Source organism: Magallana gigas, chromosome 3 (assembly GCF_963853765.1).
Source record: "Magallana gigas chromosome 3, xbMagGiga1.1, whole genome shotgun sequence".
In the NCBI taxonomy this organism is placed as follows: domain Eukaryota; kingdom Metazoa; phylum Mollusca; class Bivalvia; order Ostreida; family Ostreidae; genus Magallana; species Magallana gigas.
Window position 1 is genome coordinate 18229214 of NC_088855.1, and position 118883 is coordinate 18348096.

At 32.8% G+C, this 118883-nt stretch overlaps 10 protein-coding genes and 1 long non-coding RNA gene across 33 annotated transcripts in view; 4 read left to right on the forward strand and 7 right to left on the reverse strand.

The window, feature by feature from the left end:
- The first annotated feature begins 256 nt into the window (after positions 1-256).
- Positions 257-4244, forward strand: LOC105328263 (uncharacterized). The gene is made up of 2 exons (XR_010711891.1): positions 257-1219; positions 2423-4244. It is a non-coding gene; the product is annotated as an uncharacterized lncRNA (long non-coding RNA).
- A 2754-nt stretch (positions 4245-6998) lies between these two features.
- Positions 6999-15296, reverse strand: LOC136273678 (phospholipase A(2)-like). Its single transcript, XM_066078757.1, has 5 exons — positions 14873-15296; positions 11876-12027; positions 11596-11755; positions 7564-7710; positions 6999-7271 (listed from the first exon to the last, which is right to left on the reverse strand). The coding sequence occupies exons 1-5, from the start codon at positions 15052-15054 to the stop codon at positions 7190-7192; spliced, it is 723 nt and encodes a 240-aa protein (XP_065934829.1). The 5' UTR covers positions 15055-15296; the 3' UTR covers positions 6999-7189.
- A 3440-nt stretch (positions 15297-18736) lies between these two features.
- LOC105317126 (phospholipase A(2)) lies at positions 18737-25956 on the reverse strand. Its single transcript, XM_034462074.2, has 5 exons — positions 25749-25956; positions 21070-21221; positions 20766-20925; positions 19237-19383; positions 18737-18997 (listed from the first exon to the last, which is right to left on the reverse strand). The coding sequence occupies exons 1-5, from the start codon at positions 25928-25930 to the stop codon at positions 18916-18918; spliced, it is 723 nt and encodes a 240-aa protein (XP_034317965.2). The 5' UTR covers positions 25931-25956; the 3' UTR covers positions 18737-18915.
- Positions 25957-27353: 1397 nt separating this feature from the next.
- LOC105331577 (phospholipase A2) lies at positions 27354-44677 on the reverse strand. 3 transcript variants are annotated; one of them, XM_066078759.1, is made up of 5 exons: positions 44389-44677; positions 41091-41242; positions 40766-40925; positions 40442-40588; positions 27354-28660 (listed from the first exon to the last, which is right to left on the reverse strand). In XM_066078759.1, the coding sequence occupies exons 1-5, from the start codon at positions 44568-44570 to the stop codon at positions 28579-28581; spliced, it is 723 nt and encodes a 240-aa protein (XP_065934831.1). In that variant the 5' UTR covers positions 44571-44677; the 3' UTR covers positions 27354-28578. The 3 variants fall into 3 exon arrangements, with proteins under 3 accessions (XP_065934831.1, XP_011432139.3, XP_065934830.1); XM_011433837.4 differs by lacking the exons at positions 40442-40588; positions 40766-40925; positions 41091-41242; positions 44389-44677 and adding exons at positions 28959-29105; positions 29434-29593; positions 29698-29849; positions 33470-33691 and having other exon boundaries at positions 28379-28660; XM_066078758.1 differs by lacking the exon at positions 27354-28660 and adding an exon at positions 39037-39217 and having other exon boundaries at positions 44389-44676.
- A 2692-nt stretch (positions 44678-47369) lies between these two features.
- On the reverse strand, positions 47370-68132 carry LOC105317125 (phospholipid scramblase 1). Of its 15 annotated transcripts, none has more exons than XM_011413667.4 (15): positions 67947-68131; positions 64614-64654; positions 63886-63918; positions 63180-63224; positions 63033-63071; positions 62842-62874; positions 62637-62675; positions 59194-59319; positions 56577-56654; positions 54417-54493; positions 52603-52733; positions 51470-51590; positions 50213-50315; positions 49797-49855; positions 47370-49014 (listed from the first exon to the last, which is right to left on the reverse strand). In XM_011413667.4, exons 2-15 carry the CDS (start codon positions 64636-64638, stop codon positions 48967-48969), a joined length of 957 nt encoding a protein of 318 aa, XP_011411969.3. In that variant the 5' UTR covers positions 64639-64654; positions 67947-68131; the 3' UTR covers positions 47370-48966. The 15 variants fall into 15 exon arrangements, with proteins under 15 accessions (XP_011411969.3, XP_011411971.3, XP_065934833.1 ...); XM_011413669.4 differs by lacking the exon at positions 67947-68131 and adding an exon at positions 66432-66499; XM_066078761.1 differs by lacking the exon at positions 64614-64654 and having other exon boundaries at positions 67947-68132.
- Positions 68133-71404: 3272 nt separating this feature from the next.
- Positions 71405-74853, forward strand: LOC105317124 (uncharacterized). Its single transcript, XM_011413666.4, has 4 exons — positions 71405-71636; positions 71860-72061; positions 72874-72965; positions 73939-74853. The coding sequence occupies exons 1-4, from the start codon at positions 71513-71515 to the stop codon at positions 74109-74111; spliced, it is 591 nt and encodes a 196-aa protein (XP_011411968.2). The 5' UTR covers positions 71405-71512; the 3' UTR covers positions 74112-74853.
- A 2772-nt stretch (positions 74854-77625) lies between these two features.
- Positions 77626-84215, reverse strand: LOC105317123 (cytochrome P450 10). Of its 2 annotated transcripts, XM_011413665.4 has the most exons (10): positions 84090-84215; positions 82029-82198; positions 81658-81883; positions 81344-81522; positions 80098-80284; positions 79685-79865; positions 79324-79487; positions 79113-79194; positions 78382-78600; positions 77626-77968 (listed from the first exon to the last, which is right to left on the reverse strand). In XM_011413665.4, exons 1-10 carry the CDS (start codon positions 84101-84103, stop codon positions 77849-77851), a joined length of 1542 nt encoding a protein of 513 aa, XP_011411967.3. In that variant the 5' UTR covers positions 84104-84215; the 3' UTR covers positions 77626-77848. The 2 variants fall into 2 exon arrangements, with proteins under 2 accessions (XP_011411967.3, XP_065934841.1); XM_066078769.1 differs by lacking the exons at positions 77626-77968; positions 78382-78600 and adding an exon at positions 78737-78839.
- A 2209-nt stretch (positions 84216-86424) lies between these two features.
- LOC105317121 (probable cytochrome P450 CYP44) lies at positions 86425-98290 on the forward strand. Its single transcript, XM_011413664.4, has 11 exons — positions 86425-86515; positions 89569-89635; positions 93808-94022; positions 94185-94410; positions 94804-94982; positions 95118-95301; positions 95386-95566; positions 96077-96240; positions 96363-96444; positions 97123-97341; positions 97595-98290. The coding sequence occupies exons 2-11, from the start codon at positions 89625-89627 to the stop codon at positions 97718-97720; spliced, it is 1587 nt and encodes a 528-aa protein (XP_011411966.3). The 5' UTR covers positions 86425-86515; positions 89569-89624; the 3' UTR covers positions 97721-98290.
- A 1197-nt stretch (positions 98291-99487) lies between these two features.
- Positions 99488-105621, reverse strand: LOC105317120 (dual specificity protein phosphatase 22). Its single transcript, XM_011413662.4, has 5 exons — positions 105303-105621; positions 102050-102166; positions 101092-101216; positions 100347-100518; positions 99488-100134 (listed from the first exon to the last, which is right to left on the reverse strand). Exons 1-5 carry the CDS (start codon positions 105321-105323, stop codon positions 99679-99681), a joined length of 891 nt encoding a protein of 296 aa, XP_011411964.3. The 5' UTR covers positions 105324-105621; the 3' UTR covers positions 99488-99678.
- A 1135-nt stretch (positions 105622-106756) lies between these two features.
- LOC117686643 (uncharacterized) lies at positions 106757-107961 on the forward strand. Its single transcript, XM_034462070.2, has 2 exons — positions 106757-107096; positions 107235-107961. The coding sequence occupies exons 1-2, from the start codon at positions 106757-106759 to the stop codon at positions 107948-107950; spliced, it is 1056 nt and encodes a 351-aa protein (XP_034317961.1). The 3' UTR covers positions 107951-107961.
- Positions 107962-113105: 5144 nt separating this feature from the next.
- LOC105317119 (uncharacterized) overlaps positions 113106-118883 on the reverse strand; it is a 19980-nt gene continuing 14202 nt past the window's right edge. For 5 of the 6 annotated variants that reach the window (XM_011413657.4, XM_066078770.1, XM_011413658.4 and 2 more), the window contains exons 6-11: positions 117686-118883; positions 117260-117562; positions 116961-117152; positions 116692-116839; positions 116287-116576; positions 113106-115047 (exon numbers count right to left, since the gene is read on the reverse strand). The exon at positions 117686-118883 is cut by the window's right edge and continues 52 nt beyond it. In XM_011413657.4, coding sequence (XP_011411959.3) covers positions 114196-115047; positions 116287-116576; positions 116692-116839; positions 116961-117152; positions 117260-117562; positions 117686-118883 — 2983 coding nt within the window. In that variant the 3' untranslated portion in view covers positions 113106-114195. Of the gene's footprint in view, positions 115048-115465; positions 115987-116286; positions 116577-116691; positions 116840-116960; positions 117153-117259; positions 117563-117685 lie in introns of all 6 variants that reach the window. The other variant, XR_010711892.1, reaches the window with a different exon arrangement.

Sequence of the window (118883 nt, forward strand, 5' to 3'; positions counted from 1 at the left end):
CCATACACCATACTTATATTATTAATTTCACAATGTTATCTGGATCTTGTTTGAAGGGAGAGGATAAAAATAGGCCCCTCCTGCTGTCCGATCCTATTTCATTCTGAATTGAAATATAGTTTAAACAAATAACATTTTAATCATTCAGATCCATAAAAAATTATAAAAAACAACAATTATGTTAATAATTGTATTTATGTGTTGAATGCTATAATTTTATTTGCTTATTTATTGTATTTTTCATGTATATGTTGCATTTCTTTCCCAGGCCTTGTAGTGGTCGTTGGCCATATTATGTAATTTCCCTGCAGTGGTCACTGTTCATGTCTATTTTTAGCCCAAATTCTTAGTCTAAAAACCTCCAAGTGACCTATCATGTAATTGATAAAAATCCAATGGTGAAATTCTCCCCAAATTTAATTTAATAGCCAATCAAATTAAGCGATACGGTAACGTGGTTTGATGCGGTCAGTATCTGACCGGTGAGATTAGGGTCACTCTGTCTTCATCTCTGATAGTGTTAGCACGAGTAATGTTTTGATACAGTAAGTTTTTGAAACGCAGTTTCTAGTTTTTTGTTGTATGCGATATCGCATGATTATTTGTGCTGGTTCCGGTTGGGGTACAATATGTAAACAATGAGGATTTTAAATGTGTGCGTGATTGGACATTCTCACATCAGAAGATTAAGAGATTATGGTATGCAGACAGAAACAGACAATCTAAATTTGGACCCTGAAGTGTTTAAAGTATCATTTAGAGGAAAAGGCGGTTTGAGATTAAACAAGCGTGTCTTCAGATCGGAGATTCTGCATTTTGACTCAATTCCCGATGTGGTGTTTTTACAGATTGGTGAAAATGATATCTGTGAAAATACAAACAGTGAGAAATTAGCTAGGGATATTATATCTGTGGGACAGTATTTAAGAGATGGGGTTGGAGTAAAGGTAGTGATAATAGGCCAGTTAATTCGCCGAATGCAGTTTGCATCATGCCAAAATTTTAACGTCTTTGTGGTTCAGACTAATGAACATTTGAAACGTTTTGCTGAGCCACTTGATGGAATTTATTTCTGGGGACATCGGGGTTTTTGGAAGGATTTTCATTATTTAGGCCCGGATGGTGTCCATCTGCTGTGTACCCCTGCCGAGGACCAGCCCATGAGGAAGTTTCGCCGCAGCATTAGGAATGCGGTGATCCTGCACTCAAAAGTTTTGAGGCCAGTATGATTTTAGATCTTATGTGCTATCACTCTAGAATAATGATATTCAATAATATGTGAATGTATATATCCATATTGATATATATTTACATTTTATTTGTTTGAATTAAGACAGTGTAGGGGCACTTTATGTATTAAGTCCCTGAAATTTAAATGCGTGATTTTTCGTGTTGATGAGCATCAGTTATAATTCTACCTTTCATTTTAATTAAGCGTTTTGGCTGGAACTGATAAATTTTATGTTTGTTGAGTTTGCATACTAAAGAATGATGAAGGAATATTGGGTCTGTGTAACCCATATGGTCAGTGGGACATGTTCCTTACAATTATGAATTTAATGTTACCTCGTAATTAAAAATCAGGTTGAGAATTTTTAGTTACATGAATGTTTGGATCTACATGTACTGTTAATGATGAAGGAACATTGGGTCTGTGATACCCATATGGTCAGTGGGACATGTTCCTTACAATTATGAATTTAATGTTAATAATGTTATGTAATTAAAGTCATGTTGGGACTATTTAGTTACATAATGTTTGAATCTTCATGTACTAATAATGATGTAGGAACATTGGGTCTGTGTTACCCATATGGTCAGTGGGACATGTTCCTTACAATTATGAATTACTAATAATGATGTAGGAACATTGGGTCTGTGTTACCCATATGGTCAGTGGGACATGTTCCTTACAATTATGAATTACTAATAATGATGTAGGAACATTGGGTCTGTGTTACCCATATGGTCAGTGGGACATGTTCCTTACAATTATGAATTACTATAATAATGATGTAGGAACATTGGGTCTGTGTTACCCATATGGTCAGTGGGACATGTTCCTTACAATTATGAATTACTAATAATGATGTAGGAACATTGGGTCTGTGTTACCCATATGGTCAGTGGGACATGTTCCTTACAATTATGAATTACTAATAATGATGTAGGAACATTGGGTCTGTGTTACCCATATGGTCAGTGGGACATGTTCCTATTATTATGAATTTTATTGTAACAGGTACATGTAGATCAAAATCTTGTTGGTATGCGCTTAACTGATCCGGTCAAAATACCAAGTACATGGTTGAAATCATCTGTTAATGCAAAAGTTGATTATGAAAATTTTTTTTTATGGGTTAGGCTAATCATATATGTGAAAGGATAGGATCCATACCTATTATTCTTATTATATATTTAGCCATTATGCCACCCAAAAAGAGAGCCAGGAGAGATGATGTGGCAACTGGAGGATTACCACCAACAACACCACCCACTGAAGTAAATAAGGGGAAAAAAGGGCCAAAAAGAACCCGAAACAGTCGGAGAATGACACTGTCAAGGTGCTACCAAATATTGATTATGAACTTCTGGCAAAAGAAATTGTAAACCAACAAAAAGCTGATAGTGAGAAACAAAACATCAGTGAAAGTGTTGGGCAACCTCCGATGGTGAATTCTGTTGAGGATACTGCACCAGTAGTTGGGGAAGCTATACCAGCCGCTGCCACAATTCCTGCCTCTGCGGCTGCCACAATTCCTGCCTCTGCACTTGGAACATTACTGGATAATGTGTTCACAGGTGAGCCCGCAGGCAATTTATCGCGGAGTACTGGTAGTAGTTTTGCATGCTCTAGTAGCCCTCAAATTCACTTATCAGATTGTGTGCCTCTAGGGGCATCAGTTTCCTCAAAACTGAAACTTAAAATTTGGAACAATGAATTTGTTGACTTAAAAAATTTATTGCCGACCTCAGGAGATGAACCCCTTTCAATTGTGGTACAAGCGGGTAAAATTGAGCTACAACAAGCGGCTTCACATAAAACACCTATTACAATCCATCAATGGACAGATGCTTTTCTGGTATTCAGTACAATTTACTTACAGAAATTTCCCCATGAGGCATGCAATCTGTTAAAATACATGTTTACAATTAGGGAGATTCACAAGCTTCATGGGGACCAACCCTGGAGAATGTATGATGAGTCATTTAGGAAAATAAGAGAGACATCCCTCCTGCCGTGGGAGAGAGTAGTAACAGAGTTGCGACTTAAGGTAGCCTCTATGGGTTAAAGTCTCCTACCCAATTTCAAGCTTATAATGGACCCCAATAGACATAAAGGGCACAGTTTTCAGATAGGGGCAGCAACACATGCTGCACAGTTAGGCTATTCTGAGAGTTTTATTCAGCATTTAGGCCGCTGGAACTCCAATGCATTACACAGATATATTAGAATACAATCGTTTCAGCTGTAATTATTTGTATCTACAATCTTTCTTACCCCTGCAGTTTATTTATAGCAGGCCAGTGAGTAACTGCTGCTATTGATCTGTACCAAAAAATGTCCTTATGTTTGTTACTTTTTCCATAAGAGAATCTTGTGCGTAAAATACGGAGGGTGTCTGACTCTCAATTAATTTTGTTAGTTATAGTATGTTTACAGGTGTAGTAATGTGTAATGATAGGTCAGTGTTTAACTGCTATTTTGTAGTTGCACATTGTGTCTTTAGATATTGTTAGTACAACTTTTAAGTTAGTTTATTAGAGTGCCTGCGGGTTTCACCTTGGAATTGCCATTCATGTTACGTTTGTACGGGTTATAGTATAATGAATTATATGCACTTATTGCCAGGTCAGTGTGTAACTGCTGGTAACACTATGCCAAGTCAGTGTTTAACTGTTGGTACATTTGACTATAAACTGTGATTTGTGTATGTGTTCACATCAGCATCAACAAGTGCACAACTCACCTTGGATGGCACAATGGAATTGCCAATTGTCATTATGCAATTCACATTTGGTGGCATATTTTATTTTTGAGGTGCCATCTTTTTGCTGGTTTTGTATATATTGTATATAATTTTGAACAAAATATTGTTTTTCTGTATTTTAAGGGGATCAGCATATTGATAAGTTATTTAACATTTTGTGTGAACAGCTTTGGGTCTGATCCCCTACTATGTTGTTTATATTTTTCTTTACTTTCGTCATTTTTAATAAATGACATATTTCATCATGCACAAGTGTTGAGTTCATTTATCAGACAGCAAAAACCGAGCTGCGGTGGGGTTGTGCAGCATGAGAAAACATAAATGATTTTGTGAACCTATTTGAATTGAAAATTTAAGAGAATTGGGCACACAAAAATGAATGATTTCAAACTACATAATAACGGTTGGTAAATTATTATCCATTCAGTTGAATGAATGAATGAAAACTGTAAAGCTGACTTAATATCACAGCTCTCACTGTTACCTTCAACTTACATTTCAGAAAAGTAAATGACATAATCATGTATATGTTCATATCCTTATATAGAACAAGTCTCTTCCTGTGCAGTCTATATAAATCATACAACGGAACAATTATAGTATGGGAAAATCTTATTTAAATTGGTTTGATGCAATGCTACGAACAAAATCATAGTAACATTTTTAAACTGAAATTCAAATTTAAATGGCCTTTAGGATATAATGCCTGAATTATCCTTAAGTTTCTAAAAATCATTCTCAATTCAGCAATATGTCATTACCTCTTAAAACATTAAACGCCGTATTAAATGTCATTGGTTGTTCAGAGAGATTACAAAGTTTGTGTTTTCATCATGCTACATAAGTTATAAACCATCTACAAATTTTACAATGAAATTCAAACAAATTAAAATATAATGAAGACAAAATTCATGTTTTATATATATGGTGTTGAATGTTGACAATAAACGTAAATATTCACCGTCACATAATGTCAAAAGCTTTATTCTAGCATTTATGCTCAGTCACATGCACTGATCAAAACATTGTAGTTAGAAAAGAAATAAGAAATGGACTGCATAGAGAAATTTGAATGTCATTGTAGCGATAAAAAATTGACAACCCATTGTCCAGTGGTAGCTTTAAAACTTTTTTGATGCTAGTTTCCTTTGTAGAAAAAACGTCACTAAAATGGAGAGTCTTATTAGCCCCATAGTCGTACCTAAATATAATGGACAAACAGTTTTCTTGCCCAGTCAACTGAATCGCATCAGTAAACGTAGTAAGGCTGGCTCAAAAACATACTCAGGTGATGTCCTCAGAAAATCAATAACCTTTGTTTCACCATTAAGACAGAAATCAAAGAGCCTGTTGGGAAACACTTTAGTTTCAATAGTCACAAATAGAAATATATGACAGAAGTAGTTATTGACCATGTTCCTCGGTGAAAAAGAAAAGTTCTATATGCACAAACTCACATCATTCAGATCTGACAGCATGAATAAGCAGAATGATTTCATCAAAATGAACGCCTTTAAACAGCATTAATGTATCTCCTGGTACCCATAGAGTAAAAATTCTATTAATTCATCCAAAATGAAAATAATAAATGTAGTTGTTGATTTATTTTATAATTAATGTTCCAAGTAAATCATAGACGGAATCCTAAATATGAAATATTTCCATACGACAAAAGTTTTTTACAAATTGAACTTATAAAGAATAAAGCAAGTTTTAAAATCGATGTAGGCAACACAATTTCTCCCATTTCCTACAAATTCAGAGGTTAAAAACAGAGAATAAAAAGGCAAAATTAGCTGCTAATTATAACAATAAAACCAGGCAGGTCATGTGTCATGGTGCAATCTAATAAAAAATACAGCACACACTTTAATTATTTCCGTGTTTATATTATTAGTGGTCTTGTTAAAACAATACTTAATGACTCTATAAATACAATAAATATTTTATCGAACAAATGACATGATTAAAGTTATTATACTGTTTATCGATGTTGTTGCTAGGTTGGAGGCCCGACCCAAACCTTGTCAGTGTGATGACTTGTATAAAAGGAAGCACTGCATGTGACAAATGCGAAAGTTATTCGTTGGTGTTAATTAAATTTTATGATTATTGCCAAGAAAAATGAAAAAAAGATCATGCAAATAATTAAGATATATGTTTAAAACAATGAAAGCCTGTACTTAAATGAATAAAAATAGAAATGAAATTATACATCCTTTTTAACTCACAGCAAGGTTCATCAGCACTAGGAGAATTTTAAAAAAAACCAAACCTTTTAATATAAATCAAACAATAGGAGAAAAGATATATCAAATCTTTTGGCAATTACCGTCTTTTAATGTTTGATTTTACATCTTGACAGAATAGTAGGTAAAATCTTTAGAGACTTTTTCAGAGGCATATTCTTCAGAAAGACTTTTACAACTGACACGGAATCAGCAATATTCAGACATTGATCAAACAATAATATTACAAAAATGAATTCCTTCAAATACCTACTTTGATTATAAATTAACCGGAATGTGAACATATTGACTTGAAAAGCTTCAATCCGGCTTATAAATAAGAGAATCCACAAAAATATTATATTAAATACTACGTGTAGGAATGAGATATCCCCGACTTGAATACACAATTTAGATTGGTATATGATGGCCATTGTTAGAACATTAGGAATGTATTTTTACTTCTTTTATTAACCTACGTCTTATTCCGCCATAACAAACAAGTGCGTGTTTGAAGTTTGTATACGATTTAAATTTCGATTCTTTAAAAAAACAATTTTTCATAATAAAAAAAATTACAAAATGTCTACACGTTAACAAAAGTATCTGAGTATCAACAAGTTTAGCTTTGTATCAACAAAACCATCATGATATTGGGTATATGCCAGTAGCATTACCTTTACCAAAGTACACTTTCGTCCCTCAAATCTAGTTCTATGAGTAACAGTATCAACTTACTTACTTATACACATAGAGCCACGAAAAATAAAAGACACGAAATTTGATTTTTAGATTTTATTCGGATTATATTTGATACAATTTATTTGTGACTTTTAAATCTCTGGGCACACCTATAACATATGAAAACTTTTTCAGACAATCTACATCTTAATTGACAAAATCAACCTCAATCGAATCTATTGTTACAAGCATGGAAAACCTAAGGAGAGGACAGATCATTCTAGTGTTCTAAAAAATGTAATCTAGTTCATTGGAACCAAATTCATATTCATCATCAACTTCTGTCCAGCTTTTGCAAGTACCCCACCATCTGAAAACAAAAAGAAAAGTTAACATAAAATGCAAAACTTAGTTTATATGAGGTCTTATCACGAAAAGTGCGGCATTGTTTTTCAATATTCGCATTTATAGAATTCATACTGATAAACATATACATGAAGAAAAATATATGAAATAACTTGATATTTACACTTTGTGGTTACCCTTTTTATATTGGTTATTTCATCTACATGTATTTTACTTTCTAACAGAATAATCATTCCAACAATGAATAAATTATTTATAATTCAAATTGTTTTTGGTTTCGACGTTTGGGTACTTACGAATATCCTGTACAGATTCTTCTCTTTCTGATACAGTCTTGATCGAGAACATCGAAGTATATGAATCCAATCATAGCCGCATCAAACGAATTCTCCTGTGCATTTGACAGGCAGTCATAGAATGTTTTATCACAGTCACACGACACCCTTGAAAAAAATTACCAGGCAAATTGAAACAAGAAACAAATAGGCCATAAAAGTCACCTGAGTAACATATAACCCATACACAAACTTGTCGAGGAGTCTCATATATGCATTTAATTAGGTTTCATTCTGGAGTAGTAAAATTATAAATTTGTAATGACGACCACCTCCCTGCCTGAAATCTTTTAAAAAGAACTATGAAACCTATAATTTTGGCAAACAAGAGGCCAATGGGCCACATCGCTCACCTGAACAACAGTTCCTTGTAACATTCTATTTCATAGCATATGTTATTTCTATTTTAAACTTTAAACCCCTTTCTGGGCCCCCAGTATTGGTCCGGGGTTTATGGTTGGCTTTAACAACTACACTTTTTGAGAACCCTTGCATTGTAATCTCACAAACTGTAGCATTGTAGTTCTCAAGAAGAAATTTTTTTAAAATGGTCCATATGTATTTCTATGTTAAACTTTGAACCCCACTTGGGGCCTCAGTATTAGTCTGGGGGTCTTGGGGCCCCAATATTAGTCCGGGGTCACGATTTTACCAATTTAGAATCTACAATAGCCAATGATGCTTGCATAGTAATCTCACAAACTGTTGCACTGTAGTTCTTGAGAAGAAGATTTTTAAACATGTTCCCTATATATTTCTATGTTAATTTTGAACCCCTTCTTGGGCCCCAATATTAGTCTGGGGGTCACGGCTTCCACAATTTAGAAACTTTACAATTTGAGAATGCTTGCATAGTAATCTCACAAATTGAAGCATTGTAGTTCTCCTCCATAAGATTTTTAAACATGTTTCCTCCTATCTTTCTATGTGAAACATTAAACCCCTTCTCCTGGGGCCCCAGTATTAGATCGCTTCTATAATTTAAATTGTTTACTATTTGAGGATCCAAGTAAAGTAATCTCACAAAGAATGACATTGTAGTTCTCGAGAAGATTTTTTAAAAACATGTTTCCTATATATTTCTATGTTAAACTTTGAACCCCTCTTGATGCCCCAGTATTACGGTAGTCCGGGGGGTCATGATTTTAACACTTTAGAATCTACAATTGCCAAGGATGTATGCATAGTAATATCCCAAACTGTTGCAATGTAGTTCTTGAGAAGAAGATTTTTAAACATTTTTCTTATATATGTTAAACTTTGAATCTGGCCGGGGCCCCAGATTTTGCCCGGGGGTCACAATTTTAACAATTTAGAATCTTCACTATACATACAAGCTTATGTTTAAATATTTGCATTTCTGGTGCAGTGGTTTTTGAGAAGAAGATTTTAAAACATTTATCATATTTATTTCTATGTTAATCTTTGAACCCCGTTTGGAGCCCCATATTTAGAACAGGGGTCATGATTTTTATAATTTTGCATCTTCACTATACATACAAGCTTTTGTATAAATATTGGCATTTCTGGTGCAGTTGTTCTTGAGAAGAAGATTTTTAAACAATTTTCCTACATATTTCTATGTTTAAGTTGTAGTCCGGCCCGCCTGGGACCCCAGTTTTGGTTTGGGGGTCACAATTTTTATAATTTAGAATCTTCACTATATATACAAGCTTTTGTGTAAACGTTAGCTTTTCTGGTGCAGTTGTTTTTGAGATGGGGATTTTTAAACATTTAACCTATGGTTTTCTATGTTAAACTTTGAACCCCGCCTGGGGCCCCAGTTTTGGTCCGGGGGTCACAACTTTTACAATTTAGAATTTTCACTATACATAAAAGCTTTTGTGTAAATATTGGCATTTCTGGTTCAGTGGTTCTTGATATAAAGATTTTTAAACATTTATCCTACGTATTTCCATGTTAAATTTTGAACCCGGCCTGGGGCCCCAGTTTTGGTCCGGGGGTCACGATTTTTACAATTTAAAATTTTCACTATATATACAAGCTTTTGTGTAAATATTGGCATTTCTGGTTCAGTGGTTCTTGAGAAGAAGATTTTTAAACATTTTTCCAATGTATTTCCAAGTTAAATTTTAAACCCCGCCCGGGGCCCCAGTTTTGGTCCGGGGGTCACGATTTTTACAATTTAGAATCTTCACTATATATACAAACTTTTGTGTAAATATTGGCATTTCTGGTTCAGTGGTTCTTGAGAAGAAGATTTTTAAACATTTTCCAATGTATTTTCATGTTAAATTTTGAACCCCGCCTAGGGCCCCAGTTTTGGTCCGGGGGTCACGATTTTTACAATTTAGAATCTTCACTATATATACAAGCTTTTGTGTAAATATAGGCATTTCTGGTGCAGTGGTTCTTGAGAAGAAGATTTTTAAAGACATGCACCCTATTTTCATTGTTTCGTAATTATCTCCCCTTTAAAAAGGGTTGTACCCTTTATTTTAACAATTTATAATCCCCTTTTCATAAAGATGCTTTGTACCAAGTTTGGTTAAATTTGGCCCAGAGGTTTTTGAGAAGAAGTCAAAAATGTGAAAAGTTTACAGACGGACGGACAGACGGACGGACGACAGACAACGGGTGATCAGAAAAGCTCACTTGAACCTTCGGTTCAGGTGAGCTAAAAACTTAAAGATCTGGTCTTCGAATTCATGAATTCAGTTTTCTTTTCAGGTGTGTGGGAGCAAAGAAGATACCTTTTAAACACTATATGCATTAACACCTGAAACGGGGATCATGAATTTCACAATTTTGGTAGATGGGTTCATGGGCAGCATAATCATGCATTAGTTTTTAGCAAATATATATGGGAGTAGAGAAGAAGATTTTCTAAGATTTAATACATTTTAACTATATGGCCATATTGGCCCTACCCTTGATCCTGAACCCCTTAAACAGGGGTCATGGTTTTCACAATTTTGGTAGAGGGCTTCATGGACATTATTACCAGACATTTAGTTTTAAACAAATATATATGGGAGTAGAGAAGAAGATTTTCTTAGATTTAATACATTTTCTACTATATGGCGATATTGGCCACACCCTACAGCCTGAACCCCTGAAACAGGGGTCATGAATTTCACAATTTTGGTAGAGGGCTTCATGGACATCATAACCATGCAACCAATTTTTTCCTCAAATAAATGGGAGTAGAGAACAAGATTTTTTAAAATTTGGCTTTTTTTTTTGCATATTTGGCCCCACCTGTGGTACCCAGGGGTGGTAGAGCCATGAATTTCACAATTTAGATTCCCTTTTCCACAGAGATGCCTCACATCAAAATCGGTAACAATTGGCCTTGTAGTTTTAAAGAAGAAGTTAAAAATGTAAAATTGTTAACGCACGACGGACGACGCAGGACAAAAACGGATAACAATAGGTCACCTGAGTAAACTCAGGGGACCTAAAAAAAATGAAATAAAATATACGAAAATGAAAAAATCAGTCAAATTGTAAAAAAATGAAATAAAATATACGATGATGAAAGAACCAGGCAAATTGAAAAATAAATGAAATAAATTATACGATGATGAAAGAACCAGGCAAATTGAAAAAAAATGAAATAAAATATACGATAATGAAAGAAACAGGCAAATTAAAAAAAATTAAATAAAATAAACGATAATGAAAAAACCAGGCAAATTCAACAAATCATACAATAAGATAATTGTACATGTACGGAAATGAAAGAAACAGGCAAATTAAAAAAAATTAAATAAAATATACGGTAATGAGAGAACTAGGGAAATCCCTCGCCCCGAAAAACAGTTTAAAACCCCAACCTTAAACTAATGATTGCCAGATTTGTATAAAATCTATATTGCATGTTTACACAGTTTCATCATAACCATTATCCGGATAAAGGATGCTGTTACCCAGATTCGTTGTGCTATAAATGGTATAAAAACTTGAACATTTTAAATGAAGTATGTTTTGATTAATTATTAAAATGTATATGTAAGGAAAAAGTCTTGCCTTGTATAATCTCCATCATTTGTCAAACCGTACTTGCTTTGACCCGCTTCTATAAACATGTCGCAGTGGTCATGCTCACGACAACACATATCAACTTCCTCTGCCGTACCCAAATCATCGTAAGTGGCTGCGTCATTTCCGGCGCCGCACCATTTTGTTCCTTTATAAAAGGAGAAGGGATAGATAAGTCATATCCTTCTCTGAGACACAAGTCTAAGGGGTGGGGGCAATTGCTCTGAGAGAGAGAGAGAGAGAGAGAGAGAGAGAGATGCATGGTAACCTGGATAAATCAAATCGAGATCCCGCCGACTAATTGCATGGGGAGCTTGAATTAGTTTCCTTAATTCATTCAGCTCTTTGTCACTCATAATTGATCGCAAACTTCTTCCTTTTCCACTCTTTTTTCTTTCATTCTCGTATTTTTCCCTCAGACTGCAATCAAAGTTAAAAAAAAATATCCGGCATTATTTTCACATTGAGGTTATCAGTAGGTATATTTTTGATTTTTTAATGTGAAGCAATTTAATACGTTGATGAATGTCAGAACCATTTCTTTTTCAGCTTATTTCACACTTATAAATGCTTTAATAATTCTTACTTAAATTTATACTGTAGAAATGCTGCAGGAAGAATTAATTACCTTGATTTCCAGACATTAGTATGACCATCATCAATATATAAAAATTTAAGACGGAATGTTAGGAATTATCTTATGGGATTCAATTCAACCGGTTGTAAAAAGCAATGAATTGATAATTCGTGGTATCGAAAACTTTATTGACATCGATTTTGATCTTCGGTCATTAAAATGTTGATATACACTCTTAACTTGTTTTTCTTATATTTTTTATTTATTTTACAAAGATTGCAATAAAGTTTATTTATTTTCAAAACAAGCAGTATATAATGTGAATTTCACGATTACGTAACGAACATTATCAATGCATTATGCAAAGAGACTCGCGTAAACACTCTATATTTTAAAGAAATGTTGTGTTACAACGCACTTTTTAAAAAATCACGCCCTTTGAACAAAATATATCTACAGTGTGTAAAATTTGAGACCAAGGCAACGCACTTTGTACAAAAAAGTTTCAAAGTGCGTGGACATGGTCGATATTAACGCAATTTGAAATATGAATTGTGCAAGATATATGCACGATCCAGGTTTTTAGCGAACCTGATTTAAGCAGTTCCTTCCTAAACACATTTTCTCATAAACTAATTTTTTTAACAATTTACACATTAATCACAGTTGAAATGATATATGATATATGCATTTTTTGAAATAGGACAAAACTGTTCTTTCATTTTCAATCCGTTTACTATGTGATTATTGATGCAATAAATTAACATCTTTATTAAATAATCTTTTATGTGCAGCAAAGTTTATGCCTTAACCCCGGTTTGCTAAAAACTCATGAAAATTTATATGAAATGTCGCCTCCGTTTCCAGTGAGGGTAGTACATGCAACCAAAGTAATAAATATAGACACTTAGTCGTACAGTTTACTTATTAAGATATATACATGTAGGTCTAGATTTTGTAATCATTAGTATATTTTTTTCAAAGTGCTTAATCGTCTCCATTTAAACAAATGTTGATATGCGCTCATAACTCACTTTAAAAAAAAAATTTCTTTCAAAAGTGCGGTGTCAAAAATGATGACAGACTTTTTTTTCTTTTTATAAATTTCCAGGAAACCCTACAAAGGGCTTAAACAAACATTTAATTCAAATTAAGGTCAATGAAGGCATTTTCTTGTTTTTCGCTTTTACAAATGTCCTCGTTTTATTATTCAGAGATAATATTATAATGTATGTACGGAATATATACGATATCATTATAACAAAGAAAACTTTGATTTTCAAAGGTGATTTTTTTTTTTTGGGGGGGGGGGGTCATCTGCCCTGTGAGTCAAATCTTTTGTTATTTGCAATTAATTTTTTTTTTGATTTAATAACGTATATAGAAGGCTGTGATTCTGTTGTATTCGTGGACCAATTGATGGCGACACTTCACGCATACGACACAAAATATAGATACTGTTTCCAAGTAAAACAGTATTATTACGTGTGTGTATATTTCTTTGCAAACATTAATTAAAATCATATAAAATTAATGAAAGAAGGTCCCCAATCCTTCATCTTTTTTCACCAGACATAGAACATGTTTTCCATGAATTTCAACAATGTGAAGTAAAAGTAACCACTACTTTTTTTCAAATATTTCCTTTTTAATTCAAATATTTACAATGTCGGCCCTACAGGTTTATTCTTTTGTTCTATACAATTAATCGTTTTCGGAGACAGTTGAAATCCAAGTAGGTAATAGTTAGCTAACTATGCATTTTAATCGACCAAATGAAAAAATTCGGTTGCCTATCGATCGGGTAAAATGTGACATATATACTTATAAACATTTGCCAACTTTATGTGTTTCTGGATTTCACAAATACGGTTTCTTTATGCCGTATTCCGACAGGTTCCCAAACATTTTGGAAGGAAATCTCACTTATTATGTTAGTGCTTACGTATATATCTATTATATCTATCTACGGACGTCTTTATCATATGACCTCTGGTTTGCCGTTTTATTGGGGGGTTCGAAATAATAAATATTCATAAAAAACGGACAAGAAATTAGCAAACTGGTCTACGGTGTGAAAGTGTATAGAAAGAGGTTGTAGGTTTTTGATTATGCAATACAAGATTTTAATTATTTCAATTATATATATCATTAAACTGTTAAGTCTTTAAGATAAGGTCTCGTCAATACTAACCCTGGGAAATATACTTAAAATGCTAATGAAATGCAATTTCCTTATTCTTTATTTCAAGGTCTACATTAAAGGCTTTTATTTTTAACTGATTATACGGTGAAAGCAGCCGACATAAGGTAATTCATGCCCATGCATTGATCTTAACAGTAACCAATAAAGCTTATTCCATTAATAGACTTAAATCTTTCGTTCCATCTATGAACTGCAGCTTGTTAATTTTTTTACCTTAAAAAATAACTAAATGGTCATTGACGAAATAATGTCATTTATTAATGACGAATCAAAAACTTGTACAAATAAACCACATCACAAACAGGGAGATCCCTGACAAAGTCAATACTTAAACTTATTAAAATGACTTGTGTAACAGGTACTGTGGGATCTCCCTTATTAGTTAAAAAACACCCGAACAAATATTGAGATCACCCGGTAAAATATAACCAAAAATAGTAAACAACAATGGCAGGGTGAGGTAATACATGTATTTGACTTACTTTAGGATGGGTCGCTGCAGCTTGATTGTTCTCCCACGGACTTTGAAGGTGTACACCATGTCGTGGGACCTGAGAAACAGCGTCACGTTTCCCTTGTATGGGGGATCTTGTTTCTTGTGTCCCTTTTTACCACATACCTGGCAAACAAAAACGGAGACAAAAATTATCATTAATAGCTTCATTTTTAAGGAAGATATTTAAGAGGACTCCCTGACAAAAGATTAGAACTGCAGATTTATATGGATAGTTTAAGCCGCGCATGCGTGTCTAGTCAAAACGCCTGGTAGGCTTTCAGTTGAAATAAAAAATATGTTTGCATAAATATTTCCGTTGGTGTTGAATCTGATTAATTTTTTTTCAAAAAAGCATTTGTTATCTTGATGACATACATGTACAATTGACAGAACTTGTTTCTTTCAAAAACCTTTTTTCTTCATTTGAATATCAGTACATAAGCATGAATAAATTTTTAAAAAATTCTAAGAAAAATTAGATTTAAAAAAAAAGTCCCTCATAGACTAAGAAACATGTGACGTCAAAGTCAAATTATGGTTGATAATATTCTAGTTTTTAGAGCCTTACCTTTGATGCCTTGAATACACATGAGCAGTCTCGCGGACACATTTCTGAGAAATGGAAGATCATACCGGATACATGTATATTATATTTTAATCGTTTAAGCTACTGATGTATAAGGGTGCAAACCGACTACCAATAGTGGTATTACCTTTATTAAATTGCCAAATAAAAAATGATATAAGTATCGACATGTTAAGTATGGGGGGTTGATCCACATTAAAGGCTGGATAACGTATTGACGAAATGCAACAATCGAAGGACCTTAAATGATTAACAGTCATATATATATATATATATATATATATATATATATATATATATATATATATATATATATATATATATATATATATATATATATATATATAATATTATACAGTAAAATGGACAGAAGAATGATCGGTGTCTGTATGTTTTTACTCGATTGCTACCCTTCCATTTGTTTTATTTGAGTACATTTCCGAGTCAATCAGGTGCCCTTATGCTCTCTTGTCGTAAGCCACCCTTTTGTACAACTTATGAACATGTTACTTCAACTTTCTTTTCAGAAACTATCAAGTCAGTATAGACTAGGTTTGAAAGAGTATCACAAAAATGTCATTACCTTACTGCAAAACATGGACACTGGTTAGTTGTTTCAAACCACAGTGTGACATACATCTATTTCATTTTTTTTTAATTTCCAAACTCTTAAGCTGTACCTACACAATCTGTGCATATGTTGCAAAGGACCGTTGTCATTTTTGAACTTGTTTTGATTGCAAGAGGTAAATATTTTCAAATTACCATTAATTTCGAAAATATTTACAATCTAGTATACAATGAATATTGCATTATACATTGTATGCATATTTTCAATATATTGACAATTATTTATTTTTAATTTTTTAATAAAAAAAATTGTAGTGGGACAATTACATATTTTTTTCTGAGGTCTCTCTCATCTACAACCGACACCAATTATTGAATAAGCATTATATATTCAATCCCCATTTCTTCATCGTAAAGCAAAGTAGTTCATGGGAATTCATGCGCATTGTATGTGTCCAAAATGCATAGTAATGTTTTAAAAACACGTTATTAATAAAAAAACTAAAAAAGATAGACAATTCATTCGAAATTTAAAAAAAAGAAACAAAATGCCAACACTTACAAAACATGGCTCTTTGTGTAACTATTTGGTATAGCTGAAGCTTTACCTTGACGCTGTTTGGTTTTTTGTTTACTTTTGAAGTTGTGCTATTTATAGTAGCATTGGCGATTTGCCTGCCTATAGCAAGGACTCTGCTTTCAACAGAGCCCGACTAAAAAAGAAATAATAAATGGACTGCATAGAGAAATTTAAATGGCATTGTAGTGACAAAAAATTGACAACCCATTGCCCAGTGGTGGCTTTGAAACTTCTGTTGATGTTAGTTGCCTTTGTAGAAACACGACACTATAATGGACAGTCTTATTAGCCCCATAGTCGTACCTAAAGATAATGGACAAACAGTTTTCTTGCCCATACAACTGCATCGCATCAGTAAACGTAGTAAGGCTGGCTCAAAAACATACTCAGGTGATGTCCTCAGAAAAACCAATAACATTTGTTTCACCATTAAGACAGAAATCAAAGAGCCTGTTGGGAAACACTTTAATCTCAGTAGTCACAAATAGAAATATATGACAGAAGTAGTTATTGACCATGTTCCTCGGTGAACGGACACCGAGAGGAAAAGCAAAGAAAAGTTCTAGATGCACAAACTCACATCATTCAGATCTGACAGCATGAATAGGCAGAATGATTTCATCAAAATAACGCCTTAAAACAGCTTTAATGTATCTCCTGGTACCCATAGAGTAAAGTTGACTAATTTTATTAGTTCAACCAAAATGAAAATAATAAATGTAGTTGTTGATTTATTTTATAATTAATGTTCCAAGTAAATCATAGACGGAATCCCAAATATGAAATATTTTCATACGACAAAAGGTTCTTACAAATGGAACTTACAAAAGAATAAAGCTAGTTTTTAAATCGATGTAGACAACACACTTTTTCCCATTTCCTACAAATTCAGAGGTTAAAAACAAATAATAAAAAGACAAAATAAGCTAGTAATTATAACAATAAAACCAGGCAGTACGTGTCATGGTACAGTCTAATACAAAAAATACAGCGCACACTTTAATTATTTCCGTGTTTATATTATTAGTGGTCTTATTAAAACAATACTTAATGACTCTATAAATACAATAAATATTTTATCGAACAAATGATATGATTAAAGTTATTATGCTGTTTATCGATGTTGTTGCTATGTTGGAAGCCCGACCCAAACCTTGTCAGCGTGATGACTTGTATAAAAGAAAGCACTGCAAGGTTATTCGTTGGTGTTAATTAAATATTATGATTATTGTAAAGAAAAATGAAAAAAATATCATGCAAATAATTAAGATATATGTTTAAAACAATGAAATCTTGTACATAAATGAATAAAAATAGAAATTATACATCCTTTCTAACTCACAGCAAGGTTCATCAGCACTAGGAGAATTTCAAAAAACCCAAACCTTTTAATATAAATCAAACAATAGGAGAAAAATATACATTATATCTTTCGGCAATCACCGTCTTTTAATGTTTGATTTTACATCTTGACAAAATAGCAGGTAAAATCTTTAGAGACTTTCTCAGAGGCATCTTCTTCAGAAAGACTTTTACAACTGACACGGAATCAGCAATGTTCAGACATTGATCAAACAATAATATTACAAAAATTAATTCCTTCAAGTACATCCTCTACTTTAATTAAAATTAACCTGAATGTGAACATATTGACTTGAAAAGCTTCACTCCGGTTTAAAAATGTGACAAAAAAAATAAGTACGAGATATTCCCGACTTGAATATACAATTTAAATTGGTATAAGATAGCCATTGTTAAAACACTAGGAATGTATTTTTACTTCTTTTATTAACCTACGTCTTATTCCACCATAACAAAAAAGTGCGTGTTTGAAGTTTGTATACGATTTAAATTTCGATTCTTAAAATAAAACAATTTTTTATCATAATTTTTTTTTACAAAATCTCTTCACGTTAACAAAAGTATCTGAGTATCAACAAGTTTAGCTTTGTATCAACAAAACCATCATGATATTGGGTATATGCCAGTAGCATTACCTTTACCAAAGTACACTTCGGTCCCTCAAATCTAGTTCTATGAGTAGCAGTATCAACTTACTTACTTATACACATAGAGCCACGAAAAATAAAAAAAAAACCACGAAATTTGATTTTAAAATTTTATTCGGATTATATTTGATGCAACTTATTGTGACTTTTAAGTCTCTGGGCTCACCTTTAACGTATGAAAACTTTTTCAGACAATCTACATCTTAATTGATAAAATCAACTTCAATCGAATCTATTGTTACAAGCATGGAAAACCTAAGGAGAGGACAGATCATTCTAGTATTCTAAAAAATGTAATCTAGTTCATTGGGACCAAATTCATATTCATCATCAACTTCTGTCCAGCTTTTGCAAGTACCCCACCATCTGAAAACAAAAAGAAAAGTTAACATAAAATGCAAAACTTAGTTTATATGAGGTCTTATCACGAAAAGTGCGGCATTGTTTTTCAATATTCGCATTTATAGAATTCATACTGATAAACATATACATGAAGAAAAATAAACATGAAGAAAAATATATGAAAAAACTTGATATAAAAATCAAACAATGAATAAATTATTTATAATTCAAATTGCTTTTGGTTTGGACGTTTGGGTACTTACGAATATCCTGTACAGATTCTTCTCTTTCTGATACAGTCTTGATCGAGAACATCGAAGTATATGAATCCAATCATGGCCGCATCAAAGGAATCCTCCTGTGCATTTGACAGGCAGTCATAGAATGTTTTATCACAGTCACACGACACCCTTGAAAAAAATTACCAGGCAAATTGAAACAAGAAACAAATAGGCCATAAAAGTCACCTGAGTAACATATAACCCATACACAAACTTGTCGAGGAGTCTCATATATGCATTTAATTAGGTTTCATTCTGGAGTAGTAAAATTATAAATTTGTAATGACGACCACCTCCATGCCTGAAATCTTTTAAAAGGAACTATGAAACCTATAATTTTGGCAAAAAACTTAAAGATCTGGTCTTCGAATTCATGAATTCAGTTTTCCTTTCAGGTGTGTGGGAGCAAAGAAGATACCTTTTAAACACTATATGCATTAACACCTGAAACGGGGATCAGGAATTTCACAATTTTGGTAGATGGGTTCATTTGCATCATAATCATGCATTAGTTTTTAGCAAATATATATGGGAGTAGAGAAGAAGATTTTCTAAGATTTAATACATTTTAACTATATGGCCATATTGGCCCTACCCTTGATCCTGAACCCCTGAAACAGGGGTCATGGTTTTCACAATTTTGGTAGAGGGCTTCATGGACATTATTACCAGACATTTAGTTTTAAACAAATATATATGGGAGTAGAGAAGAAGATTTTCTTAGATTTAATACATTTTCTACTCTATGGCGATATTGGCCACACCCTAAAGCCTGAACCCCTGAAACAGGGGTCATGAATTTCACAATTTTGGTAGAGGGCTTCATGGACATCATAACCATGCAACCAGTTTTTTCCTCAAATAAATGGGAGTAGAGAAGAAGATTTTTTAAAATTTGGCTTTTTTTTGCATATTTGGCCCCACCTGTGGTACCCCGGGGGTGGTAGAGCCATGAATTTCACAATTTAGATTCCTTTTTCCACAGAGATGCCTCACATCATGAGTAAACTCAGGGAACCTAAAAAAAATGAAATAAAATATACGAGAATGAAAGAATCAGTCAAATTGTAAAAAAATGAAATAAAATATACGATAATGAAAGAAACAGGCAAATTAAAAAAAAATGAAATAAAATAAACGATAATGAAAAAACCAGGCAAATTCAACAAATCATACAATAAGATAATTGTACATGACGGAAATGAAAGAAACAGGCAAATTTAAAAAAATTAAATAAAATATACGGTAATGAGAGAACTAGGGAAATCCCTCGCCCCGAAAAACAGTTTAAAACCCCAACCTAAAACTAATGATTGCCAGATTTGTATAACATCTATATTGCATGTACCATCATGGATGTTTAATTTACACAGTTTCATCATAATCATTATCCGGATAAAGGATGCTGTTACCCAGATTCGTTGTGCTATAAATGGTTAAAAACTTGAACATTTTAAATGAAGTATGTTTTGATTAATCATTAAAATGTATATGTGAGGAAAAAGTCTTGCCTTGTATAATCTCCATCATTTGTCAAACCGTATTTGCTTTGACCCGCTTCTATAAACATGTCGCAGTGGTCATGTTCACGACAACACATATCAACTTCCTCTGCCGTACCCAAATCATCGTAAGTGGCTGCGTCATTTCCGGCGCCGCACCATTTTGTTCCTTTATAAAAGGAGAAGGGATAGATAAGTCATATCCTTTTCTGGGACACAAGTCTAAGGGGTGGGGGCAATTGCTCTGAGAGAGAGAGAGAGAGAGAGAGAGAGAGAGAGAGAGAGAGAGAGAGAGAGAGAGATGCATGGTAACCTGGATAAATCAAATCGAGATCCCGCCGACTAATTGCATGGGGAGCTTGAATTAGTTTCCTTAATTCATTCAGCTCTTCGTCACTCATAATTGATCGCAAACTTCTTCCTTTTCCACTCTTTTTTCTTTCATTCTCGTATTTTTCCCTCAGACTGCAATCAAAGTTAAAAAAAATATCCTGCATTATTTTCACATTGAGGTTATCAGTAGGTATATTTTTGAATTTTTAATGTGAAGCAATTTAATACGTTGATGAATGTCAGAACCATTTCTTTTTCAGCTTATTTCACACTTATAAATGCTTTAATAATTCTTACTTAAATTTATACTGTAGAAATGCTGCAGGAAGAATTAATTACCTTGATTTCCAGACATTAGTATGACCATCATCAATATATAAAAATTTAAGACGGAATGTTAGGAATTATCTTATGGGATTCAATTCAACCGGTTGTAAAAAGCAATGAATTGATAATTCGTGGTATCGAAAACTTTGTTGACATCGATTTTGATCTTCGGTCATTAAAATGTTTATATACACTCTTAACTTGTTTTCTTATATTTTTTATTTATTTTACAAAGATTGCAATAAAGTTTATATATTTTCAAAACAGGCAGTATATAATGTGAATTTTACGATTACGTAACGAACATTATCAATGCATTATGCAAAGAGACTCGCGTAAACACTCTATATTTTAAAGAAATGTTGTGTTAACAACGCACTTTTAAAAAAATCACGCCCTTTGAACAAAATATATCTACAGTGTGTAAAATTTGAGACCAAGTCAACGCATTTTGTACAAAAAAGTTTCAAAGTGCGTGGACATGGTCGATATTAACGCAATTTGAAATATGAATTGTGCAAGATATATGCACGATCTAGGTTTTTAGCGAACCTGATTTAAGCAGTTCCTTCATAAACACATTTTCTAATAAACTAATTTTTTAAACAGTTTACACATTAATCACAGTTGAAATGATATATGATATATGCATTTTTTGAAATAGGACAAAACTGTTCTTTCATTTTCAATCCGTTTACTATGTGATTATTGATGCAATAAATTAACATCTTTATCAAATAATCTTTTATGTGCAGCAAAGTTTATGCCTTAACCCCGGTTTGCTAAAAACTCATGAAAATTTATATGAAATGTCGCCTCCGTGTTTCCAGTGAGGGTAGTACATGCAACCAAAGTAATAAATATAGACACTTAGTCGTACAGTTTACTTATTAAGATCTATACATGTAGGTCTAGATTTTGTAATCATTAGTATATTTTTTTCTAAGTGCTTAATCGTCTCCTTTTAAACAAATGTTGATATGCGCTCATAACTCACTTTAAAAAAAAAATTCTTTAAAATGTGCGGTGTCAAAAATGATGACATACTTTTTTTTCTTTATATAAATTTCCAGGAAACCCTACAAAGGGCTTAAACAAACATTTAATTCAAATTAAGGTCAATGAAGGCATTTTCTTGTTTTTCGCTTTTACGAATGTCCTCATTTTATTATTCAGAGATAATATTATAATGTCTGTACGGAATATATACGATATCATTATAACAAAGAAAACTTTGATTTTCAAAGGTGATTTTTTTTTTGGGGGGGGGGGGTCATCTGCCCTGTGAGTCAAATCTTTTGTTATTTGCAATAAATTTTTTTTTTTGGATTTAATAACGTATATAGAAGGCTGTGATTCTGTTGTGTTCGTGGACCAATTGATGGCGACACTTCACGCATACGACACAAAATCTAGATACTGTTTCCAAGTAAAACAGTATTATTACGTGTGTGTATATGTCTTTGCAAACATTAATTAAAATTATATGAAATTAATGAAAGAAGGTCCCCGATCCTTCATCTTTTTTCACCAGACATAGAACATGTTTTCCATGAATTTTAACAATGTGAAGTAAAAGTAACCACTACTTTTTTTTCAAATATTACCTTTTTAATTCAAATATTTACAATGTCGGCCCTACAGGTTAATTCTTTTGTTCTATACAATTAATCGTTTTCGGAGACAGTTGAAATCCAAGTAGGTAATAGTTAGCTAACTATGCATTTCAATCGACCAAATGAAAAAATTCGGTTGCCTATCGATCGGGTAAAATGTGACATCTATACTACTATATTAAAATAATAGACTCGAATTTTTTGTCTTTAATACCGAAAAATCGGAAGAATACTGTCTTTTGTTTTATATATTTTAAACATAATTGGTACTTGAAGATTACCAATTTGTTTTTATTTTTTCTCAGTTAAGCTTCGCTAATTAATAATCAACGAAAATTCCTCAAAAATTCCCGGAAATCACTTGGATTTTTTGGATTTTACAATCTTGCGCTTGCGCAATACATTCACGCTAACGGGATCTTTAGTTTACGTTTCCACAATATCACATCTGCATGAATAAACTCAGAAATGATAATACATATACGGGTAAATTTTCATTGGACTTTTGCTATATATTCTGTTCATATATATTAATGATTTCTTATGAGAGAAAGTATAAAATAACAAATATACATTTCAAGTACATGTAAGTACTTAATTACTTTTGTCTTCGTGATGACAAAAAATATTTGATTACATTCGAAAAAGTTACACTATATTTGTTAGAGTGAAGATAGAATATGTTTTATCGTAAAAATGAATAATGTCCTACGGACCCAGTTTTACAAAGAAAATACGTGTACGTTGGTGAAAAGGTGTTGAATTCAGTGGCGGATTCAGGAATTTGAAAACGGGGGGGGGGGCGCAGTTAAAGGCAGGGGGTCTGGGGGCGGCCTTGAGGCCCCCAGTGGGTCCAGGGCGAAGACCTGGTGGGGGTCCAGGGGGCGAAGGCCCCGGAAGCTCCTGAAATCTAGATATTTTGAAAGGCAAAATCATGTTGTCTGGAGGGCCAATTTTTACTTATTTTCCCGTCATTTTAGTCACTAGAAATGTTACCAAAATGTTATGAGACATCTAATTTTGAAGTAACAAAAGCTGCAGAAAGTTTCAATTGAGCTCTTACAAATAAGAAGTATTTATATCATTGTATCTGGGATAAGACTTTTAACTAAATTTTGTTCATTTTGTAGGCTTTTGCAATTTTACTCAGTAATATTGTTATTTGTCATAATTGTCCAGGAGAAAATTTGCACCAATGAGTTTGTCGGTCGTAAATAATTAAAATAAATAAAAACAAGAAATACTTCAAAATATCGTACACAATTATAGGTGTAATTACTAAACTATATCGAATGAAATAACACTTCTACATGAATATGCCTACAAATTATAAATCGTTGTATTTTTCATTTTACAAATTGAATTTAATATTAAAGTAAAGCATGACTTTATATGATCAGAAAAAAATCATCCACAAAAAAAAAAAAAAAATCAAACGGGGGGGGGGGGGGGGGGCGCGCCCGGGCCGGCGCTGGATCCGCCACTGGAATTCTTCCATTCTGTGGATTAAATTTTTTAGATAAAAGGTATTTGCAGTCTGAAAAAGGTTTGTTGTGATGAATTTGACTGTTATTTTCAAGGCAACTTCATTAACTTTCTCCATAATCGTTCCGGAGCGATTCTGCAATTTTCTGCTACATTACGGGTATAACGGAGGCATTCTAACTGTGGGGAGTGCCTTTCCCGAGACACAGTTAGATTTACCAAACTAAGGAAAGTGTAGTGAAATTAATACCATTATTGTAGGCTTATAGCTTTGTTATGCAAATTTCAATAATAAACTGTGTCGATGTACCTATTCGTAAGTGTCCGATATGCAATGTCAACCCGTGCACGCACGGGTCAAAGTCTAGTATATACTTATAAACATTTGCCAACTTTATGTGTTTCTAGATTTCACAAATACGGTTTCTTTATGCCGTATTCCGACAGGTTTCCCAACATTTTGGAAGGAAATCTCACTTATTATGTTAGTGCTTACGTATATATCTATCTAAGGACGTCTTTATCATATGACCTCTGGTTTGCCCTTTTATTGGGGGGTTCGAAATAATAAATATTCATAAAAAACGGACAAGAAATTAGCAAACTGGTCTACGGTGTGAAAGTGTATAGAAAGAGGTTGTAGGTTTTTGATTATGCAATACAAGATTTTAATTATTTCAATTATATATATCATTAAACTGTAAAGTCTTTAAGATAAGGTCTCGTCAATACTAACCCTGGGAAATATACTTAAAATGCTAATGAAATGCAATTTCCTTATTCATTATTTCAAGGTCTACATTGAAGGCTTTTATTTTTAACTGATTATACGGTGAAAGCAGCCGACATAAGGTAATTTAATCCCATGCATTGATCTTAACAGTTACCAATAAAGCTTATTCCATTAATAGACTTAAATCTTTTGTTCCATCTATGAACTGCAGCTTGTTAATTTTTTTTACCTTAAAAAACAACTAAATGGTCATTGACGAAATAATGTCATTTATTAATGACGAATCAAAAACTTGTATAAATAAACCACATCACAAACAGGGAGATCCCTGACAAAGTCATTACTTAAACTTATTAAAATGACTTATGAAACAGGTACTGTGGGATCTCCCTTATTAGTTAAAAAACACCTGAACAAATATTGAGATCACCCGGTAAAATATAACCAAAAATAGTAAACAACAATGGCAGGGTGAGGTAATACATGTATTTGACTTACTTTAGGATGGGTCGCTGCAGCTTGATTGTTCTCCCACGGACTTTGAAGGTGTACACCATGTCGTGGGACCTCAGAAACAGCGTCACGTTTCCCTTGTATGGGGGATCTTGTTTCTTGTGTACCTTTTTACCACATACCTGGCAAACAAAAACGAAGACAAAAATTATCATTAATAGCTTCATTTTTAAGGAAGATATTTAAGAGGACTCCCTGACAAAAGATTAGAACTGCAGATTTATATGGATAGTTTAAGCCGCGCATGCGTGTCTAGTCAAAACGCCTGGTAGGCTTTCAGTTGAAATAAAAAATATGTTTGCATAAATATTTCCGTTGGTGTTGAATCTGATTAATTTTTTTTCAAAAAAGCATTTGTTATCTTGATGACATACATGTACAATTGACACAACTTGTTTCTTTCAAAAACCTATTTTCTTCATTTGAATATCAGTACATAAGCATGAATAAATTTTTAAAAAATTCTAAGAAAAATTAGATTAAAAAAAAAAGTCCCTCATAGACTAAGAAACATGTGACGTCAAAGTCAAATTATGGTTGATAATATTCTAGTTTTTAGAGCCTTACCTTTGATGCCTTGAATACACATGAGCAGTCTCGCGGACATATTTCTGAGAAATGGAAGATCATACCGGATACATGTATATTATATTTTAATTGTTTAAGTTACTGATGTGTAAGGGTGCAAACCGACAACCAATAGTGGTATTACCTTTATCAAATTGCCAAATAAAAAATGATATAAGTATCGACATGTTAAGTATGGGGGGTTGATCCACATTAAAGGCTGGATAACGTAATGACGAAATGCAACAATCGAAGGACCTTAAATGATTAACAGTCAAATATATATATATATATATATATATATATATATATATATATATATATATATATATATATATATATATATATATATATATATATATATATATATATATATAATATTATACAGTACAATGGACAGAAGAATGATCGGTGTCTGTATGTTTTTACTCGATTGCTACCCTTCCATTTGTTTTATTTGAGTACATTTCCGAGTCAATCAGGTGCCCTTATGCACTCTTTAGTCGTAAGCCACCCTTTTGTAAAACTTATGAACATGTTACTTTAACTTTCTTTTCAGAAACTATCAAGTCAGTATAGACTAGGTTTGAAAGAGTATCACAAAAATGTCATTACCTTACTGCAAAACATGGACACTGGTTAGTTGTTTCAAACCACAGTGTGACATACATCTTTTTCATTTTTTTTTTAATTTCCAAACTCTTAAGCTGTACCTACACAATCTGTGCATATGTTGCTAAGGACCGTTGTCATTTTTGAACTTGTTTTGATTGCAAGAGGTAAATATTTTCAAATTACCATTAATTTCGAAAATATTTACAATCTAGTATAGAATGAATATTGCATTATACATTGTATGCATATATTCAATATATTGACAATTATTTATTTTTAATTTTTTAATAAAAAAAAATTGTAGTGGGACAATTACATAAATGGCAGTTCAAATAAATGGCATTGTAGTGACAAAAAATTGACAACCCATTGCCCAGTGGTGGCTTTGAAACTTCTTTTGATGTTAGTTGCCTTTGTAGAAAAACGACACTATAATGGACAGTCTTATTAGCCCCATAGTCGTACCTAAAGATAATGGACAAACAGTTTTCTTGCCCAGTCAACTGCATTGCATCAGTAAACGTAGTAAGGCTGGCTCAGAAACATACTCAGGTGATGTCCTCAGAAAAATCAATAACCTTTGTTTCACCATTAAGACAGAAATCAAAGAGCCTGTTGGGAAACACTTTAATCTCAGTAGTCACAAATAGAAATATATGACAGTAGTAGTTATTGACCATGTTCCTCGGTGAACGGACACCGAGAGGAAATTTTGAGCAAAGAAAAGTTCTAGATGCACAAACTCACATCATTCAGATCCGACAGCATGAATAAGCAGAATGATTTCATCAAAATGAACGCCTTTAAACAGCTTTATCGTATCTCCTGGTACCCATAGAGTAAAGTTTACTAATTCTATTAGTTCAACTAAAATGAAAATAATAAATGTAGTTGTTGATTTATCTTATAATAAATGTTTCAAGTAAATCATTGACGGAATCCCAAATATGAAATATTTTCATACGACAAAAGTATTTACAAATGGAACTTATAAAGAATAAAGATAGTTTTTTAATCGATGTAGGCAACATACTTTCTCCCATTTACTACAAATCCAGAGGTTAAAAACATAGAATAAAAAGACAAAAAAGCTGCTAGTTACATGCATAACAATAAAACCAGGCAGTGCGTATATCATGGCACAGTCTAATACAAAAATACAGTGCACACTTAAGTATTCCGTGTTTATATTATTAGTTGTCTTATTAAAACAATACTTAATGACTCTATAAATACAATAAATCTCTACACGTTAACAAAAGTATCTGAGTATCAACAAGTTTAGTTTTGTATCAACAAAACCAACATGATATTGGGTATATGCCAGTAGCATTACCTTTAAAAAAGTAAACTTTCGTCCCTCAAGTCTAGTTCTCTGAGTAGCAGTATCAACTTACTAACTTATACACAAAGAGCCACGAAAAAAACCCAAAAAAACACGAAATTTGATTTTTAGATTTTATTCGGATTATATTTGATGCAACTTATTTGTGACTTTTAAATCTCTGGGCTCACCTTTAACATATGAAAACTTTTTCAGACAATCTACATCTTAATTGAAAAAATCAACTTCAATCGAATCTATTGTTACAAGCATGGAAAACTTAAGGAGAGGACAGATCATTCTAGTGTTCTACCAAATGTAATCTAGTTCATTGGGACCAAATTCATATTCATCTGCAACTTCTGTCCAGCTATTGCAAGTACCCCACCATCTGAAAATAAAAAGAAAAGGTAACATAAAATGCAAAACTTTAGTTTATATGAGGTCTGATCACGAAAAGTGCGGCATTATTTTTCAATATTCGCATTTATAGAATTCATACTGATAAACATATACATGAAGATATATGAAAATATATGAAATAACTTGATATTTACACTTTGTGGTTACCCTTTTTATATTGGTTATTTCATCTACATGTATTTCAATTTCTAACAAAATAAAAATCCAACAATGAATAAATTATTTATAATTCAAATTGCTTTTGGTTTCGACGCTTAGTTACTTACGAATATCCTGTACAGTTTCTTCTCTTTCTGATACAGTCTGGATCGAGAACATCGAAGTATATGAATCCAATCATGGCCGCATCAAAGGAATTCTCCTGTGCATTAGACAGGCAGTCATAGAATGTTTGTTCACAGTCACAAGATACCCTTGAAAATAAAACAAAATATACAATGATGAAAAAACGATGCAAATTGAAAAAAGATATACGATAATGAAAGAACTAATCAAATCCCACGCCCCCAAAACAGTTTAAAAACCCAAACTAAAACTAATGATTGCCAGATTTGTATAAAATCTATATTGCATGTACCATCATGGATGTTAAATTTACACAGTTTCATTATAATCATTATCCGGATAAATGATGCTGTTTTCAGATTTGTTGTGCCATAAATGGTATAAAAACTTGAACATTTTAAATGTTTAAATGTTCTGATTAATTATTAAAATGTATATGTGAGGGGTAAGTCTTGCCTTGTAAAGTCTCCATTATTTGTCAAACCGTATTTGCTTTGACCCGCTTCTATAAACATGTCGCAGTGGTCATGCTCACGACAACACATATCAACTTCCTCTGCCGTACCCAAATCATCGTAAGTGGCTGCGTCATCTCCGGCGCCGCACCATTTTGTTCCTTTATAAAAGAAGAAGGGATAGATAAGTCATAACCTTCTCAGAGACACAAGTCTAAGGGGTGGGGGCAATTGCTGAGAGAGAGAGAGAGAGAGAGAGAGAGACCTGGATAAATCACATCGAAATCCCGTCGACTAATTGCATGGGGAGCTTGGATTAGTTTTCTTAATTCATTCAGCTCTTCGTCACTCATAATTGATCGTATACTTTTTCCTTTTCCACTCTTTTTTCTTTCATTTTCGTATTTTTCCTTCAGACTACAATCAAAGTTAAAAAAAAATATCCGGCATTATTTTCACATTGAGGTTTTCAGTAGATATATTTTTGAGTTTTTAATGTAAAGCAATTTAATACGTTGATGAATGTCAGAACCATTTCTTTTTTTCAGCTTATTTCACACTTATAAATGCTTTAATAATTCTTACTTAAATTTACACTGTAGAAATGCTGCAAAAAGAATTAATTACCTTGATTTCCAGACATCAGTATCCCATCATCAATATATAAAAATTTAAGATGGAATGTTAGGAAATTTCTTATGGGATTCAATTCAACCGGTTGTAGAAAGCAATGAATTGATAATTCGTGGTATCGAAAACTTTATTGACATCGATTTTGACCTTCGGTCATTAAAATGTTTATATACACTCTTAACTTGATTTCTTTATATTTTTTATCTATTTTACTAAGATTGCAATAAAGTTTATTTATATTCAAAACAAGCAGTTTATAATGTGAAAATTTTGTTTAAAGGGCAGTGTCAAAAATGGTGACCGACTTGTTTTTTTCTTTCAATAAATTTCGAAGAAACCCTTCGAGGGGTTAAAACAAAGATTTAATTCAAATTAAGTTCAGTGAAAGCATTTTCTTGTTCATCGCTTTTACGAATGTCCTCGTTTTATTAATCAGAGGTTATATAATAGTGTCTGTAAAATTTATTTCCAAAAATCCAAAGTAAGTGTTGGGTTTTACTTTCATTTCATATAGGATCCTGTTTTCTTTATATAAATTGAATGTTTGACGGAGTCTAAACATTAAAAATAAAATCGTGTTTCCTTTTGAAGCTTTGATCAAGGGGAATATCAGGTTTAAATATGTTTGAGCCGAAAAAATAAGTTCTAAATTTCTTTTCCAAGAAATAAAATTCTTATTCTTTAGAAAAACTATAATGTATATAAAAAGAACTGCACAATATAAAATTTAACAAAGTGAATAAAAAGAATTTTTCAATACTATTATGTTACTTTAAATTATTATTGACATCCTTTTTGTTTTAGATAATGTATTTTCAATTCAGCAACCCAGATTTAAAAAAAAAGACATGGAACGGACATTGATTACAAGGAGGGGGGAAACTTTGAGATCTGTGTCTTTACCTTATTTAAAACTTAACAACTGACGTTAAAATTTACTGATCATTAAATTACTTTGCGCATTGTAAATATTTGAACTAAAAAGGTAATATTCGAAAAAAAAAATAGTGGCTACTTTTTACTTCAAATTGCTGAAATTAATGGAAAACATCTTCTATGTCTGGTAAAGAAAGAGGAAGGAAGGGGACCTTCTTTCATTAATTTTAAATAATTTTCATTAATGTTTGCAAAGAAATAAACACACGTAATAATACTGTTTTACTTGAAACCGTATCTTAATAATTTTCAAAAAATCGAAGTAATTGTTGCGTGTTTTTTTTTCATTTTATAAAGGACCCAGTCTGCTTTATAAATTGAATGTTTGACGGAGTCTTATTATAAAGAGATAAATCCTGTTTCCTTTTGAACCTTTGATTGAAATCAATATCAGGTCTGAAGATGTTTCAGTCGAAAAAAAATTCTAAATTTCTTTTTCCAAGAAATTAAAATCTTATTCTTAAGAAATACATGTACCATTATATAAATAAGATATTTTAATAATAATCTTCAAAGTTGGCTACAACAGCATTTTCTCATTAAAAGAGTTACATGTAGTTCTGCATGGTTTTTGGTTTCAGGACCGGCTTGTCTCCCAAAAATCACAGCTATTTTTATAAGTTTTGTTGAAAGGAATAAACTAAGATAGAATTTTTTAGGGGCAAAAGACAAACACTTCGGAAACTAATTGCTTACATAGTGCTCTATATTTACATTGAACAGTGTAAATACTAGATAGCTCAGTATTTTAACTGTTAGCTATGCATGTCACACTTTTTGTTTTTTATGCCCTAGTTTGATACCATCTGTGGTATGCATTTTGTATATTATTTAACTTTGATCTTCTTCCTTTAATGCACATTTGCTTTTTGAACTAAAGATATCGATGGAAAAAGTATAAACTTAATTACATGTAAAATCAACCAAACGGAACTATACCTTCGCTTTATTTGGGGACAAGAATCCTTCACTCTGTGTTACTGGAGGCAAGTACGAAATAAAAGAATAATACCGATCAAGAACTTTTTAGCTGAATCAGTGGTGAGCTATGGTGTTGGGTTATCAATCGGACGCGGGCGAGGAGCACCCAAAAAATTATAGCTTAGTTATAAGCAAAAATCCAGACAGAATTGGCTGTGTTTAATAAATCCAATATGGCAGCGATGGGTACTTTGTGTATTTTTAGGTCTATAAATCTGGTCAGGTTTTCAAGCTGTAGTGCTACATTTTAGTATCGACATAACCTCTTTAATTTATTTTTTTCTCCATAATTTGCATTTCTTACACGGATGACATTTATCGGAATTAAGTGTATAATTTCCAAAGAAAAATTTAAATGAATTGGAGCAAGACTAACGGGATTAGCAACTTCTCTACCGCCATGTTTACATTTACTTCCGAAAACGTCATGCACGTTTTGGAAAAATCGCAAATTCTGTGTTATCCTCCAACATTATGGACCTAACCACTTAAAATATCTGTACCATTGAAATACATTGATACAAGAACTTTCTTGTCAATCGTTCTTAAATAAATAAGTTCAAATAAAAAAAATAATGTAAAACATTGCTTCTGATTAAAACATATGATTTTAATAGAATAGAAGAAGATTGATGCATAAAACAACCTTTGAAATCGCTTTCGATAGTTGCTTATAAAGTTCATGCATCGTATCATAGAAAGTAAACTGAAAATAAAATTTGAAGATAATAAAGTATTTAAAAGCGTAAATAACTCATACTGCTCGGACAACGACGATGAAATTTTTTTCACTATACATTATGAGAATTAGAACCTAGTTGTTTACTAAGTATGGCCTAAAATCAATAAACGGAACGGAAATCGGTGTGCATTTGTAAAGACAGAAACCAATGCCGATCCTACAGGTCAATTTTTTTGTTCTATACAATTGATCCTTTTCGTAGACAGTTAAAATCCAAGTAGGTAATAGGCAACTACAAAATGTACTAGTATGCATTTCAATCGAATGAAAAATTTCGGTTGCCCAACGATCGCGTAAAATGTGACAGATGTACAATAATTAATAAATATTTGCCAACTCGTTAAGTGTTTCTCGATTTCACAAAAACGGTTACATTGTGCCGTTTTCCGACAGGTTCCCTCAACTTTTTTGAAGAGAATCTCACTTATTATGTTGGTGCTTCCGCAAATATCTATCTAAGGACATGTCTTTATCAGATGACCTCTGGTTTGCCCTTTTAGAGCGTCTGTAGGTTTTTCTTTATGTAATACGATATTTTAATTATTTCAGTTATATTATTAAACTTTAAAGTCTTTAGAATAAGGACTCGTCAATACTAACCAAGGGAAATATGCTTAAAATGCTAATGAAATGCAATGAAACATTTCCTTATTGTTTATTTTAATGTCTACATTAAAAGCTTTTATTTTTAACTGATTATACGTTGAAAGCATCCTACATAAGTTCACACATGTATTTGACTTACTTTAGGATGGGTCGCTGCAGCTTGATTGTTCTCCCACGGACTTTGAAGGTGTACACCATGTCGTGGGACCTTAGAAACAGCGTCACGTTTCCCTTGTACGGGGGATCTTGTTTCTTGTGTCCCTTTTTACCACATACCTGGCAAACAAAAACGGAGACAAAAATTATCATTAGTAGCTTCATTTTGAAGGAAGAGATGTAAGAAGACTCCCTGAAAAAAGACTAGAACTGCAGCTTTATATGGATAGTTTTAGCCACGCATGCGCGTCTAGTCAAAACGCCTGGTAGGCTTTCAGTTGAAATAAATAATATGTTTGCATAAACATTTCTGTTGGTGTTGAATCTGATTAATTTTTTTTCGACAAAGTATTTGTTATCTTGATGACATACAATTGACTGAACTTGTTTTCTTTCAAAAATATTTTTTCTTCATTTGAAGATCAGTACGTAAACATGAATATTAAAACATTCTCAGAAAAAAAAGATTACTATAAAAAGAAATGTCCTGCATAGACATAGAAACGTGTGACGTCAAATTCAAATTATGGTTGATAATATTCTAGTTTTTAGAGCCTCATCTTTGATGCCTTGAATACACATGATCAGTCTCGCGGACAAATTTCTGGGAACTGGAAGATCATACCGGATGCATGTATATCATATTATAATTAATTAAGTTACTGATGTGTAAGGATGCAAACCGACTTCCAGTAGTGGTATAACCTTTATTAAATTGCTAAAAAATTTATACGAGTATTGACATGTTAATTATGGGGGTTGATCCACACTAAAGGCATCGCACAGTATGATAGAAAATGATATATGTATGTCAACATTTGCACAATCATGATCCTAATTTGAATCGAAAACTGGTTTTAATTTGGTTAAATACCGGTAATTTTGTAAAAGTCCACCTGAATCCAAACACGCAAAGAGTATTGTACAGAGAGTGTCTCAATGCCATGATCGTCGAAGTTAAATTAAAGGAATATGAAAATAGAAAAAGCTAACTACAGATGTGTCGGAAGTTTAAAATATTAAGAAGACATTTGATTATATCTAATATTCAATTCATTTTTTAAGTAACTAAACATGATGACACATAACCATGTTGAACATGGTTATGTGTCATCATGTTGTTATTTTGACAACACATTGCTTTAATGATCTGTAACAGATCATTAAAGCAATGTGTTGTCAAAATAACAATTTACATCTTCACATTTTGAGACCAAACTGCCATGTCACTAATAATACCGAACTACATATACAAAAATATAAATACCATTGCACTCTACTATAAGAAGCCAAAAATAGTTTACTGATGTAGTATATATATTCTAGATCTTGCACTAAGAAAATTCTTAACGGCTGCCGCTGACATAAAAGCATACCGGTACATCTATTATGTTAACAGACCATCAAAGATTGAGCCTACCATATGAAAAAGGTTTGAATGCAAATTATTTGAAGAGCAAAGGTACTGACCATTACAAAACGTATAGTGTATGAGAAATACGAAATTTCAAGAAACCATAGATTAAAAAAACATCTTTGCATGACCAAGGTTCAAAATCGATATAAACAATTTTAACATTCCTTGAAAAAAAAAATCAAACGCGTTTTGTGTTTTTTTCACTGTATACACAGTCAAAAGTTCCTTTTTATATATATATTTTTTTGTATTATGCAAGGCTTTGAATGGAATTTGAAGTTCTGAATTTTTAATGTTTGCATTTAGAAATTGAATGTGTTAATGGCTTTATTTTAATTCTGTATTGATGATCTAACCGGGGATGATCATAAGGCAGAGGAGAGAACGATTTTTCTTACAAAATAAGTAATGGGGCGACAAACAAATTGAACTTGCCATTATAAATGCACTCACATTTTTGATATAAATTTTTAAACTATGAAAAAACACAGTTTAGAAACAGAAAAAGTCTATGACATTTTAGATAAAATCATTGAAATTTTAACCCATTGACAAACTCTGACATTAAACAGTGGTCCATTTGTAATTCAGTGTACATGTACATCCCATCGAAAGTTTTTCATTGAATTCAGCGGTTCCAACACAAACGACTCTCTGAATTGTTTTCTTTTCACTTTATACAACCCAAAGTGTGTTAAAACACAACTACCGAATAAGAAATTCTGGCAAAACCATGAACAATATTATACTAAAAAATATATTAAAGCCAGAAACAATAAAAAATTTTGGAAAGCACCGGATGACGTAATGACGAAATGCAACAATCGAAGGACATTCGATATATATATAAAGTTTGTATCCAAATCAATTTCATGATTATTTTGATACAGTAAAATGGACAGAAGAATGATCGGTGTATTTATGTTTTTACTCAATTGCTACCCTTCCATTTGTTTTATTTGAGTACATATCCGAGTCAATCAGGTGCCCTTGTGCTCTCTTTAGTCGTTAGACACCCTTTTGTAAAATTTGAACATGCTAATTTAACTTTCTTTTCAGAAACTATCAAGTCAGTATGGACTAAGTTTGAAAGAGTATCACAAACATGTCCTTACCTTAAAGCAAAACATGGACATAAGTTACTGTGTTTTCATTAATATTCAAGGGAATCAATTTTCGTGGATAAAGTGAAAATTACAGTTTCAAGGATACGTAAATTCGTGCCCAATGACCCTATCAATACAAAATGTTAGTAGAAATTGCAGTTCAATGAATATTTAATTTCAAGGATAAACTTAACAACAAAATCAACGAAAATTGGTATTCAACAAATATAAATGAAACCACAGTAGTTGTTTAAAACCCCAGTGTGACATACATCTGTCTATTTCTATCTTCAAAATAATTGCAACTCTAAAGCAGTATCTACACAATCTATGTATATGTTGCTAAAGATCGCTGTCATTTTTGAACTTGGTTTGATTGCAAGAGGTAAATATTTTCAAATGACCAATGATTTCGAAAATATTTACAATCTACAGAAAATTCACGTTCTTTTCAGTTAGGGAGAGGACTGCGACCATCAACAATCTAAGTACTTAACAGGCGAGGAATTTGATAGATCCAGGACAAAACAGCTGACCCAATAAGAGACATATATAGTTACATCGTTATACACTAGTTAGTACTGTGCTCACAGTTCTGTTTGAGCCTTCTAGTGACCGTGACAAGAAGGCTCAAACAGAATTATGAGCACAGTACTAACTAGTGTATAACGATTGATACAAAGAGATAAACGGGGGCTGGTTGACATCTACATTCGAAACAAGAGGCCCATGGGCCACATCGCTCACCTGAGGAACAATAGGTATGATAAAATCAGCTTAATGGAGTCATAATACAAACAATCTGGACAATGTACAATGATACATGTAGATCCTGTATAAATAAAATCCATTTTCCCCCTGGATATTCTTATGTTTATAATCATTAGTCCCTTTTCTAACAGGATGATTTTATAGTCATATCACATGTTGAGTATTGAAGTTCTCAAAAAATTCCTTAACAATTGTTTATATATGGGATATAAAGCTACATCAAACTCTGAACCTTCTTGTGAGGCCGAAGAATTGTCCTGGAGCTAAAGTCTTAACAATTATAAAGAATCATCTGGCAGATTAGTTTCTGAGAAGAAGATTTTTAAAGATTTACTCTATATATTCCTACGTAAAATTTTGACCCCCCTTGTGGCCCCACCCTAACCCCGGGTGTCATGAATTTCACAACTTTGAATCTACACTACCTGAGGATGCTTCCACACAAGTTTCAGCTTTCCTGGCTGATTAGTTTCTGAAAAGAAGATTTTTAAAGATTTACTCTATATATTCCTATGTCTTCGAACCCCATTGTGGTCCCACCCTACATCCAGGGGTCATGACTTTCACAACTTTGAATCTACACTACCTGAGGATGCTTCCACACAAGTTTCAGCTTTCCTGGCTTTCTGATTCTTGAGAAGAAGATTTTTGAAAATTTCCCGAAATTTTTCATTAATTTCTAATTATCTCCCCTTGTGTGGGTGTGGCCCTTAATTTTAATCCCCTTTGTCTAAGGATGATTTGTGCCAAGTTTGGTTGAAATTGGCCCAGTAGTTCTTGAGAAGATGTTGAAAATGTGAAAAGTTTACGGACAGACGGACAGACAGACAGACGGACAGACAGACGACAGACAAAATGTGATCAGAATAGCTCACTTGAGCTTTCAGCTCAGGTGAGCTAAAAAAAAGGTCTAAAATCTTGGTCAGGGAATGGTGTCTGCCACAAAATCGTTGTCATATCAAAGGTTACGTGTACAGTTTCTTCTGCCAGATATTGCAAGGCAATTTGAAAAAGTTACAAATATAATCTGTTTAACATTATGGATGACTTTGTTCGTTCGATGTCTAAATCATAATGTAGAAATATTTAGCACACATTAATACTAGCAAAAGCTAGATAGAGCACGTGTAACAAAGATGAAACATCGCCTGACTTATTTAAGTATGTCACAGATCAAGCTAGATTTTAAACAAGATTACTTTCAAGTTGTTTCACAAATCATATTATGGTAATAAAATAACGCTATGCACTTCGTTTATTTTTTTATTTGGGAATAAATTTTCCATGTATGAACTGATAATGATAAAATAAATGTTTTTTCTTTACTGTATTCATCTCACTTTATCGTATGATTTATAAAGTGGATCACATTTACATGTAGGTTGTAAAAGTTTGGGTTAAATACACTTAAAATACTGGGGGGTTTTGGCATAAAATTACATTTGTTATGAGTCTCTTATAAATAATTTGAAAATAATAAAAGGCAACAAGTTGGTCTGAACCGATTGGTCTGGCTGATAAATGAAATATTCCGCAGGAGTGTAATATATGATACCTCCTAACTTGTTAGAACTGATTTATTTAATGAATCTTGTTTTATTTCATGCAATTAATCCATCTTCATCGTCAGTTGTATGGTCATTGTTAAGTCATCATGAAGGTATTTTCAAAATTTTATTTACCTTTGGCTGATTCCGCCATTAGTAACAAAAATGTCTGGTCAAAGTAAAAAAGAAACGGTTTTAATTAAGGTTCTTTATAAAACGATGTTGCTTACGGACATGTTCACTGCTCGTTAACAAACAGGCTGAATGCACACATATAGACTGGTATTATGTTAAACGAAGATAACTCTTTTTGTTGTAGTCCAATTATAGACGTGGCAGTAATAACTTTTTTACAAAGCGTCCGGACGGAAAAACATATGGCAAAAATCTTGATACGAAGATTTTACAGATTTACTGTAAAGAAACTTCAACTCGCGTGCGAGAAATTTTCGCGAGGTTTGCAAGAGCTTGGTCATTGCAAATATAGCTCGCCGTACAGCTATTTTTTTTTACGTATGTTTGCTATAATAACAAGACTTTGGATAAGTGTTTTGTTGCGAAAATAAGTCGTCGCGAATTAGTTTATCCCTGGTTAATCTCGAAATTAAATCGCCGCAAATAAAAGTTGATTTACAGTATTTGGATTTGTTTTGTTGAGATATTTACTTAATGGTTTTCTTAATTTACTTCAATTAAAAAAAAGCATTCATACAATGTACATTTATTGGAATTTTAAAGTCATTAAAGTCATTCGAATCTACTGTACAGCTATTGAAAAACTAAGGAGAGGACAGATAATTCTAGCGTTCTACCAGATGTAATCTAGTTCATTGGGAGCAAATTCATATTCATCAGCAACTTCTGTCCAGCTATTGCAATTACCCCACCATCTGAAAAGATATAGAAAAAGTTAGCAACATAAAAATGCAAAACTTATATTCTCTGATGACTTTATAAAAAGAAGCCCTCTTTAAACAACTGGCGAAACACATATTGCCATATTTCTATCAGCTCTAAAAGACTTTATTTTAAAAAGAAATGGTCGCCAGGTTTAAAAAAAATAGATAAAAAAAGTAAATTTTAACACAAATCTGTAAATGTAATTACAATAACACCGCCGATCACAAAATCCAAAAAGATTAAAAACATATCTTAAGAAAATTCCGTCTTTAAAATCTTGTTCAAATCTCATCTAAATTATGCTGATTTTTCAAATAAATATTATAATGGTTTGGGTATATTCATTTACCTGATCCCTCAAACAATTTTTTTTTTCAATTTCTTGAAAATTTAAGTCTGTAGGTCTTGAAAAAGAACTGATTAAAAGTGGCCCAAATGTGAATTAAAGATATATTAGGCAATCTGATAAATTTTAAGTGGTTACCAATTTTAAAATACTGTGGAATCATTAGAATTCGTGGTGGCTCAGTTTTCGTGGAATTCGTGGTATTCGTGGGTAGCCCTCCCCGACCCCCACGAATTTACATCCTCAACGAAAACAAAGTTAGAAAGAGTTATCTTTGAAACTGAAAACTGAAAACCGGTGCATCCACGAAATTACATCCCCACGAATAAGCCAAAAACCCACAATCAACGAAAATTGGATCCCATGAATTTAAATGATTCCACAGTAGTCATCAAACTGTCCTAGCTAAAAAGTATTAGTTTGTTGAAATCCACATATAAATACTGATCGACAAAATGCATGACTTAACATGGAAAAGACAAGTTTTTCTTTGTAGGGTAAGACAAAATAGATATAACTTATATTGTTTGTTTGAAAATAAAACAGGACGAATAAACTAACAATAGTTGTATTTTTTAAAAATGAATATATTTTTTTTTCAATTTTAAGTTCGCTGTGCCTTTGAATGGAACCGTTGACCATTCTGTGGTGAAAAAGTAATACTACAGAAGAAAGAAAAGGTGAACAGGAAAATGTTGTTTAAAAGAGAAACGGTGGGGATTAACTAATTAACAGCATCTTCTCTCGCAAGTTTTATCCTCAAAATGTCAAAAATCCATATCAAAAGGCTAAAAAAAAAAAACCCGACGACATTAACAGATTATTTATAATTCAAAATTGCTTTTGGTTTGGACGCTTGGTTACTTACGAATATCCTGTACAGATTCTTCTCTTTCTGATACAGTCTTGATCGAGAACATCGAAGTATATGAATCCAATCATGGCCGCATCAAAGGAATTCTCCTGTGCATTAGACAGGCAGTCATAGAAGGTTTGTTCACAGTCACATGACACTCTTTAAGAAAAATGTAATATATATGATAATGCAAGAAGAAAGCAAAGAAAAATAGTTTCATCATATTTGGATAAAGTTAAAAACCGTTTCCTTGAAATAAAATTAAAGTATGAAAATCTTTTATGTTATGTGTCGTGATTAATTATCAAAATAAAAAATGTGAGAAGAGAGTCTTACCTAGTATAAGATCCATCATTTGTCAATCCGTAGTTACTCTGACCCGCATCTATTTTAAAGTCGCAGAGGTCATGCTCTCGACAACACATATCAACGTCCTCAGCGGTACCTAAATCTTCATAAGTTGTTGCGTCATTTCCGGTTCCGCACCATTTTGTTCCTATCGAAAAAATAAGAATGGGTAAATCATATCTTGCATAAAGACCAGAGCTCAATAGATTCCTATTGCTGAGAGAGAGAGAGAGAGAGAGAGAGAGAGAGAGAGAGAGAGAGAGAGAGAGAGAGAGAGAGAGAGAGAGAGAGAGAGAGAGAGAGATATGGGAACCTGGATAAATCACATTGTAATCCCGAAGATTTATTGCATGAGGAGCTTGAATGAGATTCTTTAATTCTTTCAGCTCTTCATCACTCAAAATTGATCGCAGACTTTTTTCTTTTCCGCCCTTTTTTCTTTCATTTTCGTATTTCTCCTTCAGGCTGCCAAATAAAACAAAGTGAAGTCTGACATTATTTAACTGTATATATGTTTTAACTTTTTAAAAAAATATATAAAACAATTCAAAACGTCGTTGAACTTGTGTCTGAACCAATCAATTTTTTCAGTTTATTTCACACTTATAAGTAAGCTTGCACTTTAATAGTTATTTTTCAAAATCACACAGTAGAAAGGCTGGACAAAAACATGTATTAAATGTCCACATCTGTAAACCAATGATCAATATAACTATAACGTCAGAGTTAGAGTAGATCGAGAAGACTACCATGAAGAGCTAGCGCTGTAGGAAACATTGAAGTGATAACTTTTGTGATAAAAAAATTGTCTACAACAATTTTGATACTCGGTCGAAAACAACATTTTTATAAACTCTTTAACTTTTTTTCTGAAAATGCAATGAAATTTATTTTTCTTCAAAACAAACAGTTTATGATGTAAAGTCAACCTTAACCAAATGAATAGTTTACCTATCATGCAAATGGAACTCGTCTAAATCATTTTCATCCTTTGATAGAAATGGGGTGTTACAATGCACTTTTAATAAAAAAAAATTCAAAGTACGTCAATTTTTAGACTATGCCAACGCACCTTGATTTATTTTTATTTTCAAAGTTCGCTGATAAGGTCTATATTAACACAATTTGAAAAAGGAATTTTGCAGGGTCCTGTTGACATTCATAGGCCAAAAATTAAAGATATTTATTTTAACCTAGTTTAGCTCAAAGGGATATTAAACAGAAAATCGATGCGGTTTAGACGAGTTCCAGCATGAAAAAAATCTGATTAGATAATGTTGATAAAAAAAAACCTACATTTAAAAATAGTGATATTACAAAGGGTTTTTTTTAATGTAGGATATACGTGTAGTAGCAAACTGTCCTTCCATTTTTCACTCTTTTTACTCTATGAATTTGTATGCAGCAATTTATGTAATTCCTTTATACCCGGGCTCTTTTTTTTTGGTTAAAACATTGGATTATGCGAGAACCAAAAATTGATTGATTTTAAGAGGATAAAATTTTATTTCATTTATATTTTATGATCAATTTTAAGAGAATAAATATTTGTTTCATTTATATTTAAAATGGCTGTAATTTTATAAGCTTTTTGAACCAACGTGATGACAGTCCGTAACTAGAAGAGTACTTAGCTAGGACAATTTACCCAAAACTTAGGCGCCCGGTCGAGGTGACTTAAGTATGTCTTAGGTATTGTTTTCATACATTTAGAAGTTTTATTGTTAATTATTTCCATTCAGCATTTGAATACAGTGTTATTATCACATATTCACACAAAATCAATATCTAATATTCACCAATATGAAAATTTTGGTTTATCTAATATAAATTTTAACAGTGGTCATAATTAGCTGTATTATTTTCCATATGATATCCAACTGGACTGCTGAATAGGTTGTAAACACGTATTGGTCAGTTTACAAATAACTATATATGTAACTTGAGAAATCAAAAAAAGAATGTTTAAAGACGGAAAAACTCTCACGGTGATTTTAAGGACGACGATTGGCTTATTTCATTACAATGTATATCGACTTAATGAAGAAGTTATACTCAGAGTATGTGAATTACCTTATTGCTGAGTTAAGATGTAGATCAATAAATTAAAAAAAATATACTAAATTATTCTATTAAGTTTTAACGGAGTCAGATATAACGCCACATGCAGTCTTCGAGAACGACATAAACTAGTGAATATTTGTCAAAACAAAGAAGTAACAACAATAGACTGAATACATTGCTTAAGATCCATCGCTTTGAGATTTTTAATATTTTTAGGTACATATGTATTTATACTCATGTCACCTTGAATTTTGTGTCAGTACATTTACATCTTCTCCCATATAATATCAGAGATATCAAGAATAAACAGGCTATTAACCTAACACAATGATTTTATTACCAATGCATTCAAATTCCACAGAAGTAATGAAAAATTTGTTTTTTACTTTTTAAAATGAGCAAGACTTAGCTAAGACATTGCTAAGTTTGCTTTATGTTACGGTATAAGACATACTTAAGTAGGACTTATGTAGGTCTTAAGATACCGCCTAAGTCCTACTTATGACCCTACTTAAGTCAAAATCTTAGCATGCTTTATGTTACGAGCCCCAGATGGCTTTGTCTTGTGAGTCGACGCTAACAATATCTCAAAGAACAGAATTTGTGTTATGGTGTAGCTTGCTTCATTAAATATTTCACTGAGAAAACGGAAAATATAATCTTTTCCCCCTTCCAAATGACGGTAAATAATATTCATCAGTGTTTACTAGGAAATTAAAACCTTTTAACCATATGAACATTTAATTAAAAACACTGTTTACTTGTCAGAAACGAGGTCCAGTACATTTCATTTTCAATGTATCATCATTAATTTGGTTACCCGACAGTTGGGGAAAATGTAAGAGTGGTATTGATAAATGTTTCTCGATTTCAGAATACTGTGGTTTCATCAATATTCGTTGAATACCAATTTTCGTTGATTTCGTTGTGAAGTTTATCCTTGAAATACAATATTCATTGAACTGCAATTTCTATAAATAGTTTGTATTGATAGGGTCATTGGCCACGAATTTACGTATCCTTGAAACTGTGATTTTCACTTTATCCACGAAAATTGATATCCTTGAATATTAATGATACCACAGTAGTCCATGCCTTGTTCCAATAGCTTTCTTCAATGTTTTGGAAGGAAATCTCACTATTATATATATACTTACAAAAAAGTCTATCTTTGGACATGTCTTTATAACACGACCTTCATTTTTATACCTTCAAAACCACTTCTAGTTTTGCTCGCTCATTGGTAGATTTGAAATGATAAAAATTCATGACAACGAAACAATATTAGAGAGTTGGTCCTAGATCAGTAAGCGTATCAAGAGATATTTTGATAATAAAATTCGACAAATGTTATCCCAATATTATCCAAATTTAAAACATTAGGAGTCTGTTCAACAAAATAAATTCGCACTAGCATATTTAACTGCCCATCACATGCAATTACATGTAAATGTTTTCTTCCTGTTTATGCTATATTCTACATTTAAGGGTTTAATTATTGGCAGGTTTCACAACGAAAACTATCTGGATAAATTAACATGACTTACTTGAGTATAGGTCGCTGCAGCTTGATTGTTCTCCCACGGACTTTGAAGGTGTACACCATGTCTTGGGATCTTAGGAACAGCGTCACGTTTCCCTTGTACGGGGGATCTTGTTTCTTGTGTCCCTTTTTCCCGCAAACAAGACAAACAAACACGGATACAAATAATACAAGCAATAGCTTCATTTTGAACGAATTAAGGAACTCCTTGCAAAAGTGATATATATTAGATTATAAATGCAGCTTTATAAGGTGGGTTAATAGGGTGACTTTCTGGGTACGCATGTGCATTTCGCCAAAACGCCGTAAGGTGGGTTTGAAAGTAAAATGTTTTCATGAATTTATGCGTAGGTGTTGAATTTGACCGACTTCAATGTTCAACAATTTATTTTCTATCGTAATGTTAAATCCTGAAGTAGTTTTTTTTATTATAATTTTCTCTTTTTTTCATTTGAATATCAAGACATGATCATGAATATTAAAACATTTTGACGAAATAAAAAATAAAAGTTACATTAAGAAGATAAATTATAGGTTATGAATTTTTCCAAAACATTTGTCTTATGTGGAAAAATGTGTCATTAAAATCTGATTACGTATGTACACTGCATTTTTTATTTCATTTACAGCCTTGCCTTTATATCTTTTATATATTTATTAAAGTCACCAGGATACACTTCAAAGGAATAGATCAAAATACCAGATATTGTTTGAGTATATCGACGTTCAATGATGCAGAGCAAATATCGACATTGGCAAAAACAAGATTTATTTTTTTTGAGTAGCTCGAATGATGAAACATTTTGGAGGTAAGTTTTAAGACGAAAGTTAACTTAATTTAAAAAGTGTTTATTCAAGCAGTCTTGCAATTTTTTTATAAGCTAGAGAAATTTGCATAATATATTTAACACAGCTACTGGTATGTGGGATCAATAAAAACGAATGAAATGATTTTGAAATTGAAAAAACTTTGTACTTGTATATTCATTAGAGGTATAACGATTAAATATGAACTCTTTTGGGGACATCATTAAATGATAAACTGGTACAAAGACAATTATTATGGTGTTCTGTCTAAATATATATTTTTTAAATTTGGTACAGGTACTACAGTAAACATTACAAGATGACTAGATTCACTCCTCTCGTTAAAGGACATATCGCATGTTTCTAAAGTATGGGACATTTTACATTTTTTCACTTTTTTCGGTCTTATTAAAGCCTTTTTACAGCAAACAAACTTTTGGAAGTAATCAATATATACACTAGAAAGGCAAAAAATGTTGAATGAAACATGCGATATGTCCTCATATTTACAGCGTGAGTCAGGGCGGGCTGGCCCATTATTTGCTCCATTAACGCAAAACCCTTGACATCATTTTAGTTTTCTAGCATCTTACGATACAGGATGACACAAACATATTTATTCGCATTCATATAGAATATTGCGCTTAGTTTTCTTACTGATACGTAAAGTTTCAGAATTTATGTTGTAAGGTAATGAATCAAGACAAAGTCTTCAAGAAACACGATCAAATGAGGTCAGCTGCAAAAAAAAAAAGGTGGACTAGCTGTCGATGATGTTTCATGAGAATAAAGGAATTTTTAAAACTTTTTTTTCCATCAAATGGCAGACCGTCCAAACCGCAAATGATGAATACAAACCTTAATGGAAGGTCTTGCTGCATTGTATGCGAGAAGACTAAAGGGAAATAAGTACGTAACTTTTCATGTTCAGAATACAGTAGTTGGTGGCAAATGTTCCCTCACAAGAAGTCTTAGTTTTACTCTTGATAGATCTGGACAAAGAACTCCACGTGGGATTTACAAGTTGCTCGGAAAAATTAACACTTTACTTCGTTTAGGGTGCCCAAAAGATAAAGTAAACTATTGTTCAATGTATTCTTGGATTATTGCATTTATTTCACAGGCGGGATGCACTTATTATCACTTTTTGATTTCCTCCAAAGCATTTATCTTTAAGAATTCCATTATTTTGGTCAGTTCTTATACAAATCCATAGGTTTAGATTAGAGTATATTGACTTTTCCATTTGCAGTTTACTTTTTTGATAGATCCCTTTTCAAAACTCGTGTTTGCATTGACGAGTAATTGTCTGTGCTTATGTTACATTCTGGTTAGGTTTAAGCCAAAATTTGCTTTGGCTTGTTTTAAGCTAAAAGGATTTCTTTTTGTCATCTGATGTACATCGAGAACATTTTAAAACGATTTTTATACAGGAGGGAGAAGGGGGTAGTCTCCAGCTATGCATACATTTTACTGTGTAGTTTAATGTTCATTTACGTACATGTAGTTCAATGATTGTGCATTTTTTTATTATCTGTACCCTGTGTTTTCAAGCTGAAAGCGATTAATCATAACCTATTCCACAGTCCAGTGGGTTTTGGGCTTTTGAAGTTTCTACTTCAAACATTTTATATTTTAAAAGTAAAAATGTCAACCCTCTAGTTCTCTACATTAGTACATCGTTGTGTATCATTATTTACAAAAGCACACATTTCTGTTGCTATGTTCTTATAAATTCAAAAATATGTGTAAAGTGTATGTGGGTAACTTTGGTATCATATGCATATTTGCTCTACATATGAATGTTCATATGAAGCTTATATAATTTGCCATATTAATTTATATACATTATCTTATGGTCCTCACATTTTAAGGCAACGCATATGAGAATTATATGTGGCAAAATTACCAATGTTTGCAAGGTCCATAAACATGTTATCGACTATAATATGTTGGCATTGTTTCAAAAATACTGATAAGGGATATGAATAAAACCTAACTATTAAGTAAATCAAAAGATAAATTAAAGAAACATGAAAATTTATTAAGATAAAATTCAAACCTGAAAAAAAAATATCACAGAATTAATACCATAACGATTGAAACGTTCGAATCTAAGAAACATTTTGTGTCAAACACTAAAACTCCAATAAAAAAACCCTTTTTTTCTAACACAAGTCTCATGTTTTAAAGTTAAAAACAGCAACTAAATTGGTATTTTTCAATAACTGGATTTCAAAGATAAATCTTTTATACATAAATTATAAAGAATAATCAAAGAATACTATGTACGACAGGTTTCTTACTTCTGTAAATATCCAAGATTATATAATTTTCTTAATAGCATATTGGTTTCTGTATAAACAGACATAATATTTATCACAATAAATTAACTCCTTAAATACAGTATCACATTAAAAGAACAAATATTTTTAAAAAATACATGTAAGCAATTGTCAATATTGAAGGTTACTCTGACGGGGAAATCGTATGTTAGTAGACGATGTAAAACTTTCAGGTCTGCACAGTTATTAAAAACTCAGGTACGTAAAAATTAGCCCCCAGAAAAGTACACAGAAAATACCAGCAATAGATTAACTTAATGTAAGTTAAAGCATGTAGTACAGAGATAAAATTCAGAATAAGAGTACATGTATAATGAAACATCCAAGGTTAGGAGTAAAAATCTTTATCACCTAGATATACTTTGTAGTTACATTAGGGTTGTTCGCATCATGTCAGGTATGTGTGTAAGAACGAGGGATATGTGTTTTTGTGATGGTTTTTTTTTTCTACTCTGCCTTATCACAATGTGGAATTCTGTTCTTTAGACACCCAAGACTTGAAAACCATTTACCATTTCGTCATTATTAATAGGTTGAAATTAACTTTTACCATTCTACATGTACAATCATTCTCTGACTATTTAATATGATAAATCAAATAATAAAATATAATATTTTTATTAGTAAATATTAAATAAAAAATACAGATAACGTTATGTCTAATACATTAAACACTTCAAAAGAAAGGGATAAAAGCTGAAAATGAAACTGAACAATAATAATGGAATATTGAACATCAAAGTAATAGTCACTAGGAAATACATGTAGCTATGGGCATTAATCAATATTCATTGTCTTCAATCCCATGATAATAATTATGCAGTTTTTTAGTTGCAGGAAGTGTCTAACTTGCATAAAAAAAATATCACATCAATTCACTGGGTTAGTTTGTAAAAAAATAAAAAAAAAATAAACAGACCCTCAGAAAAAAATGTAAGTAGGCGAGACAGGTGAAATTTATTTTTCATTAAATATTGTCAAAGTTAATGCATTTTCAACAGGTTTTCTCGACAACTTCTGATAAAAATGAGATAAATGTCGAATGTAGCAATTATCATACATTTCCTCACAACTGCATCAATTGAAATACATGTACTGGTTTTAAAACTTAAAATTTGCATACTGTATATAATCATAAATCAATAGCTCTTTTGCTGGAGAATGCTTTCTAACTGCTAAATACATACATGTATATTATAAAAATAGAATGCATATATACTATTCAGCTTAATACAATTAGATATTAAATTTATTTTAAAAATTTATATAATTTGTACATATAATAGTCCAATTTCTATCAATTTCATTAGAAGACACATCACTTAATTTTCTTTTGCTTTATCTACATGTATGCAGGTCTCTTAATATCAAAATCAGCATCAAATCGCTATCATTTCCACCTTCATCATCTTCATCCTAATCCTCTCCATTTAATAGTGGTGTCTTTGGTTCTGATTTTGCTCAAAGTACATGAAATCCTGTTGAATGAAGAATATTTGGTTCGCAAGTTACCTGGGTTTCGCTATATGCATGTGTTCACATGTGCAGATCCAGAAATTATTTTCGGGGGGAGAGGGTTCCAAACCTTTCTTCCAGAATTTTACTGCGTAAATTTTAAGAAATTAAAATTTTTACCCCCACCCCCACTGGATCTGTGCATGTTCAATTTTTATCCATATCTGGGGATAGCATCAGGACAATGGTACCACAAAACAGTGATCTGCATTTCCATATGAATTAAAACATATAAATATTTGTATATTTTGATAAAATTTTATTCACAGATTTGATCATTAAAATTAATCATCACACTCATGCATGAGCTGTAGGGTCTTTCTTACGATATGTTAGATCACAAAGTTAAAAGATCTAAATTATTTTCTTTTTTTTTGGGGGGGGGGGGGGGGGGAGGTAGGGGTATTTTTAAACTATATAGTAATTGTTTTGGATGGAAATAAAAAAATTGCAACACTAAAAAGTTGCCAATGCATAAAATGTCAAGAAGAGTTAAGTAGACTTTTAAATTACTTTCATATATTTATGATAGATATAAAAATCATTCTTGTTGATATTTTTAAAATAATGTGGATAAAATTTCCTTAAATTATAGCACCCAATATGAAACAAATATAAAATTATCATTATTTTAAAAGAAATTGACTCAGAAATGAGAACTTCAATTGAGTGACAAGTTTCTCAAATTCCAAGTAAATGTATGTGATGTTTCAGGGTATGGCAAATTAAGTAATATCAAACTTACAATGAGAAACACTGCTCCTATCATCACAGCCTTTATCTTGACATCCAGATCCATGGGGACTGTAAAAATTAATCAAATAAATGAAGTACAAAATATGTTAGACAATTTCCTCTTAATCTTGAATGTATGAGGTTCATATTTGCTTAATTCAACATTAGAAAATCATATTTTTCCTCAACATTGCTATTTTTGGCCTAATAACCCTTTTTTTTGGCTATATTTCAAACATAATCATGTCTTATTCTGTCTATTTGAGAAACTAATTCCAGGTAAAGTGAGAGCTATCTTATGCCTTAGGGAAGCTTGGTGAAGACAGCAAAATTGTTTACATTCATGAAATTTTGCCTCTATCTTTTTTTTCCTTTTAATACACTGATTAATATATGTACACGATACAATCAAGGTAACCCCCTTACATGAAACTCCAAAGTTGTCAGCATCTGTAAACATCTCTCTCAGCATTCCACTCCACTGCTTGCTGATTTTGCCGACTTCCGTGGTCCCGTCTTGTCCAAAAATCTGAAATATTCCAAACGAACAATATAACAGCAGAGTTCTACTTCCCCAACAGATAGTAATAACTGTATATCGCCCAGAGTACAGAAGAGTAGACATCCCTATATGACAAGAAATGGTAAATTAATTTTGAATGGGATGTGAATCAAAATTTACTCATTTGTTTGATGTATTCCATTTTTAACTGTTGTACACATGAAATTTAAGTTATAATATACTTGGTAAATTTGTATTATCAAATATTTCGAGGAATAATTCACAGAATAAATTTGGAAATAAAATGAGTAGGCTTGACTAATTATTAGGCTTAAGATGAGTAAAGGTTAAAGAGTCAAAGTGCTAAGCTTTCCTTAAGCTTTGTGCACAAGATTTTGCTCAATAACACTTAATCTGTAACAAGCTGCATAACAGGAATCATCACAGATGCATTTCCATTACAGCCATTATACAATGTAATGTATCACTTCTTCTCCATGAACACTATTTTCTTTACATCAATACAATGCAACTACTAGTATCAAAACCTGTGAAAATTTTTAGCATCTCTTGGGCTTAAGGAACGCTTCCAGTTTTAAATAAGCTCATTTAGAAAAAAAATTGATACGGTAAATATTTTTAACAAAGGCCAAAAATAAAAATTCTGCTTTGTTTCACAGGCACCACTACATCATGTCAAGTATTAATGCATTGATTACTTTTATCAGAATATGAAAACTGAATTATTTTCCTATGCATATCTTGCAATAAAACGCCTGTCTGCCACATTATATTTTGAATGTTTCCGCCTCAGAGCAAAACATTAATTTGCATCGGCCAAATCTCTTACTTTCTTATGTATATTCTTGTTGATTTGTTTAACTGTACCATTTAAGTTTGTTTTGAAGTTTTGGCTTGTAAGCTGGTACTAAATAATTCATTGTACCAAGAGTCTCATTAATTTTATTAATTTAATTATTAGATTTATTTCATTAAAATCTTGTAATTTTTAAAAATATTTTATATTTTATCATAATTTCAAAAAATTAGAAAATTTAGCCAATAGCTAATTAAGCTCACTTCAATTCAGGTAGGTTAAAATTTCATGATTTAACAAATACATGTATGTCCAGAATTAATCAGCTGAAGTAAAATGATCATTAGCAGTACGTGATACTTACATTAAAATCAATGTCATTTGGACAACACGGTCCAGTGATCATGCAGGTCGGTCCTTCCATGCGCAGGATTTCCTGTTGATTAGCATCCCGTATGGAATATTTGGGAGGGCACCAACTTTGTCTGATGATCATAAGAAAATAAATGATCATAATGAAAATACTGTTGAATCATTTTTACATATGTGGTGAATGTTAGTCAGCAGCTGCAGCCAAAATTTTCCTGGTTTGTAGGGATGTATTTATCGTTGGTAGCAAGTTCAGGATAATTTCAAAGGTTACCCACAAAAGCCACAAGCATTTGTTCCCCACTAGCACTGATGATTCCACAGTACATGTATATAGGCTTGTACCATCCCATCATGTGTTTTTGTAATTTATATGTTTTTTGTGGTATTTTTATTATTTCTTACCTCTCACTCACTGTGAGGTCAAAATTGCATTATATTACAGAGAATTTATGTTTTAAAATTCTTTTTTTATATGTTGATACCACTTTCAAAATCTACCAAATCGTTTTTTAAGAATAGAACCAAATTTGATTCCTCAGAATTTGTATTGTTCAAGGATAAAAATTCAATAAAAATTCATGTGAATTAAATTTTTACAAGTTACAATAAATGTACTTATTTCATTAATAAGAGCAATATTTCAAACACTCCAATTTAGAACACCTTTTGAACCAAAATTCATTTCCACAGATAATTGCTTTTGTAAAAACTGTAAAAACATTGTATATTATAAGTAGGCAAACAAAACAGATATGTAGTGCAAATAAGGGATATATATGTCACCCTCTGAATGAAAAAAAAAAATGTGATCAAGCAAAAATATCTTTTTTTAAGATATAAGTTGTACGTGCATGTATGTGACATTATGCAAATTAATGCTTCTTTTCTTTAGTTTTTTAAAACTTCATATCAAAAATAACCTCTTATACCATGAAAGCCCATTACTTTATGGTAGATGTGTTGCATTGGTCCTTGAAATATAAATGGATAACTTACATGTAATAGTATATAATTGCGAATATAGAAAGAGTTATGAAAATATATATATATTTATAAAGGAATATATCTGTATCAAAGACATATCTACATGAACAATGAAGTCAGATAATGTGGGCCTGCACTCACCCCTGTCTAACATATCCTACCACCTGTCCCGGTGGCGCCTCGATGGTGACCTCATGAGCCAAGGCACCAATACAGGCACACCAAGGGCAGCCGGCACCACACTTAAAATCTCGAACCACCCGAATCACTTCCTGTTCGATAAGAAAAAAATCAGATTGATTATAGAACAAAAACTTTCTTACTGGTAGTTACACTTACAATATATAATTACATGTATTCACTATGGGTTTCACCACCAAAAAAATCATATTCAGAGAAACTTTTGATAAATGTCTTACAGGAAGTTAATGATTGAAATGAGAGTTTGTAGGCTACATTGCTCACCATGCAGTGAAACAATTTGCAATATATAGTAACATAAGCAACTAACTGATAAATAAAAGCATAGCTGTGATAAAGGTTCTAGTCCAACACATCCTCAGTTCTAAATTATTCTAACAAAACTTTTAAAGCTGGTTTAATGTTTTTCCCTGTTCATCATACCATGAATCTAAGTATCAATTTCTGACTGCATTTGTAGTTGTATCCTAGTTTTCACATGTTGAATATGCAATGCATTGTGTTTATTAATAAGTTTAAAAAACCCCATGATTTTATTTTGTGTCACTGCAGATTTTTATATTAACGCACCAGCTGCTGTAAACATTATCTTCAGAATTAGTCTTTGAATGGACGCTACTTAAGATTACATTATCTTATACATAAATCCAGTTGAAAATGCGTATCTCATGTTGGTCCTTAGTTCTCTCTGTACACAATAAACTATATTTATATTTTCCTGTGTCTTTGTCTGTGATATTAAACACTACAAATTAATTTTGTCATGAATATAATCCAATACATTTCATCAATGACTATTTTATCATTTAATCGTACAATTCCTGAAAAATATATAAAGATAATAAGGAATCATTCTTTGAATATTATGAGGTGATTGAATATGGTTTGAGGCGATCACATGAATCAGAAAGCCCTTTGGGCTTTATTTGATAATCTCATAATTCTTAAAGAATTATTCCTTATTCCTTAAATAAACATGAAGTATATGCCTTAAGGTCAATGTCTAGTAAATGATTCCAGATTGTCTTTTAGGTGCAAGAACCATTATGACATCATAATTGATAGAATATTTTTCCCCTACTTTAAAGGAATTACGAAGAAAATTTAACAATTTCTTGACATTTTATGTTAAATCATAAGGAAAGTAACCCCAATACCCATATTCAATTTGACATCAATCTAATTAAAAATAGATCCTTCACGCTCTCGTATTTGATATGTCACCTCACAGAAACATATCAAATACGAGAGTGTAAAGGATCTAATTTTAATTAGATTGATTTGACATTATTTTAAAGAGGTCAAGAGCTAGCTTGTATAAATCTGTGTTTGGAGAGACTGTAAGCATTCCAGTTATATCTTATTAGTCAAAAATGGACAAAACTACGAAAAAATTTTCGTATTTCCTTCATATTTGATTGAAAATGACCGTTTTTAACATAAATTTTCATTGTGTTTACCGATAATTTGGGTCCCGGTACACCCTATCAAAGAAAACTATTGTTATGAAGCATCAGTGAAAGAATTTATATCTTGAATTTTATAAACCTGTAGGCATCTTTCATTTACTAGATCTTGACCTTAATCAAGTTTGGGTAGTGTAGGTATACAGCTAACAAACACAGTGGACAAAATATATGATTTTCTTCCAAGTCCTTTTCTACTTTTTCCGATTACTGCATCATCTACATGATGTAGATGTATATATCAATTGTAATATATGTATTAATTAATACATGTATATATAGTCTTACTTGTCCCATGTTGTCCGTTATGTGTATTGTAAATGATCTGTTAGGTCCACAACACTGCCGGGAGCATGCATCTGACTCTGTTAAAATCAACCTCAACTCCTGAATCTCAACTCATACAGCCAAACTTGTTTATAGTGAATTTCAAGGGACCATAGAAAAAACTTCATTATGGGCATAATTCGTAATACATTTATAGCGAATTTGTATTAAATCTTATTTGGTTTTTATGAAATAATCAGCTGACAGTACTTTAAACTACTGTAAGTTATAAAATCAATATTGCATTTACAAATAATGTCCACATAATTTTTTATTTTTATTAAAAAAAAAAAATTAAAATGTATAATATTTAAATTTTTCTTTATGTTTATATGTATTTTCAATGAAATTTGCAATGAAAAATATCCATTATATAAATGATAAAATACCTAAAAAATTTGCCAACGGGGGTTTAAAATTACTTCGTTATATAGATGTTATATTTAAGTTTTGCTGTACATACATAAAACATCACTCTTTCCATTACTTCAAACTCGAATATTGATTGAAATAAAAAAAACCAAATACATGTATCATGATAGTAATTAATTAATTATTTTTAACTATATGACTACAGTAAATTTTGTTTAAAAGCAAATATCAAGGAACAACAGTACTTTACTATTACCAGGATTCATTATAGGTTTATATGGAATATGAAAGATATCACACACAATTTCATTACAAAACAGTGACAGCTGAGAGGACTTTAACTAATTTAAGTTATAAAATTGATATCACCATCAGCACAAAAAGTGTCAATTAATCAACCTTTTCACTTGATAATATATTATTTGAATATCGGAATTTAAATATTTTATACTTACTTTTGTATCTTAATATTTTATGTATTTTCAACGAAATTTGTTGTGAAAATATCCATTATATATAGGAACGATGAAATACACTAAAATTTTGCCAGTGAGCATCTTTATTATTAAAAAAATTGCTTTGTTTTAGCTGTAGACTCATTAGAGCTGTAAATTTCAACATCTGTGTTCATTACTGAGTTCCGCCATGTATATTTACTCTGAATTCTTATCAATGTTTGACTTTTTGATAGCTAATCTTTTAATTTCAGATCAGATTTTTTAACATAATTTATCTCATCCTTTCTTCACTTGTCTTTAATTGTAATTTTTTTGACAATTCTCAAACAATATTGGAGAATTAAAGACTATCCTCAAATTCTATTTTGAGCCTTATTTAATTGTGATGAATTCAAACTGAGTGAATCACAAAGTATAAAAACAAGTATGTCTAATTATGTGCAATTATATTTTCATGATTTCATAGTCATGTTCATGCATGCCTTCTTTTTCTCTTTAAAAGTATGATATTTTTGTCACTTGCACTTAAAAAATCATTAAAACCTTTTTTTGGAAACTAACAATTGTGCAACAATTATTTTTTATAAGGAAGATTTGTAATTATCATAATGACTAACACTTATATTTCGTAACAATGTATGCAAGATTTTAAATTTTAAAATGTTTATGGAATATAAATTTAATGCAGAATATACTGAGTTACAGCACTAAACAAGATGACATCATTCAAGTAGGGCTCCAATTTAACTTTATAAGTCTCCAATTTATTTACTTAAAAAATTAAGAGAAAGCTATTGATATTCATTTAGTAACTTAATTAGCACACCTGTTTTATTAAAGGGTGAAATAAATATAACGATGATCATTGATATATCATACAATTTATTGAACCTACATAATGAGTTTCTATTTAGGAATTCAAAAAACGAAGAACAAAACTTCTTGGGAAAAAATTAATACACTGTGTACATACACTGATCACCTACATGCCATGACCCAAGTTACACAAAGCCCCGGCCTAGCCTTATGTACCAGTTCGAATAGAAACATGGCAAACAAAATGAATTTCCTTTCATATGCTAATAGCACTACTTGAGCATTTTGAAGTAAGTGTCCTTTGAGGAAGAAACGAAAAGGGCTAATATCAGTGGCCTGGTATTTGGCAAAGTCAACAAATTTATTTATAGCCTTGGTGCTTGCATGCCTGCTTTGTAGTAGCCAAAGGCAGAGTTGTGTAGGGTGAGGACAAGAAAAGGGAGAAACCAGGTGATTACATGTATAATCATAGTACCTTCTGCTGCAAAGAAGACTTGTTGAGCTTGTGTGTTTGTGATCTTGTACTTATTGGCAGTCTCCCATCCAGTGAAAGCTAAACAAAGTTGAATAAAATCCATTAAGTAAACAATATATGAAGCATGCGTTTGGAGTTTAACATACATGTGTGAAAAACTAAAATTGATTTTTCATTTGACATTTTCTTCAGCCAGGGAAAACTATATAGGTAAACAGAGGAAGGATTTTGACTTTCATTGACTCTTACTTCACAATTACAGAACATCAAATTGAAAGTCCTTCTCCTATAATTGCTTGTTCACTCTGCGTGTTCTGTCACTTTCCGAATAATCATATAATCTGATAATAGGAGCTTATAAAATATTTGGTTTGATTCTATCTTTTGGCAATACTTAATTTACAGTGATAAGAATATATGTTCCTTTGATCTATTTCACAAAAATTTAATATACTGGTACAATAGATGAATATTAACAAAGCACTTGCTATACATACCAGTGAATAGTATATATCAGTACACAGAACACAAATATATAAAGATTTTAAATCTTTTGAAGGGAACCTCTGTAAAACTGATATATAATACCAACACAAGTAAAATAATATTAAAAAACTAGATACGATCTCGTTACGAGTAACGAGTAGGTCTTCCGTTCAATTTTAAACGATACGATTTAAATATAAATGAAATTTCAAATTTCCCCCTCAACCACTCCCTTTCAGATAATGCATACGATTGTCAATATCCCTTGAAATGCTTAACAAAGAGTTTTGCTTTTTCACATACAGCACATTTAAGGTTTAAGATTTTAGTCCCCTAAAATCCCTAATTACGTTATTAATTGGTTTAGAAATTCGTTTTACAAAGTGATATTGTTACGACCAACAACTTTGTTTCTATAATGCATTACAAAATCTTTATCGTTTTTAAGTTATTTGTAATAGACTTTACGAGTATCCTGGCCCCTAATTTAAGGGGCCAGTCCTATTTTCTTGAGTTCATTTGAACGGTTTCACGAATACTAACATTTTTTGTTCTTACACTTATCTAGAATTGTTGTTCATTTTTTAGATACAAATGATTGAATATTTTAGGGGCCAGCCCTCTAGATCCTTAATGGGGACAACCATTGGTGTTTTGATTAATGGAATCGATTAAAGTCATCAATGCAAGCATTTTCTCTTCTACAATGCTTAACAAAATATGTCTATTTTTTTAGATAAATTGTGTCAAAGTTTTAGTACTTTGGCCCCTAAAAATCTCTAATTACGTAATAAATGGGCGTAGCAACGATCTTGCCTGATAGATATTGTTACGGTCAACAACTTTGCTTCTGTAATGCATTACAAAATCTTTATCGTTTTGAAGTTATTTGTAATAGAGTTTATGAGTGTCTTGGCCCCTAATTTAAGGGGCCAGTCCCTATTTCTTGATTTTGTTGGAAAGGACTTTTAATTATCTACCACTTTTGTTATATATGTTTTAACAAAATATCAACTCATAAAAAGATACAGATCAAAACGTATGAAAAATTTGATTCGAAATTCGTACCCACTTTTCGAGCCTAGGCGAGCTCATAGAAATGGCGCCACTGGCGCTAAAAAACTACATTGTGCACAACTTTAATTTATGGTCTACCTATCCTGAAAATTTCATATTCCTATCTCTGATAGTCTCTGAGTTTATGTCTGCACAAAATGGGTCGTAAAAACTGACAAAATCGGCCGTAAATCGGAACCGGAAGTGCCGATTTCAAAATTTCAAAAAACTTCTAGAATTATGACCACTGGCAATCATCTGTGAAAAAATGGTCGAAATCGGCCGAATAGTTTTCGAGATATCGCGTGCACAAAATTTTGGGAAAAAAATAATAATAATAAGAAACAGTACGAAAACTATAAGGTCTTCCGTTGGAAACGGAAGACCTTAATAATTATATTTTGTATGGATTTGGTGCCCCAACATAAATGTACATGTAAGCAAATGATGGTTTGTAGGGATTAATTGTCGAAATACATGTAAATGTATAGATATATATGTAAGCAAAGGATGGTTTGTAGGAATTAAGTGTCCCAATATAGATGAACATGTAAGTAAATGGTGGTTTGTAAAGATTAAGTGCCCTAATATAGATGTACATGTAAGCAAATGATGGTTTATAGGGATTACTGTAGTTTCATCAATATTCGTTGAATACCAATTTTCGTGGATTTTGTTTTTAACTTGATCCACAAATTTAAATATTCATTGAAGTAAAATTTCTATTAACATTTTGTATTAATGGGGTCATTCACCACAAATTAAAGTATCCTTTAAACAGTGATTTTCACTTTATCCACAAAAATTGATACCCACAAATATTAATGAAACCACAGTATGTGCCCCAATACAGATGTACATGTAAGCAAATGATGGTTTGAAGGGATAAAGTGCACCAATATACCTGGTAGATGTATGCATATAAGCAAGTGATGGTTTGTAAGATTGAAATGACCAAACACAGATGTAAATGTATATCAAATGATGGTGTGTAGAGTGACCAAACATAGATGTACATGTATAAGCAAATGTCTTGAAGGGATTAAGTGCCAAAATATAGATAAAGCAAACAGACCTTCCAACAACTCTATCTGCTGCTTGATCAGGAGTTGGTCCACCTGGGTCAGATACTCCAGCCCTGGGGGAACGCCAGTGATTGGTTCAGGCTTAGGGACCCACTGCTGCTGTACATTCTGAAGGCCTGTCAAATATATCAAACAAAATCAAAGCTCTGTTATTGGCAGTGGTTTCCAAGTAATGATTGGTTATAAGTATAGTTATGATAGATTTATAGTGTAAAATGGTGATTTCCCATGAGCATGACAGATGATGAATATATTAATTCTCAGCAATTAATAGAATTATTAATATTTTTTTTTATCAAATATTAGCACATGAATAACTGATCGTCTGCATAGGCAATTAGATATTGTTGATAAAAAAGCAAAACTACACCCAGCTTTGCCATACAATATTCATGCAAGCACATGCATAAAAGCATATAAAATCATGCAAACCAACACCAACAACACAAAAAGGGGGATACGTTAAAAATACTGTATACAGGGTTATTTTCGCCCCGTGTAATTTTCACCCTTCTACACTTGTAAACAGTTTCACCATGTCTTAAATTTGCCCAGACACAGTTGTGTTTAAAGAGAGAAAATTTGAGACATTGAGACAAGTCTTGAATTCGCCAGCTGACAACGAGGGCGAAAGGGGTGAAAATTAAACGGTGGCAAATATTTCTCTGTATACAGTTAGCTATAGACATTTATGAAAATTGAATACCATTAGCTATCATAATTTTAAACAAATCAAAAAAGTATTCTTTAAAGGGTCACAAATAGAGCTTTTGTTTATTTTCCCATTTTAATACTGGTATAATGTCTACACCAAGCGATTTCTAATGCTCAACCAAAATTATTGAATATAAGTTGTCAAGTTTAAAGCAAAATACAGAGCTCACAAAGATTTGTTTGGGATTAATTAATGTGCCTTTTTAGTTACTGGTGGTTAACATTAGAAATTGATGGAAAAAGACAAAAATAAAAACAATTCCCATAGGGAAAAAAAGTTGTGAATAAGTTATTCACAAATTAAATCTAATAGTCAATATTTAGATTATCAATCCCTTTGTAAGGAATTCTTCTTTGTGTTAAAACTTGATTGAAAAATCAAGAAAATTCTCATTAATGGCAAACATGCATAGGCAGGATTCGAGTGTATTGACTAAGCATGCATATTTCGTAACTTAATTTAATACAACCAAAACAAATAATCTGACTATTTCGTTATAAGCTCTCACTAAAGGGTAAAGAACACAATTCACTGGGAAAACTACATGTAGGACAAGACTTAAAAATTTGAAATTTATCATAGCGCTGATGTATGCATGACCTCTCTGTAGTCATCTCAAGTCCCTTTATTACTTGATATTTAAATCGTTATGCCTGTGGTTTAAAGGCCACTTTTTCTGTTATGTGAATCCTGTTTCATTATGCTTAGGTCAATAATGAACTTAGCATTATTTGAGCCTATTATTCCTAATGTTTGCATTTAATCCTAACAGCAATATTATAATAAAGAATTGTAACGTACATTATTGATTGATCGCAAATTAAATACTTTCTATGCGAGTGTGAGGTGGCTGTGGGGTGAAACATTTGTGTACTTAAATTAGTGAATTCCAATACTGTGGTTTCATTAATATTCGTTGAAAACCAATTTTCGTGGATTTCATTGTTTAGTTGATCCACAAAGTTAAATGTTCATTGAAGTGCAATTTTTATAAACATTTTGTATTGATAGGGTCATTGGCCATGAATTTACGTATCCTTGAAACTGTAATTAAATTCACTTTATCTACGAAAATTGATGCCCTTGAATATTAAAGAAACCACAGTATTCTACTTTCTTGTTCTACTTTTAAAGAATTTGTTCTCTAAGTTAATGTTATTAATTGTCACTACTGTCTTACATTTGTACTGTACGTAACAGTATCATACATATAGTACATATGGTACTGACTGACCAGATGGACAGCAAAAGCCATATTTCAATATTTCAGAAAACATGGCATTTGTTTTACACATATACTGGTATATATCGTTATGTGTACCTACATGTAAACTTAACTAATAAACTAATTACTTTTTTTTATTGGTATCAATTTAATACTTTTTGTGTATATGATAATTAGTATCTGATTGTTGCTACACAAGTCAGATATACAGGTATGCTGGGCTAAAACGAATGGTATGCTGGGCTAAAACGAATGGTTATGCAATGTTACATCTTTAATACATGATCAGATATAAAACAAAGATGTATGGGTAGGTTACTACCATCATGACACATCTTATGCAAAGTGAAATAATGCATGCTGTGTATTCATTTGCAATCGAAAACTGTACTTGTTTTTTTAAGATTTCAATTCAACTGAATAGATATTGAAACACTTTTAAAAATTGTGTTAATATGTATGAACAGATATTAAAAATGGACTGATAAAAAATGATCAACTATCATTTTCTTGTCAATGAGGTCTTTTTTTCTCATAATCACCAAATTTATCTCAATTAAAAGCTGTCTTGCTGTGAGTAAAAATTTCAAGAATATACTCAGATAATCCTTCAACAAAAATTGGATACAAATGATTGTTGAATGATTCCATGTATGCATACATGGAATAAGCAACCGTCACCTTTCAACACATGTAATGCACGTCAAACATTTGTGTTCTGCACGTCAAAATTTCAATTTACGGTAAGCAGGGTTTCCCTCATGCATCACACTTCTTAGTATTCGAATCAATCCTCGGCAAATCAGCAAATAACTAACACTGTCTGCTTAATTATGTTCAGAAAGGATACCAACAAACTCAAGCATGAAAAAAAGAATTCTGAAAAAAAAATTGCCCTTATGAATTGATTGTTTTACATTCATTCCAATATTTTTTTTCTTAAGAAATAAATTGAATTGATTGATTGACATTCATTCAGGATGTTTTTTTTTTCTCTGAAGAGATGATCGATGCCAACCAATTCTTAGATTAGATAATTGGTCAAAACAAGCAAAAGTACATGTAAATGTGTGTGTGAGGTGGAAGCTAGGGTACTAAAAAGAGGGTTTCCTGAAAAGGTACAACAAATGTTTAAACCCTATTTCCTGCAAAAACAAGTTCATATAAACTCATAAATGTGTACCAGTAATAATAATAGTAAACAAATTCTAGCATCCCAAAATTGAACATGCTATAAAGTTTTTGGCTAGCAAGGCAAAGAGTAAATTAATCATAAAAACAATTTTAAATAAATACATGCAGTGGTGTTTGAAAAAGCAATAAAATAAGTTTGATTTTGCTTGTTTTTACACATTTTTTGAAAACTAGCTAGCTATCTCTGAATTTCAAACAAATAATAGAACTAAATCAGCTTTTTTGGAGGGCTGGGAGTATACATGTGCATGCAATATAGCTTACAATAGAGTACATGTACACTTGAGTACTTCTGTTACCTGGGGGTGGCGGGGGTACTCCTTGCATATAGGGCTGGCCTGAAAATTGTGGATCTCAGTCAAAATTAAGCCATTTAACACTGCCTGTGTGCAGACCAGTATACACACATTTGGATACAAAGAATTCAAATTCATGTTTTGTTTTTAAATTCAAATTATCTCAAATTCTTATTTACCGGTACATGCATAAATGTTCAAAATCTACCTGGAGGGGGCATTCCTTGCATATAGGGCTGGCCTGAAATGTGTGAATATCGGTCAATAAAAATTTCATTTCACCTGCATGCAAGTACCTGTGGTAACACATTTTGTAATTAAAAAATATTTTCCTTTTTTTTTTTTTTTTAAATTCTCCATTCAGATATTTTTCTGCATGCACTAATGTACAAAATCTACCTGGAGGGGGCATTCCTTGTGTGTACATGTAAGGCTGACCTGAAATGTGTGAATATCAGTCAACAACTATTTCAGTTTTTTTGTTCGTTTTTTGTGCATGTGAATCAATCCAGTGTGACTTAATTTGTTTGTGCCTGAGAGATTTACCTGGGGGTGGTGGCGGCATTCCTCCTTGCATCATTTGCTGCTGGCCTGAAATTTGTAAATATATGTTCACAGATAAAAGTGACAGTTCAGCACCTAGCTAGTATCACAGAACTTGGGGTCTATGGGCCACATTGCCCACCCGTCCATTGACATTATCCAACTCAAATATTCATGACCAATAACTGTTTTCAGCTGACTAAACAATTACATGTCTTGTTCTAATTCTGCATAATGAGTTTATATTTTACCAATACCTACATCAATATGTCCATAATAAACACTGGCAGCTTGTTACCTTTTAAAATTTAACACCCTGGCCTCGTATCAATCAATTGATTACCCTCCTAAAAAACCAGCGGAGTAAAAATTCTGTTCATCTTGCCTCTTCTTTCAAGGACAGTTTTATAGGAGGAAGTTGAAAATCGTGATGGTAACATTATAGACAACTATGACAGCTAGATGACAGAAAATATTGATCCAGATTGTTCATTTGAGCATCAAACTCAGGTGGGCAAAGAATCATTAGAGTTCTAGGAGATGTTTATTTAATTTTTGCTATGGTTAATAATGATAATGCATTTTTAATCTCTGTTTTCTACAGACTTGGGATTGGTTACTATTACCAGTAAAACTATTCTTTATATTTGCTATAATTAAAAGAACTACAAGAAAGAGAAACGGGAAGGAAAGACAAAATAGGTCTTACCAGGAGGTGCTCCTCCATATCCTTGCTGCATATCTATAAAATAAATCATGCAGGTACAATGACAACTGACTAAGTAGACACAATTTAAATCAAAACCCTGATTAAATGTGCTATTAGGTGCAAGTTTCTCATTCCTAAAACTGGTAATGGGGCATGGGCCATTATAATTGGATATACATTTACCATTAAATTAGGGAATACAATGTTCATTAAAACACGCTTTTAACAAAGTGCTTTGGACAGGCGATTTTGCGAAATTCATTATATCTATTAAATTTACAACATAAAGTCACAGGGAAAGAACCTTACTGTAAGTGTCAACTCATTTTAGCCGTTTTCGCTATAACCCTGTTTTACTGTACTTATTAAAATCATTACCTGAAGGTTGAAAGTCGTCAGATTTGGTCTCTGAGATTTTCTGATAAAATTAATTACTGTATTGCTCTTCGCTTAGTTATCACGATACACATATTTTATACATATACCATTATTTTCTTAATTTTGAGAGGAAGGTATAACACAAGTTTTGAATTATTGGGCCAGGCACCTTTTATGACTATTATTAAGAGACAAAATTTGGCTGAAGTGTGATGAAAATATATAATCCCAGAAGAAGCTTCTGTCTACTTACATGTATACATATATCTGTATTCAGAAAAACATCGAATTATGTAAATTGTACATGTATATGAGAATGAATTATTAAAAATGTAATTTTAAACACATACTTGGGTTGCCTCCTTGGTTTGCCATGGCTCTTTAAAGAATCCTATTAAAAATTGCAAAATGTCAGACATTTTAACAAAACAATCTACATACAAATCTAATTATAAAGGACACCTAAATCATCTTAAAATAGAAGCATTATCATCATATACCAGCAATAGATGTAAGTATTCAGAGGTGTCTCACGTGAGAACACTTAAGATTTCAAACCTTACAATCATCTTTAGAAAATTCCTCGAAGAAATTACTGAGAAATTGAAAATGGCCAGTCCTATCAATTAAGCTTTAATACATGTAACCGTTTAATATTATTATACTTTCATGTTAAATACTGAAATCTGGTTGGTTTAGATGCAGTTGATAATCTGTTCTATTAACCTCAGCGTTAGCAACACACTTAGCAACGGGTAACACAACAAACTGTTACATGCGTGTAAATTATGCGCGTACGGTTCGCCGTGGAATTCACGTCATTTCTGTATAAAATCAGTAAAAAAATCTCTAAAATTAAGACATTCAGTATAATAAAATAAATAGTGCCTGTTTGGGAGGATAACAGTTGAAATTGACACCCCTCGATATAGAATATGAATACTTACATCTATTGCTTCCATAACCTCCCAAACAGGCACTATCTATATATTATAGTGCGGTTAAAATAGTTTTTAGAAAGTAATAACACATGACGTGAATAGGTACATATCATACTTGTACACATTGAATTTAGTTGGGTTTGGTTATTATTATAGTCTGGTTAATATAATAATTTTTCCTGACAAAATGACTATCATATTAAGCAGGGTCCACTGTTACAGTATTATATATTAAGCGGTGCCCTCTGTAAAAGAATGTTTACATCTTTAAACATTAACGACCAAGGATTTTTTTTTTATTTTCATCAGGACTTGATCTGCAATCTTATAACTTGATATTATTGCAAGTATGAAGTTTCAAAACACATGGTACCGATGGTAGTTCAACTAATATGAACCAACAAGTTTAACATTTAGGACAAGGGCTGGGATATAAAGGCTATCTATTCATAGATCAAAGCTTTCTGCTAAAAAAATCTTTCATTTATTGTAACAAGAAAAGAATTGCTTAAATTGCCTCAATCAAGCTTGACCTAAAATTCTTTTACTTGAAGCTAGAGAAACTAGGCAAACATATATACAGGCAAACTGTGTGTATTGGATAAAAATATACCTGCAGCAATACAATGTGATTAACTTATACACAATACTGCCTCATAAATTATTACCACTTTAATGTGAGATTAGGAAGAAATGCCGGGTTTTAAATTCTTCATTGTTCAAACAAAAAGTGAATGTTAAATTGATCTAAAAGCAGCATGTAAAATCAACAGTTTGGGTCTGACTATACTGTACATTTATCTTTATCTGACAGAACAAAAGTTACCCAATGAGACAAGATCATTGACTATAAAGAAACTTATAATGACTGACCAAATAACTGAATACCGTTCTCCTAAAATTTTTACATCTTTTGGATAATTAATTAGTTATCCAGGTCTAATCAAGGGTGTACAGGGATTTACCACGGGTTGTATTCCATACACCCTGGGGCCACGGGGTTACATTGTGACCAAAGATGTAAACAAAAAGTGCATTTGTGACGTCACATTTTATTTACACTCAGCTTCAGCAGGAGGTATGGAAATTTACATCTGGCTTGTTAACCAATCAGATCTCGCGTTATAAGCGACATAGGAAATAAGTTTTCTTACACTGTAAATGCTTTTCAATTAAGTTAACATTTCGGTCCTTATAATGGTGACCAAATGTTCGATAATTACCTACCGTGTATATCTTCCTGGTCGCCTTCACAAAGTTTAACTCTTGCAATGTTTTAAATAAAAAACTCGCTATCCCAATTTTGACTAGATAATTCACAGTTGAATGGTGTCTACTAGTTTAAAGGGTTTAAGCCACTACCAGGTATGTAATATGTATATACATGAGTTTTTGGCCCTCAGTTTAACTGCACATATGTGTGCATATTTCTGTCTTCCATGAATGCATATCAGTTACACGTATTATTTGGCAAATTTAATGCCATATTCTAATAAGTCATTTGCACCAGTAAAATAGTAGGCAAATCTGAATAATTCCTATATTTTTTTCATTCAAATATTTTGATACAATAATTGATATATACTCTCTTTGTGATGGTACCGTAATTATTCCATACATTTTTTTAATCAGGTTTGGTCATACCTGTTATATAGTTCTTGTCTGACATCAAGCTTGACCATATTGTTGGGTTTTTTTTAATCAGACTGTTAACTTTGTCAACTACAGTAAACTAAAACCAGGGGCAACAAATCCCATTGCCCAACGCCCAGTGCAAGTGATTTTTCCAATCGGGCAAGTAAATAATTGGTAAGGACATGTCCAATTTTTAGTTGAATAAAAAATATGTCCAATTTTTAGTTTAATAAAAAATATTAATATTTCATTTTTTTTCTTCTGCTTCACAAATGATTGCTGCACACTGTAACGTTATGCTTTACCCTCGCAAGCATTAATCGATAAAAGGTTTCAATTTGTATCTCTATTTCTGAATCTTTCTTCAATGAATTCATAAAAAGTTGAATATAACATTGAATTCTTATTGTCAAATATCAAAATGGATGATATTTATTGCATGCTTAGGGTTTTTTATGATCATCATAATCGTACTAAAGAAACATAAAAAGTTCTGTATAAGTGACCTTCCCAATTGAAAAAATTTTATGAACAATTATGATTTTTGTTTGGGCCTATAAATTCAGTGATACACTGGTAGTAAAATTATCGAATCATGTGTTAATATTAACTCATTTTATAAATACTTTTTGGGGGGCTTAAAACAAATTTTACTCATGAAAAAGAACTTTATAAAAATCCAAATTTGGGTATACCCAAACCCTGAGTAAACAACATCAAGTAGGAATTAAACGATTGTAATTTACATTGAAAGAAATTTAAAATGCAAGTGCTAAGCTGTAATTATAAATTTCTATATATATCTGAATTGTGAAAACGTGATTTTAAAAGGAGCTGTAGCAATGTTACATTGCTGTTGGGAGTTTTAATGCTCATTAAGTACAGAGATAATCTGTATAGGACAGTTACATACTATATGATGTATTAACACAAATTGTAAATCCAATATATACCGGATATCGTATCAGAAAGTCTTTATCAATACACAACCCTGTCAAAATTAACAAAACCAACAAATTATTATATATGATTTGTGTGTACACACTGACCAGAACGCGATCTACTGTGCAAACCAAAAAGTCTGGTTAAACAAAAACATTCTCGTACTTATCTACTTCCTCGATCTTCAATGCAGTCAACTTTAGTATCCTGTTGTCAGTCAATTTATTTTCTACTAAGCTCCGTACTTGATACTCCGGGCTACCCGTCTGAGTCGATCGTCGACACGATTATCAACTACTGCTCAAAGCGCCGCCTAGCGGTTTCGGTCGTCTGTATCTTCGACTCGCTTGATCCACTGAAATACATATTTTCAGGCCAGGCTATTTTACATATTATTATTCTTATTTTAAGGAGGTTAGATAAAAAAATATATCAAGGAAATGATATAAGGAAGAATCAATATCAGCATGCGCGGATCCAGAAAATTTTTCCAGGGGGGGGGGGGGTCCGAAGGATAATTGTGTTTGCCAGGGGGGGTCCGAGGCATATTTTCGTGATAATTTTACTATGTAAATTTAATAAATTTTCATTTTCCAGGGGGGGTCGGGACCCCCCCCGACCCCCCCCCCCCTCTAGATCCGCGCATGATCAGTGTATGTTTTATCATTGACAAAGTATGTTCAACAGGGGGGGGGGGGGGGGGGCTAGGTTTTGTATATTTGAGTAAGTAAAAAAAAATTGCTACAAAAAAGCGGTGGAGGGCGGGGCTGATGCTACATATATGTCTCTGCTAATGTACCTTAATTATGAATGCACACAATATCCTAAATCCCGATACACTAGTTTAAACTGAATATTATATCCTCCTTTTAGAGTATATGCCAAAAATAAAAATGATAGCTTAATTTAGATACATGTAGTTAAATATTATAGTCGAAAATTAAATTTCAGTTCTAAAAAAAATACTCTAATAAAGAAGTGTTTGATCCCCAAAGTACGTTAATTTTAAGTGCATATCATTTTATCGTTGGAAGACCTTTTAAAATAAATAATATATATCAGGAATGGTATTTACTCATAGTGGTTAACTTTATTGACGTTTTGATAGAGTCTCTAAAATATTCTTCCCTCTGAAGTTTCATGATAGAACACATGATCTCCATTAAAAAGATTAAAAATCTTGATAATAGCCCTTTGAAGTGCTATTATCAAAATTTGTAATCTTTTCAGAAAAGACGCAATATATGTTCTTGATTATGTAAACTTTAATGATTGGCACTAACAATGCGTAATTAAGGTCCAAATTGATTAACTAGACGATTCATTTCAAAGCTCCGACGATCGGGAGATATAAACCGCTAATATGAGCCCGAACCCCTGGGAACCACCTGGTGGTGTCTAAATATGATTATTCTATATAATGCGTCATCTGATTGGTCTAGAGAGTCACGTGACATGGCGAACAAAACGTCGTGTCTCCTGGGGAATAAAGATCATGTCACACCTCTTCGGAAAGTTAGAAATGCCTAGTGGATTGAAAATACATTTCCTATAACTACTTGTACAGTTTCAATCCAATGTTTTCTCGGACGTCCGTGTCAATTTGTTCGATCCCGCACATTTCAAATGTTTTGACCGCAACAAGTGAAATTGACGTACGCTGTATATTTCCAATCTTGCCAGTTAATGTTCCGCGGTCTTAATAAAGTGAAAAATATATTTTTTTTTGTTCGAGTACTCTCAGTACGTTAATGATTTTCCTTACCGGCTGCTAGCTTCTAAGGGCTTAGTGACTGCTGTTAAAGGCTGCTAGCCTCGGCCTGGTCTCCCTACCCCATAAAATTATTTTAAAACAAGACAAAACCATTCAAAATGACAGACTTATAAACAAACATATTCAATGAAATCACCAAAAAAAAAAAAAAAAACCCGACAACATCATATTATGCATTTATATTTATAATTTGTATTTATAATTTCTTTGTTAATATAGATTTGTGAATTTCATTAGCATGAGATCAGGAAACCTTATGAGATCTACTGAGATCAAATCCATATAGTACACAGAACTTACATACTAAGTTCTCTGGAGAAGATCGAACGTACAAACCTTCCCATCTCTGAATCAAGTTTTATACCACAACTGGGTGTGACAAGCGAGCTCCTTACAAAAGCAATCGCTGGCAACTCTTTTCATTCATCCTTCAACCATGCTGTGCGATTAATTATACATAACTTGATCAGGCATACTTACATGTACATGTATATTTTCTCATTCACGCTGCGTCGGATACAAATACTCTTGTGTACATCCTTCCTTCTTTCGGCGATGATTTGACGTATTAAAATATACAATCATTACATAATACAATATTACATCATACATTAATTTATATGTAAAGACATGTAAATAACAGGCCTTTCCACGTGCATGTATGAAACTAGTATGGCTTAGAGCTTGAAAGTCACTATAGCCAGTGAGAAAGAGAGATTGTGATTCTGTAGGCCAAAGGGGATGCTGGAAGAGGGGTAAACATACAAAAGAAAAAATCTTGATATCCAAACTTATTTTAAATACGTAGCAATCAGACACCATATGCGGGTACATGAAATATGTAATACACTCTGTACATAGAGTACTTTTAAACGGATGTATGTTCAGATAACAGCCCCCCCCCCCTCCCCCGAGTCTGTTATCTGAAGACGCACGTGTCTGAAAAGTCATTCTATATGTTTTGTACCATTGTTCACACTGAGTTACCCATGATATATCAAAATTTTATTATGTACCATTTCATATGACCAATAAAAAAGCACGTGATTCTATAAGTTATGAGCATTACATTTCATGAAATTTTTGGTGAACATGACCACCTCTTTGCCGTTTTCCGCAAAGTTTTAGACGTACATGTGCATGAATGAGCTATTATAAATTAATCAATCAAGTTGATCTGGAGTCGTGGAGTATTCGGGTAAGACTCTTCTCAAGAACTAATGTATATACAGATATTCGGTCTAAGGACATTTAAGACGAACACCGGATTTACAGTTTTTGATTGAATTGTGTATTTCATTTCGAACTATGGGTGGCTGTATAAGCAGAAAAAAATTATCAGATTTCTTGTAATAATTTTCATAGTTGGTTTAAACATTTTACAGAAACTGTTGTGTTCATTGAACTTCATGAAGCCGAGAATTTGTAAATGATAAATCAAATTTTCTTATCTTTTGCTAAGTAACGTTACTCTTTTTTTTTAAAGTGTGATCCATCAGAAAATATAGAGTGTGTTCTATTACAGATACACCACAGAAAACTTTTGTATATCAAGAAAAAAATGAATAGCTGACATCAAAGGAAAAGCTCGCAAACAATGATACAACATAGTTACCCCTACACTATAGGCTAGTGCCACCCATTCATGCAGTTGCAGATTTATTCCGGGATGTGTGTAAAATAAAATATTTCAAAAAAACTCTATTCATGTCTGATAGTGATAGAGACAAGGATTTAATCAAATTATTCACAAACCATTAACAGTACCTAGAAGTGCATGTATACATGTATCGACTTCACGTATTGAGCCTGCAACAATCCGGATATTTTCACTGCCTGGGTTTTGGTTTTACTTTCACTACTTCTGTTTCCTGTATTGATTTGGTACAGATGCTGAGTTCTCATATGCCGATATTGCGGATTCTTTGAAAGATTGGACCTGTGCAGCTGTTTCAGGATGAGATGTCTAATCATATGCTTTTTGATTTATGTTTCACTGACCGATGTGACAACAGCTGAAAATTCAGTGGTTGAATTTCACATGGAAAAAAGTAGTAACAGAAACCCATGCACCTATTTTGGTAAAACATCGATACTTAGATATATACAATGTATAGAGTATTAAAGGGGAAAAATTTGAATTTTGAGTCTTGGAGTAACATGGCATTAATGAGTTGTGTGTAGATTCAATACCTATGAAGGGAGCAGCTTCATAAGCTAAATGCCATTTGTAAATATTAGTAAGAAAAAAAACCCATTGCTGAAATAATTATTTAAGTTAATGTTATGATTTCTTTTTTAAAGAAAATGAAAGGGTTGCTGTTGGAGTAGAAGGACTAATTAACTGCACGTGGTATGCACCAAATGCCTGCTGCAAGCGCACAGAGGTCACCTCTGTGTTCTCTAGAATGCCACCCTTATATGGAGCCTCTCAGGAATGCACCAACCACGTGAACTACATGATGTGTTATTTCTGTGCACCAGATCAAGTGTATTGGTATCACAAGTAAGTAACTATTGAAATTTTAATTGCATGACAAGAATTTAGAGCAACTTGAATTGTTTTTTTTATTTTGATTTTTAATTCTGAATCATTTTTACTTTCTGATTTAAGAATTAATTACTCTTAGAATACAGAGATAGCTCTCACTAGGGTACCGTAAAGACAATTTCCTTATAAGGAGTTATTGTCTACTAATGGAACACCTTCATATTTTAAAAGTAAACTTTCTTTGAAATATTTTTTCCTTTTATTATTTTGTTGTTGAACAGCTTAGCACAATTGATTAAAGCATATCAAGGTAATAGTCTGCAATTCTCATCTTTTAAATTATAGCTTTTTTAAAATATTGTATCAAGATTTCATCATGATTGAGACCTCTTTCAGAAAATAATTATCAGAATAATTTAAGCCAGATTAGAATGTATTTTAATGAACTTTAAAAACTACATGTATCTTAGAATAATGGCACAAGGTATACCGGGTAATTTTTTTTTTACATTTACCGGAATATAATTGCTATTGAACACTATTCTTGATATCAAAATTAGAAACATGTACCGGATATATATAACATATAATTATATGTTAAAATGAATTTATGCAGTCTTGTTTTAATTGTTTACTTGGTAATCAATTTTAATCTTAAATTGTCCAAGCATGATTAGATGTTTTGTTTTATTATTTGCATGGAATGGAAATTCCATATGATTGCAATTGAAAATATATTTCTTTTTTTTTTGACAATGATTTCGGTAAGCTATGCAATTATGTATATGTACACTGCACATTCAATAATATGGACTGATCTTTTATAGAGATCAAGACAGAAAGGTTCATGTCTGTATTGACTTTTGCAAGTCAGTCCATCATCACTGCCAAGGAGCCATGTACGAAGGAACCAGAATAGGTATTTTTTGATTGAAAATTCCTTTATTTTGTATTACTAATAGAAGAAGTTGTTAATATACACGCGCATGTTGGTTTGGTTTTAACATATTTGTTGTTTAAACACAATTGGATTGGGCACAAGTTCCAAAATTTTTAAAGGCCTAATACTGTAGATTCCTTATTTTATGCAAGTACCTACTGATACATTAATTCTTTGATTTAACTGGTTTCCAAATCGCAAGAACATAAAATTGCGAATGCCGAATTGTTATCATAGTTTGATCTAGTTTACATATGTCTGAGAAATAAAAGCGAGATTTTAAAATTCATGAGATGTGCTTCGAGCAATTTTACACGGATATTAATTTCTCTGGTTAAATTAGGAAACTACAATATACGATTGTTATATTGAAGCCCTAGGGGCCAGTGGATCTACTAACATTTAGCTATATTCTAAATTTGTTATATACATTTAAGATAACCAATATGAATAATAAGTATAGGGAATTTGTTACTGGACTGTGAACTATGTTGAGTATCAGATCACACCATCATGTGACTGTGAAATTAATAGTAATTATGTATCATAAAACACTATTAGGTGTGTGCATGATTGTAATGAAATTGGAATTTAGTTTTGCAAAGTACTACCACGTACTTTAAACACTAGCTGCAGATCTGTAACTGACTGGTCTGAAAAAAATTTGGACCACAATGCCACCAATTGAAAAAAGTGTATATTTATTGGGCACAAAAAATGTACTAATTCTTGATTTAATTCTCCACTTATATTGCCACTTCCTAGTGGGTTAACCCCTTACCTCAGTCAGTAAAGGCTAAAACTATGGTACATTGTATATTTTGAGTTAGCAGAGGACTAAGGTATAGATAATTATCCTTAGTTTATCATTACATCATAATGCTAATAATTGATATATTTTTTTTATCTATTTATATATAACTACGTTTTTAACTGGGTTTTCCTTTGCCAGGTGATGTTTACCAGAATGGAACATCTTTTTGCGAGGCCCAGAATTTCCATGTGATTGACGGAAAACAGAACTGCTTCAAGTTTGATCCTGGCGTCTTTGACCTAGCCAACACGATCTCAGGCTCAGGTCTGTTGGTCCTAGTGTTGAGTTTTATTACTCTAGGTTTTCAGTAAACTCAAGTATTTTACTTCAACATTCCTGTTACTGAAACCTATAGGGTAAAGTAGATTTACTTTATAAAATCATTACCAGGACAGTAACAGCTAACACTCTAATAATGAATTTTACACTGAATTCAAACTTGTTTTCATTTCTCAGTGTCATATTATATAAATAGTGCCTGTTTGGGAGAATAACTTTTGAAATTGACACCCAGAGATACCATTGTCAACCGAAGCGAAGCAGAGGTTGACAATGGTTTTCGAGGGGTATCATTTTCAACAACAGGCACTATTTATTTTATTATACTGAATGTCTTAGTTTTAAAGAAAATTTTACTGCTTTTATAAAGAAATGAAGTGAATTCTACGGCGAACCGTACATGCATAATTTACGCGCATGTAACAATTCGTTGTGTTACCCGTTGCCAAGTATGTTGCTAACGCTGTGGGTAATAGAACGGATTACCAACTGCGTCTAAACCAATCAGATTTTAGTATTTAACATGAAAGTATAATAAAATGTATAATTATAATAATTGATTTTGTTACCTTTATAAAAAATCAAAAAGTACCCTTTCATAAAAGGACATTTTTATACTGTAAACAGTGTTCCAACTCAAAGAAAAAAAATTATAATTTGAACAAAAATTAACATGTGTTTAACACTAAGCTAAAAAAAAATAATTGAATTTAGTTACAGTTATTTCTAACTTTAGAATCAAAATTCGATGATTTGATCCTGCCTGAAATGTTAATTGTTTAATTTGTTAATGATGAAAAAATTGGCACAAAACTTATTCATAGCTAGGTTTTTTACACCACAACATGACTTCCGTTATATATATTATAGCACTAATAGCAGTATGGCCCAGTTAGTTAAACATCAGCTTGTAATTTAAAACTAAATGTATTGAATTTGAATACTGTGGGTGGTTTTTAAATTGTAACAGATACTGTGGTAAGAATTTTTAAATGTGTTTTATATAGAATTATAATTGTAAATTTTGAAAATTTATAAAATTGAATTTATCTACTGAATATGATATACTTTTTATCCATATAAATATTTCTCAGTGTCTCACAATTACTTAAAAAGTTAAGAAGATTTCTGACAAGGGGTATGCAAAAATTGTGTATATTTATTTGTTCATTTACTTTTTTTTATTTTTTACATATAATTGAATTGAATACTGTGTATGGGTGTATTTATAGAGGAGAACCTTGCATTTTGATTGCAAGATAGTAAGAAATGTTGCTTGCATATTGTACTTAGATATGAATAAAATACATGTACTGTAAATTTTATCAACAACGAACATACTTGAAAATTGATTTGTTTTTTACATGTGGCAGTTAGATGTACAATTTGACTGACACGTGATGCAGGTTTATTAATAACCATGGTATTGTTAATTTTTGATATAATTTTCTTTTTGTTACATTTTGTTCATATATTTTATTTGATAATTTTTGTATTTATTACTGGGATATCTTTTATTTTTGATATATTTTTTGTAACAGTTTGTTACTATATTTAATTATATATTTTTTGTATTTATTGTTTTGTACATTCCCCAAAAAATTGCCATAACTGTGTATTTATTTGATATATATTCCTGTAGTGTGTCAACCTGTGTTGAATTGTTCTCTACTTCTAAAGTATTAATACTATTAATTATATAGCATTATCATTTTAAAATATGCTTACATGATTGTATTTATATGGTACATGTATTTATATAATGTTGACCAGGTTAAGTAACTCTGCAATACACATACATCTCACCACTATTTTAATTTGTATTTTAAAAGTATTAACTTTAGCCCATTAGTCCATAAAATAATAAACATGTACAGTAGCATGCAAAAAGTATAAATAAATCATGTCTGTCTAGTCAGATTTTGAAGAGATTTGAAAAGATGAATTCAGATTAATTTTGAAGTCTTTTGACACTTATGGAATATCTTTTACTAATACATATAAGATTAAGACATTTTGATAAATTTTAGATCTTAACTGTACATATCATATAAGATTAGGACATTTTGATAAATTTTAGATCTTAACTGTATACTGTGGTTTCATTAATATTCAATGGTACCAATTTTCGTGGACAAAGTGAAAATCACAGTTTCAAGGATACGTGAATTCGTGGCCAATTACCCTATCAATACAAAATGCTAAGAAAAATTGCACTTCAGTGAACATTTAATTTCATGGATCAACTAAACAACGAAATCCACGAAAATTGGTATTCAACGAATATTGATGAAACCACAGTATATGGCTTCTGTAAGATGCAAAGTTGAGTTTTGAAAATGCTACAATGTATGGCAAATTTAGGGGTATCAGTTTAGTCCCTTTGTTACATGTCATAGCAAATATCAGGAAATTTATTATTTTGGAGAAACTATATCTGTTTTCTGTTCTTTAGTAGTTGAATAAAAAGGATGTTGATATATAAAGAGCTCATTATATTGTTATGAACTAATGACCTTTTATAATGATCGAGGGTTGTATAGTATTTTTTGTAGTATTTAAAAAAACTTTTTCCAAAAAAACCCAGACACATTGTAAATTATGAATGTACTATGTCACTATGTGGATGTAAATTCAAAATTTACAACATGAAAAAGTATGTGAATTTTAAATTTACCTTGTGGGTGTGAATACCAGGTATGACAATGTTTTCATATTGTAAAAACCCACCCAGTAAATTCAAAATTTACAACATGACATATTTCTTAAAATTTCTGAATACTTCACAAAAAGTATTAAATGATATCAAACACGTCACAATTTGTCTAACTTTTATTAGATACATGTATTTTGTAAATAATTGGTACAAGACAATACAACCAACAATTTCATAGAACAACCATAGAAAATTCAACAAGACTGTCAGACAATCAAGTACATGCTATTTAAAAATTCATTATATTTATCATATTAAAAGACACTGTCACACTACAAAAGAAGTATTTTATAATGATCAAGTTTAATACATATGAAGTCAAGCCATTTTTAGAGTTTAAGACACAGATGTATCAGTAATGATGAATATATTGTTGTAAATATGGATACTAATATCATAAAAAAAAATTGCACCAGACAAGACATGTACATCTGTGTACAAATGGGACTAAAACAATGTCAACATATTATCCAAAAAAAATCCATTGTCAATTGAAAGAGAAAATACTGGAAAAAAATACAGAACTTTTCATCTACAAAATATGTTCTTTTAAAATAGTAAACAACTAAAACTATCTAAATTAAAACACCAACATATTCATGTTTGTAGTGCAGTTTCAGATGATGGCGCAATCTCTGTTTGATTTGTAAAAATTGGTTTAACTTACTATTTATTACTGCTTTTGTTTCTGAATTATTATACATGTATATGTACCTGCTGTTTTTATAAAGATGTATTGGAATACATGTATTTATACTGGGGTTTATTCTAATACTGTTATATAATATTTTCACAGTCTGATTTTTTTTTTATGTCTTTGGTATAAAAAGTAAAAATCTTGTGCAATAAAATGCACAGTATTGCCAAATGGGACAAAATCTTTAAATAACATAATTCCATCATTAAAACAAGTCAGGTATACGAAGGCCAGTCTAGTGGATGACAAAAAGTTTTTTTCCCCGAAGTATCTTGAGTATCTTTCTAAAGCAGCATACAGTGAGCTGTGGGTATATATAGTTAATATGATATGGTACTCCGGAGGAGAATGGATAATTACTGTCTGTCTTTCAACAATAATGTGACTTTGGTTGTTGGACAGGCAAATATTCTGTACGTATACTGTAGTTGTTTTGGGACTTCAGGTGCCAGTGAGACTTGGAAAGCTTGGAAAAGCTAAAACAGAAAAAATCCTCTTAGTTTTCACTGTGATGCCAACACTACTTAATTAACCCTTAGAGCTAGAAACAGGATGCGCATTCGAAAAGACATGAACATCTAAATATAGTATATGATTACATGGATATTTAAGAGTGTTTACTTTTTTTGTTTAAATCAAAAATTAAAACAATATTCGATGTAGGCAACTTTTCCAAAAAATTTTATAATTATTTTCCTAATCAGATAATGTATAAAAAGAATTTCAAAACTGAAATGTTTATCTTACAACTTGATATACGAGCACGTAAAAGTAAATATATTCGGTGCAAGTATACTTGAATGTAGAAATATGTATACATGTAGAAATAAAATGAAATAACTTGAACTTGAAGACTATAATAATTTATTCCGTGTTTCAGAAGCTATACCTTTGCTGTGATAATGTACATCTCATTCTCGGCGAAGCGCTGCCCGATACAGCTGCGCGGTCCAAACCCAAAGGGGAGATAAACGAACGGTTCCGTGTGTCGCGTCTCATCATCGATCGACTTGTCTCCTCTTAGAAATCTTTCTGGGATGAACTGGTCTGCGTTCTTGAAGTATTTTTCATCATGAGACATGTTTCTCAGAGGGACAAGAACATCAGTCTAAATAAAATGTAATATATAAGATACCATACCTATAAATACAAAATAGTTCAAAGATGCAGCAACCCCCCCCCCATGTTATCCTCTTATTTACACTGAATTTCAAAAATTTCGCAGAAACTGAGAAATGAGCTTACATGTACTCTGTAGTTTTATTACATGAAGTATTCATGGGTGTCAATTTTTGCGGGTTTTGTATGCGTTACGAGTTTCAGGACGATAGACGATTGACGATAGCTCTGCCAATACAAACGTGTTTCATACTTTAGTGTGCATCTGCTCAACAACGAACTACATTAAAATTGGTATTCAGCGAATAATCATGGAACTACAGTACAGTACCGATCAGACCCAACCTAACAGAAAGTACACTCCAACTAAACCCTGGGTTTACTTTCTAGGTTTTCTACGGGTTTACTACTAGTATGTCGTAGAATATGATTGTATATTATGTACATGTATACATGAAATGGTGTTTGTTGTATTTCGGCTGTATATTAATTCGTACGTACTCCTTTTGGGATTCGATATCCGCCAACTACAATATCCTCCTTCAAACGTCTAATACTTCCGGTTGATAGAGGATAATTTTTCCTTTAAAAAACACAAACACGATTTATAAATAAAAGGTTAGAGCATAAAGCACATCATATGTAACATTTCTAAAACTCTTTGTTTTTATTGAGTTGTAATTTTGTTGTTGTTGTTATTATTTTGGCCTACCTCAAGGATTCCTTGACGCACGCTTTCAGATATGGCATATTGGTCAGAGCTTCTACATCTAGGTTTTTGTTGCCAATCACGTGACGAATTTCCTGGTAGAGACGCTCTTGTGATTCTTGGTGCGTGGCTAACTCATGCCATAAGAATGTCAGTGCATTTGATGTCTTTCGTTTCATGATGAAAAAAAGAAGCAAAAAATAGCAACAAAGACTTAATTGTGTATGCAGTCAACATGATTGTACAAAATATTGTTCCTAGGGTCTTTGTGACAAGGTTTAAACTATTTTTTTAGCGCGCTCGATATTAAAGCGCTTTCAAGAAAAAAAATTCTAATGATTTTTTAAAATACATTTTTACTTACAGAGTCAATACCTCCAACAAATAAATCAAGGATCAGACTCTGGGTTTTAGCCAGCGTCATTCCAGGGTGAGAAATCAAGGCATAGAGGAAATTGGGTTCCTTTAAATATTCCTCTAACTTCCCTTCCCGTCTGAGTTCTTCCATCTTGTTCAAGGCGTCGTGCATTTCCTTTGCTGCAACTCTTTACAGACAAGAATGTTTCAGTAGGAAAAATTAGGAAAATAAACACACAAAGTCAGATATCAATCCAATCGGAAAAAATTGTATGGCATGGATCTCTTAATTACATAGCCTTGGTAAAAGAAAAGATATAATTTTTTTTTTAAAAATATTAAATTATTTTAATCTACATTCAATACTTTCCACGTAAAATCAGAAATCGTTTATAAACTCTAAAACCTGTTGCCACCCACTTGTACATGTTATCTGCAGATTTTTCAAATTTCTTATAAAAGGGTGTTTGAAAGTATTTGTAAGCCTGGGAGTTGTGGTTTGATTCGGCGAGTCCGCGGAAGAAAATGCCAAGGTCTTCCACAAAGTCAAGATTGGCTGTTCCAGCTAAACACCCCAAACGTCTGTTAAAGCACAGCATTCCGATACCTGGTGTTCCAAAAAAAAAATTTGATACGTGTACTATCAACTATTTATTTGGAACAGAAAAAATGACTTGAACTTGGAAGGTATAGATATCAATAAATCGTGTACGATTTATTAAATGTACTTTAATTCTCTCTGACGAAACGCGTAAGATAGTATTCAAAAGAAAAAATTCAGGAACGTGTAGTATTTTTTTTCTTTCTAAATGAAGTATTAATGGTAAATCATGAAGTCTTTCCCCTCCCCTGAATATACCGGGGTTCACATAGTAGAATTATCAACAAGAGAAAAGCTGTCAATGTGACAGCATATCGGGTTTTCTTTTGTTTGAACAGTATCCATAATCCATTTGTCTATCTTGAAAACTTGAGAAGGAGTTACTAGTATCCGTACAATAGGGGTACCCTATATGCAGTATTTTTCAAAACAAAAAAAAATGATTAAAAAATAATTAAGTTCAATAGCTGGTATTTCCCCCTAGATTATCAGAAATCCTAGCAATATACACACCTCTGATATGTGTACAATTGATCTGCAAAAGAACACCTTCCTATATTGTATCTTGAAAACTGTAGAAGGAGCTACATGTATCCGTACAATAGGGTACCCTACATTGTATATGCAATATTTTGCCACAAATGACTTAGTTCAACAGTTGTTATTTTCTTCATAAATAGTCAGAAATGCACACCTCTGACATATGTTCAATTGATTTGCGAAAGAACAACTTCCTATCTTGAAAATTGTTGGAGGTAGTATCCGTACAATAAGGGATAAAGATACCCTTTTGGCAACCGCCCTCCCGCCATTTTCACCATATGCATTTCAATAATCGGACTTTTTCCTTGAAAAACCCGGTTAAAAATAGGTTTTTAATCCCCCCTCCCCACATCCACCACCACAAAAAAAACAAAACAAAAACAAATTCATCGAACCATCCCCTTAGAAAGATTTCTAGATTTCTATTTCCACGCATGTGCATTTTTTTCATCAACAGTAATATTGTTCTTCGTTCAAAGGCCAAGACTATCAGACTTTAAAAAAAAATCTTAATCAAATTACTCTCGGTTGTAAAGTTAATCATTGTCTTTAAACAATCATCAATTCTATGGGAATTTCTGCAGATGGCGATGAAGTCGTCTGCTACGGGTGTCAGAGCAGGTATGTATGACGACACCACTGCCGGGCGCATCATTTGGTTGTTGGCAGGTTTTCTAAGATTGGCCCATTGTTCACCTTGCCTAAAATATTAAAGTTTAAAAACAATTTTGCATATACTCTTCCAATTTGAAATGATTTTTAAAAAAATATTAAGCATGCATTGTCTTATCGGTAGAAAAGGGTTGGGGTTGGAGGTAATCTTTAAAACACTATACAGTGATGATAATCCTGGAGATAGTTTCTTTCTTTTGTAGTAAGCGTCCAAAATTCCGACAGTGGGTCGAGCAGGGTATTTGTCCGCATCCCTCAGCAGCTGTTCTGAAAACAGCGGATTCGAGAGGACCACCAGCCAGTTCTTGCCTGCTCTGAACTTCATGATATCGCCGTATTCATCAGTAAACTTCCGCAGTAACTTGTATATCGTGGAAACAGTAATGGAAGCTGAGGAAAGTTTAAATATTTTAGAAGGCTTTGTCATAATGTACATGTACATGTATATATTTCATGTAACAATGTTTCATGACTTTCAATTTATTCTATTTTTATGTACACAAAAATCAAACCTCTCAGCTAATGTCAGACTTACTAAAAGGTTTGAAGTGGAAAGCAGTCCCAAGATAAGGTACACTGTATATGCCACTAGGTCCGGGGATGTCATCGAACGGTCGTACATTTTTCGAGGCGGATCCAAGGTTTTCGGACGTCGCCGTGTGCTGGTGTCTTAAGAGGCCCTGGACAGAAATTCGCGCTGCCTGTCTGAGATCAAAATCAATAGCATAATTCAGTATAGATACGAAAGATGGAATCGGGTAGGATTTGCGAAATAAGTGTAGTTACTATACTCTGTCCCAAGTCATTTATGCAGCACATTTTCTTAAACGATTTGTTTTAAAATTTTAATACATCGGGTTTCAAACAATGTTAATTCAATACAATGAAAAAAACCTCGCTTTCTCCTTTGAAACAGCCTCTGAAACTTATCATGCAGATTTCAATACACAGCTAAAAATAAAAAGTCTACGGGGATATTGCATTGCAACAGACACGAAAACACCAAGATGATAACGTTGAAAAATTGTACAATGTCATCTTTGCCCATTATAAATCTTCCCAAGAAGTATGTTTTCGATCCTGTGAATTTTTTCTGAGTGAAAATTGATAGTGTGTCAATTAAGAAATCTTCATCAATTTCAATTGAACTTTCACATGTGCATTTTCATTAAAAACAGTTCAAATGTAATGCATAAATAACTTTGGACATTCTACATGTATATGTTTATTGCAAACGTTTGAAATCAAGTAATTGTATACTAGTACATAATAATAGCATCTTCTTCTTTCTCACGAACTTTATGACGCGGTTTTGAGAGTCGGTTAGGGTTAATTCTTCAGTTTCGATTCAAAATTTTCTCAAGTTTTTTGAAAAGGAAACCGTACTTGTATAATCAAAATATCAGAGATAGAAAAAAGCCCAATTGTTTTCAGGTTCTAAGTGAGTTTTAACGTTATCTGTATCTTGTCGTTTTTTCAATGGATGTCCTTCAAAGTGTTTATGTTTTATTAGATTGATCGATTTAACTATCAACAATGTTGAGTAATATTATGCATTTTGTACATGTTATATAATAGATGTACAATGATGAAACTTATGAGGGAAGATTTTTTACTTTCAATTTTGTCTCAGATTTGATTGGTTTATCTACATGTATTATTTCAATCGGGATCAGTCTTATAAATTGCCATTTTCATTCAATTTCTTCTAAAATGATAATTTTGATATCTATTTTGTATATTTGCAGCGGTTTGCTTCTAAGGTTTTAGTTATTGAAAAAATAACGATTTTCATATTTCATTTTTTTGGTTAAAAATCTAAATTTTTGAAATATATATATATATATATGCGTGAATCAACTCTTTAGACAAATTCGACTTCTTAGCTTTTAAACTTACTTTCGCAATAGAATATTTCCGGTTTCTGTGTAAAATGAAAAATTTATGTGAGATAACTTTAAAAGAGCTTACTTAATTAATATCTTTAAATTTTAAAAGAGATTCTGGTACTCCAGAGGCGTGTTCAGAAGAGCGAGCGCTCGCCAAAATTCCCTTCACCCGCAACACAAATTTTGGCGAGCGACGCTCGCTCTGTTGAACTCGCCTCAGATCCATCAATGGAAATTGTGATGATCAACCTTTAGTAAATGCAAAATACTTGAAAATAGAAATTTCGCGAGCTAGCTGCAGGTCTGTAGATTTACACGAAAATTCAGGGTTTTTTTCCGTAGAGCTACAAACTTGTAGCTAATACACGTATTTAAATCACAGGTGAGCTAAATTAAAGTGGGTCGTACAACGAAGATCGTGCATGTACATGGCCTTACTTCGGAGCCACCTCGACGCAAATCGATACTCTTCATGTGTGTCAGATGCCTCTTGTGTTTACAGATAGTGTGACACTCTAAAGGCGACCTAGTTATATAATTAACCCTCACACTGCACCAGTTTCTGTTCAACAATTCGCGTTGAGAGTTTATATAGGCTGTGTCGAGATATAAATCATTGTTCTTCTAAAACACCGTTTATGGACCGATCCATCGCCCTTGTATAATGGAAGATTCAACTTTATAATATAACTTATATATTGTATTACCTTATGCCCGCCATATCTCACCAGACACTTAGTAAGACATCGTTTGGTCAAGTTTGTTTACGTTTTGCAAAAAGCCGACATCTTTTACAGTGAACAACTATGGAAAGCCATCCGTGTATGAAAATACATGTGTAATTGAAGGATTTTTACTCTCCAACGAAGTGATTCTATATGGACTGGTCTTCATTGGTTTGAAGGAATTTTACTCATCATTTCTGTATCATCAATAAGAATTAAGTATTGGTACATGTACTGCATTCTGTTTACTTATATTTGCTTTTACAATTTTAATTATTTTCATAATCATAACCCTATCCAATTATCTGAATTATTAATTTAAACTTTTCTAATTAATTAATATTCTTCATTGAGGAGGCTACGTGCATGGTCACCACATTAACCATCAGTTTTGCACATGATATTTTGGGCTTTTGTAAAAGAAAATATCCAAATATCTTATAGCTTTAAAAAATGATCATTTTCCAATATAACATATATTAAACAGAGCACTCCTTCTTAAGGAGTCTGGATGGTCATCAAATTAAAGGGACTTAGACACAATTTAAGATCAAAAATTTTATTTTTAATTTTTATGTATAAAATGGTTAACTGGTGCATTTTAAATGATTGACCAAAATATTGAATGTTAAATTAAGTCCAGTTACAAGCGAGATACAGAGGTAAATATTGATTGTAATGTAAACAAAGCTCGAGTCTTATGGTTGTTTACAAAAAATGTAATGTAGAGAATTGCCATTTCTTACACAAAATGACTTGTAAAATACAATTTAAACGAATTCAATATCTTCATAAATACTATTATCAACAAAAGAAAGTTATATTTTAAATACAACACATATGTAAACAATGACACTAATTGAGCTTTGTTTACAAAACAAAGAATTATGAACTCTGTAGCTTATAAACTGATGTTTGACTTTCAAATTTTGAGGTAGCATTATAAACTTTTATATTTATCATTATGCACATTGAAAATGAAAAAATGAAATTTGAAAATTTTAAGTCAAATCGTGCCTAAGTTCCTTTAACCATCAGGTCTTCCTGAAATTTTTATTAATAAGATATGAATTGTTAAGCCATAAACCATAATTTAGTAAAGAAACAATCAATATATTCTACCTTATGAATTTGGGTATTTTCCTTTATTTTGATGTGGAGCTCTTCTTTTAAAGGAGATCAATACAGTCTATAAAAGTCAACGATCATCCAGTCCCCTTAATGAAGATTAAATTACATATACTCTAAAAAGGGCCACAACAATTGAGTCTTCTAAAGTATTGTCCCTCGAAATTCTCTACTATCAAATATTAAAATGCTTTCAAAAAATAAACACAACAGATGGTTAAAAAGCAAATGATTTCAAGTTGGGAAGTCAATATAAAGCCCATAGATTTTATCAATTTTTTTTCAGGGAATAAAATAACTATTAATTTTGCTTGGACATAGAAAGTTATGGTAGTGCTAAACACTTATGGATTTTTTTTTACATGTCATCTTAACGGCATTGAGGATTTTTAAACTCAGAAAGCATAACAAATAGATGTAATATCCCAAGAGGTAACGTTTAAACAATACACGTTCTAATCTCAATTATCATGTCTTGCTTTCTTTAAAAGGGCCGTGTACTAAGCTAGCAAAATGTGTGTGAATGGGTTACTTTTATCATGTTCCTTAAAAGAAATAGATCTTATTTCGTAGAAATAAATTTAAGAGAATTTTGACTTTATCTGTTGGGATTTATTAGAGAATTTATCAACGACATTACCTTGGAAGTTAGAATCGATGCGAAACTATATTTATATTTCTAGGTGTTTGATCCTACACATTCTGCCCAGCATAATTTGTAATGGTCTTTAGTTAGAAATTCTAAAAAGAAAAGGTTCCGTCAGAAGAGAAGATATAGGAATGTTAACTTTAATATTTCTCAGCTCCACAAATGCATATCATTGTTCTACACATACTTTGTAATTACTGTAAACTGGGAAAACAACTCGCGAAATTAATTTTCGCTACGTATATTCAGGGAAACAAAAAAGTACTCACAAAAATGCAAAGGCCTGGGGATAGAAACCTTACAACTCGTTGGAGAAAAATTGTGTACAACAACTATTTTAGTATATTCAGTTTTTACTTGTATACCATATCATACAGATCCCTTACAACTTATTAATAAATATTTTTTTCAATTGTGTAAAAAAAAATAAACAAAATGAAAACTAGGTTGATACGAAGTCCAGTGAATATATAGGCACCATATATTATTTTCGTTAACAATTCAACTTCCGATGAATGACCTCGATTGACAAATTCAAGGTAATCCAGGTGCTAGATGACAATCCTTATGTTTGCCGATTAGATCCTGAATTGTTTACACAGTGATCAGCGAGAGGATTCAGAAAAAGCAGGTAGGATATTTAGTTCATGTTCTTTACCGGCCTATAAATCAGTTTTTCATTTGATATTTTTATCACATATTTCACACATATTCTTAAATGAATCTTGTCTTTCTCCATTCAAGTGATGAAAATTACTGTGGTAATAATTTTTTCTATTTTTTTTTTAAAATGAAACCGTGTTTATTTCCCTCGGTATGATTTTTCATCAAAAATTTCTGGACTGAAAATAAAAAACACATGTAAAAAAAAATAATTCATTTAATAGGATCAAACCGAGCTTAAATGGATGTGAATTTAAAATTTAAAAAATAGACAAAATTGTCAATTTGATACACTGTAAAAAATTAAAGTAGAAAAAAGATATTCTTGAATTCGATAGTGATTAACTATTTTGTCTTCTTTCGCTTTTGCAAAGCTGTAAGTTTGCCGAAATTAAATAAATCATCCCTTGTGTTTCCACACCCGGAACAAAATGTCAACTTCTTTTAAAATATACTGTGTCTAAGTTTTTTTTTTCGAATGATAAAGACGAAAAAGTCAAAGAGCAGATAGCGACACAAGTGCAAATGGCCAGAGATGGAAAGGTTAATTTGGGGACACAAACCATGAATGGATAATAATGTGGGGCGATAGACTGCAATGACCTGACAAAAATGCTTTTCAATCACACAAACAAACATTTTTTTTTCACTACTCTATTTTCTTCTAAGAAGTTTGTATATATATACCTAAAAAACAACAGTTCATAGGAAATATATATCTGCAATGTTTTGATATTGTTAACATGCAATTTAACGGCAATGTTTTAATTTTTGTTTACCATTTCGCTATTTAAAAAGAATATAGTATTGTGTAATTGCATTTTTGAGCATTTATGTACATGTACAGATATTTACATCCACTAAGTATATTTTCCATCTATTGTCTACAATAATTAATTGTAAATATGCATGACAAGACAGATATCTAAGCGATCAAGTAAAAATGGCCTTAATGTTGCTGTCGGCATAACAATACACGCATTCTGAACTGCTTTTGGATGTTTTGTTTAGCTTTTTGAATCATAAATTTAATTCTAGTACCTAAAATACACCATTTTCACATCGTTCGTTGATATATTCTTTCTAATTTTGCTTCTGACATTGTGTGGATTATTTCTTGATCGATCGTATTTAAGTGTCCTTTCTGATATATTTCATTTTATCAAATAAAATATACAACATGACTTTATTTGATGAAATGAAATATATCAGAAAGGACATAAGGCTGAGGGCATGAAGTCCACGGACTTGCACGGACTGACCTCAGACTTCAAAGTAGCTGTTATTACCATGGCAACCTTCACATATACATGTATGGACTATTTGTTGTTCCTTCTGTGTAACGTTCTTATCGACATTTACTCACTTTTCATGGAAAATGTTGAAAAAAATGCTTTCTCTGGTGCTTAAAGCTGCGGGTATGGAGGTAGCCACATGTAACTTTTTTTTTGGAAATGCAAGCTACCTTTTATCCGCATGAAACATCAAGGAAAACATTTTATTGTTTAAATCAGTCGAAAAAGTTCCGTCTTTTACGTTACGAGATACAAAAATGAAAACTGCATTTATACATATAAATTTATAGAATGATGTTATGATAATCATACAATTGGTGTAAAAAAAAAATCTTCAATGGCTAAGATTATATGCATATTTAAGGGTGTTATTTACTCAGAGTTTGAGTTCTCAAATTCCGATTCTAAAAAAGTTCAATGTAATGAGTAAAATTTGTTCTAAACACAAAAAGTATTTATGAAATGAATTATTATTGACAAAACATTCAATAGTTTTACTTTATTTTGGAATTATGCTCAAACAAAAATTGACTTTTACCAAACAGAGGAAATTCGGACTAAATTTTGCAGATTTTGTTTTCTTCTAAAAAATTTTTGGCAGTATTGTAATATTAAAAGTTAAGATTTTATATTTAAGTCTACATAATTTTGCATATTTTCCGTTGGTTTTACCTCACTTATTCATTAAAATAATCTTATGGCACGAATAATAAAAATATTGAAAAATGCTTAAAAACGATAAAAGACATCATATCTCAAAATTTTGATCATTGACCTCATATAAATTTTATGCCAACAGAATAAGGTCAATATAAGTGGTTCAATATCATAAATGTTTTTGTATTATCATCACTCAATTTTTTGTAAAATTGAATAAAAAATGGGTAGGTATTTGAAAACTGATAGAGGAAATTTGGACTGAATTATTTTTAAAAATTGATGCTGAAATCTTAATGTTGTGTACTTATTTAGTGCCACTATCATTCCTAAACTGTATTTTATTTTTTAAAGTGTTTAATTATTTGAAATATTTTTAAAATTAAGAAACTCTCAATCGTAGTGTAAAATTTTATGGGATTTTTCTTAATTTTTCAATAAATATTCAATGGCCATTAACTCAAAAAGTAGGTCATTGACCTACTTTTCTGAAAGTTAAAAATAACAATACAAGCAAAGGTCTATAACACACAATAGATGGTTTTTCGTTATCATCAGTGGATTTTTTTTTCATTCTGAGTAAACGTCATCCTTAACGATAAAGTATGAAAATAGAACCATTTTAACAAGACTTTGGACTTTCGGTAGGACGTAACTATTCATTTTTTGCATCAAACCAAGTTATATATGGCGATGGTTTCGATTGCATAGTCATACGTGTAGCTCATCACCTACACAAATCGTGTTGATTACAAACAGCCATGTCCGAGTAGCCAACAATGAAATAGACAGGCCTACGTCACATTGTTGTTTGACAATTGACACAACTACCCAAATTCTAGGCTCTTGTTGAAATGGATCTAAATACGGTGAACGTGTTCATTAGAATCCTCGGTATGAAATTATTGAACACAACAAAATAAGAGCATTAACAGATAAAAGGTGTGTTTGTCACCCGATTTAGAATACATGTGTCTAAAAATCGAATGATTGGAAAACATATGAATGGGAAGACAAGTAACTTCAATCAATACAATATAAATGTAACATGTAATATTTATAATTACAGGTCAAATAAACTGCATGTGTTTCCGCAAGAGGAAAAGATACTAACGTTCCAACAGGATGCTGAAAACGTAATTTTCTATTACATATTTTAGTAGTTTTCGTAGGGGTTACATGTAAGATATCATGCAAATGCAATAATACTATGAAGAAAGTGAAGAATTCATTGTCACCACCGAGAAGTGCATGGTTGTCTTTTTCTGAAACTTTTATGAAACACCGATGAATAGTCCATATCTTTCGCGTCCAAGTTTAAGGCTTGCACTGATAAGACTTAAATGTCCACAATAACCTATCTAATCTGTGGTCATCTGTGGTTATTCACTGGATATTTCGATCAAACTTGTAAATATTTTGGTTTCTTATCTTACCAGTTATAAAAGCATTGTTGTTTCACTTCCTACCCCCCCCCCCCCCATTTGTGTCCTTTGTTGATTTTTTAAAATCTTTGATTCAGAGTAAAAATTGGAAATAATGAAATAAAAATTCTTTCGATTTTATTTTTATGCTTTTAAAAATAATTTTAACCAATAGATATCGAAGTTTCCCAACGATCCAATTTTGACAAGTCAACCGCATAAGTATATTTTAATCTAAGAAGTCATACCGGCCCATGGGCGGCGGAAAGGGTAAAAAAAAAGACGTTTATGCAAAACTGATTTTATTAAAGCTGCTTGGTCCGATTTTATATCAAATTTTATGCACGCTTTTAAACGATGGCTATGCTTAGTATATGTATAATAATAGACATTGCAGTAGTTTTCCCAGTCAATTAAGCCAAATTTCAATCAAGAAAAATACGTACAAAATTTGCCAACAAAACAAACGACACAAAAGGGTACCGCGTTATTTCGCCTCATGTTAAAGTTCTCTCCTGACGACGAGACGGGTATGGTTGTATTACGACTTTGACATCGCTTTAAATACGGGTCGAAATGATCAGACAAATAATTTCTTTTTGGGCAAAAAAACAAACCAAAATGCATCATGGGAATGTTTAAAAAGGAAACCGTTTGGTTTCGACCCCCGAATAATTGGGGTTATTCAACCCGCATGTTATGCAGCGATTGTAAAGAAAGCAAACTTCAGAAATATTAGCGAACAAAACGTACACATTTTTATTTGTAATTTGTCTGATCATTTCGACCCGTATTTAAAGCGATGTCAAAGTCGTAATACAACCATACCAGTCTCGTCGTCAGGAGAGAACTTTAACATGAGGCGAAATAACACGGTATTTACTAGGTTTGCCATGGTTTGAGTGGTGGGGGCGGTTTCGAGGCATATATGTTAAATAATTTTGCTTTATAAATTTAAGAAATTTTATTGGGGGCGGACTTTAGTTTATCTACAGAACAAAAACGTAAAACACATAACTTTACCATTCTAGACATAGACATTAAAAAAAAAGGAAACGCTATCATGTATGGTTAATTCAATATAGTTGTGTAAGTACAGATACGCACATTGTTTTTATAGCGGAGGGGGCAGACCTTCAAACGTAAATGTAAGTAATAAACAGCAATGCTAAAAAGTTCACGGGGATATGAACTTAAATTGGTTGGTACGTGATCAAATCTTCTGAGAAGCTCTTCGGGCTTCACAGGATATGATCACGTGACCAACCATGTTCATATCCCGATGAACTTTTTAAATTACTGTTTATTTCTTAAGTATACTTTATTAACACTCAGTTAAAAGATCACTTTTTCGAGAATAAAATAATAATAAAAAAATAACAGCTGTTGTTTCTACTTTTCGAAACTGCTATAAACGAGTATGAATGTCTGGGACAATTATATGGAAAACCCATAGAAAGTTAAAAGTTATGTAGGAATATGGCCGTATTAAATACTTGATTCAAAGGTCGTTTATAAATACCAGGGATTCTGTTTTCGATTAATAATCTTAGACGAAAAGGTCAGCAAACAGATGTTGCAGTAAAACCTCGTAACAATGTTTGTCGGTCACGTCATTGATATCAATAATATTAATGCTATTGATAAGTTTTTTAAATAGTATGGATCACTAAAACTTCAATGTGAATGAGGGTACATCATGTTTGAATTTTTAAAAATAAAAATAAAATCCCAAGCAAGTTTCGAAGTAATGAAAAACACAATCAAACGCTTCAACTATTTGCCCTACACTATTTTTAATAGGGTTTTCCGAATTTAAGGGAAAATCCGGTTATTGAAATGGTGAAAATAGCGGTCCCGGGCGTGCGGGCGGCTGCCAAAAGAGTACCCTTATTGTACGGATAACTCCTCCTACAGTTTTCAAGATAGGAAGTTGTTGTTTTGCAGATCAATTGTACATATATCAGAGCTAAGCATATTATACTTGGATTTTGATTTTTGATAATTTTTTTATAAAAATGCCACCTGTTGAACTTAATTATTTTCACACAGAATATTGCATATAGGATACTCCATTACTCTGGATGGGTTGTGTTTATCAATCCAGGGTTGACAAATGGATTAAGGATACTGTTAACACAAAAGAAAACCCAGTTTTCTGTCACATTGACAGCTTTTCTCTTGTTCCAATAATATTACCAAAGGAAAATAATTTTAAAAAATAATTTTAATAGCTTATTTAAACACAAGTTGAGTACATTTCCTTTTCCGTTTCATTCTTTATTAAGCAAATAGAATGCAATAATTTAGTTGATAGACATTCGTAAAAATGATAAAAAAATAATTAAACAACCTTATGATAATAATCATTCAAAATTTATGAATAAATGTTACAAAGTAAAAAGTTTGTGCCCAATCTTTACAATACTTAAACGAAAAACGTCATAGTATTTTTCCGTTTTCTATTCCGTTCTGCTTTCCGTTCCGCATTATAGCAACACCCTTAGGCCTATATAGTTTTTAAATCAAGCATTGTACATGTATTTGTTTTAAACATACATGTATCCTTCTTAAGCCTGTTGTAACGAAAAACACATTTGTTGTTAGAAATATCTAAATGGGATCATGATGCATGCAATGGCGGATCTAAGGAGTGGGTGAATTCAAACTTTTTAAATTTTAATTCACTTAAGCATCGGTTTTTAGGATGTGTCTCTCCTCCCCCCCCCCCCCTTTAAAAATCGATGCTATATGTACCGTACCTAGCTGTATTGTATAGTTTTTTTGAATGTACGTCATTATGTAAACAATGATACGAGCAAAAATGATATAACTGTTTATCGAATAAGTTATTTATTGCATAAGAACAGTTTTTTTAAAAAGTATTTCAATTCCTGTTACGAATTCTTCAAGGCACGTTTTCTCTCGGAGAATATGCACTCTAATTTATGGAAACGTTTTTTTCCCGGTTTTCGTTTTCTCCAGGGTACGATTTCTACTGATGCCTTCGTGCACGCCATCTAGCGTTTATTCAATGCATGACTGTTGGTTTTGCATCGTTGATTGTGTTTTGCATCGATGTCTGTTGATTTGGCAAAAGAGGCTGTTGGTTTTGTTTTAAAGCTTGTATGTTTCTTATTTTAGTATGTTAAAAAAAAAAATTGTTCGTTTTGCATAAATGTCTTTTTACCCTTTCCGCCGCCCATACGAGGCGATCGGTTGCATACTGTGTCATGTTGTAAATTTTGAATTTACTGGGTGGGTGTAAATACAAAATTTACAACATGACAACTTGTCATGTTGTAAATTTTGTATTTACACCCACCCAGTAAATTCAAAATTTACAACATGACAACTGTATAAACATGTATGATAAGATTAAAGTGCGTTGCTGCAGAGTCTAGTTAGATCTTCTTGAGGAGAGTGTGTGGATGAATAAGACAAATCGTTTAAAAAATGATAAAAAGTATGATGTACCGGTATTTGTGAAATAAACGTTTTTTGTGTTTCCGTACATTTTAAAATTTTTCGAAAAGAATTCGGCTAAAAACGAAAATGTTTTGCAATTTATAGGTATGTGATATCATGTTAAAAGTTTAAAACACAGTTAATTCTAATTTTCAAATGATTTTTATTCTTTCATCTTTCTTCATATACATATGAACAAATGTGTCATTGGCAGGATCCTTTTTATACAATCATGCTGCTAATGTACATAATTTTTATTTTTCACGTAAGGCAAAAACTCTATTTTTCTTTCAAATCAAAATTTTTTTTAAAGCAAATGCTTTGCAGTCGTTTTTTTTTTAATTGCTCGCATCATTATTTGTTGTTGAATCAGGTAACTGTTTACATTATACCTGTATAAAATCTCATTTTTACAGAAGGACTTTGTTAACTGCATTAAGATCGTCAACTCCTTCCTTGCGGAACTCCAGCACCATTGAGGGGTTTAAGTTTAACGATAAACCGCTTGAGGAACCCCCAGACGTCTCGAGCTTTGATTCTAGCGGAATTCAAAGCTTTGATAGCGTCCCTGGACCCAAAGGAATATACGCCTTGCCATTTATAGGGCCTCTTGTTCATGTTAAAAAGTTCAGTAAGTGCAACGATGAGTTTCGATCACAGAGGTATTTGATCGTCTTCGATATAATTTTTTCCCATTCTAATACGGTTTTATGAGTATTCGTTTAATTTAAGCATCACCAAGCAACCCTAATTTTAGCAAGCTTCACCTGTTAAAGTTTTTTTTTTTTTACAGGTAATGGAAAGATAGGAGGTCTTAACGATATTCTGCGCGCATATCGGCAGGCGCATGGGGATCTGTTCCGGTTTAGAATTGCCTCGCGGTGGATTGTTGTCGTGTCAAATCCGGACCTTGCAAAAGAGGTTCTAAGCATCCGTGTCAAATATCCCTTCCGACCCGAAGTAGAAATTGTGAAAATATTTGGCATAAGGAACAACAAAGAAGAAGGACTTGGAACTCTGTATGACCATTTTAGTAAACCAGTATAGAGGTTAAATAATAAAACACAGACGTCGGAACTGGAGGGACTAGATGGGAACTGGGCCGGGGGGGGGGGGGATTAGCCTCCTCTCCCCCACACACTGTTTTGCACAGATGGGCATAATTATAATAAATGTACAACCAACACAACCCCCCCCCCACCCCGGATTAGGATTTTACTTGTCGAAAATAGTTTTTCCTTCTCTTTTTTATCTTGTCAAGAATTTTGGAAAAGTCTGCCCCTCTTCCCACACCCAATTTCAAATTGCTTCCGACGCCTTTGTAAAACAAGGGTTATTATACATTAACATTAGCATGAATTTTCTAGCTGTATAATTGAAAAAATATAATACGATTTTTTTTTACTTTGCAGGCAAGGAGAGGCGTGGTGGAACCTTCGAAAGCCCGCCCAGGATCACATAATGAAACCGTCCGCTGTCCGTTCTTATATACCACTCATAGATGAGGTGGCGGGTGATTTCGTTGCCAGTTTAAAAGACACCCGAACTATAGATGACTGTCTTCAATTACTCAATGCTGTTGCAACTGAATGCAAGTTTATTTTGCATAATATCTAGTTGCATGATTACATTGGTTCTATACGTAATACATACATATAATAATTCATCAACAATCAAAGATTGTAAATTAATAAAAGACCATTTTTGCGTTGTCTTTGTTTTGCAGGCATGGGGATGTTGTGTTTCAATCGCCGGTTAGGGTGTCTACAGGGCCAATCGCCAATCAGTATGGAAGATCTCAATACAATTTTCACCTCCACTGCCGAAGCTGGAAAGTTCTTTAAACCTTACAAATATTTCAGGACGCCATTTTACCGAAGATTTGAGAAGGCTGTCCTCAAACTTCATTGGTATGACGTCATTAAATATTCTTACATTTCTAACCGATTTTCCTTTTCCTTTTATTTTTGTATTTGCATTATCTGTATATTTAGTATTACAGACAAGGAGATCGAATGTGCTGTCCAGCGGTTAAAATCTACGGCCGAGGAATCCACTAAAAATGCACACGCATCTTGTCCCAATCTCCTTCTGTCCATGATGACCGACGGACGTCTGACCAAAGACAGAATAAATCTCCTCATCACCAATCTGTTCGGCGGGGGGATTGACTCTGTAAGTTCGCATATCCTGAATACATACGTATATAGTATGTTTACATTTGCATGTATACAGTTACATACATAAACACAATTTCATTTATGGATACAATAACTTCATAGTATATATGTGAATGTATATATACATGTACAATCAATTGCCAGCATGTGTGTTATTGTGTATCCCAGCAAGTGAGTGCATCTCTTATTGGAGGGACAATGTCCATTTATGAACTTTTTCAATAAGCAACAAAAAATTAAAACGTTCTATGCAATTCATTGTTTGCTGGCATATTTTGCAAAGACATGAAATAATGTTTGGGAAAAGTGCTAGGTCTAGAGCAATGAGTATTCTGTTAGAGAAAGGACTTATTATCCTGTTTGGTCACAAAAGTTGCGGCTTTTTAACAAACAACACAAAAAACTGCCATAAATGAGTCACTTTGGGAAAACACTCAAACAAAATGAGAATCAGTGATGTTATTTTGCAATATTTTTTTTTAATTTAAAGTTTTAATGTTTTAAGACTTCCAATACAATGACGTTTCTGTGGTATGAACTGGCGGCAAACGAAGAAGCGCAGAAAAAAGTATTTGATGAAATCAGTAATCACAGCAGCAATCATGGTCTTGACACTACAGCATTATCTAAGATGACTTTTCTGAAAGCATGTCTTCGGGAATCGATGAGGTAAATCATTCAAATCTTGATATTTACGCGTAAATCTTAAAACTAACAAATTCTATACAATGAAAAAAGCAACAAATGAAGATACAGGTAAATAATCGCAATTACATTATTTTTTTTTAAAGAAAGAATTTCCCTACCAATGTTGGAAGCGTCCGTATTTTTGACACAGATTGTAACATATCAGGATACAAAATTCCGAAAAAGGTAAAAATAAGCCTAATTTAAACTTATCGGGGTGAATCCGCAAATTGACATTTGATGGGATATGCGATTAAAAAAAGGGTGCAATGTTGACGGTGTCCATTATTCTAAACAGCTAGCAATATCTCAACAATTTAAAAGTTTACCATAAATAATGCACGTACATCCTCTCTTTTTGAGAACGATTCTTAATGTTCACGGGATCGCAAATTGTGGCTGTAAATCCATGTATATAACAATTTTAAACTAAATTCAGTTTAACTATGTCGAGCCAAACCAATACATGTAGTTATAATCATGTATAAAACCAGCCTGGAATACAGAGAAACGAACCTTTTGAGCGTATAAAAACACTGAAATGAAGAAACACAACCCCTTCATACAGCACTATCGGCTGAAAAAGCCTACCCCTTCATCCTATTACAATAATATTACGTTACGTAGTAAACGTGTTAGCTTTGCCGGTCATATTCCAACAAAATGTACAATAACGCATCTAAAACAGTGACGGATTTCTGAGTTCCATCCCTGTAAATAAGCTCGACTTTCAGTACTTTCAGTTCTTTGATTGTTTAGTTTTGCCGATTACGTTGCAATGTCGATGTATTTGAAATGTCAAGGAAGTAATGAACTTTAATTAATCAATTAGCGTTCAGTTAAAAAATGTTATGTTTTGAACAGACACCAATACTGATTGCGTCAAATAACATCAGTAAAGACTCCCGATTCTACAAGTATCCCGATCAATTCATCCCGGAGAGGTTTTTGCGGGGATCTGATGCTTTGGACAATGGAACAAGACACTCCCATCCCTTTGCGTTCCTGCCCTTTGGATTTGGTCCCCGAAGTTGCATTGGACAAAGATTTGCAGAAACCGAGATTCTCGTCGTAACACTCAATGTAAGTTTCAATATTTGTAAATAGAGGTTCTTTTTTTTTTTTTAAAATTTAGCATTAAATTACGAATGCCAGACATTTTTTTGGCTGGGGGTTGGTTTAGAGGTTGAGTTTAACATTTTAAAAAAATTAAGTGAAGAACTTTAGTGATAATATTAAACTTTTTCAGGTTCAGAACATACAAAAATTCAATATCAAACTTTTTTTTATTTTGCATAGTATCAATTTTAAAAAAATAATCAAACACTATTCACAGCTCATCAAGAACTTTCGAATCTCCTTACCTCCCGGAAGTCCTAAGAATCTGGAATCCGTGACGAGAACATTCACAGCTCCGGCAAAGAAAGTCACGCTTCATCTCACACCGAGGCCAGGTCCATGAAAATCATGCGCGGATCCAATAATATTCAACTGGGGGTCCGAAAAATAAAAATTAAATTCTGTACTCCGAGGGTTGGGATGAGGAATGTACCATGCCTGTTTTTGGTAACTTTACTATGTAAACTATGTAACAGAGACCCCCCCCCCCCCCAATCCCTCACACTCAAGATCCGCGCACGACCTGTTGCATCATTGCCATTGACACAACGTGCATATTAGAGTCATCATTACCCATCCAATTGACCAGAACGTGCTTCCTGCCATGGTAATTCCTTGGCGTAAATCCGTAGGATTTAATATTACATGTATACTTCGTATATTATTTTTGTGTAGAAGAAACAGATACATGTACATGTAACTGCCCTTATTAATCATACAGGATTGAATACTAAAAAAGTCACTGTTTACAAACATAAAATGACATTAATCATTGTTAAGAGAGAGAGAGAGAGAGAGCTAGCTTACAGTGTGTATATACAATTATGATTCTGTTTTCAGAAAATATGTATTAATTTTGAATACAGTCATGCATTTTAACTTCCTTGTCAATTAATAAATAATTAAAATTTTATCAACTGTTGTGATTTATATGAATAAATATTGTTGCTTTATACAGGTGGGTAAATACATGTATGCATATTGCATTTCATCCTCTTGCATATTGAAATCATGAACATGTACAAATAAAACATTCTGAGTAGCTTATTGATCACTTTCAAGCATAAATTAGAATTGTTTTAACAAGGCCTTGGACTTTCATTCGGATATAACTATCTGTTTCTTGCGTCAAAACAAGTAAAAAATGACGCTGGTTTCAAGCGAAATATACATAGATTGCGTAGTTTTCGCTCAAAGGCCAGAGAAATCTTGTTGATTTCAAAGAGCCATGGCAGTGGCCTACAATGAAATAGACAGGCCTACGTCACATTGCTGTTTGACACAACTACCCAAAGTCCAAGCTCTTGTTAAAATGGTTCTAACACTAGATGCTTTCAGTAAAACTAAACATTAATTAAATTAATTAAGATTAGTTGGGGTTTTTTTGTAAACATTTCAAAAATTCAAAAGTAAGGGATTTTTTCAAAGTTTCATGCACATGTAATGGATCTGTAATATATTATTAGGATGAAACTGCACATCAAGGCAATTTTTGAGCAAACAAACTATGTACATGTACTATAGATAGATTTATTGGCACATTATGTAGAACAATCTTCTTCCTAAACAAACAATAAATAACTAGAAAATTAAGACTAAAATACTGTACAAAAAGGGTGATATAGCCAATACAATTACATGTAACTACAGTAAATCAATTGATTCAGAAATAAATATAAAAAACAAACACATATGTTCCGAAAAAATAACTAGAACTATATGAAAAGCCACAATGGACTTGCAAAAAAGGAAATTTCTTAGAAACTCCCATTTATAAAATAAATGAATGGTGTAAAATAACACTTGACAGATTCATACAGTGTACACTTCAATAGTAAAAATATGACTTAAGTAATTTGTAAATGTAAATGCTAATACTATTCATATTGCATAGTTATATCAGTATTGCATAAATGTTGTCAATAATATAATGCATGGGACTGGAGTCACTAATTGTTGGACCTTGGTTCACTAGCCAGTAGCTACACAGGTGCTCGAGGACAGGACACCCTCCCTACCCCCTCCCAAATCCCTCAAGAATAGACCCCTGCGCCTTTACTCTTCTTTTCCATTAAATTATCCTTTTATGACACATCTCTAAACTAATTCATTCTTTCATTCTGAAAAATTACCTAAAAAAAGCATTTTGAAAGAAAAATATTCCCAAGTGTTATAAAAGGATATCGCTAATTTAATGGGAAAAATAAGTAGTAAAGACCTGGGGGTCTATACTTGGGGGTGGGGATGAGGGGTGTGTCCTGTCCTGCGAGAATATAAAGCTCTTCTTTGATAGTTTCAGTTCTAGTTCAAATTATCCTGGATGTTTTCGGTTTGCTGACTGACAGTATCTGGTTCCTGTGTGTTACCAGACTTGTTTTCGGTTTGTTGACTGACAGTTTGAGTGTTACCAGACTGGTTGTTTTCGGTTTTCGGACTGAAAGTTTCTGATTCCTGAGTGTCATCTGACTGGTTGTTTTCGGTTTGCTGACTGACAGTCTGAGGGTTCTGAGTTTCATTAGACTGGTTGTTTTGATTATCAATACTTTTACTTGCACCTTGAGTCCCTACATTGTCCGAGTTTACATGAATTGCCTTTGGACGGTCTTTGTAAGCCTTGTGAGGTAGATTTAACAGTCCATCATCTCGATTTGGGTCTCCGTGTAAAACAAACTTATGAAATGCATCCAAGAGATGCTTCATTTCTTCATTGTCATTATAAGGCACCGTCTCATACATAGATTTAACTCTCTCTCGTTCCTAAAAGCAATTCAATATGCAAAAAAGATCAATAAACATGCAACATTCATCTAACTCATGGAGGTAAATTGCTAAATATTAAAACAGCAAAAATCATCGAAATTTTATTCAGAAAATCAAAAACTAGGATTTTAAAGTCTCATTTTTGCTGCAAATTTTTCACCATCAAAATTTCAGAACATCAAAATCATACGATTTTTCAATCTCATTACCGTTGCCAATTTTTCTACGCCAAAATTTTGTAACTGTCTTTGAAAGCCGAAGTTTGGATTGGCATAGGACCTGGCTCCTCTGATGGCATTTAAACAGTCCCTCCATTCATAGTTCGTCACCGTCATCATGTACGCTGCTGTCACCGTCACACTCCGAGACACGCCCGCTAAACTAACCAATCATAGAATACAGTCAATAAACTTTTTTCCATTTACAAAACTGATAAGATTAAAACTGTTTCAAAACTTTCAAATAAACCTTTTTCATAATTGGCTATGTTTTTAACTTGATCTTGTATTTCAATGAAAAGATTCATTTATTAACTATTTACATAAACAATTTATTAAAAATTAGCCACTTGTTGCAAATTCTAAATCTATGATGATCATGGTTATAAAATTAATGTTTACATTTTTTTAAAAAAATTTGAAAGTGTATCTCTCATAGTTTTTTTTACTGAATCCTTGGCCAACAGCTGTTTTGTTTGACCTTTGAATGTATATCAGTTGCCCTCAGACTTTGGCTTCAGGCAATTAATATATTTTGAAAAAAAAAAAAAACAGCTGGTGCCCATGCAAATCTATACTAATTTCTCAATTCACCTTTAATTACATTTCTTTTAATATTAAGTCATTAGACAAACATATGAAATTATACATATTAACTTTTTTTCTGGCAAAGAGCATTTTCAATTATCAAAAATATAGTTAGAACATCCAAAGTTCTTTTAAGGTAGCACCTTACCAGTGAACTAAAACATTCCCTCCTTTGACTCGAGCTTCATGAATAAAATCATTGCATTCTGGGAAGAACTGGGCCAGGTTCTGTTCTGGGGTATCACTTGCTAGTACACACTTGTATTCTATATCCTTGATCAACAAGAACATTATTAAGTAACAAGTGGAGCAATATTCATATACAGCATATTATGCTGTAAAAAATATATCTTTGACATCCTATTTGCTTATTAGTTTTAAGAGATAAACATTGAATAAAGTTTTCCTTATTTTTGAAAACCTACTTTTCAATTTTGTTTAACTTTCAGCAACTAAAACTTGGAAAAATACATATCATGATAATTCCCAACTTTTTGGTCATTTATGAGTTGAATTTGGATATAGTCACACTCATTGAGTTTATCTTCTCAATAAACGAATCATTAAACATTCTGCCTAATATGTTACGTACTTAAAGATTACCTGGTATGTCAAACTATAAGCATTTACTTTGGTCTGCCTTACTTCCCTATTACACTACTCGCGCTGAAGAGTAATCACTTAATGAGAATTTATTTTTAAAAAATTAACATATTTTTGATCTACAACTTATTTATTGATTTGTTTATGATTCACTTAAATCTTTTTTTTTTTATTGATAAGAATACTGCTTCTTCAAGTGCATGTACTTGGTTATAATGATCAATGCACTGTTGGCTCTTAAAACTAAGCTCAAACTCTACTCACATTTATCATACACATTTAAAAAATGAATATAAAATATCAATCCAATATATTTAATTCTTCAAAAGTTAATCATTAATCAGTTTATCTATTAAGCACACACTGAATTTACACTTTTATGAATATAAAATATCAACCTAATTATTTAATAATTCAGAAGTTAATCTTAAATCAGTTAATCTGTTAAGCACAAACTGAAAGAACACTTTTATGGATTTAATGAGTCTGCAACAAGCTCTTACATCTCTTAGTTTTTTGGCAAAGTCATGTATTGACACAATGTGGGTTATCTTGTATGCTTTGAGTTGCTCACTGTCCTTGGCGTCACGGAAATTCCCAACATAAAGCCCAGGTAAAACCTGAAATAAAAACAAACATTACCGTTTTACAACTTTGCTTTCTTGATAAAATGGGAAACATTACTACTGTTACTACATGCATGTTCATTCATATAGCAGTTGATAAAATATGTTTTTATATTTTTATTACTAGATCAAAAACAAATGTTAACTTTGGGTTTGGGCAACATTGATTATGTGACTAACTGTATTCGGTGCGTCTGTGCGCTCGCGTAACAGATTTTGTTTGTAAATTAGATTATCGATTATACGATTTTATTTTCATCGGGCACGATGTTTTCCTCTGCCAGAATGAGAAGTGAACGATGGTAATTGATGTACAAAGTAATAAATAATCCTGATATCAATGAGTTTGATTTAAATGAGGCACTGGGTGTCTTTTTCAATAGAAATCTATTAGAAACATTTAGTGTATGAGAATGTAGAGATGATAAATGAATGAGAGAAAAATCTAAAAATGGTTTAATACTGTGAATTCTGTCTGTTTGATGTGTTTGTTAAAATACAATTTTTCAGGGTTTTATTTTTTGTCATCAAACTTCATGTTATTTTCAGATAATGCTAAATACCACTAGAAATCAGCTTTATTTTTTCTCGAGAGCATTTGGGAGAGGGAAGCACAAGCAGCTGGATGATGTTAAAAATATTTCTTGCGATTATGAGATATTGTAGTACAGAAAATTCTCATACTTCTAAAATAAATATTACATTGTTAGACATCTGTGCCCTGAACAACCATCCACGCGGTGAAATTGTACCCTGGATAAGTATTCATTGATAATGTAATAACTTAAAGGTACGGGTTCAAGGCTGAGAGGGAAACATAATATTACTTTGTATTTGCATGGTTATCCTGTGCGCATATGTATAGTAGTACCTTGTATTATTGCAAGAAGTTCTCACTTGATAAATAACAATATATCGGGGATAGGTGCGGGAGAAAATTTGAAGTTATAGAAAATGTCTGTACAAGTCATGGGCCTTCTTGTCATTATTACCGTACGATGTTATTGCTCAGACGACGATTAGCCGTGTGTAAACATACATTTGATATAATTCACACTAAAGACAGTATGGACAAATCTTGCGATTAAATCACTAAGATATACATGTAAATTCACATACTGGACGACCCCATACCCCAGTTTATAATGTTTAGGCCAGTTGGGCTAATGACTCAACAAGTCCAATTTTTAGACAATTATATATTCGAAGTTGGTATTAATAAATACGGACAGTATGTGTTTGTACTGAAAACACCGATACCCTGTTTAGCATCAGAGACTTAAAAAAACATTTGTGCTTATGTTATTTATGTCTCTGTTGGCATTTAATGCCAAGATTAGTCTTACAAAAGTAGACTGGACCCCAAGATCAATGTCATATTAAAGAATAGAAAAATGTTATAGGTGATGTCCAAAGAAAATAAAAGCAAAAGCTCAAACCGCTCAAAGTTATAGCAAAAAAGACAATATCCATTGTAAAATCATGAACTAAAAATGAAATGAAAAGAACTTTGGTTTGTGTCACTAAAGAATAAATCTGCGATTTATAAAAGCTCTACCGCCTACAGTTATAAAAGTGAATCAAAACTATTTGTCAAGCTAATTACTATCGGGGTCGAAATTTCTTGAAATGAATGTAAGCGATAATGCTTTAAAATAAAGAAAAATCAACGTCATTTGAGTGTTTTACTACGGGAAGATTTTACTTGGATTAAAAGAGATGAGATGGACGTGCGGGCGTGCCGACGCGCTGAATACAATTAGCCGATTATGCAGGTCTCTTTAGGACATGTATGTATATTGTCTCCAACAATCAATCCTTCCTAAAGCAATATCTAATCCCCTAGAGCTTACATAATCTATGTTAAAAATTATCATTAACACCAGTTCACATTCGAATAACATGAGTTGTAATATTACAACGCTTGAGATTTAGACGGAAAAAAAATCAAAAGGCCATCTTATCTAGTCAAATAATACAACTTGATATCTGATTTTCCCTTCCGTTCTATTTTCCTGTTTGTTTTCATCTGCCCATTTGAGACACCTATGAATTCTTAACGACATATGACTAATTTTTTACATGATATGCCTACTATCAACAGTGATCAAAATCTTTTTATTGTTAACAATTTAAAATTTTGTTAACGTAATGAGTTCGTCATGACATTTTCCTTCTCTAATATCCAAATTTTTGCCTAAAACTAGCTTATCGGGGTATTTCATGCCATATCTCAAATTTTACATAATAGACACATATTTTTGGTGTTATTTTCTGAATTTAAAAGATTTTTCTGACAAGTCTATCATGATTTGAGAAAAAGTTTGAGACTTTAAAATAATTTCATTACATGTTGAATCGTTATTGGATAAAAATAGCATTTTTTCAGTGCAAAAAGGTCAAAATATCAATTAGATGAAGAAATTGTAACATTTTTCCTTATGATATTTTTAATTTTATTTATTTTAAATAGTATTAATTGGTATTTGATGCCATGGTTCATTCCGATAAAAATAAATAGAGAGAAAAGCGATTTATGTCAAATACACCAAATGAAACATATAGATCCCAAAATTTTGTTTTGAATTCTGGTTAAGCTATGTGTGTAGATTTTTAAAAGATACTTTAAAAAAAAACTTAAGACTTGATAGCAGGATCCAACGTTCTTAAGCTATTCAGAGTAGCTCGATTTAGCTATTTGTCACACATTTTTTTTGGCATGTAAATGTGTATTTTTTTCAGCATGCATAAAAATGGCACTTAAGTACATAAATTGTGATTTTTGTGTCTTTTTCTTATAATAAACATTTTCGTGAAAAACTACATATGAAAACTTTAATAAGCTACTCTGAATAGCTTAAAAATATATATATATATATAGCTAAATCAAGATTGAGATTGTACTGTATCTGTTTCTTGTTGACCACCCATAACAATAAAATATTGGCATATTGTACTTCATTGTAAAGGGGTGGTCAAAAATGTAAGAAGACAAAACCCCGTGATTTTGTTTTGATTTTGTTCAACATTCCTCGGGCAGCCGGCAGCAGGTGCAGCAATTTTAAAAAAAAAAATCAATCATATCATAATCAAATTATATCATTTTTTAAACTTAGATATTTTACTTTACCCTATTCATCCCATTGCCCATTCTGCATCAGGATAAACACACAACCAGGTAAACCATGTAATCGCACTGTGTGACGCAAAGATTCTATCGATACCTGGAGATCTGTTTCCGGTTTAATGGTTTTTTACAAGTTGTTCGTAGAAATATTCGTCCAAACAACGCAATTTGTTTTACTTGTGAATGCATCAAATACAAGCAAATACCAGGATTTGAGTTTAAATATGTATTGACACAGTGTTTACTTCCTTCCTCGGTTAAGTAGCCTAGTCATGAGCGTGGAGCACTTTTCAATCAAATGACACAACACAAGGACGTTTGATGTTTGGGAATATGCCGCTTCAGATTAGCCCCGTCCAGCTTTTTTTTTCCTGGGGGATTGCGTCTGGATTATCACACAGGATTTCAACTCCAAAACAATTTTGTTGCAAGAGGCGATTAATAAGATAATATAAATTTTAAATATTACTAAATTTTAACATGGAGTTGGCCCCCACTTTAAAGGGACGTCGCCCATGTAAAAAATAAAATTGAACAAGAGATGTTTGTGAAATACTTATGCCCCCTCCCTTGGAAACATCCACAAAGAAAATGAACATAAACTGCAAATAACTGGAGTTATTTTCTAAGTCCAAGGGGTATAACTCTGTAAAAAATTGCTATATCATGCCCAAAATCAAACTTGACCTAGATATTATTTAGATGAACCTGTATACCAAATTTCATATCAATATGTACACCATTTGCGAAGAAAATGAACATAAACTGCAAATAACTGGAATTTTTCCACGTCCAAGGGCCATAACTCTCTCGAAAATTGCTTGATCATACCCAATATCAAACTTGACCTAGATATTATCATGATAAACATGTATACCAAATTTCATTCCAATATGTTCATCCTCTGCGAAGAAAATGAGCGGAAATTAAAAATAACTGGAATTTTTGTTTTGTTTTGAACATATTTTATTGATTAAACAAAAGGATCAGAAACAAGTTCTAACAACTTACACGTACAAGTGCCTCTCCTTAAATATAACAATAGTTGTCATGCATACTAGTATATTTACATTTTCAACTGTCTTTGTCTGTGATAACATTACAAATCAATTTTGAACCCTAAAACCGAATAACATCAAAAAATATGAGTGACACAAAATGGGCGTGTCTTATAGCAAAACCGAAAAACGGTATTGGCTGCACGGCGCGCGTAGTAATACATTGCATGTGCTAAATAAAAAAAGTAGTGGTTTTGAAATGTTTTCTTTTCGCACACAAAATGAATGAAAATTAAAATGAGCATGTAAAGGTTACCATTTAAAATAAAATTTATAGAAAAATACCTTAATATGCAATTTAAATATTTTATATAAACGGCTCGTCTGCTGATGAATAGATTTCTTATAATGATCGTCTGCTGATCACTTCATTTTTTATTTCGATCGAATGCAGCCACCATGAACGACGATATATCAGATGCGGTAAAATATGGCGATTTTGAAGTATTTAGTGGGGATAATTATGAAGCCCTCCTGCCAGAATTAAAATTAGAAGGTTTTGATTCTGATTTTGACAATTTTCTATCCGAAATGGTCGTTTCGGACTTCGATATAACATTAACCCAACAGGCATTTGCCGATTTGAAAAAATCCGATGATCCCGGGTTGCCAGCCCCAGAAACGCCAACAAGTACTCGTTTTGCCAAGCTTTCCGACGACGAAATTAAAGGATTTCAGGAACTCACACAATCAAAGGCTACAAAACAAAGCACCAAATGGGGTTTAAAGATTCTTACAGGTACGCTTCTTTTTTTTTTAAAAGTGAATATTAGTAAGCAGCAATTAAACGCAAACAAAAACAGCCCATATTATGCAGTTACAGTTTTTTCTCAAATAACTGTCAAAACATGGATATCATTGTGCGTTTTCTATACAGATTGGCATATTGAAACGTTTGGAGTCCCTCTAGATCTGGCTGAGATTTGCGAGGAGGATCTGGCGAAAAAACTCAGTCGCTTTTACTGTGAAGCAAAACCCCAAAACCCGAAAAAGGAGCATACCTCCGAATATCATAAGAATACCATGAAAGCAATCAGAGCCGCCATAAACGGGCATTTATCCGACATCGGTCGAAATATAGACATGATTGTAAACGATAAAGCATTCAAAACTGCAAATAAAAGTTTGACCGGTCTCATGAAGCATAGAATGGTCACTGGAACTTCTCGCCCTACAACTCATAAGGAGATCATTCACAAATCAGATTTACAGAAAATTTCTGCTTACCTGGAGAGTGCATATTCTTCTCCAGTCAATCTGCGACTTGCAATGTGGTACATCATCGCGATACATTTTGTGTCTCGTGGTCTTGAATTCCATCATCAGCTTCGGGTAGATTCCTTCGATTTCAAAGTTGACGAAGAAGGCTCCATATATGCTTGTTTGAAGCATGAAACAAAACAAAAAAACTATCAAGGTGGCATTCACAAACTTGAAGCACTGAACGACAAAAGAATGTATGAAACTGGAAACGAAACTTGTCCTGTGAAGATGTTGAAGTTCTTCTTGTCTAAAACGGACCCAAATGCGTCTCATCTTTTCAATAAATGCGTTAAAGATGCCATTTCTTACCCGAAAGATTGCAACTGTTAACATATGGTACACAGCCGATCCCATGAAAAAGCGATCATATGTTAATTTCCTTCCGGATATTTGCAAGGCCGCCGGGTGCAAACGTTACACAGCTCACTGTCTAAGAGCGACAGCAATTCAGGCCATGAACGACGCTGGATTTGAAGCAAGACACATCATGTACTTCTCCGGGCATCGCAACGAAGCTTCCATACGTAGCTATAATCGTGAACTGTCTTCTACCCAAAAAAAGTGCGAGTGCAACTTTATCTACAATAACCACCGCAAGTGTCAAAATAAATGATCCATCTGAAGATTCATGTGTAATTTCCGGCCAACAATCACAGAATCTTCAAATCGTTCCCTATAATTCTGAAAATTCCAACTTACCTGTCAAAAATGAACTTAATTGTTCCACCATGTCCGACTCGAGCATTAAATCTGGAGTTTTGAATAACTCCCGCTTTGAGAACTGTTCCATTACCATCAAGTACAATCTCGACTGAGGTGTAGATCGACCGCCTTACCGCGCAGGAGGAAAGTACCTTCCGCTATCACGAAATAAACACTCTAGTTATTTACTATTTTGCAACTACACACATTTTTTTTAAAAATCAAATGATATTTGATTTGATATTTTGTTTTGTTATACTTTCATGTTAAATACTGAAATCTGATTGGTTAAGACGCAGTTAATAATATTTTTTGTTATACTTTCATGTTAAATACTGAAATCTGATTGGTTAAGACGCAGTTAATAATATTTTATATTACCCTCAGCGTTAGCAACGCACTTGGCAACGGGTAACATTAAAAAATGTTACATGCGCGAAAATTATGCGCGTACGGTTCGCTGTAAAATTCACGTTATTCCTATATAAAAGCAGTAAAATTTTCTTAAAATTTTTAAAAAAGACATTCAGTATAACAAAATAAATAGTGCCTGTTTGGGAGGATAACAGTTGAAATTGACACCCCTCGAAAACCATTGTCAACCTCCGCTTCGCGTCGGTTGACAATGGTTTTCTCGGGGTGTCAATTTCAACTGTTACCCTCCCAAACAGGCACTATTTATATAATATTACCCTCAGCGTTAGCAACGCACTTGGCAACGGGTAACATTAAAAAATGTTACATGCGCGAAAATTATGCGCGTACGGTTCGCTGTAAAATTCACGTTATTCCTATATAAAAGCAGTAAAATTTTCTTAAAATTTTTAAAAAAGACATTCAGTATAACAAAATAAATAGTGCCTGTTTGGGAGGATAACAGTTGAAATTGACACCCCTCGAAAACCATTGTCAACCTCCGCTTCGCGTCGGTTGACAATGGTTTTCTCGGGGTGAGTTTTCATGTACAACACACGTGTGATGCAAGTGTCAAATGACGTATTCCTGGGGCGCCAGTGGGGTTTGCATAATTATACGAATTAAAACAACGGTAAACATGTTATAATTATTAGATCTTTAATCGTGCACATTAGAAATAATATAAATATAAGTAATAAGGAATCATTCTTTGAATATTATGAGGTGATAATTTCGGTCGGAGCGTGGTCAAATCTATCATAAAGCCCTTCGGGCTTTATTTGATTTGACCACGCCCCGACCGAAATTATCACCTCATAATACTCAAAGAATGATTCCTTATTCCTTATATGAATATAGAACAAAAGAAAATATAATATTGATATACACAAAGAAATATTATTTAGATCTCAAGGATTCGTCAATTAACTTTTGTACAGACGCAAAAATGCTTTTGTTGATATGTAAAGGTGGGTTGTTAATTGTTACCATATAAAAGTAAATTAGTATCAATATTGACTAAATCTAACATAAACAATTGATCAAACATGTTGTTTCTCGCTCTAGAGTAATTTTTACATGAAAAAAAGAAATGATACACATCTTCTGTTTGACCACACAAACACAACGGATTATTTATAATATACTAGCGGAAAAAAGAAACTTACATACATTATAAAATTTAGTATAATTTTTCTATATCTATTGTTTGTATTTATGAAATTTAAACAATCGATAATGGTAATGTTTTTGACAATATCGGATGGTAACCGTCCGGGTGCACGGACTTTTTCATGGTTAGTGAGCACCTGTTGTTTATTGAAGAATTTGTACGCACGAGTTTTACGGGCAAATACTGTTTGGAATAAGAACTGTGAAGGATTTGTTTAAACATTTTTGTTAAGGAAATCACTTTAGTTTCAACAAAATTTACCCCTATGTCATGCCACGACTCAACGAAAACCAACGTAATCGTGCTGTTGAGATGCTGCAAGCTGGAATGGCACAAAATACTATAGCAAGACACTTTGGAGTTCATCGGAACACCATCCAGTCATTATGTAGACGTTTTCAACAATCTGGCGACACTCAGGATCGACCGCGCTCTGGGCGACCTCGTGTGACGTCACGTCAACAGGACAACCACATCAGACTTGTGCATCTGAGAAATTGTTTCCATACAGCAAGTTTGACTGCCCGTAGCGTTCCAGGGCTTCGACCAATTAGTCCAAGAACTGTGCGTAATCGTCTGCGCGAGCAAAACATCGGACCAAGACGTCCAGCGGTGCGCCCAGTACTGCTTCAACGTCATCGTATCGCCAGACTAGCGTGGTGCATACGACATCTGCGATTCAGAATACAGGACTGGGCCAATATTCTGTTCACTGATGAATCCAGATTTCATTTGGATAGCAGTGACGGCCGTTGTAGGGTGTATCGTCGCGTTGGGGAGCGTTAGCAGGACGCTTATGTTGTGCAACGTCGACAATTTGGAGGAGGTAGCGTTATGGTGTGGGGTGGAATATCAGCACGTGGAAGGACCCCTCTACAAATTGTCTATGGAAATCTCACCGGCGTACGCTATCGAGATTAAATTATTCAGCGTCATGTGATACCCTTCATACAGAGACATCAAAATCACATCACTCTGCAACAAGACAACGCAAGGCCACACGTTGGACGTGTAGTCAGGGACTTGTTTGTTTAACAGAATGTCGATGTCTTGCCTTGGCCAGCTGTTTCCCCTGATTTTTTGCCGATCGAGCACGTCTGGGATGAAATGGAAAGACGTTTACGCCGTTTACCAAATCAGCCAGTGACATTGGCTGATTTAGGTCAGGCTTTAACCAACATCAGGAACAACATCCCTCAAGCATTTCTGAACACTTTAGTGGCATCAATGAGGCGTCGCTGTCAAGCATGCGTGAACGCAAATAGTGGTCACACGCGTTATTAATTTTGTTAATTCAATTAAGGAATGAATTTAAGTTCTACCTAGTATGTTATACGATATAACATAACTTGGGGGCAGTTTACGCTTTATAAACCGCGAAGCGGTTTATGAAAAAGCGTAAACTGTTCCAAGTTATGTTATACTCGTATAACATAGGTAGAACTTAAATTTATTCTTTATTATTTAATTTTTTACTACTAAAATCAGAAAATAGGGCCCACTTATTAGTTAAAAGATGTTAATTTGTACAAAATTTAAACGTAACGTCAAGCGGATTAATACGTTTCGCACGCGCGTCGTAATATGACGTTGGCTGGTTATGTTATACGATATATATGAATTTGTTTAGCCAATCAAATGAGGCGTTACAATCAGAATTAAATTATATTCAAATAACAGTGACTTTCGAGTGTGCTGAAATTGACGTTATTCGACGTTGACATTAATGTGTTATGAGATGTTTTTACGAATACATGTGTTAACAGTATTACAAAAAATAAAATTTGTTCATTGTAATTTTTAAATGTTTTTTTATATATTAAATAATGCACAGTTTCTTTTTTCCGATAGTATATTACGTTTACAAAGATCATAGTTTAATACAGTTATGTCTCAGCTTTGTATGAATGATGTTGGTACAGCGTTTACCAAAAGAAACATAAATAGGAGGTTTCGTAACTTTAGGCATATGTTTGCAAAACAAATTGATTGAGGTGGCTGTTCTGGCTTCTATATTTAGCGAATTCCAATGATTGACAGCATTGGGTACAAATGATTTTTTAAGTAAATCTAACCTGCACTTAGGAACATTAAACTGATCTTTGTTTCGTGTGTTGTATATCGCGATATATTTTCCCGCTTGTTAGGAATAATATCAAATAAATAACCAGGCAGACTCCCCATATTAAATTTGAACATAGTTTTCATCTTAGCGATGTATCGTACGTCTGGTTTGTAAAATTTCCCACCTTGTTTCTAAGTAAAGCGCTTCCCTTGGTACAAAAATTGGCAACCCAGTGACAATTCTAGCAGCACACAATTGAACCTTTTCATGTTTGTCTGCATCATGCACAGAACAGCCATCCAACACAATCGAAGCATATTCAAGGGTAGGTCTTATGAATGAAATATATAATTTAGAGAGATGTTCTCTACCAAATTTATACTTAAGTTTTCTTTAAAAAGTCCTAACCACCCCCCCCCCCCCCCCCCCCCCAACGGATTAGGATTTTCAGGTTTTTTGGAAGTAGTAACCCATTTCCTTTTTTTCTGTAGTCAAGATTTTTGAATAAGTCTGCCCTCCCCCCTCCCCATTTTCAAAAACGATGCTACGTATTGCCTGAACAGTGTACAATACTAATAAACCTTGGTGACGAAAATCTTGGAGCGGATATACCGGCAGACTCAACAAAATATCTAAGTCCTGTTTTTCAAGAAAATTAATAGTTTAAAGTGACCATGAAAATAATTAAATCAACACCTGCACCATTCTTATAGATGACTTTTTGCCTGTTGGGGGAATATTATTAAACGCTGCTGGGAACGTGTCTCCAGATGAAATCAAGACACTTATTACATGTATATCTCCAAGTGTGATCCTGAATTTTTATGCTTCATTACTGTCCCTCAAGTTTGTACATTGATTACTATTTATTCATAGATGTACATTTTTCGTCCCTATACAAATATATGCATTTGAAATGTTTAATACTGTTTCTTGGTATATATCAATATATTTCTTAACGTTTGAATCAGCACTTTATCACCAACGTAAACAAAAATGGTTAATTATAACTTTTGGTTATATTTTCATTATTTTTTTTCAATCATCATTATAATACTTTACCATTCTTTGTAAAATCTTATTAAATTTGGTATGCAGCAAATCCTTCTGATAAAAAGCAAACAAGGGTAAAAAGTTGTTCCATTTATTGTGATTCCCTTTTTAAATACTTCGATGATCATTAAAAACGGTTAAAATTAATATATGAATATTGTTCAATTATAAATTTACACAAATGAAAACCAAATTAGGGTATTGCATGTATATAAAGCGTAATGAGATTGTATAAATAAAGGCTTACTGATTGAAGACGCGACTCCAAAAATAAACTTCAAAATTATGAATTAATAAAGATATAAGAAATTACTTTTTTTTCATCTCAATTATCTTATCAAATGTTAATTATTGTATATATTTTGCATTAAGCAGGCAAAAATCCCAAAATACTCTTCATTTACAAATATACGAAAAATATTTGACAAAACTGAAGAGTAATTCACAAAACAAGGCAAAAAAGTAAAACGAAACAAACATTCTCGAACTCATACATACATGGAATACAGTAAGATGGTTAAGGGGATACATTCTATTATTGCACCAAAATGAAAACATGTGTACATCATAATATAAAACAATCTTTTTGTAAACTCGAAAACAATCATATATCCGTAAAAAGAATTCCTTAACAATTTCGCAAAGCAAAAATTGGAAAAACAAAAATCATGAATATTATGAGTAATGAATAGAATATGAAAATCAAAACAAACCTATATCAGATATACAAAACTTACAAGTTAGTTTTCTATCACTTCAGTTCGTCAAAAATTATATAATAATCCCAGACAAGGTTTCTATGAATCCGATATAAATAAATGAATTAAAACACGGCAACAAATATATTATGGTTCATTGAAAACCACTATTCCCTTCCGCTGAGCAACAAAACCCGATCCAATGAACAGCATGCTTCCGTCATCCACCGGTGCCTAATCTAGCTTGCTGACGTAATCAACTGCGTCATTTCCTGGCTAATTTGACACAGACGTGATCAATCGACAGAGGTGAACTGAGCTTTTATTTTACGTTTTTAGAGTTGAAAGACAAAGAGTCCACTCAACGTAAAATTCTCAAGTTTGCCCTCCTGAAATTTGTGTCGATTCTCTCTCATCTCGTTTGAGAAGCAGGGTTGGATTTCTGTACCACTTGGTGTAAACCTATTCATCATAAAGGAGACGACTTTAAAAGGAGTCTATTCACTAATTCTCTCTTCACACGCGATAGACTGTGACTAGTTCTATGTCTTGCTGCTGACAAGTTTCGTAACTTTCCGAATCGATCATTGTGATTTCTATTTCTGATTGGCAATGTTTTCTGTAAATCGTTTGTATGCCTGTCTATTTTCGGCGAAGACATAGTGTTCAAAACAGTCGGCCCTCCTCGCACGGGTTTAGGGAATCCTCTGGATCTTTCGTGGTAGGCTGCCTGCCTTTGGTTGTTAACAGCATGCAAAGTAATATTTTGCCTCCCAATGGTTCCCATTGAAGTGGACAATCTTCCTCCATGCTCTCTGTTTGCCATGTTCCTTCCTCTCGGATGGAAGGGCCCATTTCTGCTATTCTTCTGCACATTCTGGTCGGAGATGATTTTCTTGATATAGTGAGCTGGCACGATCATTTTGGGTAGGTTTGTGAGCTCGATCATGCTGCTTTTGGATGAGCTTGGCACCTTGGCTGATTTGATGCTCATTAGTGGAAGGTTATGGGTCGCCGCCGGCTTGTTGGATGATGATTTGTGGAACTGATGTTTGGTGAGGTTAGATTTGGACTGACCTCCATAAGGATCTGTTTTTGGATGACCCACTGAGAGTTTTTTGTGCTTTTTATGATGTTTGAGTTTCTTTCCGCTATTAGTTAGATGGTGGCCATGACCTCCGAGCGTAGCAGCGGATGATTTTTGAGACTTCAGGGGGTTCTTTTTCCCGGTCATCCATACAAGCAACGCGTAGTGAAGTGTAACATCCTTCAAATTAACATCAGTTGTCTGTTGGATTCCACCCAGGTAAATCTGATGCAACTGTGAAAGAAACAAAATATAAAACAATGATTTAAAGGCTATTATTTTGATTTACTTCAACATTTTGGCATTGACCTTTAAAGGGAACCTCCACCGTCAAATGATGATTAAAAGAACGAAAACGTATGGCAACTCTTTTAGACCAGAGATTAGTGATTTTGGTTCGGGTTTGCATGCCATTTCTTTATCCATTTTATCCATATCATCTGGAAATGTACCCCAAAATTGAAATTGTTTTACCATTTAGATATCTCTTTATATACTTTTATCTAAATGAATCTTTTTCGAAATATTTCAAACACCCAACAACAACAAAAAACCCAAAACGATAAACTCCATAAAGCAATAAAACCACGCTTGTGTGAGCCAACGAAATTAGCTATAGACACCAGAAGGTGGCGCTGTTCTGTGATCTTACCTTCCGACGGTCTCTATATCAAATGCGCTTATGGATCCCTTCTCCAGCTACGAAACATTACCCCATGACACCACTAATGGCAGACGGACAAACAAATCAGCAAGCTCACAGGTTAGACATGCAGGATGTACAGTGAAGGATGTGACAATAAGTGTACAATGTTTGCAAGAAACAACACAAAGGTTTTAACAAGAGAGAGGTTAACAAAGAGCTCGGTAACCAACTCATTAGCAATGCTCCTAGCTCTGCTATTTCGTTTAAAATGGACAATGGGATTTGGAAATTAGCAAGTAGCAACAAAAAAAAAGCAAGTGCAATATAAATAAAGTAAAAGACAAGGTTGCGTGCGCAGCTCGCTTGATAATTCAAAGGCGTGATCATACATATCAGATGACAGAAAGTAGAAACGCAACTCTTTTCTGGCATTATCTGCCACATTTATACTTCAAAGCAAACGCATAGATAGTGCTTAGAAACAAAATTATACCCTCTGATGTTGATGTGAATTGGGTGGATGTTTTCTACAAAGGGAGGTCAAAAAGGTTAAAACATGCACTATATCAAACATTCAGTTGTTATCTTAAAACATTAGCATCGCATTCTAAATGGATTTCATCATATCACATGCAATCAAAAAAGTAGAGCCAAAAATTATACCGGGATGTAAAAAGATAAAATGAAGATATAAATACGGATTTCATATAAAAAGGATTTCAGCAAGACTTTTTAGATAACTAGTTATGCTGCATCGTTATGTATATAAAATAATATATAAGTTAACTAAAAGCAAAGCCTAGTATAAAAGGTAAGAAAGTAAGTACAGGCGGGACTGTAGAAGAAATGGTGTCGGAGGGGCGAGGCGAGCTGGTAGTGACCACAGGTGCGGCGGTGGACGTTGGCGGATCTATTGCGAAGTTGGCGGCCGACGGTGGCGGCGGCGGCGAAGGGCAGAGATTCTCCTCGGGCTGCTCCTGCTCCTTGGGCGTCCAGTCGCCACAGCGCGGGAAATTCGGGGGAGGTTTAGGCATCTGTTCCGGTTCTCCTACTTGGATGACCATACTCATCCCCATTTCCATGTGGAAGGCGATGTGACAATGGAATAACCAAAATCCTGTACGAATATATTCAATTTGTTACCAATAAATCGCAATTATTTAAGTTACTATGATACTGGTAAAGAAAAGATAATGAAAGTTATAAAAAAGTCTGCATTCCCTTTCTTATACCTGGATTGGTGGCATGGAACCTGATGATAGTGTAACCTCCATCTGGTACGGTAACAGTATCCTTTGAGATGGCTCGATGTAACTTTCTGTTAATCAATCCCATATCATCCAGTAAGCGCACATGTTCGACAGAAGTACTATTGCCCAACTACAAAAAAAACCCCAAAACAGTTTTTAAAACCATGACTTACATCCGGATCTGGTACAATGGGTATATCTGAGAAAATGGAAAAATCGGCATTCAAATACTGTCAATGTTTACAATGTACCTTCTCCATGGCAACAACCCGGAAGTTGTATCCGTGCATGTGCATTGGGTGGTTGTTGTCCATGTGCTTTCCTTCGTCTACTAGCACCATTTCTACGACCTCTCCAAGCTTGATCTTGACTCTGTGCGTGCATTCACACAACTCTTTTTTGCAATTCTTTTCTTTGAAAGAATTATGATCACAAAAGCTATCCTGTAAAAAAATCAAAAATCTAAACAATATTACAATATTAGCAACCATAATACACTGCTTTTGCAGTCTACTCTTATTTTTTTTATACAACTGCAATTAAATCAGACCTCCATGTCCTTGGTGTATTGACTGAGTGGCGGCGAAGGAGGGGCTGAATAGGAGATCTTGTTGATCTGGGGCGAAAACATGTGATGGGCGTGTCCCCCTCCTCCTTCTTTGTGCATCATGTGCTGGAGAGGGTAGAAGTCGGGATCGTTAAACCGATAATTCTCTATCATATTGAAATCCATTCCCAGATAGAACACTCGGTCTGGTTTGACCTTTAGCGAGATGTCGTCAGGGATAAGAGACTCCATGCGGTCTACATTCATCGTGTGTGAATCAGAATTCTTGTTGAATGGATTCAATTTCTGTTAAGAAAAAGGATGGAGTATGAAAAATCGGAAGATATCAATTGTTGAACTATAATTTTTTATCAATAATTATTGTAAGTTGTAAACTGTTAGAAATCGGACGATGTTGGTAATATTTACCATTCCAGATCTCTCCATGGCATCATAATCTGTGGACTCCTTTGGAAACATGGGCATTGCACCTTCATATCGCAAGATGGCAGTTTGACTAACAGAGTTGTAATCGGACCCACAATCAGCGAGACCACGGGTCCGAATCCAATAATTACCACTTGGTTTATTAGCGTTGAGTATAAAGTCGTATCGCTCTCCAGCAAATATGTTGAAAGACTGAACATGAACGGGTTTGAAAGGGGTACCGTCGGAGCTGATGACGATGATGGTGTGATTGTCGACAGAGAATTCGATAGGGCAGTTGTTGACGCCATTACTGGCCACTCTAAACCTGTAACGCTGGCCTTGTTTAACCATAAAAATGGAATGTGGCGTTTGGACGGGGACAGGTGAAGGGGACGGTTTATCCGAATCGTCACTGGTTGTTGGAGCGGTGACAGAGTTTTCATTGGCACTTCGTCGCCTGCGCATGGACATCTGGTGCATCTGATGCATTTGGTGTTCGGAATTGGCCAGCATTTGTTCCAGATCCGAGTTCGAAAGCGTTGTTAGGGACTCCATAGCACTTGGCATTTCGTTGTCGCCATTGTTCATATGGCCTTCACCGTTGTTCATTCCCATAGAGTTCATATTGTGCATGCTGTGATCGCCTCCGTTCATCCCCATTGTGTTCATTCCCATACTGTGGTCACCATGCGTGGTCGGCATTCCCATTGTGTGCATGTTATGCATGTTGTGCATGTTATGCATTGCAGGATTAGTCGTTGGAAGAGAGTCCATGGAATTTTCGTTATCACTGCTTGTTGTCTGCCGGATGCCATTATCGTTGCTATGCATGGGCATTTGATGGCCGTTTGGCTCTTGCATCATGTGGCCTGCATGTTGGTTTCCGCTTGATCCGTGCATCATGTGGCCTGCATGTTGGTTTCCGCTTGATCCGTGCATCATGTGACCTGCATGTTGGTTTCCGCTTGACTCATGTTGCATCATGTGATCTGAATGTTGATTTCCGCTTGATTCGCGCATCATGTGATCTGAATGTTGATTTCCGCTTGATTCGCGCATCATGTGATCTGAATGTTGGTTTCCGCTCGATTCATGCATCGCGTGATCGTTGTGTTGATTACCACTAGATTCATGCATTGAATGGCCTGCTAGTTGATGTCCATTGGTTTCCATAGGCATCACGTGACCTCCATGACCA

Excerpts from the sequence above, each read along its gene's own strand:
- LOC105317126 (XM_034462074.2), bottom strand. The coding sequence starts at position 25,930 with ATGAAGCTATTAATGATAATTTTTGTCTTCGTTTTTGTTTGCCAGGTA. Across the intron at positions 19,384-20,765 it reads AATGATGGAGATTATACAAG|GGTGTCGTGTGACTGTGATA; the intron begins GCAAGACTTTTT and ends ATTTTTTTCAAG. Across the intron at positions 18,998-19,236 it reads AGAATCTGTACAGGATATTC|ATGGTGGGGTACTTGCAAAA; the intron begins GTAAGTACCCAA and ends TTTTGTTTTCAG.
- LOC105317123 (XM_011413665.4), bottom strand. Across the intron at positions 79,195-79,323 it reads TGCGTCAAGGAATCCTTGAG|GAAAAATTATCCTCTATCAA; the intron begins GTAGGCCAAAAT and ends TGTTTTTTAAAG. Across the intron at positions 78,601-79,112 it reads GATATCGAATCCCAAAAGGA|ACTGATGTTCTTGTCCCTCT; the intron begins GTACGTACGAAT and ends CATTTTATTTAG.
- LOC117686643 (XM_034462070.2), top strand. The coding sequence starts at position 106,757 with ATGAACGACGATATATCAGATGCGGTAAAATATGGCGATTTTGAAGTA. Across the intron at positions 107,097-107,234 it reads GGGTTTAAAGATTCTTACAG|ATTGGCATATTGAAACGTTT; the intron begins GTACGCTTCTTT and ends TTTTCTATACAG.
- LOC136273678 (XM_066078757.1), bottom strand. The coding sequence starts at position 15,054 with ATGAAGCTATTAATGATAATTTTTGTCTCCGTTTTTGTTTGCCAGGTA. Across the intron at positions 11,756-11,875 it reads TCTCGATTTGATTTATCCAG|GAACAAAATGGTGCGGCGCC; the intron begins GTTACCATGCAT and ends CCTTTTATAAAG. Across the intron at positions 7,711-11,595 it reads AATGATGGAGATTATACAAG|GGTGTCGTGTGACTGTGATA; the intron begins GCAAGACTTTTT and ends ATTTTTTTCAAG.
- LOC105317124 (XM_011413666.4), top strand. The coding sequence starts at position 71,513 with ATGAGATGTCTAATCATATGCTTTTTGATTTATGTTTCACTGACCGAT. Across the intron at positions 71,637-71,859 it reads AAACCCATGCACCTATTTTG|AAAATGAAAGGGTTGCTGTT; the intron begins GTAAAACATCGA and ends TCTTTTTTAAAG. Across the intron at positions 72,966-73,938 it reads GTACGAAGGAACCAGAATAG|GTGATGTTTACCAGAATGGA; the intron begins GTATTTTTTGAT and ends TTCCTTTGCCAG.
- LOC105317121 (XM_011413664.4), top strand. Across the intron at positions 94,983-95,117 it reads CAATGCTGTTGCAACTGAAT|GCATGGGGATGTTGTGTTTC; the intron begins GCAAGTTTATTT and ends TTTGTTTTGCAG. Across the intron at positions 96,445-97,122 it reads GATACAAAATTCCGAAAAAG|ACACCAATACTGATTGCGTC; the intron begins GTAAAAATAAGC and ends TGTTTTGAACAG.
- LOC105331577 (XM_066078759.1), bottom strand. The coding sequence starts at position 44,570 with ATGAAGCTATTGCTTGTATTATTTGTATCCGTGTTTGTTTGTCTTGTT. Across the intron at positions 40,926-41,090 it reads TTACAATGTGATTTATCCAG|GAACAAAATGGTGCGGAACC; the intron begins GTTCCCATATCT and ends TTTTTTCGATAG. Across the intron at positions 28,661-40,441 it reads AGAATCTGTACAGGATATTC|ATGGTGGGGTACTTGCAATA; the intron begins GTAAGTAACCAA and ends TTTTATTTTCAG.
- LOC105317120 (XM_011413662.4), bottom strand. The coding sequence starts at position 105,323 with ATGGGCAATGGGATGAATAGG. Across the intron at positions 101,217-102,049 it reads TTGCCAAAAAACTAAGAGAT|GATATAGAATACAAGTGTGT; the intron begins GTAAGAGCTTGT and ends TTGTTGATCAAG. Across the intron at positions 100,135-100,346 it reads GCGTAGAAAAATTGGCAACG|GAACGAGAGAGAGTTAAATC; the intron begins GTAATGAGATTG and ends AATTGCTTTTAG.
- LOC105317125 (XM_011413667.4), bottom strand. The coding sequence starts at position 64,638 with ATGGCAAACCAAGGAGGCAACCCAA. Across the intron at positions 62,676-62,841 it reads GCAAGGAATGCCCCCTCCAG|GCCAGCCCTATATGCAAGGA; the intron begins GTAGATTTTGAA and ends CACAATTTTCAG. Across the intron at positions 49,015-49,796 it reads TAGGAGCAGTGTTTCTCATT|GATTTCATGTACTTTGAGCA; the intron begins GTAAGTTTGATA and ends TTCATTCAACAG.